This window comes from Bos taurus, chromosome 7, assembly GCF_002263795.3.
Source record: "Bos taurus isolate L1 Dominette 01449 registration number 42190680 breed Hereford chromosome 7, ARS-UCD2.0, whole genome shotgun sequence".
NCBI lineage: Eukaryota > Metazoa > Chordata > Mammalia > Artiodactyla > Bovidae > Bos > Bos taurus.
Window position 1 is genome coordinate 105,422,980 of NC_037334.1, and position 144,179 is coordinate 105,567,158.

Below are 144,179 nucleotides of genomic sequence, written 5' to 3' on the forward strand. Positions count from 1 at the left end.
CAGCTTTTTCGATTTCACATACAAATGAGATCATACACTATCTGTCCTGCTCTTTCAGACTCATTTCACTTAGCATAATCACTCGGTCCATCCATGTCATCACAAATGGCAGAATCTCCTTCTTTCCCATGGCAGAGTAATATTCCATTGTAAACACATATTTGGGCTTTCAGGATGGCACAGTTGGTAAAGAATCTGCTGCCCATGCAGGAGATGCAAGAGATGTGAGTTCAATCCCTGGGTCAGGAAGATCCCCTGGAATAGGAAATGGCAATCCACTCCAATATTCTTGCCTGGAAAAACTCCTTGGACAGCAGAGCCTGGCAGGCTACAGCCCATGGAGTTGCAGAGAGCAGGACATGACTGAGCAACTGAAAATACACATACACACACACACACACACACACACACACACACAAAACACATCTTTATCCATTTATCCAGGGATGAACACTTAGATTATTTCCATATGTTTGCTATTGTGAATATGCTGACATGAATATCAGTATAGATATCTCCTCAAAGCCCAGATTTCATTTTCTTTGAATATATATCCAGAAAGGAGATTGCTGGATCATATGGTAGTTCTATTTTTAATTTTTGTGGATCATCCACAATATTTTCTACAGTGGCTGCACCGACTTACAGTTCCACCAGAAGAGCTCAAGGGCTCCATTTTCTCCACCCCACTCTCCTTCACTTGTGATCCCTCATCTTTGTGAAAATAGCCACTTGAACAGATATGAAATGATGTCTCATTGCGGTTCTGATGATTAGTGATATTAAGCATCTTTTCATGTACATGTTGTCTATTGATACTATCTTTGGAAAAACGTCTGTTCAGCACATATTCTAATCAGATTTGTTTGTTAGTTTGTTTTTTACTATTGAGTTGCATGCACTGCTTACATATTTTGGATATTAATGCCTTATATATGGTTTGTAAATATTTACTTTCATACCATAGGTCACCTTTTCATTTTGTTGGTTGTTTCTTTCACTTTGTCAAGGTTTTTTTTTTTTTTTCATTTGATTCAGCCCCACTCAGTTATTTTTCCTCTAGTACTTATGCTTTTGGTGTGATATTAAAAAAAAAATAAAATCGTTGCCAAGACAAATGAAAAGGAAGTTTGTTTTCCTTGGCAGTCTTCCAAGAGTTCTTCAGATTGAAGCCTTATGTCTAACTTTAATCTATTACAAGTTAGTTTTTGTGAATGGTATAAGATAGGGGTCCAATTTCACTCTCCTGCAGATGATTATCCAGTTTTCCCAACACCATTTATTGAAGAGACTACTCTTTCTGCATTGAGTATTCTTGGCTTCCTTTTCAAACATTAGTTGACTGTAAATGTGGATATTTATTTCTAGGAGCTCTTGATTCTTTTCCATTAGTCTATGTGTCTATTTTTATATCAGTATCATAATTTTTTATTAATGGAGCTTTGCAATATAATTTGAAATGAGGAATTATGATGCCTCCGGATTTGTCCTTTTTCTCAAGACTTCTTTGGCTATTTGGGATCTTTCAGAGTCCCATATAAGTTTTAGGATTGCTTTTTCTATTTCTGTGAAAAATGCCAATGAAATTTTCATACATATTATATTGAATCCACAGATTACTTTGGGTAGTATGGACATTCTAAAATATAAAAAAATACTAATTCTTCTAATCCAATAACACAGATAACTTTTCACTTATTTTATGTCTTCAGGATCTTACACTTTTCAATGTACAGATTTTTCACCTCTTTGGCTAAATTTACTCCTGAAGTATTTCATTCCTTTCATGTTATTGCAAAGGGGATTACTGTCTTTTTCAGATATTTCAGTGTTAGTGTATAAACATGCATCTTATATCTTGATATTTATATTTTTGCATCCTCTAACTTTACTGAATTCATTTATTAGCTCTAACAGTTTAAGTAGTGCCTTTAAGGTAAATATATATATATATATATATATATATATATATATTATATACCCTATATATATATAGGATATATAAAGACATCCGAAACAGAAAGGAAGAAGTAAAATTGTCTTTTCTGCAGATCATATGATCTTATATATGGGTTAGGGTTAGGGTTAGGATTAGGAACCCTAATATAAGATCATATCATCTGCAAAAAGACAGTTTTACTTCTTCCTTTCTGTTTTGGATGTCTTTTATTTCCTTTTCTTATTTAACTCCTCTGGCTAGGACTTCCATAAACATGCTGAATAGGGATAGTGATAGTGGGCACCCTTTTCTTATTTTTTTATTTTAGAGGAAAAGCTTTTAACCTTTTATCTTTGAGTATAATATTAACTGTGGGTTTGTCATACATGGTCTTTATTAGTGAGGTATATTCCCTCTGTAATTCTCTGTTGAGATTTTTAAATACGAAAAGATGTTAAATTTTCTCAAATACTTTTTCTGTGCCTATTTAAAATGGTCATATGAATTTTATATTACCTTCTACTAATGTGATTTATCACATGTATTGATTTGCATATGTTGAGTCATCTTTGACTGCTAGGGATAAAAACCACTTGATGATTGCCTGTGATCCTTAAAAAGTTCTATTGAATGGGGTTTGCTAATATTTTGTTGAGTAAAGTTTAAACCCCTATTCATTATTCAGGGATATTGGCTTTTTTTTTTTTTTTTTTTCCTTGTAATGTCCTTATCTGGCTTTGGTGTCAAGAGATGCTGACCTCAAAAAATTAGTTTGGCAGTATTCTTTCCTGTTTAATTTTTTGGAAAAGTTTTAGAAGGATTGGCATTAATTTTTTACTTAAATATTTTGTATTATTTACCTGTTAAGCCATCGGGTACTGGACATTTGTTTGTGGAACATTTTTGATTACTGATTCAATCTCCTTATTCTCTGTTGGTCTTTCAGATTTTCTTTTTCTTCAGGATTCAGTCTTAGAAAGTTGTATGATTGTAGGAATCTACCTGTTTCTCCTAGGTTATCCCGTTTGTTAAATATAATTGTTCATAGTAATGTTTATGACACTTTGCATTTCTGTGGTATAAATTATAATGTCTCCTCTTTGTTTTCTGATTCTGAGTTCCCTTTTTTGAGCCTAGCTAAACATGTACAAGTTTTATCATTTTCTTAAAAATTTCTTAGTTGCGTTCATCTTTTCTATTGTTTTCTGTTCTCTCACATTTATTTCTGCTCTGATGTTGCTCATTTCCTTACCTCCGCGAGCTTTGGATTTGGTTCTTTCTCTGTTTCTGTGATGTGCAAAGTTAGGTTTCTTATTGGCAATCTTTCTCTTCTCCCAATGTAAAGGTATCCAAGAAGATAGATTTTTAAACTCTCAATGAAGAGGAAGTCACATTATGGTTGCTGAAATTCTCACATGCAATGAAAACACCTTGATGAAATCCACAATAGACTCTAGGGAAACCATCTTTGCAAAAATCACACTGGTTAGAATAAGAATACTACCATGGAGAAAAAGTTAAACCACTAAGAAGGCTATTACTAAATGAAAGGAAAATGAGCTGACCTTGTGATTCATCTTATAATATTTTAACTCACTCTATTTCATTAATGAAAGATAAAATCATATTTATCTTGAACTTATGATTTGAAGTAAATAAAAATCCATGTAGTGGTTAATATATGTGGTAATCCTTTGGTTTCTTTGCTTAGTTCTGCTTTCAAAACTGATATTCAGCTAAAATTTCACAGAATTTTAGCATTATTTTTTAAAAACTTGTAACACTAATGTTAAAAAATATATAGTTTTTTTGTTCATGAAAATGTGTCCCTGACTTCTATAATCTTGAAAGAAATGTGGCAAACTATATTCTGAATCTTGGGAAAATATTTCTTGAAGGGATAAACCTACTATAATTTAGCTGACACTGTATGTCCTTTCTTAGACTATTCTATCCCCTATATTTCTCCAACTGAAAGGCTTAAGGCTTAATTAAATATTGTATATCAATTTTTGTACTATATGTTAGTAACTAAGATATAATGTTTACATACTTCCATTGTGAATAATAGCATTCTTTGAAAAATAATTAATCAATATTGACCTATAATATTGATAAAGTAACATATGTTAAATTTCCTATTTATCACAAAGCCTCCAAAATTACTACCACAATTGAAAATAAAATTATCCCAGCCAATTACATCCAAATAATTTGAACTTCAAGAACAAACACTGTTTTATTCAACTGTAGAATTTCTTTCATGACACCGTGTTTGCATACATCAATTCCTTTTATTTCTTCTCTTCTTCATATCTATATACATGTGTGTGTGTGTGTATTTCTGTGAAAAATGTATGCTGTTGTTGTTCAGTCATTAAGTCATATCTGACTCTTTGTGACCCTGTGGACTGCAGCATGCCAGGCTTCCCTGTCCTTTACTATCTCCTGGAGTTTGCACAGACTTATGCCCATCGATTCAGTGATGCCATCCAACTATCTCATCTTTTGCCACCCCCATCTCCTATTGCCCTCAGTCTTTACCAGAATTACAGTCTTTTGCACAGTTAGCTCTTGGCATCAGGTGGCCAAAGAATTGGAACTTCAGCATCAGTCCTTCCAAAGAATATTCAAGGTTGATTTCCTTTAGGCTTGACTGGTTTGATCTCCTTGCTATCCAAGGAAACCTCAAGAGTCTTCTACAGCACCACAGTTCAAAAGTATCAACTCCAGTGCTCAGCCTTCATTGTGGTCCAGTTCTCACATCCGTACATGACTACTGGAAAAAACCTAGCTTTGACTATATGGACCTTTGTCGGCAAAGTGATGTCTTTCCTTTTTAATATGCTGTCTAGGTTTGTCTGAAGGAGATCAGCCCTGGGATTTCTTTGGAAGGAATGATGCTAAAGCTGAAACTCCAGTACTTTGGCCACCTCATGTGAAGAGTTGACTCATTGGAAAAGACTTTGATGCTGGGAGGGATTGGGGGCAGGAGGAGAAGAAGACAACAGAGGATGAGATGGCTGGATGGCATCACTGACTCGATGGACGTGAGTCTGAGTGACCTCTGGGAGTTGGTGATGGACAGGGAGGCCTGGTGTGCTGCACTTCATGGGGTCACAAAGAGTCGGACACAACTGAGCGACTGAACTGAACTGAACTGAACTAGGTTTGTCATAGCTTTTCTTCCAAGGAGCAAACATCTTTTAATTTTGTGATTGCAGTCACAAGAATATAAAAATCTATCACTGTTTCCATTTTTTCCCTATATATATGCTATGAAGTGATTGGACAAGATGCCAAGTTTTCTGAATGTTGAGTTTAAAGCCAGCTTTTTCACTCTCCTCTTTCACCCTCATCAAGAGGCTCTTTAATTACTCTTAACTTTCTGCCATTGCAGTGATATCATCCGAATATCTGAGGCTGTTGATATTTCTCCCAGCAATCCTGATTCCAGCTTGTGATTCATCCAGCCTAGCATTTTGCAATATTTACTCTACAATACTGTGGGTGAGGGAGGGTTGCCATTCCCTTCTCCAGGGAATCTTCCCTACCTAGGGATCGAACCCAGGTCTCCTGCATTGCAGAGACTTTTTTACCATATGAGCCACCAGGGAAGCAAAAAGTATGTATATCCTATTCATTTTTAAGGTGTAAAGCATAAAGATTTGACTACATCATGAAATTATTATCACAATAAATTTCACGAACACCCATCATCTCATATACATACAAAATGAAAGAAAGGGTAGAAATATTTTTTCTTGAAATGAGATCTTGGGATTTACTCTTGTAACAATGTTCATATATAATATTCAGCAACTTTAATTATGTTTACCACATTGTACATTATATTCCAAGTACTTATTTACCTTATAATTGGAAGTTTCTTCCTTTTGACTGTTTTGGTTGAATTACCAATACTCTTATGCTTCTGACAACCATACATTTAATCTCTTTTTCTATAAGTTTCTGTGCTTGTTTTTGAAGTATGATTGACTGACAACACTATTTTAGGAAACTATCAACAAAATGAAAATATTGCCTACTGAATGGTGGAAGACATTTCCAAATGATATATCTGATAAGGGTTTAATATGCTAAAATATAAAAGGACTATACAATTCACATCAAAAGAAAGGAAGAAAGAGAAAAAGAAATAAATAACACTGCCTGATTGAAAAACGTGAAAAGGATTTGAACAGACATTTCTGAAAGAAGTCATACAGAGATCAGCAGGCACATAAAAGATGCTAAACATCACTAACCGTCAGGGAAAGCAAATCAACACCACAGTGTGATGTCATCTCTTACCTGTCAGAGTGACTATTTACAAATAACAAGTTTTGGTGAGAATCTGGACAAAAGGGAACACTGCACACTGCTGGTGAGCCTGTAAAGCAATACAACCACTGTGAAAAACGGAATGGAGATTCTTCAAAAGATTAAAAAAGAACTATTATGACCCAGCAATTACACTCCTAGTATTTACCCAAAGGAAGCAAAACCTCTAACCAGAAAAGATGGATGCATTCCTATGTTCATTGCAGCATTATTTACAATAGCTAAGATATAGCAGCAACATAAGTGCCCACTGATAGGGGAATAAATAAAAAAAGATGTGGTATTCATACAATGTGCGAGATCAGTCCTGGGTGTTCATTGGAAGGACTGATGTGGAAGCTGAGACTCCAATACTTTGGCCACCTGATGCGAAGAGCTGATTCATTTGAAAAGACTCTGATGCTGGGAAAGATTGAGGGCAGGAAGAGAAGGGGACAACAGAGGATGAGATGGTTGGATGGCATCACCAACCCGATGGACATGGGTGTGGGTAAACTCTGGAAGTTGGTGATGGACAGGGAGGCCTGGCATGCTGCAGTCCATGGGGTCTCAAATAGTCGGACACAACTGAGCGACTGAACTGAACTGAATATTACTCAGTCATAAAAAGAGTAGTCTTGCTATTTGCAACAACATGTGTGGATATAGAGGGCATTGTGCTAAGTGAAATAAATCAGACAGAAAAAAGACAAATATTATATGATTTCACTTACGCATGGAATCTAAAAAGCAAAGCAAATAAATTACAAAATAGAAACAGAGTTATAGATACAGAAAACAAACAGATGGCTGGCAGAAGAGATAGGGAGGGGGAAGAGAGAAGGAAATGAGGGAAATTAAGAGGTACACATTTCCAGTTGCAAAATGAATTAGTCATGCATATGAAATGTACAGTGTGTGGAATATAGTCAATAACTATATATAAAATATAGTCAATAACAATATATAAAATCCTTTGACTTTGTGGATCACAACAAACTGGGAAAATTCTTAAAACAGGTGGGGATACCAGACCACCTCACCTGCCTTCTGAGGAATCTGTATTCAGGTGAAGAAGCAACAGTTAGAACTGGACATGGAACAACAGACTGGTTCCAAATCAGGAAAGGAGTATGTCAAGGCTGTATATTGTCACCCTGCTTATCTAATTTATATGCAGAGTACATCATGTGAAATGCTGGGCTGGATGAAGCACAAGCTGGAATCAAGATTGCCAGGAGAAATATCAATAACCTCAGATATGCAGATGACACCACCCTTATGGCAGAAAGCGAAGAACTAAAGAGCCTCGTGATGAAAGTGAAAGACGAGAGTGAAAAAGTTGGCTTAAAACTCAACATGCAGAAAACAAAGGTCATGGCATCTGGTCCCATCATTTCATGGCAAATATATGGGGAAACAGTGGAAACAGTGACAGACTTTAGTTTTTTGGGCTCCAAAATCACTGCAGATGGTGACTGCAGCCATGAAATTAAAAGAGGCTTACTCTTTGGAAGAAAAGTTATGACCAACCTAGACGGCATATTAAAAAGCAGAGACATTACTTTACCAACAAAGGTGCATATAGTGACAGCTATGGTTTTTCCAGTTGTCATGTATGGATGTGAGAGTTGGACTATAAAGAAAGCTGACTGCTGAAAAATTGATGCTTTTGAACTGTGGCATTGGATAAGACTCTTAAGAGTCCCTTGGACAGCAGGGAGATCAAACAGGTCCATCCAAAAGGAAATCAGTCCTGAATATTCATTGGAAGGACTGATACTGAAGTTGAAACTCCAGTACTTTGGCCACCTGATGTGAATAACTGACTCATTTGAAAATACCCTGATGCTGGGAAAGATTGAGGGCAGGAGGAGAAGGGGATGACAGAGGATGAGATGGTTGGACAGCATCACCAACTCAATGCCCATGAGTTTGAGTAAAGTCTGGGAGTTGGTGATGGAGAGGGAAGCTTGGCATGGTGCAGTCCATGGGGTCACAAAGAGTCAGACACGACTGGAGCGACTGAACTGAACTGAAGTGACCATTTAATTTTGGTTTGAGATTGTTAGGGTTTGAGAATGCTGTACCATCTTATTTTTAAATGGTAGCTCCTTTGCTAGAGTCATTGTCCAATGGTCCATCCATTATGTGGTTATATGGCATGTCCTTATAACCGTGATTTGTCCACCTCAGTTTACTTTACAAAAATGTTTCCATTTATTTCCTTCCTATATCACTGTTCCTATCAAGAAGTAAACTGTTTACAAATACCTTGGCTAATTCATTACTGTCTTCAATATTTTTCACTTGGATGCATTAATTTTGAAGGCAAATTCAGATAGTAGAACTAACACTTTAAATAAGTATGTGTTAACTTTCTGTAATATTCAGATCTCAAGAAATAAATTCAATGTTGAACTCTCTAAAATTTATGTTAGGAAACTGATACCACGTTGGTACCTCATGTTGACTACCTGAATCCTAGAGCATAGCTCTTAAAAACAAGTTGAAGACCACCAAAAGAGAAGCATTTGCATAAAACATTGATTTTGTAAGAAAACCTCAAGTTGAATATGCTTTCCGTTATCTTTTAACTGCCATAGCACTGTCTTCTTTCAATGTATAACTCTCTCCATTCCCTATTAATATAACATCTCTATTATAGTTATTTGCAGTTTTTCTTACTCTTTTCAGTAGACTTTAAGCTTCTTAAGAACGATAAAGTAGCCTATTTGTTTTTCTCATATTTAGGAGTTGCTTCCATGGCATGAGAGAGGGTAGTCCACTTTGCTTTATTCTGAAAGTGTTCCACTTGTGAATCTTTCCTTAACTGCATCTCATCTGAAGGAAAGACTACAGCAGAAATGAGCTTTCTCAGGCATTATAAGCACTTAAAATCAAGTGTGGTAGTCTATCCAGCTTCAAATAGCGAGCATCTGGAAACTGGGGACGTCTATCCTAATATTTCTCAGTTGTGATTTTCCAACCGCCTCAGCAGATACTTCTGGGGAGGATGGTATGGATCAATCTGCATTTTCAACAAGTTTTCCTGGGTGATACTCACGCACATTAAAATTTGAGAACCAAAAATCTGGCCTCTGCTAGGGTGACCACATAGAGTAATAAAGATTCTCAGGGATCAGATAAATAGACTGGTTTTGAGAACATATGCCCTGGACTATTCCTAGATGGAATGTATACTGGAATTTTCACATAAGACTAATTTTTCATTTACCATCAAAGCAGAGGGGTGTTCTCAAATACATCGTATCTTGGCTCAGGGACTATGTAGGACTCATCCTCTGAAAAGCCTGTGCCAAGATGTGAGGAGGGCAAAGCCTTACTGTCAGAATCTTGGAAATCATCTTCTTCAGCTCTCATCGAAGCTTTAAAATAAACTGAATTTATTAGATGACTTTACTGAATGGTTCAAGGACTGAGGTAATTTGAATCAAAGCTTGTTCCAAATTTCAAGTATAAAACGGTCTTAAGTTTTCTCTCCCTAACATTTCTTGACACAAAATATTAAAATACACAGGTACACGACAGTGAATTTATAGAGTAATGTAATTCTCATTTTATTGCTTGTTCCTCTATACAAAACTGTAAAATTACCCAAGAAAACAGAATGGACTTTTCATTTCACCACATGTAATGAAAGACACTGAAAGCAAGGGTGAGAAAGAGGACACATTACTACCATAGCGACAAAATATCAACAACTATTATAATTGCCTTTATTTGATACTTTAACTTACAAAGCAAGCAGATAATACATGCCCCAATTTAGCTGCTAGCATCTTCTACCAAAAGCTCCTGTGCTCATATACAGCAATAAGAGAGAGGGTCTGATCTCTAACAGCCAAATCAAAGCCATTTCATCATGATGTATCAATGCTACTTGCCCTGATGTTTTTATATGTACTTATCTGGAAAAATTATCTTGTCCAGAAAATGGGCCATGTTAATTGGGTTTAGTCAATATTATACTGCATCCTCAGAAATGGAGGTGGAATAATCCATCCTTTGTAAATATTACAAGTGGGAAATTCTATGTACTCTTAAGAAGAAGAGGAGGTGGGACAAATGAGAGGAGGTTCCAACCAACACGTGTCCAGCTTATTAATACTTACAGAGGGATACCTTTTAAGAGGAATAACTGCCTTAATAACTTTTTTTTTTACTTTTTTGACAGTCCAAATTTTCTTTCTCATCTCAAAACTTGATACAGAAAATTTTCCGTTAGCTTCACTTTTCTATCACGCTTAGAGACCTTTTTTTTTTTTTTTCATTTTTTAATGAACTAGGTAAGCAGTATTATTCACTCATAGTTCATATCATGTCAGGTGTATTAAATAATGCTTAAATATTTTTATATAATATGTCTTCTGAAGACAAGTAGTTAAGAGGTTGGTCTGGTTTTCCGTGGAGCAAAGACATCTGTGATTTCTTATATCGTCCTGTGGCAGTTACCACTAGGTACAATAGCTTAGCTCCAATCACCTTGTCGGCATTAAGGGAGATACAGGAAGAAGGTGGAATCAGCTGTGGCATCAGAATTTATTATAACTCACTGGCCATGCCAGATTCAAGACAGCCAGAGAAAATGAGGATTTTTCTGTTTCTACTTGAGTAAAGCCAGGTAACGGAGGAAGAATAGGAAATGAGTGCTAAGTGAGCCAAATTATGATGTCTTCCCCAGACAATATTCTCTAATTTTCTTAATTGCATGTATATATTTAGGTGGGGAAGATCCCCTGGAGGAGGAAATGACAACTCACTCCAGTATTCTTGCCTGGAAAATCCCATGGACAGAGGAGTCTGGTGGGCTACAGCCCATAGGGTTGCAGACAAAGAGTCAGACAAAACCGAAGCAACTCGGCATGCACGTACACATTTCGTAACAAAGAGACTAGTTCTGAAGACAACATTAAAAGTCCAAGCAATATTCAGTTGAAGATTCTAGGGAGGAAACAGATCTACCCAAGCGCTTTTAAGGAAATAGAGATCAGTGAAGGTGCTTAATACTTACCATTACTGGTGAATGTATACTAGTAGAGTCTTCAAAAATAAATCGTATATTCCTAACTATAAATATATGTGGCCCTATAGTGTGGCAAAACTTGACTGTCAGACCATGGTAATCATTTTACACTCTACTGAGTGCTTTTAAAAACACTGAATTTTATGTGAACAACAATGTCCAATCAGTTTCAAGTGTGTGTGTGTATGTGTGTGTGTGTGTGTGTTAGTCGCTCAGTCGTGTCCAACTCTTTATGACCTCATGGACTGTAGCCCGCCAGGCTCCTCTGTCCATGGAATTCTCTAGGTAAGGTAATAGCATACAATTTAATTTAAACATCGCTCTTGCATGCAAGAGAGTCTAAACAAGAACCCTTTAAGATCCACTCTTAGATAGAACAAAGCCTGATGGAAAGATCAAGCTTAGAAGCTAGTCACATTTTACCAGAGTTTAATATGAGATATTTTTTTAATGTGTTTGCTATAAAACTAAATGTGAAGATACATTCTATTATTAATCAAGACAAAATTCCCTCAAATTTTAAAGTTGGGGGAAAAAACCTTCCTGCATAACTGATATGCTTTTTAATTAGATAACCAGGTATATAACCCCTCCTATTGGCAATGTGTAGAGTTGCAAGAATAGAAAACAAAACTAGGTCAGAGGGAAGGAAGGAATAAGTGAGGTTGAAGAGAGACAGTGAGACCAAAATTCTCCCTGCCTGACTAGTTTGAACATACCTTCATCATAACTCTATCATGCGGGACATTACAGCTGGACCCAAACACTAGCCCAGTGGAAAGACTAGCAATCACTTGAAATGCCAAAATCCGTACTTCACATGTAACTGAAAATCCACTGTGTCAACAGTAAGAGTACATAACCCACTGTGTCAATAGCACATTATAGGTGCACCATATGATACCACAAAAATCTTCTAATGCACTTTTACTTATATCTATTCACTCGGGCAATTAAAAAATTATGAAAATTACAGCATCAATAAACCAAACAGATGAGACAGACTCAGAGTTCTTCTTCTGCATCTGTCCATCTATCTGTCTGTCTCTGTATCTCTTTCTCATGTTAGTATGTAATTTAAAAATCAATACTGGTCTAGTTTCTATGTTGGATATATCATAATGAAAGAGAGAGAGAGAGAAAGCTCTAGAAAATATCAGACAGAAGCAAAACTGTAAGTAAAATGCATCAATAAAATCTTTTGAATGTAGTGTGGCCTAACAGACCCTTTAGGGTTAACTATTAGCAGTGCAATCTTAAATAGATTACTTAACCTTTCTGAGGTCAATTTCCTTCTGTGTTAATTGGGAATAATTATTTCTGGCTTAATAGTGTTGTGAAGAATGAATGAAATCATATCTGTGTAACACCAATCCTAGCTGCTAACACTTAATAAGTACTATATCATAAGAGGATTTCATCATTTAATCTTACACAAGTAAAAAAATAATATAGTCAAAATATGCAAATCCTGAGATGAAATTAAATGTAAGCACATAACAAGATAAGATCTACTATTATTTTCAAGTTTAAAAAGATAAAATATGAATGCATTGGTTTAAGATTTAGCAAACTGAACAAACTATAAGATTTTAAATATCATTATTAAGGTGCAAGAAGGTATAAAAATATTCTGTGCATATAAATCCAGCATGAAACACAGACTATGGAAAAAGTTGAGTAAGGGAAAGCATTGATTCTTTAATAACAGAAGGAAGTTAAGAGAAATAAAATGCTTTAATTTTGCAAGAGACTGCTTTGTGGCATGCAGATGTAAGGTATGCCAAGACGACGTTATGGATCCTACTTTGACACTGATAAGAGGATCCAGGAACATGTAGGTTCCGGGGGGTAAAGTTCAAATTATGACAAACGTAATAGGTAGCATCAGTTAAAATTCACCATTATCCACTGATTTGCTCATTTATAATTCAGAGGGTGGGTTTCTTTACAGAGTGAAAATACAATGTGTTATTTAAGAGGCAAAAACATGATGTGTTTGAGAAATTGAAAAACAAGGCTGAAATACAGAGAATGAGGGTATAAAGGCATATTTAAACCATACTACACAATTTGGATTTTATTGCAAGTGGCATACAGCATCCTAATATCCCCTAAATCAAGGATAAAACCATATAATTCAGTGTGTGTTGATAAGATCAAGAAGACGGAGGTATTAGTTACCAATTGCTGCAAGATATTGGTGTTTAATAGACATTAGGTTCTTAACATCTTGTAATCAGTTTGACTGATATAACTTTTCATGGGTTGGTAGGATTTTACAATTCCATTGCTGAGCAAGTGATCTGCTTCTATCTGCATTATGATCTTAGAGTGGGAGGGGTCATAGAGAAGGACATTTACGACAGACCAAATAGACCAGACACATTCTGAAGGCCCTTGAGATAAACCATCCTCCAACATATTAGTTACTAATTCTCTTTATATGTACTGGCTTGTTCTTTTACTTAGTATATAAATTTACAATATTTTTGAGGCAAATTAAATTCCCCTATTGAGTTATAGTACACACTATAAGAATTAGGTGGTTTAAGGGCTTACAACTCCTTGCACAAAACTAAAGATTGGTTAGAATTTCAAGCAAGGAGAGTCACATACTACTGCAGGAAATGTCGGTTTTTATATACAATGAAAATCCTACAGGGACGATAGATTCAAAATTTAGGTTATTACTCACCTTCCATGTGATTAGCAATGGCCACCCTTGAAGCTTTGAACCAAGTCTTAATTCTTAAATCGATTAACTGGTGTACAGGAGATTGCTTCTTTATTATTACTCTTAATATTACTGTGTGTGTGTCTCTGTGTATTTCAAAATAAAAGAGAAAATTTTTTTTTCAAAATGAAAGTAATCATCTCAAGTTAAATTTGTTTACATGAATTTTACATAAATGGCCCTAACAAAGGTACATCAAAGCAGTACTCTACTATGGTTTCTGGTAAAATTTTAAGATTTAAAGAACATCAATTTTTTGTTGTTGTTAGTTGCTCAGTCATGTCCAACACTCTGTGACTGCATGGACCCTCCAGGCTCCTCAGCCTATGGAATTCTGCAGGCAAGAATACTGGAGTGGGTAGTCATCCCCTTCTCCCGGGGATCTTCCTGACCTAGGTATCAAACCTGGGTCTCCTACACTGCAGGTAGATTCTTTACCATCTGAACCACTAGGGAAGCCCAAAGGTAAATTTATCTTCTATAAAAAATTGAGAAACAATTCTTATTTAAAGGGAAAATATTACTAGCATTTTGCGATGACCCAAAAGTATATACACACTTATATATGAAAAGTCTTTAAAAAAATCTGTGGCTGAAAATGTTTTTTCTCTTCTAAGTATTCAGAAACATATACTTCCAGTGGCTAAGTATATGTATCTAAAATTTAAGAACAGAGAGTAACTAAGATGGAACAAATTTTCTTGGCCTGGAGTCTCTATGTCAGACAACTACTTCACGTTGCCATGAATAAACCTGAATATTAGAATCACCAGGAAAAAATCAATCATATCCCAGCTAATGGGGCCCCACCTTCAGAGACAGATGTAATTGGTTTGAACAGCACTGAGGCAGCAGTATTTTCTCAAATATTTCCCAGGCGATTTTAATGGGGAATCAGTAACCCCACTGCTACTGGGTTCTTCAACTCTGACCACCAACTAGCAGCAGCAGTACCACCTGTGAATGTGCGAGACATCCCTAGACTCCACCCCAGGCCTGTTGAACCAGACCCTCCAGTGGTAGGACCCAGGAGTCTGTGCTGTAACAGGTTCTCCGAGTGATTTTCACGCTCTTTGAAGTTAGAGAACCACTACACTGCACTCTAAGACATCTCTTGCAGATTTTTGTTCCTAGTGTACTCAGTATGGGAGGCCTATCTTTGAAGACTAGACAGTTTGAGAGAAGGAACTGAGATGCACAAGCTCAGTTAATTGGGGAATCTGATAGGTGGCCCACCTGTTCACAGGAGTTTGCATTAGGGTCTTCTCTCTAGCCATGAAATAAATTCGTTATGGCAAGCTTTGCTGGTTTAAGTTCAATTTTCCAGCTTCAGAAGTGTTTTGGGACATATATCTAACTTTGGGTGAAATATTAGCAAGGCACCTTTGCCACAGATCTAAATTTTTCTGCTTATCTTTAACTAGATTTATCTTCCCTGGTGGCTCAGTCAGTAAAGAATTTGTCTACAATGCAAGAAACACAGGCTCAATACCTGGGTAGGGAAGATTCCCTGGAAAAGGGAATAGCAACCCACTCCAGAATTGTTGACTGGAGAATCCCATCCACAGAGGAGTGACTAAAATTTTCATCCCTACATATTTGTCTCTGTGTCTTTATTATAAATTGTGGTTTAGTCACTAAGGCATGTCCAACTCTTTGTGACTCCATGGACTGCAGCATGCCAGGCTTCTCTGTCCTTCACTATCTCCCCGAGTTTGCTCAAACTCATGTCCATTAAGTTGGTGATGCCATCCAACCATCTCATCCTCTGTTGCCCCCTTCCCCTTCTGCTCCCAATGCTTCCCAGCATCAGGGTCTTTTCCAATCAGCTCTTCACATCAGGTGGCCAAAGTATTGGAGCTTCAGCTTCAGCATCAGTCCTTTCAATGAAAAATCAGTGTTGATTTCCTTTAGGATTGACCAGTTTGATTGCCTTGCTGTCCACAGGACTCTTTAGAGTCTTCTCCAACATCAAGTTCAAAAGCATCAATTCTTTGGATCTCATTCTTCTTCACAGTCCAACTTTCACATCTGTACATGACTACTGGATAATTCATAGCTTTGACTATACAGATCTTTGTCAGCAAAGTGATGTCTCTGCTTTTTAATATGCTGTGTAGGTTTTTCATAGCTTTCCTTTCAAGGAGCAAGAATCTTTTAAGGAGCAAAAATTTTTAATTTTATGGCTGCAGTCACCATCCACAGTGATTTTGGAGCCCAAAATCTTTCACTGTTTCCACTTTTTGTCCTTCTATTTGCCATGAAGTGATGGGGCCGGATGCCATGAAATTAGTATTTTGAATGAGGAGTTTTAAGCCACCTTTTGCCACCTCTCTTTTCACCTTCATCAAGAGGCTCTTTCAGTTCCTCTTCACTTTCTACCATTAAAGTTGTATCATCTGCATATCTGAGACTGACGATATTTCTCCTGGTAATTTTGATTCCAGCTTGTTATTCATCCAGCCCCAGCATTTCACACAATATACACTGTATATATGTTAAATAAGTAAGGTGAAAATATACAGCTTTTTCATATCCTTTTCCCAATTTTGAACCAGTTCCATGTCCAGTTCTAACTGTTGTTTCTTGACTCACATGCAAGTTTCTCAGGAGACAAGTAAGGTGGTTTGGTATTCCCATCTCTTTAAGAATTTTCCACAGTTTTTCATGATCCACACAGTCAAAGGCCTTAGCACAATCAATGAAGCAGAAGAAGATGTATTTCTGGAATTCTCTTTCATTTTCTATGAGCCAGTGGATGTTGGCAGTTTGATATCTGGTTCCAGTGTGTGTGCATGTGTGCTTAGTCGTGTCTGACTCCCTGTGACACCATGGACTGAAGTCCACCAGCTCCTCTGTACTGGAATCTGTTTATAATAAGGGCTTCCCAGGTGCCGCTAGTGCTAAAGAATCTGCCTGCCAATGAGGGGTCTCAAGAGATGTGGGTCCCATCCCTGGATTGGGATGATCCCCTGGAATAGGAAATGGCAACCCACTCTAGTATTCTTGCCTGGAAAATTCCATGGACATGTGCTGGAAGCAACTCAGCACACACAGCACATACAGAAAATAACAGGAGACAAGTTACATGTATTGCCTCCTATAAGCCATGTCAAAGACAGAATTCTTTACTAAATGGTGAGAGACAGCACACTTGAGGGGAGGGACTGGGTTGAATTTTTTGGTGAGAGTTACATGCTACAAGCTGGGAAAAGTTTATCAAGCGTCCATTTTAGGAAAGCTGGATGGTGGGAGTACAGGAGAGCAAGTATGGTTGAAAGGAGAAAGTAGGTACTGGAAAATACAAAAGACTAGATTTTGACACTAATTCCACAGCATAATTCCCTGAAATATCCTTTGGGAAGCAAGATGCAGGCTGAAGTTGATGGGTTTGTTTAGGCTCTTTCCGTTTTGTAGTCTGTTTCTGTGTAATGAGTACAGCAGACTGTTTAAATTTGGTTACAAATCTTGGTCTGATATTTCCGCAATCATTTTTGAACCAGGCAAGCAAAGCTTGCACTTTTTTCCTCCTTGCATTTATATGATGTCTAAATAGGCATCTTATGGATTTTTTATGTTCATTTCCTTGACAACTAATGTTATTGAGAGTCAATTATCTTATTGTCATTTTTATTTTTTCTTCTGTAAGGCAGAGCACTTTGCCCAATTTTCTATTGTCTTGCTGGCTAAACTGTAACTTTTTTTAATTTCATAAAAGCATAGGAATATTTTACTTACACTAGAAGAACAAAAAACAATATTATCAATACTGATACCTAGCCATGCTATAGTTTGCTATGTTTTCCACACTCTTTTATGGCTACAAATGTAATAATAGAAATGCCTAATTTTTACTTTGATTTTATATATACTACTGCTGCTAAGTCACTTCAGTCGTGTCCGACTCTGTGTGGCCCCATAGATGGCAGCCCACCAGGCTCCTCCATCCCTGGGATTCTCCAGGCGAGAACACTGGAGTGGGTTGCCATTTCCTTCTCCAATGCATGAAAGTGAAAAGTGCAAGTGAAGTCACTCAGTTGTGTCTGACTCTTCGCGACCCCATGGACCGCAGCCAACCAGGCCCCCCCATCCATGGGATTTTCCAGGCAAGAGTACTGGAGTGGGGTGCCATCGCCTTCTCCAGATTTTATATATATTGTGTCAATTTTTATGTGCTGATCTGGAACTTGCTTTTTTCCACTGAAAAGGATGCTCTGATCTTTCAAACACATAAGTGTTTGAAGATATATAGGTTAACTGCTGCATAACATTCTAGCGTATAGATGGGTATTTTAGGGATTACAATTGGAGAAGGCAATGGCACCCCACTCCAGTACTCTTGCCTGGAAAATCCCATGGACGGAGGAGCCTGGTGGGCTACAGTCCATGGGATCGCCGGAGTCGGACACGACTGAGTGACTTCACTTTCACTTTTCACTCTGATGCATTGGAGAAGGAAATGGCAACCCACTCCAGTGTTCTTGCCTGGAAAATCCCAGGGACAGAAGAGCCTAGTAGGCTGCCATCTCTGGAGTCGCACAGAGTCATACACAACTTAAGTGACTTAGCAGCAGCAGCAGCAGGGTTTACAACATTTTGCTCTTAGGAGCAATACATGATTGTCTCCTTGTCCACTCCATGCTAACATGCCAGCCTGTAAGGGGTCACATCTGTCCTGTTCACCATGCTGTCCCTGGGGTCTGGAATGGTACTTGGCACACAGCTGAAACTAGATGAGTATTAGATGAATAAGTAACTAAATGGATATACCTGCTAGTTGTCCCCTCAGTACTCTGAGGAAGTTAAACTGTAGCTCTAACTATTAAGAATTCTATTGAATCTGAATGTCTAGACAGCAGACACAGGGATCTGTATATTTCATGGCTTCCCAAGGCAACTTTTTCAGATTATAAGTATGAGAACAATTATTCTTTACAGCAGTGGTTCTCATATTGTCATCCCAGGCAGCAAGAACATCACCAGGGAACTTGTTAAAAATGAAAATTCTATTGCTCCAACCCAGATCTACTGAATCAGAAACTCTGGGACTGAGGCCCAGCAATCTGTGGTTTAACAAGCCCATTGGTGATGCAAATTTCTGAGAACCATGTCTTTAATGAATAGCTGGTCTTTGAATGAAGACAGGTGTTGCTACCCAGCTCCTAATGGTAATAAAAATTATCAATATTTTCTCCACTAGCTTAAACACTAAAACGTGATATGAATAATTGATCATAACCTACTAAGTTATGCTAGTTGAGAAGAATAGAGAAGTTAGAATGGATTTCATGTAAAGCCTATAAAAACAACCCCATTATGTTACAATCACACTTTAACAAGTGCTAAAAATTTATACTGCTTACTCACATAAATTGTGTTTTCTTAAAAGTTTTATTGTTTTTTTTTAAATATATGTGTTTAGCGTATAGAGTAATATGTGGTACAAATTATATCAAATACATGGAAGCAATTTTCCAAGATTTGGTTTCCAGCACAGATAGGATAATAGAGCTACATTTTTATAATGTTATTTTTGTCTCCTTAGTTTCTTCCCATCAGTACATTTATGAATTTAGTGGACAATATTAAGAGATCTGAGGATTCTTCCTCATTTAACTTCTAGTCAAAAGACTACTTCAGCATGTTGCAATGTAATTCCACTCTCTAGGAGATGGTTATAATTCATTTCTCTTTGTAAACTAAATCAAATGCTGAGAGTGTTATAGAAAGCCACAGCTCAGGACTTTTAACAGTAGGTTGAGAGGGTTGCTAAGTATAGTACAGCGTAAGTTCTAGCAGCCTAATTGACTCAGTTTGTTCTGTAATAATAATTATAGCCTTTTGTAATTGGGACCTGTGAAATATGCCAAAGAGTGTTTAACTCCCTTTGCCTTTACAGATTTAATAAAAGGTCAAACTCTTTCAAAATGATAATCTATTTCTCTTTCTATATCGTTACTTGCTCCAAGGAAACTGCTGTTATCTCATGAATTACTACTTGATTGCAATTCAGTCAAGGAAAGTTTACCTGATAGGATATGTAAGGAATAAATGAAAAACATTTCAATTGACAAAATTTCCCTTAATCTTTCCTGAAAATATATATTCAACAAAATCTATCACACTGAAGGAATGAAATATTTTCTTTAAAAAGACTTTAAAAAGACTGTTGATTTAAATTGGTAAGTTAGAATTTGTCTTCATAATAAATGGAAACATATTTCTCTAGTAGCCAGAACTATTTTACTGGTCTGCTGAAAGTCACTATTTTACTTGAGGCACTGCCAACTTAAATATCTTAAAGATTTTATTCAATTACCTAGAGTGAAGAAAAGTACATTCAACGTTTTCAAATAATCACTTGTGGTATGTTTTTATTTTAAAGTATCTCAGGTCCTCTTAATTAAGTAGGAACATATGATAGACATGAACAATTTTTTTATAAGAATGTGAGGAAATTTTTTCATCTACAGTTCTTCAGAACACTATTTCAGAAAAAAAAATCTACATGTATTTTATATAAATTTTAATTACAGAAATATTTTTCAGCCATACATATGTTTAAAACATAATCAGGGTAAAATTTTAATTAGCCTTGACTTCTGCTCTCAAAATTCTTTTGACTATTATGTACAATAGTCAAATATAATCAAAAAAATGTTTAAAAGCATTATTCAAGTAAATGAGAGATTTAGAGATTTGCATACAAAAATCACTTTTGGAGGCTTCTAGCAATATGAAGAGATGGGAATACCAGACCATATTACCTGCCACCTGAAAAATCTTTATGCAGGTCAAGAAGCAACAGTTAGAACAGGACATGAAACAATGGACTGGTCCAAATTGGGAAAGGAGTACATCAAGGCTGCATATTGTCAATCTGCTTATCTAAATTATAGGCAGAGTACAGCATGCAAAATGCTGGACTGGATGAAGCACAAGCTGGAATTAAGACTACTGGAAGAAATATCAATAACCTCAGATATGCAGATGACACCACTCTTATGGCAGAAAGCAAAGAAGAACTAAAGAGACTCTTGAAGAAAGTGAAAGAGGAGAGTGAAAAAGTTGGCTTAAAGCTCAACATTCAGAAAACTAAGATCATGGCATCTAGTCCCATCACTTCATGGCAAATAGATGGAGAAACAATGGAAACAGTTACAGACTTTATTTTTGGGAGCTCCAAAATTACTGCAGATGGTGACTGCATCCATGAAATTAAAAGATGCTTGCTCCTTGGAAGAAAAGTTATGAGCAACCTAGACAGGATATTAAAAAGCAGACATTACTTTGCCAGCAAAGGTCTGTCTAGTCAAGGCTATGGTTTTTCCAGTGGTCATGTACAGATGTGAGAGTTGGACTATAAATATAAAGCACCGAAGAATTGATGCTTTTGAACTGTGGTGCTGGAGAAGACTCTTGAGAGTCCTTTGGACTGCAAGGAGATCCAACCAGTCCATGCTAAAGGAGATCAGTCCTGCATGTTCATTGGAAGGACTGATGTTGAAGCTGAAACCCAATTCTTCGGTCACCTGATGCAAAGAGCTGACTCATTTGAAAAGACCCTGATACTGGGAAAGATTGAAGGCAGGAGGAGAAGGAGATGACAGAGGATGAGATGATTGGATGGCATTACCAACTCAATGGACATGAATTTGAGTAAACTCTGGGAGTTGGTGACAGACAGGGATGCCTGGCGTGCTGCGGTCCATGGGGTCACAAAGAATCGGACATGACTGGATGACTGAACTGAACTGAACAAATAATATGAAACAGACACTAGATTGAACAGACCCTAGGTCCATAATATGGTATAAAATAATCAGTTCTTGATAAAATCAAAACAATACAGTTTTACTTTCTGATTCAAGATGGTGGATTAGAAGGGCATGTACTCATCTCTTCTTGCAAGAGCACCAAAATTGCCACTAGCTGTTGAACAGTCATCAACAGGATGATGCTGGAAGCCACCAAAAATAGATACCCTATGTCCGGAGACAAAGAAGAAGCCTCAGGGAGTTGGTGGGAGAGGCACAATCATGATAAAATCAAAAGCCATACCCACCCTGTAGGTGGCCCACAGAGTGCAGAACAATAGCAAAGAAGTTCTCACACTGTTGTGAAGGTTCTGAACCTAATCCACATGAGGCTTTCCAGCCCGGGGAACCACAAAGTGACTGGGAATCCCCAGGGAACCTGGCCTTGATTATAGGACTTCCAGAGGACTGGGAGAAACAGAGACTCCCATCTTGGAGGGCACAAACAAAATTTTGAACACACCAAGACCCAGAGGAAAGGAGCATTGACCCCACAGGAGACTGAACCAAAACTACCTGCCAGTGTTGGAGGGCCTCTTGTGGAGGTGTGGATCAGCAGGGGCTCATCACAGGGGTGGGGTCACTGGAAGATCGCCTTGGTGTTAACCTCTTGAAGTTTGCCATTAACCCTGCCAAAGAGCCCACTGACTCCTGGGCTGGAATGCCCCAGGCCAAACAGCAACTGTGGAGAGAAGGCAACCATACTCATCAGCAGATAACTGGATTAAAGCTCTACTGAGCAAATCTCTGCCCATGAGAGCATGACCCAGTTTTTCCCTCCCATCAAGAGGGACCCAGTCCTTCTCATCAAGAAGCTTACGCAAAACTCTTAGCCTCATCCATCAGAGAGTGGACAGAAAGCAATAGGAAGCACAGTCTCACAGAGGCTAAAACAAAAGCCATACTACATATAATCATGATGAAAAAGTGAGAAGTTATGTCCCAGATGAAGGAACAAGATAAAACCCCAGAAAAACAACTAGATGAAGTAGAGATAAGCAACCTTCAGGAAAAAGAATTCAGAGGAGTGATCATGAAGATGATCCAGGACCTTGGGGAAAGAATGGAGGCATAGATTGAGAAGATGCAAGAAATGCTTACCAAAGACCTACAAGAACTAAAGAATAGACAAATAGAGATGAATAATACACCAGAAGGAATCAATAGTGGAGTAACTGAGGCAGAAGAACAGGTAAATGACCTGGAGCACAGAATGGTGGAAATCACTGCCACAGAACAGAATATAGAAAAAAGAATGAAAAGAAATGAAAACAATCTAAGAGACCTTTGGGACAACATTAAACACACCAACATTCGCATTATAGGGGTCCCAGAAGGAGGAGACAGAAAAAGGACCTGATTGGAAGAGATAATAGCTGAAAACTTCCTGAATATGGGAAAGGAAATAGTCTACCAAGTCCAGGAAGCACAGAGAGTCCCAGGCAGGATAAACACAAGGAGGAACACACTGAGACACATAGCAATCAAACTGACAAAAATTAAAGACAAAGTATTAAAAGCAACAGGGGGAAAATGACAAATAACATACAAGGGAACTCCCATCACGCTATCAGCTGATTTCTCAACAGAAACTCTACAAGAAGGAAGGGAATGCCACAATATATTTAGAGTGATGAAAGGGAAAAACCTACAACCAAGAATACCAAGCAAGACTCTCCTTCAGATTTGATGGAGAAATCAAAAACTTTGCAGAAAAGCAAAAGTTAAAAGAATCAATCACCATCAAACTAGCTTTGCAACAAATGGTAAAGGAACTTCTCTAGGAAGGAAACACAAGAGAAAGAAAAGACCTACAGAAAGTAAACCCCACCAAAATTAAAAAAAGATAATAAGATCATACATTTCAGTAATTAAAAGTAAATGGATTAAATGCAGCAACCAAAAGATATATAGATTGGGTGGATGAAAACATGTGCAGGTATGCACTTCCACTTACCACATCACTCTGATCCACCCAAACTGTTTCTGATTATCTTATATTTTTAAGTTAATCATGTTCCCATATTGCCTGAAATTATAATTATCTTTTATTTTTTTCTCTGGCTATTAACTGTGAAAACTGATAAACACCTTTCACTCTTGTGATTATATAACTATTACTCATTTATACCAATGTATAATGATGGGTCAAGAGAAAAATAATAGAACTCTTTATCACCTAGGATCTACTAGAAAACTGTGTAATCACTTTTTAAAATCCAGATGCATATCAGAAGGATTAACTTGAAGTTTTTTGAAAATAAAAACAATGCTCAGGTATTGATTTTTTTATCCAGAGCTCTAAATATGTTTCTAATGAGCAGTCTTATTTAAAAACAACTGGACTATATGATGCTCTTTTACTTTTATCTAGTATTTTTCACTTTTTCTATTCTATATTCAGTGCTGCCATTTCATTTAGTTTATGTTTTCCAACTTCTCCATCTCTTCCTTTTTTTTAATCTTTTCTTCAAGCCTTTATCAAGTGTAGTAGAAAAGCTTTTGTATACATACATATATATATATATAAATATGTATAAAATGTATATTTTAGAAAATTTATGAATTTTTGCCTAACTAAACAAATTATGACATTTTGACTCCACTTGACTCCATATGAACAGAATGGTAGATTTCTAATTAAAAAATAGTTATGCAACAAGCAACAAAGGTTTAGTGTATGGCATAGGGAACTATAGTCAATATCTTGCAATAACCTATGACGAAAAATAATTTCAAAAATAATATAAGTGCATTCATAAAACTGAATTGCCTTTCTGAGTACCTGAAACATTGTAGTCAACTATACTTCTTTAAAATATATATATTTAAAAAACAATATTATAATTTCAATATTATGCCAAAGACAGGCATGTGTCATCCAGGAACTGATTTTATATATTGTACTTCAAAGGCTTTTTTAACTAATTTAATTTAGTGATTACCAAAATTTTAATTACACAATAAAAAGTAAAAATTTTTTTAAACATTAAATTCATTTCATTTAATGTTACATGAATCTATGAATTAATGGCAATGGTTTCAGTGAAAAGATTCCAGGAAAAGTTATAAAATTTAATATGATATAAATGACATGCAGTATATTGTTAATTTTTCCCCTTAATCTAGAAAAGCAAAATAAGCTGCATCTCCTGAGGTCTTCATGAAGAAAACATTTTAATGAAGAAAAAGACATTCTAAAAACAGACTTAAAATCGAATATGAGTCTTATTTTCTCGACTTAGATAAACATGTAAGTAGTATTTTTTGGAGTTCAAATAAAGAGTACAAACCTGAAAGAATGCTCTTTGGTTCAGGTACTGTTAAGGCCTCAATTAGAGAATTTTGAGCATTATTTGCTAGTGTGTGAGATGAATGCAATTGTGCAGTAGTTTAAACATTCTTTGGTATTGCCTTTCTTTGGGACTGAATGAAAACTAACCTTTTCCAGTCCTGTGGCCACTGCTGAGTTCAAATTTGCTGCATATTGAGTGCGACACTTTGACAGCATCATCTTTTAGGATTTGAAATAGCTCAGGTGGAATTCCATCACCTCTACTAGGTTTGTTCAGAGAATGCTTTCTAAGGCCCACTTGCCTTCGCATTCCAGGATATCTGGCTTTAGGTGAGTGATCACACCATCATAGTTATCTGGGAAATTAAGATCTTTTTTGTATAGTTCTTCTGTGTATTCTTGCCACCTCTTCTTAATATCTTCTGCTTCTGTTAGGTCCATACCATTTCTGTCCTTTATTATGCCCATCTTTGATCAAATGTTCTTTTGCTATCTCTAATTTTCCTGAAGAGACCTCTAGTCTTTCTCATTCTATTGTTTTCCTCTATTTCTTTGCATTGATCACTGAGGAAGGCTTTCCTATCTCTCCTTGCTATTCTTTGTAACTCTGCATTCAGATGGATATGTGGGATTTGATTTAGGCCATACCCAAATGGTCTAGTGGTTTTCCCTATTTTCTTCAATTTAAGTCTCAATTTGGCAATAAGTAGTTCATGATTTGAGCCAGTCACCTCCCAGTCTTGTTTTTGCTGCGTGTATTGAACTTCTCCAGCTCTGACTGCAATGAATATAATCAATCTGGTTTCGGTACTGACCATTTGGAGATGTCCATGTGTAGAGTTGTCTCTTGTGTTGTTGGAAGAGGGTGTTTGCTATGACCTGTGTGTTCTCTTGGCAAAACTGTTAGCCTTTTGCCTTGCTTCATTTTCTTCTCCAAGGTCAAACTTACCATTAAGTCCAGGTATCTCTTGACTTCCTACTTTTACATTCCTGTCCCCTGTGATGTAAAGAACATCTTTATTATGTGTTAGTTCTAGAAAGTCTTGTAGGGTGTCATATAACTGCTCAACTTCATTTTTGGGGGAGTTATTTCCCCACTGTTCTCAAGTAGCGTTTCAGCACCTACCAACCTGGGGAGTTCATCTTTCAATGTCATGTCTTTTTGCCTTTTCATACTGTTCATGGGGTTCTCAAGGCAAGAATACTGGAGTGGTTTGCCATTCCCATCTCCAGCAGACCACATTTTGTCAGAACTCTCCACCATGACCTGTCTGTCTTGGTTGGCCTTACATGGCATGGTTCATTGTTTCATTGAGTTAGACAAAGGTATGGTTCCTGTGATCAGTTTGGTTAGTTTTCTGTGACTGTGATTTTCATTCACAGGGACACTCACTAATTATTAGTTCTAATACATTATGCTTCATTTTTAAAAAAAATATTTTTTGTACTTTTTTTTAAAGACAAATGATCTCTTAAGCAAGAAATAGGCTGAATGAAATAAAGAAGAAAAAAAGGGAAGCATACCAGTGCCAAACGAGCTCCGTAAATACATCAGAAACTATATAAATGTAACTTTGAAGCTTTAAGTATTTTTCTTCTAAAATATTTTTAATCTTATAGAGAAGTATTAATTTTTCAAAGAAGACATGGACAAAATGATACATATTTTAAGTAACTCCATAGATTAAGTTGGAATTTAGGTAATTCCATGCATTAAGTTGGGTTTCCCTTGTGGCTCAGCTGGTAAACAATCTGCTGCAATGTGGGAGACCTAGGTTTGATTCCTGGGTTGGGAAGAACCCTGGAGAATAGAAAGGTTATTGACTCTAGTACTCTAGCCTGGAGTATATAGTCCATGGGGTCGCCAAGAGTTGTACTTGAATGAGAAACTTTCACTTTCACTTCATGTATTAAGTTTGATTCTAAGACAATTCCATGTGTTAATTTATTTAATCCTTACAACATTGTTAAATTGGTACCATCATTATCTCCAGTTACAAAAGAGAGTACTGACGCATAGTAATTTTATAAGGTCCCATAGCTGGTTAAGTGCTTTATTCAAGTTACACAAGATACTCTACAAAAGTAGAAGTCACATTCATAGTGTATTGTTATGAAGCTTCAGTTCAGTTCAGTTCAGTCGCTCATTCGTATCTGACTCTTTGCAACCCAATGAACTGCAGCACACCAGGCTTCCATGTCCATCACCAAATTCCAGAGTTTACTCAAACTCATGTCCATCAAGTCGATGACGGCATCCAACCATCTCATCCTCTGTTGTCCCTTTCTCCTCCTGCCTTCGACCTTTCCCAGTATCAGGATCTTTTCCAGTGAGTCATTTATTCCCATAAGGTGGCCAAAGTATTGGAGTTCCAGCTTTAGCATCAGTCCTTCCAATTAATATTCAGGACTGATCTCCTTTAGGGTGGACTGGTTGGATCTCCTTGCAGTCCAAGGGACTCTCAAGAGTCTTCTCCAACACCACAGTTCAAAGCATCAATTCTTTGGCGCTCAGCTTTCTTTACAGTCCAGCTCTCATCTCTATACATGACCACTGGAAAAGCCATAGCTTTACTAGATGCACCTTCATTGGCAAAGTAATGTCTCTGCTTTTCAATATGCTATCTAGGTTGGTCATAGTTTTTCTTCTGAGGAGCAAGCATCTTTTAATTTCATGGCTGCAGTCACCATCTGCAGTGATTTTGGAGCCCAGAAAAATAAAGTCTGACACTGTTTCCCCATCTATTTCCCATGAAGTGATGGGACCAGATGCCATGATCTCAGTTTTCTGAATGTTGAGCTTTAAACCAACTTTTTCACTCTCATCTTTCACTTTCATCAAGAGGCTTTTGAGTTCCTCTTCACTTTCTGCCATAAGGGTGGTGTCATCTGCATATCTGAGGTTATTGATATTTCTCCCAGCAATCTTGATTCCAGCTTGTGCTTCTTCCAGCCCAGCGTTTCTCATGATGAACTCTGCATAGAAGTTAAATAAGCAGGGTGATGATATACAGCCTTGACATACTCCTTTCCCAATTTGGAACCAGACTGTTGTTCCATATCCAGTTCTAACTGTTGCTTCTTGACGTGCATACATTTTTATCAGTATGGAGTCAAATCATTTTGTGTCTTATAGCCTTTAGGCCATTTTCCTATTAGATTTTTGAGTCTAGAATCATTGTCCTAAAATGAAGTAGCTATACATTCACTTCATTACATTTTAAGAGAATGATTTCATCTCGAAATTCTAAGCGAAATTGTTTGAAAGAAATATGTGTCTTTGCTGAATGCATGCAACATCTATACTGGAAGTTTTCTTACAAAGCATCATAAAATTCCTCAACCCAATCTGTATGTAGTATAGTAAAGGTTTTGAAAGCCTAAGAAATAGGGCTGCCACAGTGACTCAGTTGTATTAGCATCTTTGTTCTTCAAAATGTTAGTGTTGCTTCATCTTTGCCTATTAGCAACCGAATCGTGATATTATTTTGAATAGATTTAAAAATTGCTTTCTCCACCAAATAAAGTAAAATAAAGCCAACAGAAGTTTTAAGCACTATGTTCTTTTGAATTCTGTTCATATTGTAGTCTCAGAATCCTAGTTCTAATATAAGGAATTCAATCCATCACCCCATGGTTCTATTTTATCACACTGTGTTAAATGATCCCAAGTAGCCTCACTTGCTTAGTCATGGCCCTTCTGTCAAGTAAATAGCTACTAAGAAATGTGCAAAGTACGAAGATTACTCCTTAGGAAAGTGGGGCAGCTAATTAGTTTAGTTCTTATAAAGATTATAATTATCCACTTATCCAAAAGCCATTTTGCTGGTGGTAGCCATTTATTTTAAAATTTTAGAATCCACAAAACACTTCTAAAATTAAAGTCACTTTTAAAAATTACTATTACACCAAGAAGTGATAGTAAGCAGATTAGGTGCCTAATGCAGTTTAGAACTATTATCACTGAGATATATAGCCTCATTTCAGTGCAATGGTAAATTAGCCAATAAAGGAAGGATAGTTAATAACAGATATGTGAAACTCAAAAGGATTTACCCGACACCTATATTAACAATGAGATGCAAATCAAGAGATAGCTATAATAAGCCAGACAAGCTAGCCCTATTTCTTCCGTTTCCTTCTCCTTTCCCCCTCTTCTTCCCTCCCACCTGCTCCCCTCCCTTCCTTCCTTCTCTCCTACTTTCTCTTTTCCTTCCTTCCTCCCCACTTCTCCCTTTCTCTCTTTTTATACTTAAAACATAATGACTAGCAACTGTCTGCACCTTCTAGAAAGGAAATTACAAGAAATGGATCCTTGCTTTCATTCTTTATTTGTGCCCGACAGTTAACCTAATACACTTTTATCTTGAAATACCCCTCATCGAAAGCAGGTATGGCAGTTAGGAAGGCATCAAATGCAAGTATAAGATTCTGACCTGGGGAAGCATTTTGGGTGGAAACGTTAAGTCAGTCAAGCATAAGTTGAAGGGTTCCTAGTTATTCTGCTTTCCAGACCCATCACTAATTTAATCAGATTCCAATACAGCTTGATTTTTATGTGGTAAATATACCCACCATGGTCCCTATCAAGAATTACTATGGACCAATACTGTGCCTGAGGTCAAATTAGAGCAGTGGAGTAACAGATACCAGGTGAGGAAATGAGGGAAGTAAATACGATCATTTCGGGAGAAATTTAGCATAAATTGGCAAGTAATTGACAGATAGGATAATAACTATCTGATGATATGGGTGTGGTGGGGTTTACTTTCCTGAGGCAAAATCACTGAGAATACTCAAAAGTCCTACTGATACATTTATACACTTCTTTACTATCATACAACTTCATCATTTTTTTATCCTCTTTAAATTTACTGCATAAGCTATAAAATGAGTGGGCTTTTCTTTATAATGCATATAATTTCATTAATAAATGGAGCACTTCTTCGAATATAGATACACGCACAGATACTTGCATATGTGTGTAAATATATATATACATGGTATGTAGATGTGCTTTGTGTGCACAAACATATAAACATACTGTGTACTCATATCAATCATCTAAAATAAATAGATGATTGGCTAATAGTAAATGTTAGATATCATATGTCATAATATATGTCCCCCATTATATGTCATTGATTTAATAACACTGTCAACATTGTATTTAAAAATATTTTCCAATAGCTATTCTGTTTCTTTCTGAGTGTATTATATGTAACCTTTTAAGACACAATGAAACTGTCTTGTAACATTCAGTTTTAAAATATTGAGCCTTAAACTTCCTCTTTTTTTCAAGTGTCTCTGATAGCCACATCTGTGAAATTAGAGTTTTCCCAGCACATGGTCTGCACATTCTATGTGTGCATTCAGTTCCTACATATATCATTCGAAATATGTTTTTCACAATGTTTTGTTTATCCCCACAACTTTAAATGAACCATTCTTTAGTCATTGATTCATATCTTAAATTAGGGTAATAGCAGTAAAATGTGATATACTTTAAATTATTAAACATAATCCATAAAAAGTAAATGACGTGAAACACTTGGACCAAAATCACTGAGCCTTGTTCAAAGACTGATACAGAGAGAAACTCAACAATGTGCTTCTGCAGTTCACGGGAAAATCTTAAGAATGTAGAAATTGTTAAGAATACAACAAACTTGAATTAAAATTTCAATGGAATACAAATTTCACTTTTCTAATTTGGGAAACATAGATAAAGAAAATGTTTCTCTCTCCCCTCCTCCATTCCACCACAAACAGCAGCAGCTATATCTGCAAAACACCGTGTCAGACCGCAGAGAATTGAGATGGTCCATTTAGCACACTTTACAAACACTGCACTAATGACTCCTTCCTTATCACTCTTCACCTATTAAGCCATGCAATAAACATATCTTTTAAAGTTTAGCATTAGTGTGGCTTCAAATACATCTTTTATGTGCAGTAATGATTTTCTAATGAATGTGTGTGCCTCAATGTCTTCCAAGTATTGATTAGGATAAGCGGACTAATTTTAATTCTAGCAATTTTCATTTGTAAACAAGATCTTTATCAGCTTCCTACTGTATGCCTAACCTCATTAAGAAAAAAAGAATTGAGCCAGAAATATAGAATTGTGATTTTTTCTTTTTTTAGACAGATAGAGGGAAGAGGTAATGGTTAAATATTAAATATTTATAATATAAATTAAATATTACAATATTACTATAATATGTATATTATATATTACAGATATTATATTTAACTTAGAATTCCTATTTATTTAAAAAATAACATTTCCAATAACACAAAAACTTTAAAGTAATTTTGAAAAAAAGTAAGACACCAAAAATGTGATTATAACAATACCTCAAGGGGTAAAATTGATATGAACTTGTTTCAGCCTCAGTCATGTGTATTCGGCACAGTAAAATTTTTAATACAACTCATACTCAATACAATTTTGCTGGTTCTAGTAAAATAGCTATATTTTTTATTTCTATCACTTTGACCTTGTGTAATATGTTATAAATATCAATTTTTAAAAGTCGATTATATGCTTTATTTCATGAAAAATTTCCTTTCTTCTTCATATTTGTAATTTTTAACATCTACATAACATTCCCTTCAGCTGATATAACCTTTAAAACCTCTTTAGACATAAGATTTTCACTTACTTAATTTTATTATATTATAAATTAAAATTTTAACAAACGTTGCTGAGTCTGTAGCAGTATATTTTTGGATAATTTCCTTAAATCAAATTTCCTTAGGTGAGATTACCCAATCAGAGACTAGGATTACTTATTTTGATTTGAGGCCATGCACTGTATTATTTCCAGAGGATCTTACCAATATATAACATCAGACTTCTTATATATAAAAATGGAAAAGGTATTTTCCTTAAGACAACTTAAGTTGTCTTAGGCTAATACCTACCAACAAAATCCTGTGTGATATTTAAATTTCTGTTAAAATTTATTTATCCTTTCCTACCACCTACAGTCTATTCAAGGTCTCTTTTTTCTCACCTGTCTGTGTGTTGCTATAAATTAATGTTTCATTGACCTTATAGGTACAGGTATATTCATCCCCTTGCCATTCTGAGATGTTAAGTAAAACATGCCTGAGTGTAAAATTCTTCTAAAAGTGAAATTTAGAGTCATTATAAGACTTACAAGTGCTCCTTCTTAACTTCCTTAAAGGATAGCATAAGCATCATTACCCTGGAGAAGAGAACACACATAAATACACTGTCATTTTGAATATCAATAACAGTACTGAAAAATGAGTAGCTCATCTTTGAAGTAGTAGTCTCACGTGATTTTTTTGAAAGCTGACATTTCCCATTCTGAAAGTGACAAACCAATAGCAAATGTCATAAAAATATTATATAAGAATTCCTTGCTGATTTTTATTCATAGGAAAAAAATGTTTTATTTTTAAAGAGATTAATTGTCCCCCTTTTAAGGTTGAGGAGAACATCTAGAGGACTGTACTAGGTCAGACTATCTAGAAAAGTAAAATGTTTAAAAAAAAATATACATGAACACTTCGCTAAGTGAAAGACCACACATATTTGGAACTAACAAGTCATTTGAATGGTATATATTAAATGGCAAGGGATCCAACACTGACCTAGATTATAGAAAAACTAATTTTATTCAATTCTGCTACAGAATGGGATCGGGAAAATGTTTCTCTCCTGTTCTATGCAATACAGAATGGCCAAGACTAACCATTCACGTTCAGATGAACTTAATGCCTCAGACTGTTAGACGACAAGTCGTCCAGAGGTTGTGCACAGGTGAGAATCCAGAATCAGTGACTTTTTGGAATTTGCCCTTTTTCATGTCAGTGGCTCTTGCTTCTTTACTCCTTCCTTTCAATCTGCAAGTTCCCTATTCCATTCCATTTCAGTTCAGTTCAGTTGCTCAGTCGTGTCCGACTCTTTGAGACCCCATGGACTGCAGCACGCCAGGCCTCCCTGTCCATCACCAACTCCCTGGAATTTACTAAAACTCATGTCCATTGAGTTGGTGATGCCATCCAACCATCTCATCCTCTGCCGTCCCTTCTCCTCTTGCCTTCAATCTTTCTCAGCATCAGGGTCTTTTCCAATGAGTCAGTTCTTCACATCAGGTGGCCAAAGTATTGGAGCTTCAGCTTCAACATCAGTCCTTCCAATGAATATTCAGATTGATTTCCTTTGATGGACTGGTTGGACTATTCCATTTAACACAGATCTAAAATGATCTTTGGGTGGAGAAAATATGTGCTTTCCAAATGTGCATTATAATCTTTCAATTTATCACTTAGGACAATGGTTTCTCTAAGTATTCAATTGCCATTTCTATGTATAGTGAAAGAGAGGATGCAAAGGGCTTGGGGCTTAAATGAAATGCTGGAAGATATGAAGAGAAATATACGGGAAACATACAAGTTAATATTTCCAGATTTAACCCTGCTCTGTGTCATTGCTTACAAGAAAGTGTCAAATCCTAGCTTCCCTTTGTAACATTGAAGCTCTGAGTGATGTGACTCATATTTACATAAAGTATAGGTAAGAGATGAATCTAGTTTTCATTATTTCTTTTATTTTATCCATGTGAGTGGAATCCAGGTCATTAGGTATTTCCACTATTAATAGTAACACAGTTACTAATTCTCAGACTAACATCTGTATACTCCATTATGTTTTTTTATCAGAGGAAATCTCTGAGTGACTTATAAACAAATGACTGAAAGTCCTCCAATTTGAAACAATCTTTTTGAATTCCAGATATAAAACTGTGGATTTTAATTTAGTTATGGCATACTCATGACTGAAATAGCTTGAACCTTTTCTGCTTCTAATTTTACTAAAAGTAATCCTCTGTATCTTTCATGGAAAACATACAGCCTCATCCAAGTTTGACATACCCAAAATCTCAGGCTAGACTACAAAATAAATCTCACACATTCTATATTTCATTATTTTAAGGAAAACATATGTTTCTTCAGCTAGATCTTTTGGTAGTTTACGAATTGATTCTTAGCCTCTCTTGTGATATAATTAGATTGGTTTTATTTATAATGTTATTTATAGCTTAGTTGCTGCTACTGCTAAGTCGCTTCAGTCGTGTCCAACTCTGTGCGACCCCATAGACGGCAGCCCACCAGGCTCCCCCGTCCCTGGGATTCTCCAGGCAAGAACACTGGAGTGGGTTGCCATTTCCTTCTCCAGTGCATGAAAGTGAAAAGTGCAAGTGAAGTTGCTCAGTCGTGTCCGACTCTTAGCGACCCCATGGACTGCAGCCCACCAAGCTCCTCTGTCCATGGGATTTTCCAGGCAAGAGTACTGGAGTGGGTTATAGCTTAGTAGTTTGTTACATAATATATTGAGTTTCTACAACATCACCTTAACTGGGATGCACACAAACATAGGTGGAAATTAAGCACCATCTTCAAGGCTTATTAAAAACCCCTTCAATTAGACATTCTCTTTTTCTCTCATAACCATGCAGCTTGTAAAAATTCTTAAGTAGTATGTTATACATATGCAAATGAAGCACAAGCAAGCACCAGCGATTAAATCCACCTCATAGCCTTTTCGGTGCTTTGCTTTCATGGTCTTCTTGAGTCCACACGGCCACTCTGTATCCTACTGCAGAAGGCACTTACCTCTCTCATGATTGTCATTGTATCTTGTCACTTTAATCTGCTTTGTTTTGCTTTTAACTGACTGTCACCTTCTAACAAATTGGACTCATGCAGGACCAGAACCCTGTCTCCTTTGTCTGTGTCTCCCCAGACTACTTCACAAATATGTATAGTTCACAGATCATTTAGAACTTCCATAAACCTTTGAAAAGTCTCAATTATCTTCTTATACATGCTTTTTATTTCTCACCAGATAGCCTTCAGTAGGATACATATTCTAAATAATAAATTTTTTGAATTAGAAAAGGTGAGCATTGTGGCTTGAGGCCTACTTTTTTATCACATATTTGTTGGAAATGATGATGCATTTTATTGCATGAAACTCTTTTTCCTTCTTTTAGTCCAAAGATATTTCCATATACAAATAAATGATCAATGTAAAATAAAATCAATATAAAGGTGAGAATAGTCATAAACCAAATGTAAAATAGAATGTAGACAAAAATTTATTCTTAAAATTATCTTTACCTCATATGAAATATATTAGGACAAGTTGTCCACACCTTATGCAATGCCCCAAAGCATAGCTTTCCTTTTAAACACCTTACAGCTATTTTTATATCTATGCAATTTTAGACTTAATAATTCATTTAATTATTAAAGTGATTACTTTAATTATTAATAATAATTATTAATACCTCATTAACCAAATTCTGTACAGCAAGTACTATGTTAAGTATATTAGTCAGGATAAATTTCTTAAGTAATTAAAATAGTTTTTATTAAATATAAAGCAAAAATCTGCCTTTCCTACATTTAATGTTTATTTATGAATCACAAGGACAAATTAAGAGAAAGTATATGTACAACATATTACAAACAAAAGCATCTGTTTATCAGATGGCTTCCTGTACTTCACTATTAATGACTGCACATCTCTTAAGAGGCAAAATACATGGTAATTTGGAATTGATTTTACCTGGATACCACTACTAATATCTAATGACCAATATAAACATCACTTATAATTGAGAGAAATTATTTAAAAATAGGTAGAATGGGAACTTCAATACTTTTCTCATATATCAGTTACACACTCAGAATTTTAAAAGAAAAATACTTTCAGTACAAATGTATCTTTAGTTTTTATAACATACTGTGTTCAGTTTAACTGCCTATATTTGAATCTGAGCCTTACTATTTCTAGAGATAGAACCTTTGGCAAGTTTTTAACCTTTCTAAGCCCTAATCTCTTTATTTGTAAAATTATATCACAAAGTTCTTTGGAGAAATTAAGAAATGTTTACATGTGCAAAATGTTGAACGCATTATAGAAGTATTATAAATATTATTTTTATCATATGAATTTAATTTTAATAATATAATAATTTATCTTGTAACTGCCTGTTTAAAGCACATTCAAATAAAGATCTTCTCAAGAACACTTACTCCTTCCTCCTTTGGGGGCGTCCAAGTTTTTACGAGGTAGAAAGAATCTTCTGTCCTTGGAGAAGTCCTTCAAGTAGTACCTGAGTGTCAGTCAAATGGCAGTTATCACATATCTATTATAGTTAATGCCTTTCAATATATTACCCTCTCACAAGCCCAAGGACTATAATTATTTGGAAATAGATTTTTACCTTAATATTAGTGTGCTTTAACCTCTTTGAAAGCAGGAGGTCAAGGAATATTTAAATTACAGTCTATGTTTCCTTCTTACTCAGAGAGTTCAAATTTTTTTAAATGAATAGTTCAATTAAATAGGTCTTCTTAGGCTTTAAAAATAATAGAAAAATGTAATGTGGGTCACTTTTCACCCAGTCATAACTTTTATCATCTGCTAACTCATCAAGGTCCTTCCAGCAGTGCTGGCACAGAAGCAAGGACTCAGGGCTCTTGTTTCCTGGTTGGTTTCAGGCTCTGGGTCATTTTCCATTCTGTGTATTCAAACAGAAGAATACTGAGAAATGTGTCTTGTGTAAATGTCAGTAAAGTGAAACTGAGTTTCCACAAACCATGCTATATAAAAACTCTAAATAACATTTTATTTCTGAAACTGCTTCTAACTTATCAGTATCACCAAAAAAAAAAATAGTGGCAATTACTTTTTTCCAAAGAAAGACTGTTTTAAAAATCAGTTATAAAAGTCACAATCTCTACCACGTTTAGGGTTATGGTCATTTGAATTTTAAAATTCATCATGAAACCATGCCTTCCATTAAAACTAGTAAAGCATGCTGGACTCTCAGCAGTTTAAAATCAGACAGTTTTACTTAACCAAAAGACAGACGAGACAAGACAAATAGCATTACACACAGTGTGCATGGTAGGAGTTGGATTCCAACCAAATCAAAGTTAAATTATGTTCATGAGGCACGAGGAGGGGAACAGGAAATGTTTGTGAGATTGATTTTTGAGACTCACACATCTGCATAATGATCTTAGTCAACAGCATTACCTAACACAAAGGGCACGAGATGGCTACCCTGCTTAGATTGCCAGAGGAAAGGAAAGAGTACAGAAGAAACTGGAGTCGGAGTCAACCTGTGCCTTTCCATATGTACATAATAAAGCAGCGGGGGCTCAAAATACCATCAGCAAAATATTGAGGCCTGGGCCTCTGGACTTACTAGGAGAAACTTGTCCAACCCTCCTACTTTAAATATGTCTAGTTCACATGACAGATATGTGATATTACTCCATACCTGATCTTTGACATTATTTCTGAGATATCTCTTGATAGCTTAGCTTTAGATACATCACCAAAAAATAAAATAAAATAAAATAAATCCGCATCATTTTGAGTGTCTGGTATAAATTGGAACAAGTGGCAAAGAAATGAACACAAAAATCAGAATACCAGCTTTTGCAGAGCTTAGAAACAGGAAAACACAACTATGATCAAATACATATATACACTAAATGCATTTACACATTATAGAAATGTTTGATAAAATCTGCAGTTAATTTAAAAGCTATTTTTATAAAAGATATTTATTTAGTGGATTTCATTGCTGACTATAAGTTTTCATATTTGACTATGCCAATCGGGGGAGGCTTTGCTAATAGCTTCCTCCTTTCCTTCATTCCATCCTTCTTTCCTTTATTGCCCTGTCTTTCCTCTATTATAAATTAATTCAAACTCAGTACATATATATGTACTTTTTGTTGTTTTCAATGCCTGAATTATATTCCACTTATGAATATAAAATAATTTATTCTTCTAAATATGAATAAATGAATATTTATGGCATTTTACTATTTGCAGTCTCATTGAGGATATATGTTGTATAAATTCTAGGGCTTTGTATATCTTCACCAGATAAATTTCCAGAAATAAAATTGCTCATTTTAAAAGTATACTTTTAACTTAGTTCTGTTAAAATGCCTCAGCCTAAAGAAAACTTTATTCCGATTTATATACCAAACTAAAGTATGAGAATTGTAATCTTTCCTTCATTAATCCATTTTTTCATTTATTCAACAAATACTTATTGTATCCTTATAATATGCCAGGCACTACTATAGCTAAGAGGGCATCACAGTGAATTAATCAGGAAAAGCTGCAGTCATACCAGAAGCTTATATTCTAACAAATAATTAGTGAAGGTTGTCCTATAACACTTGATTTTATGATAACCTTCTGGCCTGAAGAAAAAAAATAGATTGAATTTTGAGGGGAAAAAAAACTTTTGAGCTTTTCCATGGTGTTAAAATCGACACTATATTCTAGAGAGAACTGAAAATATGCAAGATTTATTTGTGAATTAGGAGTCTATTTAATTCCTGGAAGCCATTGTAATTACCTCACATATTTTATTTTTGCAAATCATCAAGAGGTCAGTGAGAAAATTATACTTTGCTTTAGGGCCACTATTTGGCATTGTAGCAGCAGAATGCAATTCTAGATCATCGTACCCTTAAATATTCTTTAATGCTGATCCCATTTGCTTCTTTCTCTTAACACTACACGGTATGATCTTGTGTTGCTAATCACTTTTCCTGTATTTCACAATAATTTCACATTCTATAAAAATCTTATGGAAAGATATTTTAGCAATTTCAAATTTTCATGGGACTTCCTGGTGGCTCAGTGGTAAAGAACCCACCTGCAACGCAGGAGACACAGGTTTGCTCCCTGGCTGGGCAAGAGCGCTGGAGGAGAAAGTGGCAGCCCACTCCAGTGTTAACGCTGGAACAACCCCGCTGACAGAGGCGCTCCGCAGGCCCCGGTTCATGGGGTCACAGAGACCTGGACAAGGCTGAGCACACATAGCTCTTCCAGTTTTTATACTCTTATGAATAGCAATTCACACACGGTATAATACGTTTACAAAAAACGATGTATGAGCAAATTAAGTGTTTTTCCATCTTAGACCCACAAGCATCGGATGGCAGCCATAGTTGTGCATCCTGTGCATACTTAAATAATATTCTAGGCATATGCTATCTAAACTTTAGTTGGTAACCTATAGTTTATCAACAAAAATGAGGCGTTTTTAAGAGTAAATGGGTGAACAAGTTTTCATTATGCCAGGGCAACAGGTGAAAATCAGAAATACATTGAGCAAACTAAAATATATGGTCACCCTAAGTACTGAGGTAAATAAATTGTCAACTTTGATCTGTATGGCAGCATAATGCATACTCTACTTTTTCATATAACGATATATTTCATTTCCAGAAAAATTGCTCACCTTTTATAATGTCTGCATAAATACATCATTATTTTCCCTACTGACAGATGTTTAAATTACTTCCATTCTTTTACTATTGCAAAAAATATTGTATTGAATGTTCTTGCAGACAGTTAATTTTATATATATATAAATTTATATATATATAAATATATGATAAGTTGTTAGAATTGCTGAACTAAAAGCTATGTTTTATTTTTTTATTTAATAAAAAATCCACAAACAATAAATTCTGGAGAACCTATGGAAAGAAGGGAAACTTCCTACACTCTTAGTGGGAATGTAAATTGGAGCAGTACAACAATATGGAGGTTCCATAAAAAAACTAAAAATAGAGCTACTATATGATCCTGCTATCCCACTCCTGGGCATGTATCTACAGAAAAACATGGTCTGAAAGGATACACAAACCGAAGTGTTTACTCTAGCACTGTTCACAATAGCAAAGACAAGAAAGCAAGCTGAATGACCAACGATAGAGAATTGGATAAAGATGTGGTACATATATACAATGGAATATTATTCAGCTATTAAAAAGAATGAAATATTATCATTTGTAGCAAGACAGATGAACCTCAAGACTGTCATACTGAGTGAAGCAAGTCAGACACAGAAAGAAAAATATTCTATAATACTGCTTATATGCAGAATCTAAAAAGAAATAATACAAATGAACTTATTTACAGAACAGAAACAGACTCACAGACTTAGAGAATGAATTTATAGCTACCCAGGGGAAAGCGGGGGTGAAGGGATAGTCTGGGAGGTTGGGATTGACATGTACACACTGCTATATTTAAAATAGATAACCATCAAGGACCTATTGTATAGCACAGGGAACTCTGCTCAGTATTACATAACAACTTAAATGGGAAAGAATTTGAAAAAGAATAGATACATATATGTTTATAACTGAATCATTTTGTTTTACACCTGAAACGATCACAACATTGTTAATCAACTATGCTGCTGAGTCGCTCAGTCGTGTCCGACTCTGTGCAGCCCTGTGGACTACAGCCCACCAGGCTCCTCCGTCCATGGGATTTTCCAGGCAAGAGTACTGGAGTGGACTGCCATTGTATCAACTATATTACAATATAAAATAAGAAGTTAAAAAAATAAAAACTTTGTGTTTTTTAAATGTTGTTAGGCATTGCCAAGGTATCATCTTGAAAAGTTCTATCAGCAATATATGTTTGCCTATTTGGTTGCCAATGCAACAGGTTATCACAATTTGTTATATATGTTAAACTTGTTAATATTTGAAAATATCTTATTAATTTTAATTTTTATACAAATTTCATTTGAGTCATTTCAACTTCTTTCCCATTTTTTCTATGAACTTTTTGACCTTTTCCTTACTGATTTTAAGCAGATATTAGAGATTTTGCATTGGTATGAATTCTCACCCATTCAGACATATTAATGGAATAATCAATACCAACAATTCAAATGCATTCTTATTTTGACAATGGTGATTTTTCATCAGAAGAAATCTCAGACCTCTAAAAGATTTGAGTCCTGAAGTCACTTGAGAACTCAGACATAGAGACAAAAAAAAAAAAAAAATCTATTTTGGGACTTTTCTCAAAAAAGATATTCTATGAGAATGACTAGACATCTTCATATCTTTCACTTATGTGCATATCAAGTATCTATTTAGTAGGAACTTTGCAGCAGACGGTGCCAGGCGGTATAAGTGAAGTCATGGGAAGATTGTTTTCAGGCCGTTAGTAGCTAGCTGTTGGTAGGTTATGCTTTGGAAATAGGTAACCCCCAAATCTGAGACTTGAAACAACAAAGGTTTATTTCTTGCTCATGTTACATCAAAGTTGTAGAAAATGCAGTTCATATATGTCTCCATCCAGTGATCTTCTATAGGTCTTTTTCATTCTAGCAAGCAGGCAACAGCCTACATTTATAGTACACTGTTCTCAAAGCCTAAGGGAAAAAGGAAAGATATTGAACCATACTGTCATTCTTAAAGATTCTGTTCAGTGTGGTATACTCATTACTTCTGTATACATCCTACTGGATGTGCCACATTGCAAGTGACATTGTAAAAACCAGAAGTCAGTGGAGTGGGGGAATATAATCACTTAATAGGGAGGAATGAACCTCACAGGGCTATAGACAGGGTTATATCATCCTCTCAAAAAAAGTGCAGCAATAGATTGGAATGAGTATTATAATCTACCATAGGCAATGCTTTGGGCCACAAATGTTCACTTCCCTCCCTTATATAGGTAAAATATACTTATATACTTCCTCAGTTCAGTTCAGTTCAGTTCTGTCGCTCAGTCGTGTCCGACTCTTTGCAACCCCATGAATTGCAGCACGCCAGGCCTCCCTGTCCATCAGCAACTCTTGGAGTTCACTCAGACTCACATCCATCGAGTCGGTGATGCCATGCAGCCATCTCATCTTCTGTCATCCCCTGTTCCTCCTGCCCCCAATCCCTCCCAGCATCAGAGTCTTTTCCAATGAGTCAACTCTTCGTATGAGGTGGCCAAAGTACTGGAGTTTCAGCTTTAGCATCATTCCTTCCAAAAAACACCCTGGGCTGATCTCCTTTAGAATGGACTGGTCGGATCTCCTTGCAATCCAAGGGACTCTCTAGAGTCTTCTCCAACACCACAGTTCAAAAGCATCAATTCTTCAGTGTTCAGCTTTCTTCACAGTCCAAATCTTACATCCATACATGACCACTGGAAAAACCATAGCCTTGACTAGATGGACGTTTGTTGGCAAAGTAATGTCTCTGCTTTTCAGTATGCTATCTAGGTTGGTCATAATTTTCCTTCCAAGGAGTAAGCGTCTTTTAATTTCATGGCTGCAATCACCATCTGCAGTGATTTTGGAGCCCAGAAAAAAAGTCTGACACTGTTTCCCCATCTATTTGCCAGGAAGTGATGGGGATATACTTCCTCAAGAGACACTAAAATTTCCTATCAAACTGCAACATAAGGCTTAGAGTTCAGGATCTTGATGTAGACTTTGCATTTGTTCCAGATGTGAATCTTCCTGATTCAGAGATCTAAGTTGGAAAAAACTAGGTTATCTGCATACACACGCGCGCACACACACACGCACACACACACACACGCACACACACACACACACACCTCTAACACATACACAGAATAGAATAGTGGCTTGCTGTTGTTGTTGTTTAGTAGCTAAGTTGTGTTCAACTCCTTGTTATCCCATGGACTGTAGTCCGCCAGGCTCCTCTGTCCATGAATTATTTTCAGGCAAGAATACTGGAGCAGGTTGCCATTTCCTTCTCCAGGGGTTCTTCTCAACCTAGGGACTGAACCTGAGTCTCAACTACCAGGCAAGTTCTTTTACCAGTGAGCCACTGACTAATCATACAAAGAGTCCCCTTCAGATAGAGGAAGAATTAGAGACGCAAAAGGGTTGCTATTCCATGGCAATGCTAAATTTGGAGGGTAGAGAATATGCTTGGATTAAATCACCTTCTTTTATTCCCTGAAGGTAGCCCCAAAGCTTATGGGTTATTGTGCTCCATGGCCCTTAGTTCTTGGGTTTACTTCCTTCTCCGTTATTCTCTTGAGACATATCTTAAGCTAATACTGAAGAATATGCTCACTTCAGCTGTCTTTCACCTTGTAGAATATTAGGTATGCAAATGGTGTTTTAAGTTTTGTGTAGTCTTTCTCTTTTGACCCAAGGTGCTGTGATTCTTTTTTCCACAGACATAATTACTTTATTTATTTTTAATTATATTGGAGGATAATTACAATATTGTGGTTTTTTCCATATATCAACATGAATTGGTCACAGGTATAATGTGTCCACCCCCCACCCCACTTACCTCCCCACCCTCTGACCAAGTCTATTTTTTTTTTCCTAATTGCTTCATCAGTTCCACTTGCCAATAGTCAAAAGCATCATTCCTTTTAAAGATGGATCTCTCTCTCTCTCTACTGCATGCTTACATTTGTGAAGCCACCCTGTCTACAAAAGTTGAGACTACTTGTTCTCTCAAGGTGAGTAGGTGGGAAGAATTAGAATTTTTCAGCAGTAGAGATCCTTCAAAAAACAAATGTGTTCACTTCTTCCAATATACTTCCAATCATCCTGGAGACTCAAGAGTTTGCTTTTGGAAAGCATCCTGAATTCTACATTATATCAGGGTGGAAATGAGAAGAAATGAGAAGCTGCAGCTCAAGGAAAGGATTTCACATAATGAGATTCAGGGGCTCTAGGAAGAGATTTCAGGAAGTGTTCAGAAATTCATAACTTTAAAGTTAACAATGTTAATCTTTCTGCCTCTTTGCATTTTCTATTACTTAGAGGCATAATATTATGTTAGATGGACTTCCCAGGTGGCTCAGAAGTAAAGAATCTACCTGCCAATTCAGGAGACACAGGAGATGTGGGTTCATGCCTGGGTCAGAAAGATCCCCTAGAGGAGGAAATAGCAACCCACTCCAGTGTTCTTGTCTGGAAAATCCCATGGACAGAGGAGCCGAGTGGGCTACAGTCCACAGAGTCACAAAGAGTTGAGTAAGACTGAGCATGCACATGCATATTATGTTAGATGCCCTGAAACATCCATTCTTAGGTATGTAAGCACCAGTTGTTAACTGATTCCTCCAAAATGAGAGAAAAGAGAAAATGAACAATCACATAACTAAGGCCTTTTCTCTTGCAATGATCTGGCAAGCAAAAAAGTAAATTTTAAAGGGATAATGTCAAATCAGTATCTGTCATAGTTAACAATGGAGGAGAAATATTTCTTACTTTAAAAACAAGATCCAGTTATTAGGGTATTCCTTGATGGCATTTATTTTCTTTACTACCATTAAGATCACTATATATTTTCCTATTCTTTCCTCTATCAATACTCATTGAGTGGTTTACTCTTTGGCAGAGACTATGCTGTTCACTTGAGGAATGCAAAACAGAAAACTTCTTACACATTCTGAAGTAAAAGAAGAATGGCTAAACAAGCAATATCCAAATAGGGTGCACACTAATTAGGAATGAATTGAGCACTAAGTAAAGAGGCAAGAAGGTGTTCCTGGGGAATTGGGGAAGACTTCACAGAGGAGGTGCCCAATAGATACACTAAAAATGGAGAGCAAGCAGATAGGTAGTTCAAGTTGAGGTATCAATGCAAGAACAGCAGGCGTGAGAAGATAAGGGCACTGCAAACACACTGGCATACCTGACCCTAATTTTCAATGAGAGAGACCTGAGTCACAGATTGGCTGGCACTGTAAAACATACGGAGATTCAAACCATTCTTCAGCAGTTAGAATGCTATGAATTTTTAAATTTTAAAAAATTGTTTATTTAATAAGCATGGTGTGATCAGAGGACTGGTTATAAACAATAAAACTTATAAAACTGGGAAATGGATTGGCATGGGGTGGTACTGACAGCAGAGTGAGCAGACTATTATAGGGGTGGGACAAGCACTCACAAGTCTGAATGAAGACTGTGGTCATTTGTTTTAAAAATTGCTTTTTTGAAATGCTTCAGGATTTTTTTTTTTTCAATAAAGGAAATCTTTCTGCTGATTTACCTGCAACTATTTACATAATTTTTCTACCATGATTCTGGAAAAAAATAAAGCTTCAGTGTTGTTTTTACTCAAAAATACACTATCAGTTCAGTTCAGTTCAGTCGCTCAGTCATGTCCGACTTTTTGTGACCCCATGAATCGCAACATGCCAAGCCTCCCTGTCCATCACCAACTCCCGGAGTTCACTCAGACTCACATCCATTGCGTCAGTGACGCCATCCAGCCATTTCATCCTCTGTCGTCCCCTTCCTCTCCTGCCCCAATCCCTCCCAGCATCAGAATAGGCAAATGTAAAGAGCATAATTGATTTTAATAGAGTATAATTTTAATACAGTATAACTGATAGATGCAACCATACAACTTATTTCATTTCAATGAGAAGAATGGGCAAATATTTTGAACAATTCATGTAAAATGTTAAAGCCTAGCAAGAAAACAGTTACCATTTTTAATTCACATTGTCTTTCTTATTTAAGAAGGACACATAATTAGATGAAGGAAATTTTACTTAAAAATTTCCATTTAAGTAGGAAATTAATACAGTGATTTACTCTCCTAATAAAAATAACCCCATGTAAGGGTTGTCACTATATTCTGTACTAGGCAGCAAGTTAGAATGAGTCAAACTAATTAGCAATAAATCTACTGGAATCCTCTCAAAATAGTTTCCTAATTAATCAGAATAGAAACGAATTGAAAAATGTTATTATCTCATGAAAAAAATTGTATCAATTTCTAGGGTTCCTTAAGTGACTTGTGTGTCTTTATCCTGGAAAACCCATCAGTCTTTGCCTTTCAAGTCAGCTAAAAATATTCTGATTATCTGGGATGAAGAGATTATTAAAAGCTATCTAAGAGAACCAAATAACTATGATTCTTAGCTGGCATATATTTATTTGTTCAAGCACACTTGATTTCTAGTAATATATAATTCATCTCTCTATTCATATTTTTAAATAGTTACCTTTGTAGTTCTTTAATCTTTAAATGACTTTTATTCTTCTAGACTAATTCCATTTAATTTTTACATTGACAAATGTAACATGATGAGTGAGGAATACATGAAAACTGAAAATTTTCTGTAAGCCTAAAACTATCTCAAAAATTTTAAATGTATTAAACATGTTTTCTATAAGACAAAATTATCAATACAAAGTAATAATGAAAACAGGCAAATCAGCATCACATGTATACCTGAAAAATAGTGTGATGATTCATAGGACTTCCACATGCATTTATAGTATGAAATATTTTGTACAGTAGATTTATACCTCATGAGTTAAGTTGTAATTAAATGGTAAAAAGGGACATTTTGTCAAAATTATGCTTTACATCTGTTAAACTACTACAAAATATGGAATGCACTGTCTTATGTATACAACACTGTAGAGGGTTATATCAATTCTTATAAATCCTTCACAGTCACTGTTTCTCAATGGTCTCTATTCTAATAAATATAATCCTTCAATTTAATTTTCAAGCTCCCAACCACTTGCACAAACAATGTTATTCATTTCTTTCTCAATGATCTGGAAATTCTTTGGAGAATCCCCACTCTTCTTTCCAAGGCATTAAAATGTAGATTGATTACTTAAGATTTTACAGTATTTATTCCCAGAGGCACATTCTCATTGAGAAAAATGCTGAATCATCACCTCTAAATTATTATTTTTCTTTATTTCCATATGGTTCAGATGAGTTCTAGCAAGTACATGTGTGACGCCATTGTTTTTCAGGAGGTTGAACACCCTTGCTAATATTTATATTTTTCATGAACCCAAAGTTAAATATTTTGTATAGATATCAAAGAGCTGAATGTTATATTTAATTGGAATAAAATCAGTCAACTGCATTTAAAAGGAAAACACATCTAAATATTGATAGCAAACAATAAATGATCATTAAATCGATGTCTGGTCAGTTTAAATATTAACCTTTGAAGCAGTTACATCTAATAGTGGTGCTATTATTGTGTCATTCAAACAGGCACCGTGATTTTAGTGAGTGATGATGGTAATTAATTGTCCTCACACTAACTTAAAAATCTTGTTTTGATAAAATGATTAAAAATTATTGATAACTTAAGATAAATTCAAACACCTATGGGTACCTTATTTTTTACAAAGGAGGCAAGAATATACAATGAGGCAAATATAACCTTTTCAAAAGTGGTCCTGGGAAAACTGGACAGCTACATGCAAAAGAATCAAATTAGAACACTTCCTAATGCCACACACAAAGATTAACTCAAAATGTATTAAAGACCTAAATGTAAGACCAAAAACTACAAAACTCTTAAAGGAAACCATAGGCAGACATAAATCAAAGCTCTTCATAAATCAAAGATCTTCTATGACCCCCCTCCTAGAGTAATGGAAATGAAAACAAAACCAAACAAATGGGACCTAATTAAACTTAAAAGCTCTTGCACAACAAAAGAAACTATAAGCAAGATGAAAAGACAACCCTCAGAATGAGAGAAAATAATAGCAAAGGAAACGACTGAAAAATAATTAATTTCCAAAATATACAAGCAGCTCATACAACTGAATATCAGAAAAACAAACAACCCAATCAAAAAGTGAGAAACAGACTGAGACATTTCTCCAAAAAAGACATAAAGATGGCTAACAAATGCAAGAAAAGATGCTCAACATCACTCATTATTAGAGAAATGAAAATCAAAACTTCAGTGAGATATTACCTCACACTAATCAGGATGGCCATCATCAAAAAACCTACAAAGCATAAATGCTGGAGAGGGTGTGGAGAAAAGGGACTGCTCTCATACTGTAGGGGGGAATGTAAATTGATACAGCCACTATAGAAGATGGTATGGGGATTCCTTAAAAAACTAGGAATAAAACCACCATATGACCCAGCAATCCCACTCCTAGGCATATACCCCGAGGAAACCAAAATTTAAAAAGACACGTGTTCATTGCAGCACTATTTACAATAGCTAGAACATGGAAGCAACCTAGATGTCCACCAACAGAAGAATGGATAAAGAAGATGTGGTACATATATACAATGGAATACTACTCAGACATAAAAAGGAAGACATCTGAGTCAGTTCTAATGAGGATGAACCTAGAGCCTATCATACAGAGTGAAGTAAGTCAGGAAAGAAATACAAATATTATTTACTAATGCATATAGATGGAATCTAGAAAGATAATTATTTTTAGGACACCAATGGAGAAACAGACATAGAGAACAGACCTTTGGGCAAGGAGGGAGCGGGGAGGGAGAGGGTGTATAGAGACAGTAACGTGGAAATTTACAGTACCATACATAAAATAGACAGCCAATGGGAATTTGCTGTGACTCAGGAAACTCAGTGGCTCTGTGACAATCTAGAAGGGTTGGGGAGGGGAGGGAGGTTTGGGAAGGAAGGGATACCGGTGTACCTATAGCTGATTCTTGTTGATGTATGACAGAAAACCACAAAATCATGTAAAGCAATTATCCTTCAATTAAAAAAATAAGGTGGCAAAAAATTATTGATCACAATAAAAAATTAACCAGAAAATTTCAATTGCTTATACAGTTTTGATAAATAAAAGAGAATAACCAATGAAAGTTTATCCATTGTGAAAGATGTTCTCTCTGTTACGTAAAGTGAAGTGAAGTCGCTCAGACAGGTCCAATTCTTTTGCGATTCCATGGACTGTATGGAATCGCTTGGACTGTACCAAGCTCCTCTGTCCATGGAATTTTCCAGGCAAGAATACTGAAGTGGGTTGCCATTTCCTTCTCCAGGGGATCTTCCCAACCCAGGAATTGAATCCAGGTCACCCATATTGCAGGCAGATGCTTTACCATCTGAGCTACTGTAGTAATTTTAGGTGTTTAGAAGATGCTGTAATTTTAGAAGCTTAGTGTTGCTAACTGTTTCTAATGTTCAACTTTTCAGGCATATAGTATACTTCCTTGATCCTTATTGTCACATGAAGTCATTGAGGAGTCCTGGCTACAAATTGTGCTTGTAAATGATCTGCAACACTGCCTGGCAAAATATTCTGTTTGTTGTACAAATCTCCTGAGCTTTATTTTCCCTTGTTCAGAAAATACTCCAAATTATGTTTGCCCCATTAGGCTAGGTCCAACTGTGACTCTCAAGTTCATGTGAATAGAGTTGCTGTGTTAACTAGGGTATGTTTTTGCATGAGAAAAAAAAAAAAAAGAAAGAAAATAACCAATTAAAAACACAATCAACTGTCCTTACAAGTCACTGAGAATTGAGAGTTTCTGGTTGCTGTTGTTTTTGACTAACTCAGTCCTGATGCATTACTTGCAAACTCGTGGACTGCAGCACACAAGGCCTCCCTGTCCTTCACTAACTCCCAGAGTTTTCTAAAACTTATGTCCATTGAGTCGATGATGGCATCCAATCATCTCATCCTCTGTCGCCCCCTTCTTCTGCCGTCAATCTTTCTTAGCATCAGGCTCTTTTTCATTGAGTTGACATTTCACATCAGGTAGCCAAGTATTGGAGCTTCAGCTTTAGCGTCAGTCTTTCCAATGAAAATTTAGGGTTGATTTCCTTTAGGACTGACGGTTTGATCTCCTTGCTGTCAAGGGACTCTCACTCAGATCTTCTCCAGCAGCACAATTGGAAAGCATCAGTTCTTTGGCACTCAGCCCTTATGGTGCAACTCTCACATCTGTGCATGATTACTAGAAAAACCATAGCTACAACTATATGGAAGTTTGCCAGCAAAATGATGCCTCTGCTTTTTAATAAGCTGTCTAGGTTTGTCATAGCTTTTCTTCCAAAGAACAAGTGCCTTTTAATTTCAAGGCTGCAGTCACCATCCACAGTAATTTTGGAGCCCAAGAAAATAGTCTGTCACTGTTTCCATTTCTTCCCCATCTAATTGCCATGAAGTAATGAGACTTCCCTGGTGGCTCAGACGGTAAAGAGTCTGCCTACAATGCGGGAGACCCAGGCTTGATCTCTGGGTCGGGAAGATCTCCTGGAGAAGGAAATGGCAACCCACTTCAGTATTCTTGCCTGGAAAATCCCATGGACGGAGGAGCCTGGTAGGTTACAGTCCATGGGGTCGCAAAGAGTCGGACACGACTGAGTGACTTTAATGTCAATAAGACCAGATGCCACGATCTTAGTTTACTGAATGCTGAGTTTTAAGCTAGCTTTTTCACTCTCCTCTTTCACATTCAACAAAAAGCTGTTTAGTTTCTCTTTGCCTTCTGCCATTAGGGTGGTGTCATCTACATATCTGAAATTATTGATATTTCTCACAGCAATCTTGATTCCAGCTTGTACTTCATCCAGCCCAGCATTTTGCATGATGTATTCTGCATATAAGTTAAATAAGCAGAGTGACAATATACAGCTGAGACAAAGTGGAAATGATGCCCAGCTGTGGATGTGTCTGGTGGCGAAAGGAAAATCCGATGCTGTAAAGAACAATATTGCATAGGAACCTGGAATGCTAGGCCCATGGATTAATTCAAATTGTAAGTGCTCAAACTGGAGATGGCAAGAGTGAACATCAACATTTTTGGAATCAGTGAACTAAAATGGATGGGAATTGGGAGAATTTAATTCAGATGACCATTATATATACTATTGTGGGTAAGAATCCCTTAGAAGAAATGGAGTAGCCCTCATAGCCAACAAAAGAGTCTGATACGAATTACTTGGGTGCAGTCTCAAAAATGACAAGATTATCTCAGTTCATTTCCAAAACAAACCATTCAGTAATCCAACTTTATGCCCCAATCATAAATGCCATAGAAGCTGAAGTTGAATGGTTCTATGAAGACATACAAGACCTTCTAGAACTATCATCAAGAAAGATGCACTTTTCATGGTAGGGGACTGTGATGCAAAAGTAGGAAGTCAAGAGATACCTGCGGTAACGGGCAAATTTGACCTTGGAGTACAAAACGAAGTAGGGCAAATGCTAAAGAGAGTTCTGACAAAAGAACGGACTGGTCATAACAAACACCTTCTTCCAACAACAGAAGAGACGACTCGACACATGGACATCACCAGATGGTCAATATGGAAATCAGATTTATTATATTATTTGCAGCCAAAGATGGAGAAACTCTAAACAGTCAGCAAAAATGACTTGTACCTGACTGTTGTTCAGATCATCAGTTTCTGCTTATACAGTAACAATGTCATTTTTTAAAAAATAAGGAAATGCTACATAATACCAGCCCCATAGAATTTGATACTTTAAATAACTGGATTCATTGAACAAACTAAATAATTGCCAGAATATTTTGTTCAGAATTGATTGTGTGCACATAAGGAAATAAAGACATGAAATAAGCATGAAAAGTAGACATTTAGTTATAAACATTAGAGATAATACTATCAGACCTACCCTAGAGACCAATATTGATCTAATGCCACTGTTTCTCCAGGTAAAACTGACATCATTTAAAATACTAGCAGGACTAAGTCTTATGTACAGGCAATGAGTGTCAAACTTAGTGTTCCCTTCGAAGGAATATTCAGTAATGCTCCTCTATCAAATTCTCCTTTGCCTTACTTTTATCCATCCATAGTATTTACCCACTTTGGGATTCTTTTGACAGTCCACAACTCACTAATTTTAAAGACAAAGACACCTATCTCTCTTATTCTTTTTTTTTTCTTTCTACAGATGGATCATTTCCTGAATTCCAATGCTCCCAGGTGTATTTCAAAATAATTTATATTTTCTACTATTTTTTCACCATTATTTATCTATGATTATCACAGATAATCCTTTAAGCATATTGGATAGTTAAACCATTATCTGAAGACGTTTTTTCATAACTTATCTTTCCTAAGTACTTCAAACAGTCCCAAGTACTTGGCTAGTGCTAAATAAAACTTTTATTTTATTTTTTACACTGAAAGATCCAAATCTAAGTTAAAATATACATTTTCCATGAAAAATTCATAAACTAGTTTCAATTTACTAGATAAGTCTCTTATGCTATGTATCTTTAATATTTTTAATAAGTTTTCAGAAAATCAGTTCAAATTTACTAACAAACTCTCTGAGATCAACGTTTTACTCACCTAAGTATTATATCTTCTTTCTTTTGAACTCCACCATATTTCCTAAAACTTAACTCAGTGATCTGAATTCTAAGAAGTCTTAACTACTACACGTGGGGATATATATGAGTCTAACAAAAAGTACAGAGTCAGCAAACTCTATAGGTTGATAAGGTTTGGAAGACAAGATTAACTTGATTGACTATGCTTTACTAAATGTGCTTTCTAAATGAAAAAATTTAATCTAGTTATTACAGAAAAGAGGAAACCAAAATCCCTCAAACATATGTGAAAAAGTCTCAACTCATTTAGCAATCAGAGAAATGCAAAACCACAATTATATTCCATTAAAACCCACCAGGTTAACAAACATTTAAATGTATTTGAAAATGCTAAGTACAGATGACAATGTGGGTACTACGGATGCAAACTAGTACACTGTTTGGGAACATTATTTAGGAAACTTTAAATTACACTTATTCTATAGTGTAGCAATTCAATTCTATGCAGAAATACGCTAGAAAAACATTGGACCCTGTGTACCAGAAGATGTACAAAATGGTTTTCAGCAGGATTTTTTCCAACTAGTCTGAAGTTTTATGTTTACCATTCATAGAATGGATACATTTTGTTCAAGGAATATAAAACTATAGAACAGGAAGATATTAGGGAGAAAAACAAAATTACTATCTTAGATTCTATGACTGAACCTGAAAATTAAACTTACATAAGACAGATTTACAGAAAAGAAGCAAACAAATTTTAGTTAGTATTTTTACGTGCACAAAGGAGCCTTCATAAGAAAAATGAAGACCCGAAAAAACAGGACCAAGAGCTTATATACACTTTCTAACAAAGAAATGGTAAATTTGTGGAGAAGGGACAAAACAAAGATATGTGAGCTTAGGGGTAATGAATTATGAGAAAGTGACTAGGAAGTACACAGAAGAAATTAATAGAAGATAAGGGTTATTTTAATAGATTTGTTTGTACCAATTGGTTTTGGCATTATCCCTCAGTTTCCAATGATAAGAACGTTCTCTTCCTTGTACAGAGAGGACATCTTTCTCATGCTTATTTTATGACTGGCTTTTAGGTAGAAAGGGGATTTGTCAGAGAGTCCTTCCTGCATCTGCTGTTTCTCTGGTGCTTTCAAGCTCAAAATAAATAATATGCTAAAGTGGTATATTTTGGAAATAACATGTTTTGAACCTGTCCAAAAATGTATAGGTTGTGTGATGGTTAATTTTGTATGTCAGTTTGACTAGGATAATGTATGCCCAGAATGTTCGTAAAATATTATTTCTGAGTTTGTCTGTGAGAATGTTTCTGGAAGGAATTGGCATTAAAAAAATTTTTACTTGTGTACAGTTAATTCACAATGTTGTGCTAGTTTCAAGTGCACAGCAAAATAAATCTATTATACATATGCATATATCCATCTTAATATTCTTTTCCCATATAAATCATTACAGACTATTGTAGAGTTTTCTCTGCTATACTTATGAGTCCTCAATAGTTTATGTGTTGTAAATAAGTTAACTTGTACCATTTTTTTAGATACCACATATAAGTGGCATCATATTTTATTTGTCTTTCTCTACCTGACTTATTCACTCAGAATGACAGTCTCTAGGTCCACCCATGTTGTTGCAAAAGGCCCTCAGTTCAGTTCAGTTCAGTCGCTCAGTCGTGTCCGACTCTTTGCGACCCCATGGACCGGGGCACGCCAGGCCTCCTTGTCCATCACCAACTCCCAGAGTCCACCCAAACCCATGTCCATCGAGTTGATGATGCCATTCAACCATCTCATCCTCTGTCATCCCCTTGTCCTCATGCCCTCAGTCTTTACCAGCATCAGGGTCTTTTCCAATGAATCAGCTCTTTGCATGAGGTGGCCAAAGTACTGGAGTTTCAGCCTCAACATCAGTCCTTCCAATGAACAAGCGGGACTGATCTCCTTTAGGATGGACTGGTTGGACTTCCTTGTAGTACAACGGACTCTGAAGAGTCTTCTCCAACACCACAGCTCAAAAGCAGCAACTCTTTGGTGCTCAGCTTTCTTTATAGTCCAACTCTCACATCCATACATGACCACTGGAAAAACCATAGCCTTGACTAGACAGGCTTTTGTTGGCAAAGTAATGTCTCTGCTTTTTAATATGCTGTCTACGTTGGTCACAACTTTGCTTCCAAGGAGTAAGCGTCTTTTAATTTCTTTGCTGCAATCACCATCTGCAGTGATTTTGAAGCCCAGAAAAATAAAGTCAGCCACTGTTTCCCCATCTATCTGCCATGAAGTGATGGGACCAGATGCCATGATCTCAGTTTTCTGAATGTTGAGCTTTAAGCCAACTTTTTCACTCTCCTCTTTCACTTTCATCAAGAGACTCTTTATTCTTCTTCACTTTCTGCCATAAGGGTGGTGTCATGCAAAAAGCACTATTTTGTCCCTTTTATGGTTAAGTAATGTTTCATTTATATATGTACCACATCTTCTTTATCCATTCTTCTGTTGGTGGACATACACCAAATAAATAAATCAGTATGGTACTGGCACAAAAACATAAAATACATCAATGAAATAGGACAGAAAGTCCAGAGATAAACCCATGCACCTATGGTCACCTAATATGTACAAGGCAAAAATATATACTGGAGAAAAGAGAGCAACTTCAATAAATGATACTGGAAAACTAGAGCTACATGTAAAATAATGAAATTAGAAATTCCCTAACATTATACAGAACAATGTATTAAACATCTAAATGTAGGACCAGATAACTATAAAACTCGTAGAAGAAACAGGCAGAAAACTCCTGGGCATAAATCCCAGCAAGATCTTTTCTGATCCACCTCCTAGAGTAATGAAAATAAAAACAAAAATAAACAAATGGGACGTAATTAAACTTAAAAAGCTCTTGCACAGCGTAAACAAAACAAAATAACAACCCTCAGAATGGGAGAAATGTTTGCAAATTAAGCAACCTGAAAGGGATTAATCTCCAACATACAAACAGTTCATGCAGCTCAATATCAAAGAAATAAAAAAAAAAAAAACTCAATCAAAAATTGTGGGGAAGATCTAAGTAGACAATTCTCCACAAAAGACACATAGATGGCCAAAAGCACATGAAAAGTGCTGCTCAACAATCACTAATTATTAGAGAAATGTGAATCAAAACTACAATGAGGTATTACCTCACACCACCAGAATTGCCATGATTAAAAAATCTACAAACAATAAATGATTGGGAGGGTGGGAATGTAAACCAGTATAGCCATTATGGAGAACAGTATCGAGTTTCCTTAAAAGACTAAAAATAGAGCTATCATATGATTCAGCAATCCTAGTCCTGGGCATATATCCAGAGAGAAAGGTCATTCAAAAAGATGCATGCACCTCAGTGTTTATTGCAGCAGTATTTACAATAGGCAGGACACAGAAGCACCAAGATTAGCACTTGGCTCAAGATCAGCAATGCTGGTGGATATTACCCAACCCTTTGAGGTCCTGAATAGGAAAAAAGGCAGAGGATGGGTGAGTTCTCTCTCTGTTTCAACTGGGACATCTATGTTTTGCTCGTGGAAGTCAATATTTCTAGTTCTGAGGCATCTGGATTCAGACTTGGACTTAGACCATTGGCTGCCCTGGCTCTTGGGACTTGGACTGAATTACACCACCTGCTTTCCTGGTTCTTCAATTTGCAGACAATACATCATGGGATTTCTCAATCTCCATAACCATGTGTGCCCATTCTTCTAATAAATCTCTCTGTCTCTCTCCATAAATACACATTTATTTTTCCTTTCTGGAGAACCCTGTCTAATATAGGCAGTATGCAACAGTATACAACAAATTCACAATATTTAGCTTAGAAGACAAGGTACATAATTATATATAATATGAGTTAATCTATGTAGAGTTTAAGACCAGGGAAACTAAAACAATGTTATAAATGTGTATATACACAGTAAAATAAAAAAGCAAGGAATTGTTATAACAGAGATCAGGAGAGTGATCATTTCTTCAGGAAGAAATATTTTTGGAGAGGAACAGTAAGAAATGTCAAGGGTGCCAAAAACATTATTTTTTTAACAAGGTGGTGATCATATATATTCATTAATAATTTTTCAATGATACATATATTTGATCACTCATGTGCATATAATATTTCGCACTGTAGTAAAAATCAAACCAACTTGAATTTTACACAGCATAGAACTGAACAAAGAAATAGGTAGTGGGGGAATAGGAAAAAAATTAAGAACAGAGAGAAAAGAATTGCTTTATTTTCCCAGGATCTCAATAAAACATTTAGCTAAATATTTCTTGGCTTAGTTCAAATTTATAAAAGGCTTAACAAATGAGATTGACTTCTATAATAAAGAGACAAGATACCTGAAGAGCCACGGCACAGACAGCTTAATTGGCTTTCATTAAGATTTTGATTATATTGGCATATATAGTTATGTAATGTGGCATACGATACTCAGACTATCAGGTTAGTAAATGACTTCAGTATTGACTGTGGCTTTTGGAAATTAGGTGATTAGTGGTTTAGGAGCAAATGGAAATAAAAGAAGATGGAAAAGAAATAAAGGAGCACTCAGAAAATTTTGTCTAGTCATTGTAAGATATTAATCTTTGCCATATTATTTTTTCTCTCACTTAGGTTATGCTTTCCATTAAAATATAATTTTAGGCATTGTAGAAGACTTCAAATACATACTTTCATATAATTGATACAAGTCTTCTATCAATATTCCTCGTTTTAGAGCTGAAACAGGGATAATCTTCTTTTTCTCTTAGTTTTAAAGGTGGTGTTTTGTACATAGTGCTTACCTCCCAGAGACTTCTTTAAGAATCCACGAAGAACTGTTTCCAAAATTAAGACACAACCTTTAAAATAACTTAAGTAAAATTAAAAATGACATTTGAAGCCCATTTGACTTTTTTCACCTACTTAAGCCACTACAAATTGTAAATTTTCCACTGCATAATCATTTCTAAAGGAAGGAAGCATTATATTTGTATGCCCTTTGCCAAGCATTAAGTGGGGGAAAAAGTACCTTGTATGTGGCTTATATATCTCCTATTGGTGCTGTCAGCATATAATGCATATTAGCATATTTGAGCTGTGGTGTTTTTTTTTTTTTTCCCCTCAGCAGTGAAGTCAATACTGGGCTTGTTCATCAGTAAAAATGTCCAGTTACCGACACACACATACACACACACATTAATTGAGAGAGACTATTAAATGAAATGACAGAATAAACAATCTAAACAACCTCCTCATAAGAGACATTTAGGAATGCTAGTTTAAAAATTATAAATAGTCTCTCAATTATATGAATTAGCTCACAAGAAAGTAAAGAAAATCTCTAGGTACCAAAATGAAAAGAAAGCAAGACTAAAGCAGTTAATTAGAATTAAATGTGTAGTTAACTTCAGAATCTTCCTAAACCCTAACATTTAAGAATCTGGATATTAACGGCTGCAACAGTACAGATATTGAAGCCTTGGGGGGCCATGAAAGTGGGAAGTCAGAACTAAACTGCCACAATAATACCAGCAGAGAGTTATCTACCACCAATAGAAGAATATAAAGAGAAAAATGAGTTTAACCTGAGCTCCAATTGGAAAATATCTCCCATGAAATTATAACTAAACATCTACACTCTCATGAATTTATAGATTTGAAGATCCTTGGAATACCAGTCAGAAGTAAAGACAAGTTATTTGTACCATGACCCTCAATTAGGACTGCACAAAATTTCTACGTATAACATAATATAAAATGAGTCAACACAAAAATAAATGTGGTACAGTGAAAGCCTGAGAAGACTTAGATGCCTAAAATGTTCAGAATGGGATTTTGGAATATATAGTATAAAATGTATAGCTAAAATTTTAGTTGAAAATATTAAAAGGAAGAAAACAGAACAAATCCTCCCAAACTATGAAGAATATTATTCAAGTGATCAAATATTTCTTGAAATTACAATACAATTTCTGCAATTACATAATTAATGAATTAGATGAACAGTTTAGATACAGCTAAGAAAAATTTAGTAAGCTCAAAAATAAAAGATGACGTTACGTAAATTGACACAGATGGAAGATAAATGGAAAATAAAAATTTTAAAACATGGAGAATAGACAGAAAATATTGGAGAATTCTAATAGTAGTTCTAGAAAACAGAAAAAAAGATGGAGGAGAGATAGTATTCAGAGAGATAATAGGTGATAATTTCCCAGAATTAATGAAGATGTGTCATTAATTAAATGAAAGATTTAAAAGAACAAAAATACACAATGAATATTTATATAAGTGGAAATAAACATTTAAGGTGCCAAAGGCAAAAAGATTTTGCAGCTGACCCTTGAGAAACATGGGTTTGAACTACATGGATCCACTTATTCAAAGTTTTTTTTCAATAGTAAACACCACAGTGCTATTCGAGCCACCATTGGTTGAGTCTGTTGATGTGGAAATACAGACACAGAGGAACCATGTATATGAAGGGCCAATTTTTTTAGTGCATGGAAGGTCAGTCCCCCTATAAGCCCCAGATTACTAAGATCTGTTGTACTTTATTTTCAAATTTCAACTATACACTGCAGTGTTACTAACTACAATGAATGTGCCATACATTGCATCCCTATAACTTGTTCCTTTTAATGGGGAGTTATGTTCTTTGAGCAACATCGTCCCATTTCCCACATCCATTCCGCAAATCCTGGTAAACACTCTAGCCTCTGTGTATATGAGTTTGGCTTTTATTTTCCACATATAAGTGATATAACACAGCATCTGTCTAACTTACTTCACTTAGCATAATGCCCTCAACGTCCAACCATGGTGTCACTAACAGCAGCACTTCCTTATTTCTCCTGATTGACTCATGTTCTGTTGGACACATATATACACACTTCTTTTCTTTTTCTTTTGTCTAGCCATCCCTTAACAAACATATAGGTTGTTCACTTATCTTGGTTACCATGAATAATGCTGCAATAACCATGGAAATGCAGATATATCTTAAAGATCCTCTTTTCAGAAATTGAATTAATGGATTATAAGATAGTTCTAATTTACAATTTTAAGGAATCTCCATAATGTTTTCCATAATTGTTGTTATTCAGTTATTAATTTGTATCTATTTGCGACCCCATGGACCGCAGCATACCAGGATTCCCTGTCCATCACCATCTCCGAGTTTACTCAAACTCATGTCCATTGAGTTGACAATGCCATCCAACAATCTCATCCTCTGCCGTCCCCTTCTCCTCCTGCCCTCAATCTTTCCCAGCATAAGGATCTTTTCCAATGAGTCGGCTCTTCACATTAGGTGGCCAAATATCGGAGCTTCAGCATCAGGCCTTCCAGTGAGTATTTGATTTCCTTTAGGATTGATGCGTTTGCTATCTTTGTTGTACAAGGGACAGCTTTCCATAGTGGCTGCACCAATTTACATTCTCACCTACGGTGCATGAGCATTCCTTTCTCTTAACATCCTTGCTGACACGTTATCCTGAGCTTTTGATAGTCATTCTAACACGCATGATGTGATAGCTCATTGTGGTTTTACGTTTTCCTGATTATTAGTGATAGTGAACACGTTTTCATGTAACTGTTGGCCAGGTATTGTTTTTGGAATGCCTGCTCTGGAAAAATGTCTATTTATTTCATTTGCCCATTTTGAAATCAAACGGCTTTATTTTTTCCTATAAAGTTGTATTAATTCTTTATATATTTTGGGTATTAAGTCATCAGATATATGATTTACAAGTATTTCTAGCATTAAATCACATTTGATTATAGTGTAAGATCCTTTTAGTGTGCTGTTAAATTTGGCTTACTAATATTTTGTTGACGACTTCTACATCTATTTCATCAGGGATGTTGGTCTTTAGCCTTCCTTTCTTGTATCAGCTTATTTGGCTCTGGTCTTAGGGAAATGCTAGCCTTGTTAAATGAATGCAGAATATTCCATTTCTTCGAGCTTGACAAATTTTTGATGTATAATCAGTGTCTTTACTGCAAAGGGTCTTACCTTTGCATTTCTGTGCTATCAGTTGTATCATCTGATTCATTTCTGATTTTGAGTCTTCCTTTAGTCTTGAATCTAACCAAAGTTTTGTCAATTTTGATTATCTTTTCAAAGAAACAGCTCTTAATTTCATTGTTCTTTCCATTGTCTTTTTAGTCTTATTTTAACTTATTTCCACTGTGATCTTTGTAATTGTCTTCCTCCTCCTAATTTGGGGCTTCATTTATTTTTTTTTTTTTAACTAATTCTTTGTAGTTTAAAGTTAGTGCTTATTTGAAATTTTTCTTCTTTTTTTTTTAATTTTATTTTTAAACTTTACATAATTGTATTAGTTTCGCCAAATATCAAAATGAATCCATCACAGGTATACATGTGCTCCCCATCCTGAACCCTCCAAGTTCTGTATCTTTTGACTGGAGAATTTAGTCCATTTATTTAAATAGTTTATTGGTAGGTATGGACTTAATATTGCCATTTTGTTAACTGTTTTCTGAATTTTTTTGTAATTACTTAGTTACTTTCTTTGCTCTTGATTTTTTCTTCTATGATTTGAAGATTGCACCATGCACCACAAATCCATGGCATTCCTGGATTTCTTTCCTTTTCTCTTTTGTGTATCTACTACAGATTTTTGCTTTGTGTTTGCCATGAAGCTTACATAAAACTATTTATAAAATATATAGTTTATTTTAAGGTGATAACTACTTAAGTTCAAATGCAAACTAAAGCTCTTTTTTTAAAACACTGCTTGCCCATATTTTATGTTTTCAATGTCTCAGCTTAATATTTTTACTTTGTGTACACATTAACAGATTATTGTATTTGTCTTTTAATCTTCATATATTTATAAATGATTTAGTACTCTGAATACTCTGAAGTTAACTGTGTATTTACTTTCACTGGGCTTCCCTGATAGCTTAGTTGGTAAAGAACCCGCTGCAATGCAGGAGACTCTGGTTCAAATCCTGGGTCTGGAAGATCCCCTGGAGAAGGGATAGGATACACACTCTAGTATTCTGGCCTGGAGAATTCCATGGACTGTATAGTCCATGGGGTCGCAAAGATTCAGGCATGACTGAGTGACTTTCACTTCACTTATTTTCACCAGTGAGATTTATTATTTCATATGTTTTCCTTTTACTAACTAGTGTTCCTTTGCTTCTTCTTGAAGAAGTCCCTTTAATATTTCTTATAACGCCAGTCTAGTGGTGATGATCTCTTTCAGCTTTTACTTATCTGGAATATCCAGACTTTCTTACCTCTTTTGATATGGGTCTCTTCTTGTTCATCCAATGCGTAGGAGTCACTCAGTTTCTGGATTTCTTTCAGAGAGAAGTGCTCCAATGTATAGCTGTATGTTTAATGTTTGTGGGAGGAAGGAAGTTCAGGAACCTCCTATATCATCATCTTTAAAAAGTCCTCTTTCAGAAAAAAGATTTTAAATCATCCACAAACGAAAGGCAATTTTAGTAGAAATTATGATGATCAGACTGACACCAGACTATCAATCACAAGGTTAGACTCTAACAAGAGCAGAAAAATAAGAACTGTGGGGAAAAGCACTTAATAACACAGAGACACTATATCAACTGTCTATGTACAATTTTATAGCCAATTAATTTTTATTGAATAAAAAATGAGATAAAGATAACTTAAATAAATGTTAATTGCTTAAAGTTTGCTACTTATGAATACTTACTAAATAAATGTCTAAAGAATTTGCATAGGAAATATAGTATAAATAATATATAGAAAAGGAGGGATGAAACATAAGAAAGAGTGACTGGAAAATAATCTGAAAAAGAATATATATACATATATAGATAGATAGATAACTAAATCACTGTGCTGTACATTTAAAATATTGTAAATCAATTATACTTCAAAAAATTAAAAAAGAAAAATAGTGGGTGACAGGATTGATAGATATGCAATTTAAACATAGTAAATAAAAAACAATAATAATATCTGGCAAGCCATTCAACATCAGAGTAATTCAAGTCTACACCCATACCACCGATGCCAAAGAAGCTAAAGTTGATCAGTTCTATAAGACCTAGAAAACCTCCTAGGACTAACATCAAAAAAAGATGTTCTGTTCATCACTGGGGATTGGAAAGCAAAGTAGAAAGTCAAGAGATACCTGGAGTAACAGGCAAGTTTGGTCTTAGAGAACAAAATGAAGCAGGTCAAAGATTAACTGAATTTTGCCATGATAATGCACTAGCCATAGCAAATACCCTTTTTTTCAACAACACAATAGACAACTTTACACATGGACATCACCAAATGGTCAATACTGAAATCAAATTGATTACATTCTTTGTGGCCGAAAAAGGTGAAGCTCTATAAAGCCAGCAAAAGTAAGACCGGGAGCTGACTGTGGCTCAGATTATCACCTGCTTAGAGAAAAAGTCCAAGGAGCTGTAGCTGTGCGGGCGCAGGAGGGCTGGAGGAGCTATCCCACATTGAAGGTCAGGAAGGGCAGCAGTGAGGAGATACCCCTCGTCCAAGGTAAGGAGCAATGGCTGCGCTTTGCTGGAACAGCCATGAAGAGATACCCCAGGCCCAAGGTAAGAGAAACCCAAGTAAGACGGTAGGTGTTGCAAGAGGGCATCAGAGGGCAAACACACTGAAACCATATTCACAGAAAACTAGTCAATCTAATCACACTAGGACCACAGCCTTGTCTATCTTAATGAAACTAAGCCATGCCCGTGGGGCAACCCAAGACGGGCTGGTCGTGATGGAGAGATTTGACAGAAAGTGGCCACTGGAGAAGGAATGGCAAACCACTTCAGTATTCTTGCCTTGAGAACCCCATGAACAGTATGAAAAGGCAAAATGATAGGATACTGAAAGAGAAACTCCCCAGGTCAGTAGGTGCCCAATATGCTATTGGAGATCAGTGGAGAAATAACTCCTGAAAGAATGAAGAGATGGAGCCAAAGCAAAAACAGTACCAAGCTGTGGATGTGACTGGTGATAGAAGCAAGGTCCGATGCTGTCAAGAGCAATATTGCATAGGAACCTGGAATGTCAGGTCCATGAATCAAGGCAAATTGGAAGTGGTCAAACAAGAGATGGCAAGAGTGAATGTCAACATTCTGGGAATCAGCGAACTGAAATGGACTGGAATGGGTGAATTTAACTCAGATGACTATTATATCTAATACTGCGGGCAGGAATCCCTCAGAAGAAATGGAGTGGCCATCATGGTCAACAAAAGAGTCTGAAATGCAGTACTTGGATGCAATCTCAAAAATGACAGAATGATCTCTGTTCGTTTCCAAGGCAAACCATTCAGTATCACAGTGATCCAAGTCTATGCCCCAAAGATTAACGCTGAAGAAGCTGAAGTTGAATGGTTCTATGAAGACCTACAAGACCTTTTAGAACTAACACCCAAAAAAGATGTCCTTTTCATTATAGGGGACTGGAATGCAAAAGTAGGAAGTCAAGAAATACTTGGAGTAACAGGCAAATTTGGCCTTGGAATACGGAATGAAGCAGGGCAAAGACTCAGAGTTTTGCCAAGAAAATGCACTGGTCATAACGAACACCCTCTTCCAACAACACAAGAGAAGACTCTATACATGGACATCAACAGATGGTCAACACCGAAATCAGATTGATTATATTCTTTGCAGCCAAAGATGGAGAAGCTCTATACAGTCAGCAAAACAAGACCAGGACCTGACTGTGGCTCAGACCATGAACTCCTTATTGCCAAATTCAGACTTAACTTGAAGAAAGTAGGGAAAACCACTAGACCATTCAGGTATGACCTAAATCAAATCCCTTATGATTATACAGTGGAAGTGAGAAATAGATTTAAGGGTCTAGATCTGATAGATAGAGTGCCTGATGAACTATGGAATGAGGTTCATGACACTGTACAGGATAGACAGGGATCAAGAACATTCCCATAGAAAAGAAATGCAAAAAAAGCAAAATGGCTGTCTGGGGAGGCCTTACAAATAGCTGTGAAAAGAAGAGAAGTGAAAAGCAAAGGAGAAAAGGAAAGATATAAACATCTGAATGCAGCGTTCCAAAGAATAGCAAGAAGAGACAAGAAAGCCTTCTTCAGCGATCAATGCAAAGAAATAGAAGAAAACAACAGAATGGGAAAGACTAGGGATCTCTTCAAGAAAATTAGAGATACCAAAGGAACATTTCATGCAAAGAGGAGCTCGATTAAAGGACAGAAATGGTATGGACCTAACAGAAGCAGAAGATATTAAGAAGAGATGGCAAGAATACACAGAAGAACTGTACAAAAAAGATCTTCACGACCCAGATAATCACAATGGTGTGATCACTGACCTAGAGCCAGACATCCTGGAATGTGAAGTCAAGTGGGCCTTAGAAAGCATCACTATGAACAAAGCTAGTGGAGGTGATGGAATTCCAGTTGAACTATTCCAAATCCTGAAAGATGATGTTGTGAAAGTGCTGCACTCAATATGCCAGCAAATTTGGAAAACTCAGCAGTGGCCACAGAACTGGAAAAGGTCAGTTTTCATTCCAATCCCAAAGAAAGGCAATGCCAAAGAATGCTCAAACTACTGCACAAATGCACTCATCTCACACGCTAGTAAAGTAATGCTCAAAATTCTCCATACCATGCTTCAGCAATATGTGAACTATGAACTTCCTGATGTTCAAGCTGGTTTAGAAAAGACAGAGGAACCAGAGATCAAATTGCCAACATCTGCTGGATCATAGATAAAGCAAGAGAGTTCCAGAAAAAACATCTATTTCTGCTTTATTGACTATGCCAAAGCCTTTGACTGTGTGGATCACAATAAACTGTGGAAAATTCTGAAAGAGATGGGAATACCAGACCACCTGATCTGCCTCTTGAGAAATTTGTATGCAGGTCAGGAAGCAACAGTTAGAACTGGACATGGAACAACAGACTGGTTCCAAATAGGAAAAGAAGTTCATCAAGGCTGTATATTGTCACCCTGCTTATTTAACTTCTATGCAGAGTACATCATGAGAAACATCAATAACCTCAGATATGCAGATGACACAACCCTTATGGCAGAAAATGAAGAGGAACTCAAAAGCCTCTTGATGAAAGTTAAAGTGGAGAGTGAAAAAGTTGGCTTAAAGCTCAACATTCAGAAAATGAAGATCATGGCATCCGGTCCCACCACTTCATGGGAAATAGATGGGGAAACAGTGGAAACAGTGTCAGACTTTATTTTTCTAGGCTCCAAAATCACTACAGATGGTGACTGCAGCCATGAAATTAAAAGACGCTTACTTCTTGGAAGGAAAGTTATGACCAACCTAGATAGCATATTCAAAAGCAGAGACATTACTTTGCCAACAAAGGTCCATCTAGTCAAGGCTATGGTTTTTCCTGTGGTCATGTATGGATGTGAGAGTTGGACTGTGAAGAAGGCTGAGCACAGAAGAATTGATGCTTTTGAACTGTGGTGTTGGAGAAGACTCTCAAGAGTCCCTTGGACTGCAAGGAGATCCAACCAGTCCATTCTGAAGGAGATCAGCCCTGGGATTTCTTTGAAAGGAATGATGCTAAAGCTGAAACTCCAGTACTTTGACCACCCCATGCGAAGAGTTGACTCACTGGAAAAGACTCTGATGCTGGGAGAGATTGGGGGCAGGAGGAGAAGGGGAAGACAGAGGATGAGATGGCTGGATGGCATCGCTGACTCGATGGACGTGAGTCTGGGTGATCTCTGGGAGTTGGTGATGGACAGGGAGGCCTGGCGTGCTTCGATTCATGGGGTCACAAAGAGTCGGACACAACTGAGCGACTGATCTGATCTGATAGAAAAATTCAGACTTAAACTGAAGAAAGTGGGCAAAACCCTAAGCCATCCAGTTCACGTCAGTTCAGTTGCTCAGTTGTGTTTGACTCTTGGCTCTCCCATGGACTGCAGCAAGCCAGGCCTCCCTGTCCATTACCAACTCCCAGAGTTTACTCAAACTCATATCAATTGAGTCAGGGATGCCATCCAACCATCTCATCCTCTGTCGTCCCCTTCTCCTGTCCTCAATATTTCCCAGCATCAGGGTATTTTCAAATGAGTTAGTTCTTCACATCAAGTGGCCAAAGAATTGGAGTTTCAGCTTCAGCATCAGTCCTTCCAATGAATATTCAGGACTGATTTCCTTTAGGATGAAATTGTTGGATCTCCTTGCAGTCCAAGGGACTCCCAAGAGTCTTCTCCAACACCACAGTTCAAAAGAGCAATTCTTCAGTGCTCAGTTTTCTTTATAGTCCAACTCTCACATCCATACATGACTACTGGAAAAACCAAAGCTTTGACTAGACAGACCTTTGTTGGAAAAGCAATGTCTCTGCTTTTTAATGTGCTATCTAGGTTGGTCATAACTTTTCTTTCAAGGAACAAGTGTCTTTTATTTCACAGCTGCAGTCACCATTAGCAGTAATTTTGGAGCCCAAGAAAATAAAGTCTCTCACTGTTTCCACAGTTATCCCATCTGTTTTCCATGAAGTGATGGGACTGGATGCCATGATCTTAGTTTTCTCAGTACTGAGTTTTAAGCCAACTTTTCACTCTCCTCTCACTTTCAACAAGAGGTTCTTTAGTTCTTTGCTTTCTGACATAAGGGTGGTGTCATCAGCATATCTGAAGTTATTGATATTTCTCCTGGCAGTCTTGATTCCAGCTTGTACTTCATCCAGTCCAGAATTTCTCATAATGTACTCTGCATATAAGTTAAATAAGCAGTGTGACAATATATAGCCTTGACATATTCCTTGTGCTATTTGGAATGGTCTTTTCCATTGAGTCAGCTCTCTGCATCGGATGGCCAAAATCTTAGAAATTTAGCTTCAGCATCAGTTCTTCCAATGTTGGCTGGAAGCATCAGTTCAGGATTGATTTCCTTTAGGATTGATTGATCTCCTTGCAGTGACAGGGACTCTCAATAATCTTCTCCAGGGTCACAATTCAAAAGCACCAATTTTAGGGTGCTCAATCTTCTTTATGGTCAAAGTGTTACATTCGTACATGATTCCTGGAAAAAAACATAGCTTTGACTATACAGACCTTTGTTGGCAAAGTGATGTCTCTGATTTTTAATATGTTGTCTAGGTTTGTTATAGCTTTCCTTCCAAAGAGTAATTGTCCATTAATATCATGGTTGCAGTCACCAACTACAGTGACTTTGGAGCCCAAGAAAATAATCTGTCACTGCTTCCACTTTTTCCCCTTCTATTTCCGAAGAAGTGATGGGACCAAATGCCACAATATTGGTTTTTTTTAATGCTGAGTTTTAAGCTGGATATTTGACCCACCTCAAGAAGCTCTTTAGTTCCTGTTCACTTTCTGCCATTCAAATGGTATCATCAGTGCATATCTGAGGTTGTTGCTATTTCTCCTGGAAATCTTGATTCCAGCTCATGATTCATCCAGTTTGGAAATTTAAATGATATATACATATGTGTGTGTGTATACACACACACACGTTATACATGTACCATATATATTTGTATAGTTGCAGAGACTGAGTATTTGAACCTGGACCATTTGGTCCATAGACTTGTTCATAATTATTTCCTTGTGTGCATGCTAAGTTGCTTCAGTCTTGTCTGACTCTATGTGATCCTATGGACTGTAGCTCGCCCAGCTCCTCTGTCCATGGGGATTCTCCAGGCAAGAATACTGGAGTGGGTTGCCATGCCCTCCTCCAGGGGATCTTCCCAACCTAGGTATCGAACCAGTGTCTTCTGCAGCTTCTGCACTGCAGGTGGATTCTTTACCACTAAGCCACTGGCTGCTGCTGCTGCTGCTCTTTCAGTCATGTCTGACTCTGTGCGACCCCATAGACGGCAGCCCAACAGGCTCTGCCGTCCCTGGGATTCTGCAGGCAAGAACACTGGAGTGGGTTGCCATTTCCATCTCCAATGCATGAAAGTGAAAAGTGAAAGTGAAGTCGCTCAGTCGTGTCCGACTCTGTGCGACCCCATGGACTGCAGCCTACCAGGCTCCTCCATCCATGGGATTTTCCAGGCAACTCGTACTGGAGTGGGATGCCATCACCTTCTCCAAGCCACTGGGGAAGCCCACAGATATTACCTTAGTCAATGTTATTATGAATTCATATTATTAAGAAACATTAAAGAATTCACATTATTAAGAAAACATTGTATTATACTGGGATAAATAAAGATGCCAAATGATCAACACAGAAAGCCTAGAATTTGGCTCAAAGTTGAATGAATATTTGCTATACAGCAGAGATGGTTTTGACCAATCAATAGGGTGTGTAGTTACAGATATTTGAAAAAAAATGCTTAATTTACTGTATAAAAAAAAAACAAGTTCTCTAGACCATTTAAAATTAGTTACAGATAATTTCAAGGCTGATGAATATTAACCATATCAATATCAATATGAAAATATAACTCATGTATAATTTTTTTTAAATTTTAGTTTCCAAAGGATATTTAAAGAAGACAGAAACAAAAACAGGAAAGAAAAAACTTATAAATATGACCATGTTAAAATGAAAACCATCTGTGTTTCTATAAATAAAAAACGAGAAACAAGTGACAAAATACAAGGATCTTGCCATATACATAAATATATTTGGTTTCAGAATATCTTTATTAAAAAATCACTACCTACCACTACTAATGTTATTATATAATACTTTAATTTATTCCTTATGCTGTACATTTAGCCCCATGACTCATTTGTTTTGTACCTGGAAGCTTGTACTTCTTACTCTTTCTCACCTATTTCACCCATCCCTCTAATACCCTTAGCTTTGATGACTGCTTATTTGTTCTCTACATCTATGTGTCTGGGTTTTTTGTTGTTGTTGTTGTTATATTTCTTCACTTTTTTTTAATATTTCACATATCACTGAAATCAATCATACAGTATTCACATTTCATTATTTCACTTCACATAAAATCTTCTGAGTCCATTCATGTTGTTACAAATAGCAAGATGTTATTCCTTTTATGGGTGAATAATATTAATATATATATGTGGTATATACATACAACATCTATTTTCTCTATTCATCTATCAATGGATAGTTACTTTGATGTAGTAAAATTAAATATATATATATTTTAAAATATAATTTTATATTTATTCTATATCTATACATAGCATATCATAATCATATGCTGTATTTATAAATTCTATTCATATATTTATAATAATGATTAATAACTAAATTACTATGATTAGTAGGCAGCCAAGAAAATCAGCATGTTAGTGTATTTAATAAAGATGACTGCACTGTCTTCATAAAGCAAAAATTCTTTTCTTTCATATATTCTTAACAGACACACATGCATATGTGCTGAAGTAAACACCTATAATATTAGGGAAACATTATTTACAGGACTGAAACAATAGGAAACATCCCATATGTCCATTGAGAGAACAATTTATCATGAATCATGATTTTATAGTACAGTGAACTTCCAGATGTTCAAGCTGGTATTATAAAAGGTAGAGGAACCAGAGATCAAATTGCCAACATCCACTGCATCATCGAAAAAGCAAGGGAGTTCCAGAAAAACATCTATTTCTGCTTTATTGACTATGCCAAAGCCTTTGACTGTGTGCATTACAATAAACTGTGGAAAAGTCTGAAAGAGATGGGAATACCAGAGCACCTGACCTGCCTCTTGAGAAACCTATATGCAGGTCAGGAATCAACAGTTAGAACTGGACATGGACCAACAGACTGGTTCCAAATAGGAAAAGGAGTACGTCAAGGCTGTATATTGTCACCCTGCTTATTTAACATATATGCAGAGTACATCATGAGATACGCTGGGCTGGATGAAGCAGAAGCTGGAATCAAGACTGCCAGGAGAAATATCAATAACCTCAGATATGCAGATGACACCACCCTTATGGCAGAAAGTGAAGAAGAACTAAAAACCCACTTGATGAAAGTGAAGAGGAGAGTGAAAAAGTTGGCTTAAAGCTCAACATTCAGAAAACGAAGATCACGGCATCTTGTCCCATCACTTCATGGGAAATAGATGTGGAAACAGTGGAAACAGTGTCAGACTTTTTTGAGGGGGGCTCCAAAATCACTGCAGATGGTGATTGCAGCAAAGAAATTTAAAGACGCTTACTCCTTGGAAGCAAAGTTGTGACTAACGTAGACAGCATATTAAAAAGCAGTGACATTACTTTTCCAACAAAGGTCCATCTAGTCAAGGCTATGGTTTTTCCAGTGGTCATGTATGGATGTGAGAGTCGAAATATAAAGAAAGCTGAGTGCCGATGAATTGCTGCTTTTGAACTGTGGTGTTGGACAAGACTCTTAAGAGTCCCTTGGACTGCAAGGAGATCCAACCAGTCCATCCTAAAGGAGACCAGTTTTGGGTGTTCATTGGAAGGACTGATGTTGAAGCTGAAACCCCAATTTTTTGGCCACCTGATGTGAAGAGCTGAATCATTTGAAAAGACCCTGATGCCAGGAAAGATTGAGCCGAAGGAGAAGGGGACGACAGAGGATGAGATGGTTGGATGGCATCACTGACTCAATGGACATGGGTTTGGGTGGACTCCCGGAGTTGGTGATGGACAGGGAGGCCTGGCGTGCTGCAATTTATGGGGTCACAAAGAGTCGGACATGACTGAGCGACTGAACTGAACTGAACTGAGGTTACCTATAGGCTCTACTATGATTCGAGAAAAAGCAAAGTCTCTATATGGTAATTTAAAGCAAAAAGAAGATGAGGAATCAGAAGATGGATAATTTAATAACAGCAAAGGATGATTTGATGATTTTGGAAGATGGTTTGGCTTTTTTTTTAATGTTAAGATAATAGAAAAAGCAGCCTCTGCCAACTAAGTATTAGTAAACAAGTTCCCAGACAACATTAAGAAAATCATTGAGGTGAAAAAATATCTGTCTCAACAGGCTTATAATGCAGATAAAAAAGCCCTATTCTGGAAAAGATAAATAAAAGCCACAAAAGGTATTCGTTAGCAAGGAAGAGAATCAAACACCAAGATTTAAGGCAGGAAGGAATCGGCTAATTTTACTGTTTTGTGAAAATGCAATTGGTTTTATGATTACAAGTGCCCTATATATAAAGCTGCTAATCATAAGGCTTGAAGGGAAAAGCAAAACAGCAGCTTCCAGCACTTTAGTTGCACAACAAGAAGGCCTGGACTCTTAGAACACTTTCTCTGCACTGTTTCCATCGATGATTTGTCCCTGAAGTAAGGAACTTCCTTGCCAGTAAGGGACTTCTTTTTAAAGTTCTTTTGATATTGCACAATGCCCTTGGCCATGAGTTCATCACTGAAAGTACATCAGTTCAACACCAAAGACATCCAAAGTGGTCTACTTGCCCACAAATACAAAATCACTAATTCAGCCTCTATATCAAGGGGTCATAAGGACTTTTAAGGTTCATTAAAACACACAGCATTCTATGGAGACGAATGTCAATGCTGTGGAAAAATAAAAATCCCAAGAAAGAAAACATCATGTAAGTCTGGAAAGATTACACCATTGAAGATGCCGTCATTGTTATAGTAGAAGCCACGAAAGTTATCAGACCCACAACAATGAATTCCTTTCAAAGAAAACTCACTAGATATTGCACTGACTTCAAAGTATTCTGAGAGAGCCAATCAAGAAAATCATGAGAGAGATTGTGGATGTGATTTTAAAAAAAGGGGTGGGGGGGGGGGGGCCAGGGTAGGTGAAGGATGTTGGATACAGTCAAGAGCTAATAGACACAACAGCAGAGAAATTAACAATAGGCACCTTGCTAGAGGTGTGTGTTCTGAACCAGTGCCTGACAAGGAAGAAGAAGATGTAGAAGTAGTGCCAGAAAACTAATTGATATTAGACACTCTAGCAGGAGAGTTCTGACTTTTCAAGACTGCTTTTGACTTCTTTTATGACATGGATGCTTTGATGATATGGGCACTAAAACTAAAGCAAACAGTGGAAGAGGAATTGGTACTGTATACAAATATTTTTAGAGAAATGAAAAAAAAAATCAGAAATTATAATGTATTTCCATAAAGTTACACTGAATGTGTCTGCCTTGCCTTCGACCTTTTCCACCAATTCTACCTCTGCCATCCCTGAAACATCAATACCAACCCCTCTTTTTCCTCCTTCTCCTTAGTCTAGTCAACATGAAGACAATGGGGACAAAGATCATTATGATGATCCACTTCCGCTTAATATAGAGTAATCAATCATGAGGCCATACATTTGTATGATACATTTGTGTATCTTTGTGTGAAGATTTAATAACTGTATAGCAAAAAATGTGAAACATTTTTGCATCATTACCATCATTATCTAAGTTTTCATTGTGTATGAGCCTTGTATTGAAGATGATAGCCTATCCTACATAGGCATAAAGTGATACTGATATAAAATTAATGTTAGCTTTCTTACTATTTTATAGTTTTGCTTTCAAAGAATTACATAACATGTGATACTTTATCATAATTGGAGAAACTACATGTCAGCCTATCATCACAAGTGCCTTTTTTAAGAAATGAAACAATGTTTCCAATACTGTATTCTGCATATGTCTAATACCATATACCATAAAGATGTTCAATGATTTCTTACCATTTAGGCCAGACTACCATAAAGAAAGCACGTGGCTTCTTCTTTGTTATCAGTACAGGAATTCCTATACTTGTAAATAAATATGGATTTCTTTTTCCCCCATTAACTTTTCTTTTCCGTTTTTTTTTCCCCTTTGTTTTTTAAAATCTTTATTGGCATATGGTTGCTTTACAATGCTGTGTTAGTTTACTGTATAGCAAAGCAAATTAGCTATATGTATACATATATCCGCTATCACCTTTTAAAAAATTAATTTATTAATTTTAATTGGAGGAAATTACTTCACAATACTGTGGTTTTCCCTCCATTTAACTTTTAATTTTTGATGTGTAGTGTTAATAATGCACTTCCCCGGTGGTTCAGACAGTAAAGAATCCACCTATAATGCGGGACACCTGGGTTTGATCACTGGATTGGGAGGATCGCCTGGAGGACTGCAAGGCAACCCACTCCAGTATTGCTGTCTGGAGAATCTCCATGGACACAGGAGCCTGGCAGGCTACAGTGCATGGGGTAGCAAAGAGTCAGACACAATTGAGCGATGTTAGTAGTACATATAACATATTATAGGTTAATAATACATATAGCAATATAGTATTTTTATAATGTATAAGACAATATTGATATATGTACTGATAGGCAACTTATTTTATAAACATGTAAAATTATGGTATCAATAAATACAACTCAGTAATATAAATGCATATCTTTTATGATTGTCTTAATAAAACTTTATTTATCTAGATTACTAGATTACTGTGAAATCTGTATGCATGTCAAGAAGCAACAGTTAGAACTGGACATAGAACAAGAGACTGGTTCCAAATCAAACAAAGACAGAAATATTGATCAATGGAACAAAATAGAAAGCCCAGAGACAAATCCACGCACATATGGACACCTTATCTTTGACAAAGGAGGCAAGAATATACAATGGATTAAAGACAATCTCTTTAACAAGTGGTGCAGGGAAAACTGGTCAGCCACTTGTAAAAGAATGAAACTAGAACACTTTCTAAGACCATACACAAAAATAAACTCAAAATGGATTAAAGATCTAAACGTAAGACCAGAAACTATAAAACTCCTACAGGAGAACATAGGCAAAACACTCTCTGACATACATCACAGCAGGATCCTCTATGACCCACCTCCCAGAATATTGGAAATAAAAGCAAAAATAAATGGGACCTACTTAAACTTAAAAGCTTCTGCACAACAAAGGAAACTATTAGCAAGGTGAAAAGGCAGCCTTCAGAATGGGAGAAAATAACAGCAAATGAAGCAACGGACAAACAACTAATCTCAAAAATATACAAGCAACTCCTATAGCTCAACTCCATAAAAATAAATGACCCAATCAAAAAATGGGCCAAAGAACTAAATAGACATTTCTCCAAAGAAGACATACAGATGGCTAACAAACACATGAAAAGATTCTCAACATCACTCATTATCAGAGAAATGCAAATAAAAACCACTATGAGGTACCATTTCATGCCAGTCAGAATGGCTGCAATCCATAAGTCTACAAGCAATAAATGCTGGAGAGGGTGTAGAGAAAAGGGAACTCTCTTACACTGTTGGTGGGAATGCAAACTAGTACAGCCACTATGGAGAACAGCGTGGAGATTCCTTAAAAAACTGGAAATAGAATTGCCTTATGATCCAGCAATCCCACTGCTGGGCATACACACTGAGGAAACCAGAAGGGAAAGAGACACGTGTACCCCAATGTTCATTGCAGCACTGTTTATAATAGCCAGGACATGGAAGCAACCTAGATGCCCATCAGCAGATGAATGGATAAGAGAGCAGTGGTACATATACACAATGGAGTATTACTCAGCCATTAAAAAGAATACATTTGCATCAGTTCTAATGAGATGGATGAAACTGGAACCTATTACACAGATGAAGTAAGCCAGAAAGAAAAACACCAATACAGTATACTAACGCATATATATGGAATTTAGAAAGATGGTAACAATAACCCTGTGTACGAGACAGCAAAAGAGACACTGATGTATAGATCAGTCTTATGGACTCTGTGGGAGGGTGGGGAGATTTGGGAGAATAGCATTGAAACATGTATAATATCATGTATGAAACGAGTTGCCAGTCCAAGTTCGATGCACGATACTGGATGCTTGGGGCTGGTGCACTGGGAAGACCCAGAGGGAGGGTATGGAGGGAGGAGGGAGGAGGGTTCAGGATGGGGAACACAGGTATACCTGTGGCAGATTCATTTCAATATTTGGCAAAACTAATACAATATTGTAAAGTTTAAAAATAATATAAAATTTTTTAAAAAAAGGAAAAAAAAAAGAAAGGAGTAGGTCAAGGCTGTATATTGTCACCCTGCTTATTTAACATATACGCACAGTACATCATGTGAAATGCTGGGATGGATGAAGCACAAGCTGGAATCAAGACTGCAAGGAAAAATTTCAATAACCTCAGATACACAGATGACACCACCCTTATGGCAGAAAGTGAAGAGGAACTAAAAAGCCTCTTGATGAAAGTGAAAGAGGAGAGTGAAAAAATTGGCTTAAAACTTAACATTCAGATCATGACATCTGGTTCCATCACTTCATGGCAAATAGATAGGGAAATAGTGAAAAAAGTGAGAGACTTTATTTTGGGGGGGGGGGAGGCGCTCCAAAATCACTGCAGATAGTGACTGCAGCCATGAAATCAAAAGACACTTGCTCCTTGGAAGAAAAGCTATGATCAACCTAGATAGCATATTAAAAAGCAGAGACATTACTTTACCAACAAAGGTCCGTCTAGTCAAAGCCATGGTCTTTCCAGTAGTCATGTATGGATGTGAGAATTGGACTCTAAAGAAAGCTGAGCACTGAAGAATTGCTGCTTTTGAACTGTGGTGTTGGAAAAGACTCTTGAGAGTCCCTTTGACTGCAAGGAGATCCAACCAATCCATCCTAAAGGAGATCAGTCCTGAATATTCAATGGAAGGATTGATGCTGAAGCTGAAACTGCAATATTTTGGCCACCTGATGTGAAAAACTGACTCATTTGAAAAGACCCTGATGCTGGGAAAGATTGAAGGCAGGACGAGAAGGGGACGACAGAGGATGAGATGGTTGAATGGCATCACCAACCCCATGGACATGAGTTTGAACACGCTCTGGGTGTTGGTAATGGATAGAGAGGCCTGACGTGCTGCAGTCCATGAGGTTGCAAAGAGTCGGACACTACTTAGCAACTGAACTGAACTGAGATTACTTTTTTATAAGAATATAGTATATAATATATATAACATACAAATATGTGTTATTTGACTGCTTGTGTTATTATTAAGGCTTTCAGTTAACAATAGGCTATTAACAAAGTTTTAGGGACTCAAAGTTATATGCAGTTTTCAAATGTGTAGGAAGTCAGTGCTCCAACCCAACCCTAGGATTGTTCAAATTTAAACTGTATAGTAAAACACTAATAATTAATGACAATTATGAACTTGAGTTACCCTCTCAGCACAGATGACTGTCATAAATTAACTAACTGAAAAAAACAAATTACACAAAACTACTTGTTATAACTTTAAATCTACAGTGCAAAAATATAAAATGTTTGTGGGTGCAAACATATAAAGGTTTGAGAACATCTATGGAAATGTAATACTATCATCCTTTGTGAACTATGAGGAATGGAAATGAGTTAGGGAGTTTTAAAGGCACTTCAATACGTTGTGTGCTTTATATCTTAAGCTGGGTTGTAAACCATGTATGTGTACAATATTATACTCTTTGGTATTTCTTTGAAAAATTAATGATAATATAAAATAGTATAACATGCTCATCTTTTAAAATTGTATTAATGGTTGTCAGTTTAGGAAGAAAGTAGATATTTTTAAAAAATCAGAACTGACAACATTTATTTATGTTGCAATAAAACTGTACAGTGTGTCTAATAACAAGACGATGAGCTTTTTATCTGCCTGCTGTAGCCTCAGTGCTGTCAAACAAGTTGTAGTGATGACAGCCACTGAATATTGCTCAATATCTGAACTATAATTAAGATGATTTTGAGATAAAAAGGTAACACTATGGTGGTTTTTAAAATAATTGTTACTTTCTTTTTAATACTTTTCAAATAGAGATGCAAATTAAATGAGGATATTTCTTCAAAATGAAGCTTTTACTCTTAACCCTGGGTTTGTCTAATATCCAATTTAGCAAAGAATATCTACTTCTCATACAGTGAATCATAGATAATCTTTAACTACTATATGATGTATAATGCATCTTCCTGTTGGGTATTATCTCTGTGCAATTATTTTCATTTGTGGAGAATATCAAATATTATGCACTGTTGTCTTTGCTGCTGCCGCTAAGTTACTTCAGTCGTGCCCGACTCTGTGCAACCCCATAGACGGCAGCCCACCAGGCTCCCCCGTCCCTGGGATTCTCCAGGCAAGAACACTGGAGTGGGTTGCCATTTCCTTCTCCAATGCATGAAAGTGAAAAGTGAAAGGGAAGTCATTCAGTCGTGTCCGACTCTTAGCGACCCCATGGACTGCAGCCCACCAGGCTCCTCTGTCCATGGGATTTTCCAGGCAAGAGTACTGGAGTGGGGTGCCATTGCCTTCTCTGGCACTGCTGTCTTTAGGAAGGCTAAATCTCATATAGAGCAAATGACTTACAAAATAATACTATCACAAGAGGATAAAGAATATTTACCTAAAGAATTTTTGGTTTTTATATGACCAGGTTGTCATTTTCAATCTCTTGCTTCATCACTACCACCATCCAATACCTTCCCTACCCTTGTCAACACACACACACACACACACACACTAACTTCAGATTTTAGCACTTCTTGTAGCCTCTATCCAAGATCTTAAATTACCCTGCTATAATTTCCTATTTTACAAAAATTCATAACCAGTTCTCAAGTCCATCATATCTGTCTCTGAGTACCACTTCCTCTACTCATTCTGACATCTCAAGTATCTTGATCTTTTAATATATTCAATCTATTATTTTTACTATATGCTTTACAAGCTTATTTGGAATTTCAGACCACTGATACTATTTTTTTTTTTATTTTCTCCTTCTCTTCACAAATTTTTAAAATGAGTTCTACATACTTTGTTCATTTATTCTCTTTTATTCTGCAATCCCTTTCCTATGAAAATTAAATCTACCACTTTACTGAAACCATTTTCAAATATAATCAATCAGCATCAGATGTCACCAAACCCAAATTATCCTTTGAATCCTCATCTCTAAATATTTAAAAATTTTAAAGATAAAAATTTTATTTCATCTTTGTGACAATTTTAATTGCACCCTATATTTTATATATAAATTTATAATATTATTTTCTTATTTTAGTGCCTATTTTTTTGTCTACTTGATTAAAACTCTCATGATTTTCAGCTTTGTACCATTTTCCAGGTATCTGACAATAATGTCATCAATGTTGAGTAAATTTTGGCTGACACAGCTTGCCATTTTTTACTTCTTGAGTTCTTTCTTGACTTTAGTGACACCATAATTTTCTAATTTTTCTCCTACACCCACAGATTTTCCTTCTCTGACTCCTTAAAGACTCGTCCTCCTAAAACCACATATGACAGAATTCTTTTGAATTTTATCCAAAATCGGCTTTATTCTTCAGGCTAATCTAATTAAGATGATATTATTCACTCTATCAGTTTTAATTATAAGAATATACTAAGGACACTAAGATTTACATAACCTCGCTTCTTTAGGTGTCTCATTATGAATGCTTAGATGATATTTACTCATTATTTCAAAAAGGTTTCTATCCTCCAAAATGTCAGCTGTACTATATGGTAAAAAGATACGGAATAAAACTTCAAAAGAATTGTAACTACACATTTTTAAAAGACATAAAACAGTTATAATGCTTCACTCGATAAATGTCTAAATTTTTCTTAAAAGCAATAATCACATAATGTTTTTTTGATGTGGACTTCTTTTTTTAAAATCTTGATTTGTATTAGAATATTTCTTTCTATTTTAAGATTTGGTTTTTGGCTGCAAGGCATGTGGGATCTGAGCTTCCCAACCAGGGGTTGAACCTTCACTGGCTGCATTAGAAGGTGAAGTCTTTATCACTGGACCTGCAGGGAAGTCCCTTTTACAATTTTATATATTTACACACTGTCATATATTTTATATATTACATTTAGCATTATTTTGTATTTGACATTGTATTCATCCTGGTTTATGAAAACTTGGGAGATATCCTACTCTTTATCAATCAGGGTTTGGTGAAGGAATCTGGGCATACAGAAACTAAAAAAAAAAAAAAAAATAGTATAAAAAAATAAAATGAAGAGATTTAAAAATTAACACTATGGCAAGATGCGTATATGCATGCTGCTTTTATTGTTTAGCTGTTGTGTCCTACTCTGTGAGACTCCATGGACTATATAGCCCACCAGGCTCCTCTGTCCATGGGATTTCTCAGGCAAGAATGGGTTGCCATTTCCTTCTCCAATGTAATGCATAATTTACTAAATAAAAAGTAGTGTTCAATGAATTAATACAATATTCATCATAAAAATAGTGGAACTTCCTAGTAATAAAAAGCCTGTGATATAAATATAGCAATATCAAGAAAAATAAGGTGCTATAAAATAAAATAGGATCAGTTCAATTCAGTCGCTCAGTTGTGTCTGACACTTTGGGACCCCATGAATTGCAGCACACCAGACCTCCCTATCCATCACCTGTCCAACTCCTGGAGTTCACTCAAACTCACGTGCGTGGAGTCAGTGATGCCATCCAGCCATTTCATCCTCTGTCATCCCCTTCTATTCTTGCCCCCAAACCCTCCCAGCATCAGGGCCTTTTTCAATGAGTCAACTTTTCACATGAGGTGGCCAAAGTACTGGAGTTTCAACTATAGCATCACTCCTTCCAAAGAAATCCCAGGGCTGATCTCCTTTAGAATGGACTGGTTGGATCTCCTTGCAGTCCAAGGGACTCTCAAGAGTCTTCTCCAACACCACAGTTCAAAAGCATCAATTCTTCAGTGCTCAGCTTTCTTCACAGTCCAACTCTCACATCCATACATGACCTCTGGAAAAACCATAGCCTTGACTAGACGGACCTTTGTTGGCAAAGTAATACCTCTGCTTTTGAACACGCTATCTAGGTTGGTCATAACTTTCCTTCCAAGTATTAAGCGTCTTTTAATTTCATGGCTGAAATCACCAACTGCAGTGAATTTGGAGCCCCCAAAAAATAAAGTCTGACACTGTATCCACTGTTTCTCCATCTATTTGCCATGAAGTGATGGGACCAGATGCCATGACCTTCATTTTCTGAATGTTCAGCTTTAAGCTAACTTTTTCACTCTCCTCTTTCACCTTCATCAAGAGGCTTTTTAGTTCCTCTTCACTTTCTGCCATAAGGGTGGTGTCATCTGCATAGCTGAGGTGATTGATATTTCTCCGGGCAATCTTGATTCCAGCTTGTACTTCTTCCAGCCCAGCATTTCTCATGATGTACTCTGCATATAAGTTAAATAAGCAGGGTGACAATATACAGCCTTGACGTACTCCTTTTCCTATTTGGAACCAGTCTGTTGTTCCATTTCCAGTTCTAACTGTTGCTTCCTGACTTGCATATAGGTTTCTCAAGATGCAGGTCAGGTGGTCTGGTATTCCCATCTCTTTCAGAATTTTCCACAGTTTATTGTGATCCACACAGTCAAAGGCTTTGGCATAGTCAATAAAGCAGAAATAGATGCTTTTCTGGAACTCTCTTGCTTTTTCTACGATCCAGTGGATATTGGCAATTTAATCTCTGGTTCCTCTGCCTTTTCTAAATCCAGCTTGAACATCTGGAAGTTCATGGTTCATGTACTGCTGAAGCCTGGCTTGGAGAATTTTGAGCATTACTTTACCAGTGTGTGAGATGAGCGCAATTTGCGGTAGTTTGAGCATTCTTTGGCATGGCCTTTCTTTGGGATTGGAATGAAAACTGACGTTTTCCAGTCCTGTGGCCACTGCTGAGTTTTCCAAATTTGCTGGCATATTGAGTGCAGACTTTCACAGCATCATCTTTCAGGATTTGAAATAGCTCCGCTGCAATGCCATCACCTCCTCTAGCTTTGTTCGTAGTGATGCTTTCTAAGGCCCACTTGACTTCACATTCCAGGATGTCTGGCTCTAGGTGAGTGATCACAGCATCGTGATTATCTTGGTTGTGAAGATCTTTTTTGTACAGTTCTTCTGTGTATTCTCGCCACCTCTTAGTATCCTCTGCTTCTGTTAGGTCCATATCATTTCTGTCCTTTATTGAGCCCATCTTTGCCTGAAATGTTCCCTTGGTATCTCTAATTTTCTTGAAGAGATCTCTAGTCTTTCCCATTCTGTTGTTTTCCTCTATTTTTTTGCATTCATCACTGAGGAAGGCTTTCTTATATCTCCTTGCTATTCTTTGGAACTCTGCATTCAGATGCTTATATCTTTCCTTTTCTCCTTTGCTTTTCACTTCTCTTCTTTTCACAGCTATTTGCAAGGCCTCCCCAGACAGCCATTTTGCTTTTTTCCATTTCTTTTCCATGGGGATGGTCTTGATCCCTTTCTCCTGTACAGTGTCATGAACCTCCGTCCATAGTTCATCAGGCACTCTATCTATCAGATCTAGTCCCTTAAATCTATCTCTCACTTCCACTGTATAATCATAAGGGATTTGATTTAGGTCATACATGAATGGTCTAGTGGTTTTCCCTACTTTCCTCAATTTAAGTCTGAATTTGGCAATAAGGAGTTATTTAACTACTTTTTCTACATTTATGCAATATATTTCTTAGACAGTTTTAGTCAGGGTTTTATTTTTCTTTCCTTTTAAATGAACGTAGGTGAGTCAGTCATTTTCTTTTCATTATAAACAAATCTGTTTTGGTGAAACAATGTTATACCTAAGAGAACAAAATGGGGGAGGAGTAGGTGTACATGGAGTACATCTCTCTCCGTAGATACATCAGGAATACACCTTCAGACACAAAACTGCATGCAGAACACCAGCTGACGGAGACAGGAGCACCTGCCCAGCAGAAAAGAATATACAGACCCACACAAAACTCGAGATCAAGCCCTGAGCCTTTGGACTGGGAGAACTGATTCCATGACCCAAGACTACCAGAGAACTAACCCGAGGGAGTATAAAATAGCGAGAACTCACACAAAGGAAACCACCTGAATACAAGACCTGGCATCACCCAACCACCGGTAGCACCCTGTGCCTCATCTAAACAACAACCAAAACAAAAATACAAACCCAATCATCAGCAGACAGGACTACCACCTCACTCAGCCTTGCCCAATAGAGGAAAAACAAACAGACAAAAGAAAAACTCAGCACAGATCTCACTTTTGCTTACACAAAGCTACTGGACCAACCTTAGGAGGGCAGAAACCAAAAGGAAGACAAAATTCAACCTTGAAGCCAGGGAAAAGGAGACCTCAAACACAATAGGTTAAAAAAATAATAATAATAATGAAAAGGCAGAGAAATACTACACAAATGAAGGAGCAAACTAGAAAAACAGAAGTCCAAATAATTGAAGAGGAAATAGGCAAACTACCTGAAAAAGAATTCAGAATAATAATACTAAAAATGATCAAAAACCTTGAAAACAAATGGGGAAAATGCAAGAATCAATTTTTTAAAAACCTAGAAGAATTATAGAATAAACATACAGAGAAAACAACACAGTTACTGAAATTAAAAATACTCTAGAAGGAATCAATAGCAGAATATCTGAAGCAGAAGAATGAATCAGTGAGCTGGAAGATAAAATGGTGGAAATAACTTCTGAAGGGCAGAATAAAGTAAAAAGAATGAAAAGAACTGAGGATAGTCTCAGAGTCCTGTGGGACAATACCAAACACACAACATTTGAATTACAGGGGTCACAGAAGAAGAAGAGAAAGAGAAAAGGTATGAGAAAAAATTTTGAAGAGATTATAGTTGAAAATCTATTCAACATAGGAAAGGAAATAATCAAGTCCAAGAAGCACAAATAGTCCCATATGGATAAACCTAAGGAGAAACATGCCAAGACACATACTAATCAAATGAAGAAAGACTAAACACAAAGAAAGAATATTAAAAGCAGCAAGGGAGAAGCAACAGGAACATACAAGAGAAACCCCATACACTTAACAGCTGATCTTTGAGCAGAAACTCTGCTGGCCAGAAGGGAATGGCAGGATAAATTTAAAGTACTTAAGGGGAAAAATCTACAACCAAGATTACTGTACCCAGCAAGAATCTCATTCAAAATTGAAATAAAAAGCTTTCAGACATGCAAAAGTTAAAAAGAGAATTTAATACCACCAAACCAGCTTTATAACAAATGTTAAAGGGATTATATAGTCAAGAAATACAAGAGAAGAAAAAAGGTCTACAAAATCAACCCCAAATAAATAAGAAAATAGCGATAGGAACATATATATCAATAATACCTTAAATGTAAATGGGTTAAATGCTCCAACTAAAAGACATAGACTGGCTGAAGGATACAAAAGAAGACCCTTATATACGCTGTCTACAAGAAACCCACTTCAGACCTAAAGACACATATAGACAGAAAGTGAAATGATGGAAAAATATATCCCATGCAAATAGGAAGCAAAAGAAAGCTGGAGTAGCAATCCTCACATCAGACAAAATAGACCTTAAAATAAAGAAGATTACAAGAGATAAGGAAGGACACTATATAATGATCAAGGGATCAATCCAAGAGGAAGACATAACAGTTGTAAATATCTATGCACCCAACACAGGAGCACCTCAATACATAAAGCAAACACTAACAGAAATAAAAGAAGAAATTGACAGTAACACAATAATAGTAGGAGACTTTAACACCCCCATTCACACCAGTGGACAGGTCACCAAAACAGAAAATTAATAAGGAAACACAAGTCTTAAATGATACATTAGATGAGATGGGTTCCATTGACATTCTCAGGACATTTCATCCAAATGCAGAAGAATACACCTTCTCAAGTGCACACGGGACAGTCTCCAGGATAGACACATCTTGGTTCACAAATCAAACCTCAGTAAATTTAAGAAAATTGAAACCATATCAAGCATCTTCTCAGACCACAATGTTATGAGACTAGATATACCAAAAAAAAAAAAAAAACTGTAAGAAACACAGACACATGGAGCTAAACAGCGTGTTCCCAAATAACCGACGGGTGACTGAAGAAATCAAAAGGGAAATAAAAAAAATCTGGAAACAAATGACAGTGAAAACACAAACACTCAAAACCTACAAGATGCAGCAAAAGCAGTTCCAAGAGGGAAGTTCATAGCAATACAATCCTATCTCAAGAAACAAGAAAAAACATCACATAGACAACCTACTTTACACCTAAAACAACTGGAGAAAGAAGAACAAAAAAACGCCAAAGTTAGTAGAAGGAAAGAAACCATTAAGATTCGAGCAGAAATAAGTGAAAAAGAAATGAAAGAAACAATAGTAAATAAAACTACAAGCTACTTCTTTGAGAAGATAAACAAAATTGATAAACCTTTAGCCAGACTTAAGAAGAAAACAGATAAGAATCAAATCAACAAAATTAGAAATGAAAAAAGAGATGTTACAACAGACAATGCAGAAATACAAAGGATTATAAGAGACTATTATGAACGACTATATGGCAATAAAATGGATGACCTGGAAGAAATGGACAGACTCTTAAATAAGTTCAATCTTCCAAGACTGAACCAGGAAGAAACAGAAATTATGAACAACCCAATTACAAGCACTGAAACTGAAGCTGTGATCAAAATCGCCACCCCCCCCCCCAAAAAAAAAAAAGCCCAGGACCAGACGGATTCACTGGAAAATTCTATCAAACATTTAGAAAAGAGTTAATGCCTATCCTTCTAAAATTATTCCAAAAAATTGCAGAGGAAGGAACACTTCTAAACTCATTCTATGAGGCCACCATCACCAGGATAACAAAACCAAAGACAACTTAAAAAAAGAAAACTACAGGCCAATATCACTGATGAACATAGATGCAAAAATCCTCAACAAAACTTTAGCAAACAGAACTCAGCAACACATCAAAAAGTTCATGCCATGATTAAGATGGGTTTATGCCAGGAATGCAAGGATTCTTCAATATATGAAAATTAATCAATGTGATACACCATATTAATGAATTGAAAGATAAAAATCAAATGATCATCTCAATAGATGCAGAAAAAGCCTTTAACAAAATTCAGCAACTATTTATGATTAAAACTCTTCAAAAAATGGGCATAAATGGAACCGACCTCAACATAGTAAAGGCCACATATGATAAGCCTACATACAGCAAATCACTAATCTCAATGCTGAAAAACTGAAAGCACCGGCCCCGCCTCCCCAAGATCAGGAACAAGATAACGGTGTACACTTTCACCACTGTTATTCAACATAGTTCAGGAAGTCCTAGCTACAGCAATCAGAGAAGAAAAAGAAATGAAAGGAATAAAGATCAGAAAATAAGAGGTAAAGCTCTCACTCTTTGTGGATGACAGGATACTGTACACAGAAAACCCTAAAGATAGTATCAGAAAATTACTACAGCTAATCAGTGAAATAGCAAAGCTGCAGTATACAAAATCAATACACATAAATTATTTGCATTTCTATATACTAGGGACTTCCCTTGTAGCTCAGTTGGTAAAGAATCTTCCTACAATGCAGGAGACCTGGGTTCAATTCTTGGGTTGGGAAGAGCCCCTGGAAAAGGAAATGGCAACCCATTCTAGAATTCTTGCCTGAAGAATCCCCTGGAGCCTGCCAGGCTCCTCTGACCATGGGGTTGCAAGACTCAGACATGACTTAGCAACTCAACTACTACTACTACTATATACTAACAATGAAAAAGAAGAAAGAGAAATTAAGAAATCAATCCCATTCACCATTGCAACAAAAAGAATTAAATATCTAGGAATAAATTTACCTAAGGAGACAAAAGAACTGTACACAGAAAATTATAAGACACTGATGAAAGAAATAAAAGATGACATAAACATATGGAGAGATATTACATGTTCCTAGGTAGGAAGAATCAATATTGTGAAAATGACAATACTACCAAATGCAGTCTACAGATTCAATGCAATACCTATCAAATTATCAATGGCATTTTTTCACAGAACCAGAACAAAACATTTCCCAATTCATATGGAAACAAAAAAGACCCCAAATTTCCAAAGCAGTCTTGAGAAAGAAGAATGGAGCTGGAGGAATCAGCTTTCTGACTTCAGATTATACTACAAAGCTACAGTCATGAAGATAGTATGGTAGTCGCACAGAAACTGAAATATAGACCAATGGAACAAGATACAAAGCTCAGAAATAAACCCCTGCACCTATGGGTACCTAATTTTTGACAAAGAAGGCAAGAGTGTACAGTGGGGACAAAGACAGCCTCTTCAATAAATGGTGCTGGGAAAACTGGACAGCTACATGTAAAAGAATGAAATTAGAACACTTCCCAACACCATACACAAAGATAAACTCAAAATGGATTAAAGACCTCAATGTAAGACAAGAAATTATAAAACTGTTAGAGGAAAACATAGGCAGAACCCTCGATGACATAAATCAAAGCAAGATCCTCTATGCCCCACCTCCTAGAGTAATGGAAATAAAAACAAAAGTAAACAAGTCGGACCTGATTAAACTTAAAAGTTTCTGCACAGCAAAAGAAACTATAAGCAAGGTGAAAAGACAACCCTCAGAATGGGAGGAAATAATAGCAAATGAAACAACTGATAAAGGATTAGTTTCCAAAATATACAAGCAGCTCATACAACTCAAAGACAGAAAAACAAACAACCCATTCAAAAAGTGGGAAAAAGACCTAAACAGACATTTCTCCAAAGAAGACCTACAGATGGATAACAAACACAGGAAAAGATGCTCAACATGGCTCATTATTAGAGAAATGCAAATCAAAACCACAATGAGATATCACCTCACACCAGTCAGAATGGCCCTCATCAAAAAGTCTACAAACAATAAATGCTGGAGAGTGTGGAGAAAAGGGAACACTCTTGCACTGTAGGTGGGAATGTAAATTGATAGAGCCAATATGGAAGACAGTATGGAGATTCCTTTAAAAACTAGGAATAAAAGCACCATATGACCCAGCAACTCCACTCCTAGGCATACTCCCTGAGGAAACCAAAATTGAAAAAGACACATGTACCCACTGTTCATTGCAGCACTATTTACAATAGCTACAACACAGAAACAACCTAGATGTCCATCAACAGATGAATGGATAAAGAATTGTGGTACATATATACACAATGGAATATTACTCAGCCACAAACAGGAATGGATTCGAGTCAGGTCGGATGAGATGGATGAACCTAGAACCTATTATGCAGAGTGAAGTGAGTCAGAAAGAGAAAGATAAATATCTTATTCTTTGGCTACGGTTTTTCCAGTGGTCATGTATGGATGTAAGAGTTGGACTGTGAAGAAAGCGGAGTGCTGAAGAATTGATGTTTTTGAACTGGTGTTGGGAAGACTCTTGAGAGTCCCTTGGACTGCAAGGAGATCCAACCAGTCCATTCTAAAGGAGATCAGTCCTGGGTGCTCTTTGGAAGGACTAATGCTAAAGCTGAAACTCCAATACTTTGGCCACCTGATGTGAAGAGTTGACTCATTGGAAAAGACTCTGATGCTAGGAGGGATTGTGGGCAGGAGGAGAAGGGGACGACAGAAGATGAGATGGCTGGATGGCATCACTGACTCGATGGACATGAGTATGAGTGAACTCTGGGAGTTGGTGATGGACAGGGAGGCCAGGAATGCTGCAATTCATGGTGTCGCAAAGAGTCGGACACGACTGAGGGACTAAACTGAACTGAATACACATGTACAGAATATAGAAAAATGGTACTAAAGAATTTGTGTACAGGGCAGCAATGGGGAAACAAACATAAAGAATAGACTTATGGACATGGGCAGAGGAGAGGAGTAGTTTAGATGTATGGAAAGAGTAACATGGAAACTTACATTACCATATGTAAAATAGATAGCCAATGGGAATTTGCTGTATGACTCAGGAAACTGCAACAGCCTAGAGGGGTGGGATGGGGAGGTAGATGGGTGGGAGGTTCACAAGGGAGGGGATATATGTATACCTATGGCCGATTCATGTTCAGGTTTGATAGAAAACAGCAAAATTCTGTAAAGCAATTATCCTTCAAGAAAAAGTAAATTTAAAAAAATCTTATATAACTAAACTGCTCATTCCATATATAAATGTCAACAAAAAGTTAAAAATGTTTTATTTTGTGAATTCCTAGTTTCTCTGTAGTTTATGAGCTGACCAACGCAGTTGCATCCCTTTCTCTAATGGAGACAACAGTGAACAGCAGTCTGTCTGAAACATGAATGTAGATCTGACTCCAAAATCTTTTGACTATGAATATGAATCCGTTACACTCAACAGTCAAAGGCAGTGTTCATTATGGATATTAAGATACTGCTTTATTATGTAAAAGCATTATAAATTAAAATAACAACCCATTCATATGTACAAGTCAGAAGTCAGTTATACTTTTTCAGAATAATCACTGCTTACTTCATGAGACTTACTTCATTAGACTGCTACCACGTACAGCTTATATATGGAATTTCTTAGTAAAAATTTGATTACTAATTTTGGCACATTAATAGTCCCAGTTTAAAAAATATATCTCATCCTTGACCCTCTATTAATTTGGTGAGATTTTTCTATTATGTAAAATGAGCTAATTAAGGGTAAAAATTTTGTAACGTTTTTCAACCTCACTCACAAAAGGTTGCAATTATGACATAAGATAAATGTAACAAAATTTACGGCATTTTGGTGTGTTTTTTTTTCTTTCTTGAAAGGTGACCACACAGAAAACAAAAATAAAATATAGCCACTATCATCACCAATTTCCAGAAGTTCAAAATGCTTTTACCTTTGCTGTTTGCTATAAATTCATTTAGACTAGAATTGCATAAAGCAAAATTTGAATCTTATTTTAGAAGTCAGTGATGGGGAACTAATGTTATATTTGGTCTGTTATATTAATTAAAAAGGGAGGCCATTCACTGATGTGGCTCTAATACCTTGGCTGCTTACTGTAAGCAAACCAAAAACTAAGCCTGTAAAAGCCTCAAGGCTGTGAAATCAAAATGCTAAGGATAACTAAGTCCAAACGTCTGGGAGGACACAAGCTATAGCCAATCAACAATTTTCTTACTTCTCTTCTACCTTCTTTATACAACAGTCGCTCTCGGAGTTTCGGTCAGGTGAAACTTTAGAAACCACTTCGGTTTTGGCACTGCCGAGTCAAAAAGATTTTCGCTCAAACAAATTCTTAAAATTTAAAATATACCTCAGTTCATCTCTCCACAATCTGGTATCCAGAGAAGGGACCGAAGGAGGGCCCTGAGGGTCGCCAGGAGCAACTAGCAACCAGGCTGGGGTTCCTTTAAGCTGTCTGAGAGCCCCGCTTTCTCGCTGCCTAGGAATGGTTCGTAATTAAACTCTCAGATACCAGATTTTAGCTCTGCAGCCTTTGCCTAACGAGCTTTCAGACTTAATTTGAGCACTTCTTTTTCCAGACTGGGTCCAGAAACCACTTAAGTCTAACTGCGTCGGACGCAAAAGTCAGACTGTTTCCGGGTCAGACGGGGGTCCAACTTAGAAACAGAACTGGTTCCGGGGTCAGACTGAGTCCGACGTAAAATCCGGCTGGGTCAAAGTCAGTCCAAATTAAAGCGAACTGGTTGTAGTGTGAGGCCTCAAGTAGATTAAAATTTGTTTTCAGGCTGAACCGGCAGTTTAAATTTACCACAGATAATCTTGAATTACGGTGGCTGCAGTGCGGGAAGTTAAACTGTCTCAGCTAAGCTTATCTGTTACTGAAGTACCCTAGAGAAAAGCATTTTCCTCTACGTCACTTTTATTATTACTTTATAATGTACTTTATATTATTATTATTTATAACGGTGTAAGAGCAAATTGTTACTAAGTAATTTCCATTTTCTTTGTACTGTAGTCTTTTTTTTTTTTTTTTTTAAGTAAATTGGAATCAAATTAAGTATCTTTGAGGAAGCAGGAAATTGTCTTTCAGAGTACTTGTGCGTGTGTCCCTTGCCAGTGCGTGCCCGCTCTAAGTCGCTTCAGTTACGTCCGACTCTTTGTGACCCCATGGACTGCAGCCCGCCAGGCTCCTCTGTTCATGGGATTCTCCAGGCAAGAATATTGGAGTGGGTTGCCATTTCCCTCCCTAGGAGAAGGCAATGGCATCCCACTCCAGTACTCTTGCCTGGAGAATCCCATGGGTGGAGGAGCCTGGTGGGCTGCAGTCCATGGGGTTGCGAAGAGTCGGACATGACTGAGCGACTAAACTTTTTTCACTTTCATGCATTGGAGAAGGAAATGGCAACCCACTCCAGTATTCTTGCCTGGAGAATCCCAGAGACAGAGGAGCCTAGTGGGCTGCCGTCTATGGGGTTGCACAGAGTCAGACATGACTGAAGTGACTTAGCAGCAGCAGTAGATCTTCCCAACCCAGGAATCGAACTTGGTCCCTTGTGCCTCCTGCATTGGCAGGAGGGTTTTTTAAATCACCAGTAGCCGACCTGGGAAGCCCTTTTCAGACTATGGGGCGGGGGGCGGGCGGGGGGGGGGGAGGCGGGAATACCTACCCTTTAAATATGTCACAATCTCATGTACACACTGCTATGCTTAAAATGGATGCGCAACAAGGACGTCCTGTATGGAACTTTCCTCAATGTAATGTGGCAGCCCAGATGGGAGGGGAGTTTGGGGCAGAAGGAATACATGTATGTGTATAGCTGAGTGCCTTTCCTGCTCACCTGAAACTATCATAACATTGCTAAGCAATTATACCCCATAACTATATATATATAAAGAAGAGAATAGGAGAATAGGACACAGATTGAAAGAGAAACAACAGCACAGAGAGATCTAAGGTCTTGTTGAAGGTACAGCGAGAAGGGGCTATTTACAAGCAATGGCGAGAGGCAACAGAGGAAACCAACTCTGCCCTCAACTTCATCTTGAATTTCAGCCTACAGAAGCTGAGAAAATTATTTTACGTTGTTTAAATCCCTAGTCTGGGTTATGTTGTTATGGCAGCCCTGGCAAGCTAACACAAAAACATTAGGTGGGGTAGTGATTCTTTTGGTTATGAGAATAAGAAAAATTGATTTTATTTATTAGAGGTACAAAACATAGATTTATAAGTAAATAAAGAATGAAAATATAAAAGACAAAATTCACATAGGATTTTGAATTCTTTTTATATTAATACACCACATATTATTTGTTTATACACAAACCCAGTTATGTGTATATTTTACATTCCTTGAAAAAGGAGGCAACTTCAAACCTGTAATAAATATTTAATATGTCCAAAAATGTATTTGAGTGTTTAAACTTTGGTGGATAAATGGTTGTCCAGAACAGTGCTTTAAAAATTGCTATTAGTCTTTAAAGACAGTTAGTTTGGGAGATAAAACAAGATTTGTCATATAAAAAAGTCACACTCTACCATGACAGATAAAAATTGTCATAAGAAAATATTTTATTAAATAAAATATTATAAATTACAGTTTAAGAAAATAATAGATTATCACACCTTGACTTTTTGGTCTAAAAATCTGGTGTTTATTACAGAAGGATTTGTTGTTTTAATTGTGCTTCACTTCCAGAATTCCAAAATTAATGGTGAATATTCAACACATAATGTCATAAAGAGTGTGCAATCTTCCCTCCTCTGCTAATTGATGGTGTCATTATTAGTGGCCTATTTCCTTTAAATATGTGACCAAAAATCTGTCATGAAGACACACCCCACTTTTTTTCCTACTCTTTAACAAGGTCATGTTACTCAAACACACTACATTGTGACATCTCTGATTACATGTAAAGAACATTTTCACAAATTGTCGTTTTATTTATTAAATTTCATGTCCTTAAATTAAGCTTTTTGCCATTGAACTATTGGACTTTAAACACAAAATTGGTAATGGAAAATTCTTTTCAGAATCTTAATATTTTTGAAGTTTTACTGTAGAAGTTTTAAAATAAATCCAAAAGTAGGGAGAAAAATGAAGTTCATGTACCAATTGTTTAGTCAATCAGGTGTGTCCGACTCTTTTGTGACCCCGTGGATTGTAGACGCCCTGCTCTTCTGTCCATGGGATTTCCCAGGCAAGAACACTGGAGTGGGTTGCCATTTCCTTCTCCAGGGGATCTTCGGATCTTCGCAACCTAGTACTTTATTTTTCTATTGCTACAGTAACACACACACACACACACACACACACACCTGTGGTTTAAAGCAACATGCATGTATGCTGTCACTTCAGTCATGTCTGACTCTTTGCGACCCCATAGACCTGCTAGGCTCTTCTGTCCATGGGATTTTCCCATAAGAATACTGGAGTGGTTTGCCATTTCCTTCTCCATAAAGCAGCATGGGTCATTATTTTAATAGCTCTAGATGTCAGAAGTCAGTAATGGATCTCGTTGGGTTAAAAATAAGGACTGTATTCCCTCCCTGGGAATCTTGGGGAGAATCTGTTTTCTTATCTTTTAAGCGCCAAGAGGTTCCTGCAGCTTCATCATGTCATTTTTCTATCTTCAAAGCCAGCAACAGCAGGCCAAGTCTTTTTCATGTTGCTATCTCCCTCATTTTTATCTGTCTGCTTTACTTTTACATTTCTGAGGACACAGGATAGCAATGCATTGATTTACTCCCCCTCCTCCTCACACCACCCTACTGCAGGGTCTTGCAGGATAATTCTTCCATCTCAAGATCAGTTGATAGGTAAACTACCACCTCAACCTTAATTATCCCTTGCCATATTACAAGATATTCACAAGTTTCAAGGATTAAGATCTGGAGCTCTTTGGAGGGGTAGGGTTGGTCATTTTTCTGCCTCCTATGCCTACTACAGTGATCAATATTTTGCCATTATATCTATGTCCTTTACCCCCATACCCAAACTTTTTTCTTTATGTGTTCATTTGCTTCAGTTTTATTTTTAAGCAAATCTCAGACTTCACTTCACTCTACAGATACACAGTTCTGTGTGTAGCTCAGAATGTAAGGACATTTTGTTTAAACATAATCAAAACAAAATAATAATTCTATGTTGTTACTGTTCAGTCATCCAGTCATGTCCGACTCTTTGTGACCCCATGGACTGCAGCACACTATCTTCTAATGTTTCCTCATTATCTCAAAAATGTCTTCTGCAATCCATGAGAGAATTATGGTCACAATAAGTTTCATATGTTTTATTTGGTTGTTCTGTGTCTTAAATTTCCTTTATAACCATTCCCCATCTGTGTTTTTTTTCTTTCATGTCATATAATGGTTGATGCTGCTTAATTGTGTACTCCTTAGAATTTCCCAGACTCTAGATTAGGCTGATACAGCTTCATAGCACGGGCTTTCCTGATAGTTCAGTTGGTAAAGAATCCACCTGCAATGCGGGAGACCCTGGTTTGATCCCTGGGTTGGAAAGATCCCCTGGAGAAGCAAAGGCTACCCACTCCATAGTTTAATATGAACCTTTATTCTTTATTGGGGCTTCCCTAGTGGCTCAGACGGTAAAACATTTGTTTGCAATGCAGGAAACCTGGATTCGATCCCTGGGTTGGGAAGATCCCCTGGAGAAGGAGATGACAGCCCATTCCAGTATTCTTGCCTGGAAAATCCCATGGACCACAGAGCCTGGTAGGTTACCGTCCATGGGGTCGCAAAGAGTCGGACACAACTGAGCGACTTCACTTTCACTCTATTCTTTATATTGCCTATAAACTGATACTTAGATTCATGTGTTACTTGTTCCTCCTCCTTACACCCATCCTTTCGATAATATATAATTGTAGTGTGTATAGTTCATATTGTATCACATTAGGTAATACATGTTGTGATTGTCTCACTTTTAGTGCTTTAAGAATGATTAATAAATTCAGGAATTGTCAGCCTGATCTATCTATTATAGAGTTCCTCATTAACTGTTTACCTAATGACTTCAGTTGATAATAGTTACCTAGGTATTTTCACACTACTTTTCAGGACCTTCCTCTGTCATCACATCTAACACTGTTCAGTGTTCTATGAAGATTCATTTATGTGTACTTTCCAGGGATTTAATTAGTGGGAAAAAGGAGGTACATTGGTAGCTATCTTATCTGTCTACAGAAATGTAAGGCTATTAACTTATTTCTCCACTATTTGCCACCTTGACTTTGAGTTTCTAATCCATCACAGTTTTGATATGTTTTCAAAGGGAATACAGCGATATGACTGATAACCTTTACAGAGATAATATTCCTGATACTGTTACAGAGAATGTTGGAATTCCTATTGTGTGAGATGGGACGTAGCTAATATTTTGTTTTCTTTGAGCATCTCCACAGAAACTGAATCCAGAGAAATTTTTTTGAAAAATATTACCTTTGTTTATATCATATGATTTAATCTCTTTTAAAAGATACCATTATCTTTATATAAGAAAAGATTACATGATTATATGTTTCTTTTTTTAATATCTAAAATATGCCAAGGTCTTTCACACTATATTGCAGCAAAATTCTAGTTACATACTCTAATTATCTGATTAGTATAAGTATTGTACATGAAAACTGTGTACTAGGACATATAATTCATAGTGAAGAGGTATTATTAATTGGCATCTATAATGTCTGTGTTTATGCTTTACCTTGTTACTAAACAAGTATAGATTAATCATTTTATAAATATAGAGGTTTCAAAAGTCTTATATTGTGGACACTAATTTGATGGTCAAAAAAAAAGAATGAGCATATTAATCAGTTAATGACTTTTGTCATGAAAGCTATTTTTTGAATTGCCTCAGAAGAGAATAAATTTATTTTATTTTATGAGTAGTTAAGCAAGAACTCATTAGTGTAACACTTGATCTTCCAAATTTTCTTGAACATGTTATATAGTAGTCCCTAGAGTTTGCATTCCTATTTCTTATTCTTGATTATAAACATTATAATGTAAGGTGAGTAGTCTAATATTTTCAACAAAACCTTTGAAATCAGTTTGATAAGTAAATCACTTGTTCAGTAACCAATCCTTTATATGAGAAAAAGAAAAAAAACCCTATATTTGATCATATATTCTAAACATACAAAATATACTTTAGTCCATGTGCATGTTCATATGTCAGTATTAAGCATGTGCGACTGATTTTTATTAATCTTTCAAATGCTCATGTCTTTTAGTGTGCTTCCTATTTGACTGTAACACACATCAGAAATATTTTAGAAGTCTTATTCCATTCTTTATGATTGTGAAACATCACAAAGATTCCCTGTGTGACAACTCACATGCTGCTAAGTCGCTTCAGTCGTGTCCGACTCTGTGCGACCCCATAGATGTCAGCCCACCAGGCTCCCCCATCCCTGGAATTCTCCAGGCAAGAACACTGGAATGGGTTGCCATTTACTTCTCCAATGAATGAAAATGAAAAGTGAAAGTGAAGTCACTCAGTCGTGTCCGACTCTTAGCGACCCCATGGACTGCAGCCTACCAGGCTCCTCTGTCCATGGGATTTTCCAGGCAAGAGTACTGGAGTGGGGTGCCATTGACAACTCTCATAAATACCCACAATACTACATATTTGTCCTATGGTAGTAAATATTTGCTTTGTTCAATCTTTAGCATTCATTTCTACTCTTAAAGTTTTCACAACATTGTGTTTTTGAGGAATCTTTGTACAGTGCCTGGATCATGATACAAAAACAAATGTATTAAGTTGATTTATTAAAACTTAAAATATTCCAAAAAGGCCATTAATTAATAATATTTGGGCTTCCCTGGTGGCTCAGAGGTTAAAGCATCTGCCTGTAATGCGGGAGACCCGGGTTCAATCCCTGGGTTGGGAAGCTTCCCTGGAGAAGGAAATGGAAACCCACTCCAGTATTCTTGCCAGGAGAATCCCTTGGAGAGAGGAGCCTAGTAGGCTACAGTCCACGGGGTCGCAAAGAGTTGGACACGACTGAGCCACTTCACTTTCCAATATTTAACATTTATTACTAAAGTCCAACTTTGTAACTAAATTAAAATTTCTAGTGTCTCTTTCCATATTCCCCTGCCTCCAGAGCATCCATTCTAAAGAGTGAATAGCAAGTAGGATACATAATATACTTATTAGCCACCTAAAAAGATTCAACTTACCTTCTATGACTCTGTTCACTATCACTTTTACTGCCTTAAATTACTCCCACAAATAACCCCTAATTTTCTGTATGCACTTAAAGTCAAGATGGACTGTGCTTACAAAGTCCCTTGCTGCTAAGTCACTTCAGTCATGTCTGACTCTGTGCGACCCCATAGACGGCAAAGTCACTTATTATACTTTTATTTCCTAAAACACTGAGCCCAAGAACAAATTATTCTTGCTCATATGCAGTTTTGTTTTCTTTCTACATTTACTACTATCTAAAATTACCATGTTCTTTTTCTGTTGTTGTTCTTAGGAGGTAATAATTTAGTAGTTTATTAGCTATATTCTGTACTTTCAAATCCCTCCACATCTCAATAAACCCATGCCTGCACCAGAATATTTCTGTGAGAAGAGGGACTTTGTCTATCTGTTTTATTACCTTATCCTCCAGGTCTGAAAGCAGTGTTTGGCACAGGAGACATATTAAGTAAACATTTCCTTAATGCTTAGTCTTTGAGATTAATGCATATTTATTTTTCTTCGTTTTCATTAGTGCTACATGTATCCTTTTAGGTGTAGTGTATCTAGTTCTCCTCACTATTGAGTTTTCATCTTGTGACATTATTGACTTGTGTATTTTTCTGTTTGTTCAAGCAGACAGAATTTTTGGAGCACATTAGTTAGTCAAGACCATTTTGAGTTCCTTCTCACTTCCATTGTAACATGTTGTCTTTGTATATAATGCCAGGCATACCTGATCCTTTGTTCTCTTGAAATTGCAGGTGTAAACTCAGTTAAATGAGAAATTGAATGCCCTCTCGCTCGCTTCTTTGTTTTGCTTGCTGAGTCTGTCTAAAACTATTTTGAGATGTTGACGACTAACACGTGGTTCTGCTAAACTCACAATAGATAGCATTTTTGACATAAGAATCTAAAATTCATGGATAGCTTTTTAAATGAGCAAAATTATTTATCTTATTTCAACTGAAAGTGAAGTTTGCTCAGTCCCGCTCTTTGTGAATTCATCATAGTCCATGGAATTCTCCAGGCAAGAATACTGGAGTGGGTCGCCTTGCCCTCCTACAGGGGATCTTTCCAACCCGGGGATTGAACAGAGCTCTCCCACGTAGCGAGTGGATTTTTTATCAGCTGAGCCACCAAGAAAGCACTTTATTTCAACTATCTTATCCTAATTTTGTTTTGAAGCAGTTCTGCTTATCATGAACAATATTTGATTTTCAGTTCTATTTAACTTCAACAAGGTACACTGCTATCATTTTCAAACTAGAATTAATTTATGGATAGTTTTGATGACTGTTTCTTGACATCTATAATGAACTTTTTCTTTTTAATAGTGCCTTCTTGTATCCCTGAAATTATAATTTAACATTTGAAAACCACAAAACCACCAATGCCACCTTATGTCGAACAATATAATATTGCTATTACTCGTTTACATTTTATGTACAACAGTGTCCAACATAATGAGTGTTTCATCATACTAAAGATGACTTTGACTAGGAAATAATAACAATAAAATAGAATTATGATGACTATACTGTCTCAGTTTGATTTTCAGACTGTGATGAAATTTATAGCCTTTTATCATTTCCATGTTAGATATTGATAACTTTCTGAAACATTTTATTTAGATTTAACCAAAAGTTGCAGCATATTTCTCAAAGTATTCAGGTTCTAAGTATTTCCCTTAGTACAGTCCTTTTATTTTTCTTCTTTTTTCCTTCTTCATGGAAAATAAAATTTAAATAATATATAATCTTATTATATTTTCTGGACAAAATAACTGATCAAGATGTACAATAAGAGAGATTCTATGGGAATTAAGATCATTTTCAGGAAGAGAAACATATTTATATGTTTTATATATGAAGGATATAGTGCATTCATGATGGAAAGAGGAAAAATATACAGATGCCATTTTTTCCTTCCACAGATTACAGATATGAGATGCCAATAAAATACCAATTAGGTTATTTTTGTAACTTGTCAAAAAATACAGGATTACATCTGATAAAGGAAGAGATATATTAGCTAAGACTATTAGTAATAATGTGGAACTTTCCGTACCAAAAAATAATAATAGTACATATTATATAAAGTTAAAAACATGATATTTTTAAAATAGTGTGTAAGTATCATCTTCCAGATTAATGGAAAGAATATATATTAGAAACTGATCATAATATAGTTAAAAGTAGTCCACATATGCAAAATAACTGAAGAATATACATTAAAAAGTAAGCAATGGGTTTGCTTTAAGAAATTTAAGAAACTGAAATTATTTTTATTCTATTTACTTTTCTGTTTTTAAATTATCTACCAGAAGTGTATATTGCCTTAATAAGAAAAGAAAACCTATGTTCTCAAAATTAAAAGAAAAAAAGTTTAGTTTTTATAAAAAGTGATAATAATAGAATATAGACCATACGAAAATGCTGATAATAAAGTGTGAATCTGACTCCAAGGAAAAATAAGTTCTTTGTATTTTTTTGTAAAATATTTCATCATTGGCTGTTATTTGATCATTGAAAAAGCAAGAGAGTTCCAGAAAAACATCTACTTTTGCTTTATTGACTACACCAAAGGCTTTGACTGTGTGTATCATAACAAACAGTGGAAAATTCTTAAAGAGCTGGAGTACCAGACCACCTGACCTGTCTCCTGACAAATCTGTAGGCAGGTCAAGAAATAACAGTTTGAACTGGACATGGAACAACAGACTTGTTCCAAATCGGGAAAGGAGTACATCAAGGCTGTATATTGTCACCCTGCTTATTTAACTTATATGCAGAGTACATCATGAGAAATGCTGGGCTGGATAAGGCACAAGCTAGAATCAAGATTGCTGGGAGAAATATCAATAACCTCAGATATGCATATGACACCACCCTTATGGCAGACAGTGAAGAAGAACTAAAGAGCCTCTTGATGAAAGGGAAAGAGGAGAGTGAAAAAGTTGGCTTAAACTCAACATTCAGAGAACTAAGATCATGGCATCCGGTCCCATCACTTCATGGCAAATAGATGGGGAAACAGTGGCTGACTTTATTTTTCTGGGCTCCAAAATCACTGCAGACGGTGATTGTAGCCATGAAATTAAAAGATGCTTGCCCTTGGAAGAAAAGCTATGACAAAACTAGACAGCTTATAAAAAAAATGGAGACATAACTTAACCACCAAAGTCCATATAGTCAAAGCATGGTTTTTCCAGTGGTCATGTATGGAATGTGAGAGTTGGACTAAAGAAAGCTGAGCACCAAAGAATTGATACTTTTGAACTGTGGTGTTGGAGAAGACTCTTGAGAGTCCCTTGAACTGCAAGGAGATCAAACCCGTCAATCCTGAAGGAAATCATTTCTGGGTGTTCATTTGAGGGACTGGTGCTGAAGCTGAAACTCCAATACTTTGGCCACCTGGAAGACACTGATGTTGGGAATGACTGAAGATGGGAGGAAAAGGGGACAACAGAGAATGCGATTGTTGGATGGCATCACAAATGCGATGGACATGAGTTTGAGTAAGCTCTGGGAGTTGGTGATGGACAGGGAACCCTGGCACGCTGCAGTCTGTGGGACTGCATAGAGTTGGACATGACAGAGGGACTGAACTGAACTGATAATTAGATTTGCTTTGGATTTAAAACATCTAATTGAATTTAACCTAAGTTATCACATGAAGATCTTTTTTGTATAGTTCTTCTGTGTATTCTTGCCATCTCTTCTTAATATCTTCTCCTTCTGTTAGGTTCATACCATTTCTGTCCTTTATCGAGCTCATCTTTGCATGAAATGTTCCTTTGGTATCTCCGATTTTCTTGAAGAGATCCCTAGTCTTTCCCCTTCTGTTGTTTTCCTCTGTTTCTTTGCATTGATAGCTGAAGAAGGCTTTCTTATCTCTTCTTGCTATTCTTTGGAACTCTGCAATTCAGATGTTTATATCTTTCCTTTTCTCCTTTGCTTTTCACTTCTCTTCTTTTCTCAGCTCTTTGTAAGTTCTCCCCAGACAGCCATTTTGCATTTTTGCATTTCTTTTCTATGGAAATGGTCTTGATCCCTGTCTCCTGTACAATGTCATGAACCTCATTCCATAGTTCATCAGGCACTCTATCTATCAGATCTAGGCCCTTAAATCTATTTCTCACTTCCACTGTATAATCATAAGGGATTTGATTTAGGTCATACCTGAATGGTCTAGTGGTTTTCCCTACTTTCTTCAATTTTAGTCTGAATTTGGCAATAAGGAGTTCATGGTCTGAGCCACTGTCAGTTCCTGGTCTTGTTTTTGCTGACTGTATAGAGCTTCTCCATCTTTGGCTGCAAAGAATATAATCAATCTGATTTCGGTGTTGTTCATCTGGTGATGTCCATGTGTAGAGTATTCTCTTGTGTTGTTGGAAGAGGGTGTTCGTTATGACCAGTGCATTTTCTTGGCAAAACTCTATTAGTCTTTGCCCTGCTTCATTCCGTATTCCAAGGCCAAATTTACCTGTTACTCCAGGTGTTTCTTGACTTCCTACTTTTGCATTCCAGGCCCCTATAATGAAAGGACATCTTTTTTGGGTGTTAGTTCTAAAAGCTCTTGTAGGTCTTCATAGAACCGTTCAACTTCAGCTTCTTCAGCTTTACTGGTTGGGGCATAGACTTGGATTACTGTGATATTGAATGGTTTGCCTTGGAAACGAACAGAGATCATTCTGTCGTTTTTGAGATTGCATCCAAGTACTGCATTTCGGACTCTTGTTGACCATGATGGCCACTCCATTTCTTCTGAGGGATTCCTGCCCACAGTAGTAGATATAATGATCATCTGAGTTAAATTCACCCATTCCAGTCCATTTCAGTTCGCTGATTCCCAGAATGTTGACATTCACTCTTGCCATCTCTTGTTTGACCACTTCATGGACCTGACATTCCAGGTTCCTATGCAATATTGCTCTTTACAGCATCGGACCTTGCTTCTATCACCAGTCACATACACAGCTGGGTATTCTTTTTGCTTTGGCTCCATCCCTTCAATCTTTCTGGAGTTATTTCTCCACTGATCTCCAGTAGCATATTGGGCACCTACTGACCTGGGGAGTTCCTCTTTCAGTATCCTATCATTTTGCCTTTTCATACTGTTCATGGGGTTCTCAAGGCAAGAATACTGAAGTGGTTTGCCATTCCCTTCTCCAGTGGACCACATTCTGTCAAATCTCTCCACCATGACCCGCCCGTCTTGGGTTGCCCCACGGGCATGGCTTAGTTTCATTGAGTTAGACAAGGCTGTGGTCCTAGTGTGATTAGATTGACTAGTTTTCTGTGAGTATGGTTTCAGTGTGTTTGCCCTCTGATGCCGTCTTGCAACACCTACTGTCTTACTTGGGTTTCTCTTACCTTGGGCGTGGGGTATCTCCACGGCTGCTCCAGCAAAACGCAGCCATTGCTCCTTACCTTGGACGAGGGGTATCTCCTCACTGCTGCCCTTCCTGACCTTCAATGTTGGATAGCTCCTCTAGACCCTCCTGCACCTGCGAAACCACGGCTCCTTGAACGTGGGGTTGGTAAGGACCTAAGAGAAGCAGAAGATATTAAGAAGAGATGGCAAAAATACACAGAAGAACTGTACAAAAAAAAAACAAAAGGATCTTCACAACCCAGATAATCACAATGGTGTGATCACTGACCTAGAGCCAGACATCCTGGAATGTGAAGTCAAGTGGGCCTTAGAAAGCATCACTATGAACAAAGCTAGTGGAGGTGATGGAATTCCAGTTGAGCTATTCCAAATCCTGAAAGATGATGCTGTGAAAGTGCTATACTCAATATGCCCGCAAATTTGGAAAACTCAGCAGTGGCCACAGGACTGGAAAAGGTCAGTTTTCATTCCAATCCCAAAGAAAGGCAATGCCAAAGAATGCTCAAACTACCGCACAAATGCACTCATCTCACACGCTAGTAAAGTAATGCTCAAAATTCTCCAAGCTAGGCTTCAGCAATATGTGAACCGTGAACTTCCTGATGTTCAAGCTGGTTTTAGAAAAGGCAGAGGAACCACAGATCAAATTGCCAACATCCGCTGGATCATAGAAAAAGCAAGAGAGTTCCAGAAAAATATCTATTTCTGCTTTATTGACTATGCCAAAGCCTTTGACTGTGTGGATCACAATAAACTGTGGAAAATTCTGAAAGAGATGCGAATACCAGACCACCTGATCTGTCTCTTGAGAAATTTGTATGCAGGTCAGAAAGCAACAGTTACAACTGGACATGGAACAACAGACTGGTTCCAAATAGGAAAAGGAGTTCGTCAAGGCTCTATATTGTCACCCTGCTTATTTAACTTATATGCAGAGTACATCATGAGAAACGCTGGACTGGAAGAAACACAAACTGGAATCAAGATTGCCGGGAGAAATATCAATAACCTCAGATATGAAGATGACACCACCCTTATGGCAGAAAGTGAAGAGGAACTCAAAAGCCTCTTGATGAAAGTGAAAGTGGAGAGTGAATAAGTTGGCGTAAAGCTCAACATTCAGAAAAGGAAGATCATGGCATCCGGCCCCACCACTTCATGGGAAATAGATGGGGAAACAGTGGAAACAGTGTCACACTTTATTGTTCTGGGCTCCAAAATCACTGCAGATGGTGACTGCAGCCATGAAATTAAAAGACGCTTACTCCTTCGAAGGAAAGTTATGACCAACCTAGATAGCATTTTCAAAAGCAGAGACATTACTTTGCCAACAAAGGCTAGTCAAGGCTATGGGTTTTCCAGTGGTCATGTATGGATGTGAGAGTTGGACTGTGAAGAAAGCTGAGCACCGAAGAATTGATGCTTTTGAACTGTGGTGTTGGAGAAGACTCTTGAGAGTCCCTTGGACTGCAAGGAGATCCAACCAGTCCATTCTGAAGGAGATCAGCCCTGGGATTTCTTTGGAGGGAATGATGCTGAAGCTGAAACTCCAGTACTTTGGCCACCTCATGCGAAGAGTTGACTCATTGGAAAAGACTCTGATGCTGGGAGGGATTGGGGGCAGGAGGAGAAGGGGATGACAGAGGGTGAGATGGCTGGATGGCATCGCTGACTCGTTGGACGTGAGTCTGAGTGAACTCCGGGAGTTGGTGATGGACAGGGAGGCCTGGCGTGCTGCAATTCATGGGATGGCAAAGAGTTGGACACGACTGAGCGACTGATCTGATCTGATCACATGAAGAATAATTGTTTCTTTTTAAAAGAAAACAGAGAAAACTCCTTTATAAAGATGGTCATTGGAAAGAAGTTTTTGGACCATTTTCTTATCTTTCATAAAGCAACACAAGTGGTTACCTTAATATGTTATTCAAACTTGCTCAAACTGTTCACTCAGTCTTGTCCGACTCTTTGCAGCCCCAGGACTATATAGTCCATGGAATTCTCCATGCCACAATATTGGAGTGGGTAGCTTTTCCCTTCTCCAGAGAGTGAATCTTCCCAACCAATGGATTAAACCCAGGTCTCCCACATTGCCGGTGGATTCTTTATAAACTGAGGTATCAGGGAAGCCCAAAGTGAAAGTGAAAGTCACTCAGTCGTGTCTGATTCTTTGCAGCCCTGGTGGACTGTACAGTCCATGGAATTCTCCAGGCCAGAATACTGGAGTGCGTAGCCTTTCCCTTCTCCAGCGGATCTTTCCAACCCAGGAATCAGACAGGGGTCTCCTTCATTGCAGATGGAATCTTTAAAAAACTGAGCTATCAGGGAAGCCCTATATATTATTACCATAATGCAGTTGTTTTCTGGATTCCCTTGCAGTACAAGCTACACAATTCCTAGCACAATTAACCCACTAACTTACTACTTGTTTAATTCCTTAATTATTTAGAATACATCTTCATACCAAGAAAAGTTTAAGGAGACTCAGGAAAGTACTGACATTCTTCCCTTATGAATGATGGCATTTATCTGCTTCAAAAATGTTGATATCAAGATACCATCCACTAATGAAAATGCTGAGAGCAATTTTCCTACTGGAAATATTTTTTGTAAATGTTGCTGTTTTTTGGCATTTTCATAATATTAAGAATACATTTTTTTGAGTTTTCCAAGCTTCTGGTTCAAGTACTATTGAAATATTTGTTCTTTCATTTAAAAGCTCTTCATTATGTAAAGACATCTCTCATTGTTCCAGAATATTTGGGAGTTAAACATCACTCGGTTCAGTTCAGTCACTCAGTTGTGTCCGACTCTTTGCAACCCTGTGGACTGCAGCATGCCAGGCCTCCCTGTCCATCACCAACTCCCAGAGTTTACTCAAACTTATGTCCATTGAGTCGGTGATGCCATCCAACCATCTTATTCTCTGTCATCCCCTTCTCCTCCCACCTTCAATCTTTCCCAACATTAGGGTCTCTTCAAATGAGTCAGTTCTTCCAAACATCACTATAATTTTAAAATTATTTTATGGTTTTGCAGCGGGACAGCTGCATCCTGGTAAGCTTCATGTGAAGCCTCCATAATTTTTTTAATATACCTTACAAAGCTTTTCGGTGCTGCAGTGCCCTAGTGTTTTTATAATCCTAGTGACAGAAAGCTTGACTCTTAAATTTTTTCAACATGACCCATAGTGGAAAAAAAAAAGCAAAGCAAACCATTTTTCATCATAATTAGGATCATGACATTCATGTGTTATTCAGTCTTCTATATCTAGTTAGTGGGGATTCAAAAATAATTGAAACAGTAAAAAATTCTTGCCCGCATGGAGCTAATAATCTAATCTGTCCCTCTGTCTCTGTATTATTCCTTTGTATAAACAATAGCATCTTGTATATTTTATTCCAGCCATCCAATTCTATCCTATTATCTTCTTTTGAGTTGTAAAAATAAAATAAGTTGCTCTTTGTGTGCTTAGTCATTCAGTCATGTCCGACTCTTTGCAAACCCATGGACTATATACCACCAGGTTCCTCTGTCCATGGGGACTCTCTAGGCAAGAATACTGGAGTGGGTTACCATGCTCTCCTCCAGGGAATCTTCCCAACCCAGGGATCGAATCCAGGTCTCCCGCATTGCAGGTGGATCCTTTTCTGTCTGAGCCATCAGGATCATTGCTGCTGCTAAATTGCTTCAGTCATGTCCGACTCTGTGCGACCCCATAGACGGCAGCCCACCAGGCTCCCCCGTCCCTGGGATTCTCCAGGCAAGAACACTGGAGTGGGTTGCCATTTCCTTCTCCAATGCATGAAAGTGAAAAGTGAAAGGGAAGTCGCTCAGTCGTGTCCAACCCTCAGCGACCCCATGGACTGCAGCCTACCAGGCGCCTCCGTCCATGGGATTTTCCAGGCAAGAGTACTAGAGTGGGGTGCCATTACCTTCTCTGATCAGGGTCATTAGGACCCATTAATTGATTTAAGACTCAATAATGGATCTTGACTCCCACTTTGAAAAACATTGCCATATTGGAATTTCATACATTTAACAGAGCTGTTAAAGCAGCCTGTGTGTGTGTGTGTGGGTGCTCAGCCATATCCAATTCTTTGCGACCCCATGGACGGTAGCCCACCAGGCTCCTCTAGGATTTCCCAGGCAAGAATACTGGAGTGATTTGCAAATGGGATCTTCCCGACCCAGCGATTGAACCCATGTCTCTTGTCTCCTGCACTGGCAGGGGTATTCTTCACCACTAATGCCAGTTAGCCTTGTAAAAAGCAGCTGGGATTTATTTATTTTTTCTAAATTTCTGTGTCACATTGACTGTCACCAATTTAAAAATCCAGTCTTTTTTACTGAGTTGCTTTCAGGATAGAACTCTCTGAATATGGGTTTATGTAAACTGTTTTTAATCTGAATGGAGAATCTTATATTTATTTCTGTCAAATTCTTCTTTATTGGTTTCAGTTCATCATTCTAGCCTATCAAAATTTTTGAACTCTGCCACTGTTAGATAATCCTCCTAAATCTGTCATCCACAAATATGAAAAGAGTGGCTTCTATGTCATGAGCCCAGGCACTATTGGAAAATATTGCAAATTCCTATAGTTCTCCTTCTCATTGGCATTGGTCTATTAATCAGCATTTTAGCATTATATTTGCATGTCAGAATATGAATCTCCCTTAATTTGCCCATGTCTCAGTCTGCACTTTTTCATCAAATAAAAATTCTAAAGGACTATAGAATACATACTGAATTATTGATTTTTATGTTCCCCCGAGATAGCAATAAGCTGTCAGAAACATAGTTAAGTTTCTGTTTATCTCAGTCACAACCAGTTGCACTGATAGTAGCCTTCAGTTTTTAAGTTAGTGATTGAGATGTGATATCACAGTACACTGGATCTCAGAGAGGACTAAGGGGTCTAGAAGGAGCAAACTATTGATGCATATGCTTCAGTAATAAGCAGTGTTCTCCACGTTTGCAAGATCATTCAGCTATTTCTCCTCAACTTCTCAGTGATTTCCAACTGATAGAGCTATTGTCTTGTCACAGGATTTTAGTGTCCTTGACAACTCCTGTACAGGACTAAAGTTAGTTGGGGCTAGATGCTCTAGTCCAAAAATCTGTTTTTTGTTTGTTTGTTTTTGGTGAGACTTGTCTTAAGTGTAAACTGCATTCAACTCATAGGATGTTATTAATAGGATAACATTAACACAAGATTGTCCTTTAATAAGAGCCTAGGGCAAGATATTAACCAGAGATGCATTTGAATTCTTACTCTGTTCACCAATTAACTGCTTTCCTCTTGGTAAGATGTTGGAACTAAGTCTCTCACATCATCTATAATCCAGAGTTAGAAATGTATAGCTTACCTATCTCACAAAGTTCTTGTAAGAATGGAGATTAGGTCATAAATAGAATATAAATGTTTACTAGCTGATAGTAAACCATCAATTGGTAAATTATTTGTTGTTCAGTCGCTAAGTTGTGTTAGACTCTTTGTGACTCCATGGACTATAGCCAGCCAGGCTACATTTATGGGAGTGATTTAAAGTAAAACCCATCTTCATTATATAACAGAATTTGGATGATAGACACAGTACATCATAACTGAATGTACATGATGACTGAGGTGGGAAGCATTATCCTAGGGGAGTGGTTCTCAAAGCATCATCTTCAGAGCAACAGCATCAGCATATCCAGCAAAGTTGTTAAAAATGCAGATTCTATACCTGAGACCTAGTGCATCAGGCACTTAGAAGCTGGGGCCCAGCACTCAGCATGGTTTCAACAATCCTCAGGAGATTCTATGCTCACTGTGTCCTTGATGTTGTTCAGTTGCTAAGTCATGTCCAGCTCTTTGCAACCCCATGGACTGAAGAATTCCAAGCTCCTCTGTCCTCCACCATCTCCAAGAATATGCTGAGATTCATGTCTGGTGAGTCCCTGACTATCTGACCATCTCATGCACTCTGCCCAGTTCTCCTTTTGCCTTCAATCTTTCCCAGCATCTGAGTCTTTTCCAGTGAGGCATTCTTCCCATCAGGTGGCCAAGTATTGAAGCTTCAGCTTCAATATAAGTCCTTCCAATGAATATTCAGGGTTGATTTCCTTTAGAATTCACTAATTTGATCTCCTTGCCATCCAGGGAACTCTCAAGAGTCTTCTCCAGCACCACACTTCAAAAATGTAAATTCTTCAGTGTTCAGCCTTCTTTATGGTCCAACTCATATCTGTACACAACTCCTGGAACAACCATAGCTTTGACTAGAGGAGCTTATATATCATTATGTCTCTGCTTTTTAATATATCTGCCATCTAGATTTATCCTAGTTTTCCTTCCAAGGAGTAAGTGTCTTAATTTTGTGGCTGCTGTCAAAGTACCCAGTGATTTTTGGAGACCAAGAAAATACATCACTGCTTCAACTTTTTCTCCATCCATTTCCTATGAAGTGATGGGACCAGATGCCATGATCTTAGTTTTCATGTTGAATTTCAAGCCAGCTTTCCCACTCTCTTCTTTAACCCTCATCAACAGGCTCTTTAGTTCCTCTTTAGTTTCTGCCATTAGAGTGGTATTATCTGCATATCTGAGGTTATTGATATTTCTCCCTGCAATCCTGATTCTAGCTTATGGTTTATCCAGCCTGGAATTTTGCGTAGTGTATTCTGCATGTAAGTTAAGTATGCAGAGTGACAAGATACAGCTTTGTCATACTCCTTTTCCAGTTTTGAACCAGTTCATTGTTCCATGTCCAGTTCTAACTGGTGCTTCTTGATTTGCATACAGGTTTTTCAGGAGACAGGTAAGGTGGTCTAGTACTCTGATCCCTTTAAGAATTTTCTGCAGTTTGTTGTGGTCGACACAGTCAAAGGCTTTAGGGTTGTCAGTAAGCAGAAGTAAGTGTTTAACTGGAACTCCCTTTCTTTCTCCATGATCCAATGTATGTTGGTAATTTGATATATGGTTCCTCTGCCTTTTCAAAACCCCATTAGTACATCTGGAATTTCATGGTTCACATACTGCTGAAACCTAGCTTGAAGGATTTTGACCATAACCTTGCTAGCATGAAATGAATAGAATTGTACAGTAGTTTGAACATTCTTTGACATTACCCTACTTTGGGATTGGAATGAAAGCTGACTTCTTTCCAGTCCTGTGGCCACTGCTGAGATTTCCAAAATTATGACATATTGAGTGCAGCACTTTAAAAGAATGGCATTGAAACATGTAAAATATCATGTATGAAACGAGAAACCAGTCCAGGTTCAATGCACGATACTGGATGCTTGGGGCTAGTGCACAGGGATGACCCAGAGGGATGGTATGGGGAGGGAGGAGGGAGGAGGGTTCAGGATGGGGAGCACATGTATACCTGTGATGGATTCATTTTGATATTTGGCAAAACTAATACAATTATGTAAAGTTTAAAAATAAAATAAAATTTAAAAAAACTCAAAAAAAAAATAAAAGCATCATCTTTAGGATTTTAAATAGCTCCACTGGAATTTCATTACTTCTGCTACCTTTGTTTGTAGTAATGCTTCCTAATGCCCACTTGACTTCACGCTCCAGAATGTCTGGCTCTAGGTGAGTGACCACACTATGTGGTTATCTAGGTTATTAAGACCTTTTTTGTATAGTTCTTCTGTATATTTTTGCCACCTCTTAATCATTTCTGTTTTTATTAGGTCCTTACCTTTTCTGTCCATTATCGTGCCCATCTTGCATGAAATGTTCTTGCGAAAGCTGACGTCTCTAGTTTCCTGGAAGAGATCTCTAGTCTCTCTCACTCTGTTGTTTTCCTCTATCTCTTTGGTTTGTTCATTAAAGAAGGCCTTCTTATCTCTCCTCGTGGTGTTAAATGGCTCAGTAAGTAAAGAATCTGCCTACAATGCACGTGATGCATGTTTGATTCTTGGGTTGGGAAGATACCTTGAGGATGAAATAGCAACCCACTCTGGTATTCTTACCTGAAAAATCCCATGGACAGAGAGGCCTGGCAGGCTACAATCGAAGGGGCAAAGAGTCATACCCGGCTGAGAGACTAAGCATACAGACATCTCTCCTGCTATCCTCTGAAACTCTGCATTCATTTGGTTTTATCTTACCTTTCTTCCTTGCCTTTGCTTCTCTTCTTTCTTCAGCTATTTGTAAAACCTCCTCAGACAACCACTTTGCCTTCTTACATTTCTTTTTCTTGGGGATGGCTTTGGTCACTGCTTCCTGTACAATGTTAGGAACTTCCATCCATAGTTCTTTAGGAACTGTACCAAATCTAAATGCTTGAGTCTATTCATCACCTCCACTGTGTAATCATAGGATTTTATTTAGGTCATACCTGAATGACCTATTCACTTTCCCTACTTTCTTCAATTTAAGTCTGAATTTGGCAAGGAGGAACTCATGATCTGAGCCACAGTCAGCCTTAGGTCTTACTTTTGCTGACTGTACAGAGCTTCTTAATCTCCGGCTGCAAAGAATATATTCAATCTGATTTCAGCATTAACCATATGATGAAGTCTATGTGTAGAACTGTCTCTTGGGTTGTTAGAAAACATTGTTCGCTATGACCAGCACACTCTCCTGACAAAACTCTCTTAGCCTCTGCCCTGCTTTATTTTGTACTTTCCGGCCAAACTCTCCTGTTATTCTGGGAAACTCTTGACTACTTACTTTAGCATCCCAATTCCCTATGATGAAAAGGATATCTTTTTTGTTGTTGTTAGCTCTAGAAGGTATTGTAGGTGTTCCTAGAACTGGGCAACTTCAGCTTCTTCAGCGTCAGTGGTTGGGGCATAAACTTGGATTACTGTGATGTTGAATTGTTTTCATGGAAATGATCTGAGATCATTCTGTCATTGTTGAGGCTGCACCCAATTACTGCATGTGCATTCTTTTGTTGTCTATGAGGACTACTCCACTCCTTCTAAGGGAGTCTTGCCCACAGTAGTAGATATGATGGTCATCTGAGTTAAATCCGCCCAATCCTCTCCATTTTAGTTCACCGAGTCCTAAAATGTCCATGTTCATTCTTGCCGTCTCCTGCTTGACTACATCCAATTTACTTTGATTCACAGACCTAACATTCCAGGTTTCTATACATGTTGTTCTTTACAGTATCAGACTTGCCTTTCACCACCAGCCACAGCCACAGCCACAGCTGAGGGTCATTTCTGCATTGGGCCAGATGCTGCTTTCTTTCTGGTATTTCTTTCTTGCTATATTAGTAATTGTCCGCCCCTCTCCTTCAGTAGCATATTGGACATCTTCCATCCTGGGGGACGGGGCTCATCTTCCAGAGTCCTGCCTTTCTGCCTTTTCGTACTGTTCGTGGGGTTTTCATGGCAAGAATGCTGGAGTGGGCTGCCATTCCCTCCTTTGGTGAACCACAGCCTTTTCGTACTGTTCGTGGGGTTTTCATGGCAAGAATGCTGGAGTGGGCTGCCATTCCCTCCTTTGCTGAACCACAGCCTTTTCGTACTGTTCATGGAGTTTCCATGGCAAGAATGCTGGAGTGGGCTGCCATTCCCTCCTTTGGTGAACCACAGTGTCAGGACTCTTCACCGTGACTCACCTGTCTTAGGCGGCCCTGCCCAGCACCATGACTCACCTGTCTTAGGCGGCCCTGCACCGCATGGTCATAGCTTGAGGTATACAAGCCCCTCCACCATGACAAGGTGGTGATCCATGAAGGGGGGCAAATTAATACCATCCTTTAAAATGGGTTATTGCTTCATCTGTAGAAGCTCTAAATTCATAATCCTAAGGGAAATATCTTCATTTCTATAGCATTGTCTTATGCTAATGATGCCATTTCTTTTATTTGTACATAAGATTCTTTTATCCCTCAGTATTGTCTATCTCTCTTTCTCCATTTTGCTAGAAGGCATTTTATTTTTCACATGTGTTTATATATAAGACCTGACAACTACAAGTCCTAGCTGTGCAATCATTCAGCAGCTAATTTAATATCTCTGTGTCCCAGTTTCTCTCATTTGTAAAGCAAGAAACTAACATTTAATTTGAGGGAGAGTTTTAACAATTAGGTATAATAATCTCTGGTGAGCCAGTGGTAAAGCATCCTCCTGCCAGTGCAGGAGACACAGGAGATTCAGGTTCAATCCCTGGCTCAGGAAGCTACTCTGGAGGAGGAAATGGCAACTCACTCCAGTATTCTTGCCTGGAGAATCCAATGGACAGAGAAGCCTGGCAGGCTATGATCCATAGGTTCCCAAAGAGTCGGACATGACTGAACAACTACATATGAGCATGATAATATATGTAGAGTACTTAACGATGATTTATACACAGAGTGATCAATGTATAGCAGTAGTTATTTCTAGATTTTTTCGCTCTTCATTTATAGAACCTTTCCTTAATAAATAAGATAGGAAAAAGAGATCTTTAGATATTCTTATCTTCTTTCCAACAGAGATATTTCTCTGTCCTTCACAAAATTGCAATTACTTTTCAAATCGTTAACCTACTTTCCTTTTAAAGCAACTAACTAATAAATCTAGAAGAACAGCCAAATTCCCAGTGAGGGTGAAAATGTAGAGCAAATACTTCTGGCATAGGGGTGAAGAAAGCATCTTACTTTGAAAAGTGGTGGAGTTAGTAATTAATAGCCTGGTCTTTTAAATCAGGCAGACAGAACTGGGTTTGAATCTAATCCAGACATTTACTTGCTGAGTCACAATGTAAAAGTTACTTGGCCTTTCTTATGTATTTTCTCTTATGTGAAGTGGGCATAATAGCAATGTTTCTTCATTGAGTATGAAGTGGTATATACGTGAGAAATCTTTAAAGGCTCAGTACATTTTCTGGCAGGTAGCAAATCATTGATAAATAGAATCTCGTTGATATGTTTCCTTCTGCTCCTACTCTCACTTCCTAACATTCTTCTCTGATAATGATGGACAAAACTATTTTATTTACCTTTGGAATATGAATTTTAGGAGTGTGTTTATTGCCCAATATTTTCAAATAAGGTCATTTAGATGCTTTGAGGTGTTTCTTATAAACTAACCGTGTAAAGTTGGTACTTACGCAGAGCTGTCAAGTGTTTTGCTCAGAAATGGGATTTACATACCCACAAAGAAAAGTAAATTGTAATCCCAGTAAATGCTTAGTGTCTTCCAGCAGTGTTTACGAAAGGCCGTCAGTGAATCGTGTTACTGTTGAGCTGCCTTTGCTGCTATTGCAGGAACTATACTTATGATCATTGCATGGTCTGACGTTTTACCTATGTCAGAAGATAAGTGGAAAAAGGCAACCATAATTCAGGAAATTCCCTGATTCACTCATGGCACTGAAGAGTTTCCCAAGGTTTTCTGGTGGGGAAGACAAATGGTAGAATTCTGAGATTCTTGATGCAAAGGAGTAAGAGTGTATATTGGAAAGCATTTCCTAGTTATGTTTTCTTCCCGCTGGACCAGGCATCTGGAAAGGGGAAAGTGCAGTTTCTACTCCATATACTCTGTTTTTCCTCTTTGAGGTTTCCCACAGAGAATAATATTAGCTTATTTAAACCACTAGGGGAAAAAAATGGCCTAATAATATAAGTATCCATCTACTAAACAAGCGTTCATTACACATCATCTGTGTTTCACAAATTGTGCTAAAAGTAAGGATACAATGATAACCAGAGCATTAGACCTGCCTTCCAGGGCGTTTCTTGGTCAGGGGATAAGAACAGATACACATTTAAATAATTGAGCAAAATGCAATGTGTGTTACATCAAAGTTAGGAAAAATCTATTGAAAGAAAGTAAAATTGTTTTTGTATCTCTTTAAGGCTTTACAGAGAAGGCTCACAATTGAGCCATGAGAAGTTCAACATGAGCACAGAGATTAGGCTCACAAGTTAAATTAAGAGAAATAGCAGATAAAGGGTCTCAACTGAAGACAGACAGAGAGATGGAGAAAAGGAAAAAAAAAAAGTGAAGGAGATGGCAGGAGAGAGGAGGAAAGAGGAAGGGATGATAGTAAGGAAAAAGAGATAGGAAGTGACCAAAATAGTAGATCTTGGATCTTAAATACCCAATTGTTACTGATAGGATATTGATGAGATTCTGGTGGTATCAGATTATTAGTATAAATAACCAAACCCTAAATTAAAAAAATCAGTATTTTGTTTATCATATATTCTTTTTAAAATGGTCAGCCCTCAAGAAGTATAATTTTATTTCTAAGATTAGTATATTATGGAATTTTTTAAAAAATTCTTCCCCTTTGATTGCTGATATAAATGAAAGGATGTATTAAACATGAAATCAAAGTTTTCTTACCCAGTCAAATTTTGGAAACTCTTCTGCCATGTAGGGATTTTTGTCATTTTTCTAGATGATGACAGAAGCTACCTTTAACAATGTATTTGTGTGCTTTAAATAAACTCCACTGATGTAGATAATTTCATAAGCTCTATTACCTCAACCAGATTTGTTAGACTGAGTTAGAATTCAAGAGAAAAAAAATTTGCTATATTTGTACTACTTCTAAGTTTAGTTTTAATAGGAAACAGATATTCTTTATTTAGCTTTACAGTGACATTTTTACTTATTTAATAAAAAGAGATGTATAGTTCTTTGAACTTAAAAGTTTAAATCATAGATCAAAGTCAATATTTGGTAAAATTTTCAATGTAGCTGAACAAAAATTGTGTCATTTGCAAACCATTTACATTATAAAATATTATTGAATCTTTAAAATTAATAAATATAAACTGTAATAATCATGTTTACTATACAGTCTAATTTACTCAGAAAAAAAGTTAATTTATAAAGGTAATTTTAAACAAGGCATTATATCTAAATGTTCCAGCTGGTTATTTCCATTCCATGCTTCACCTTGGAACTAAATTATCTACATCATAAAATAGTCTTATAGATTATCAACAACACTTTGAATTATATCTAAAGGATAAGAACAGCTTGTAAGTTCATTTTTCTATTTTATCCAAATTGGCTAACAGTTTCTCTTAAGTTCTAGCTAATTGGAATAGATATAAATCATAAGCCTATTTTATTCTAAAGTAGAAGGTCAGCATGTATGCAGTAGTAATGTGCTATTCTTTTTACTGGCATAGATTTTATGGATAATTATTTTGCTTAGAGGTAGTGTACTACAGGGAGAAGGCAATGGCAACCCACTCCAGTACTCCTGCCTGGAGAATCCCATGGAGGGAGGAGTCTGAAAGGCTGCAGTCCATGGGGTCCCTGAGGATCGGACACGACTGAGCGACTTCACTTTCACTTTTCACTTTCATGCATTGGAGAAGGCAATGGCAACCCACTCCAGTGTTCTTGCCTGGAGAATCCCAGGGATGGGGGAGCCTGGTGGGCTGCCGTCTATGGGGTCGCACAGAGTCGGACATGACTGAAGTGACTTAGCAGCAGCAGCAGCAGTGTACTACAGACTCAAATATAACAGTGTATTAATAGTATTATATCAGTTATGATGATTGAACTGTCTTTCCTAAAGCTCTTATGTACACTGGTCATGGCAAATAATAGGCAAACATTTATACAGGTGGATAGAAAATGTGAACTTAAATGTATCAACAGTTTCTGTTTTAGTTATTTTGACATCTTGAGCTAGAATAAACACACTACTCATATTTGAAGAAGAAAAATAAGTATCATAAGTACTAGGCATACACTGACATATTCTGGGTAAGAATGGTGGGCTAAGGTGATCATTATGGATTGACCAAAGTAATAAGTACCAAGGTGGCCCATCAGTGGGAAAATGCCATGCTTTACATCTATAGACAGGAGATGGGGCCGTCCCTGGTGATACAGTGGTTAAGAATCTCCCTGCCAGTGCAGGGAACACAGCTTCAATCCCTGGTCTGGAAAGTCTCCACACGCCACAGAGCAACTAAGCCCTTGAGCCACAACTACTGAGCCCACGCTCTAGAGCCCGCAAGCTAGAACTACCGAGCCCATGCGCTGCAACTACTGAAGCCCCTGTGCCTAGAACCTGTGCTCTGCAACGAAGAGGAGCCACGACAATGAAAAGGCCATGCACTGCAGAGAAAATTAGCTGCCCCTCGCTACAACTAGAAGAGGCCCATGCGCAGCAATGGAGACCCAGCACAACCAAAAGTAAATAGATTAAAAAGAAAAAAAAATGATGGTAGACTAGGCCACGAATGACATAACTTGCTATAAACCCTGTCCAGTCTCTTACAGGTGTAAAGAGAATATTTGTTTCCCATAACTTAGGGGGAAGTAGATAGTTTTCAGAAGGAAAAAAACATGCACAGAAAAAAATACTGTACATTTTAAGTACATGTTCAGGTTAAAATATATAATGTAAAACCATTAATAGAATTTTCTGTGGGGAGATGGAAATTAGAGTAAGATATAGTGATAAAGGGAATTAACTAAAAATATATACTGTCTCTAATAAGTTAAATCAAACAGAATTTCACAGATAATAATGTCTTACCCAAATAAAATTGCAAAACCTAACTCCAAGAAAACAACAATGCTTTCTTGTTGTGTTTGCCAAAAAGTCTTTGGGTTTTTCTGTAGCATCTTACCTAGCAGTATAAAAAATTAAAATTGGTTTTGAGAAAATGTTGAGATTGGAATATTCTTGATAAAAGAGCATTAAGGGAATTAAGTGCTTCATGTAAGTGGAATCATATAGTCATTAAAGACACTGTCTTTTTCCAATTTTGCATAATGTCCTCAAGATTCATCCATGTTGTCAGTTCAGTTCAGTTCAGTTCAGTCGCTCAGTCATGTCCGACTCTTTGCAACCCCGTGAATCACAGCATGCCAGGCCTCCCTGTCCATCACAAACTCCTGGAGTTCACTCAGACTCACGTCCATCAAGTCAGTGATACCATCCAGCCATCTCATCCTCTGTCGTCCCCTTCTCCTCCTGCCCCCAATCCCTCCCAGCATCAGAGTCTTTTCCAATGAGTCAACTCTTCGCATGGGGTGGTCAAAGTACTGAAGTTTCAGCTTCAGCATCATTCCCTCCAAAGAAATCCCAGGGCTGATGTCCTTCAGAATGGACTGGCTGGATCTCCTTGCAGTCCAAGGGACTCTCAAGAGTCTTCTCCAACACCATGGTTCAAAAGCATCAGTTCTTCAGCACTCAGCCTTCTTCAGGTCCAACTCTCACATCCATACATGACCACAGGAAAAACCATAGCCTTGACTAGACGGACCTTTGTTGGCAAAGTAATGTTTCTGCTTTTCAATATGCTATCTAGGTTGGACACAACTTTCCTTCCAAGGAGTAAGCGTCTTTTAATTTCATGGCTGCAGTCACCATCTGCAGTGATTTTGGAGCCCAAAAAGATAAAGTCTGACACTGTTTCCACTGTTTCCCCATCTATTTCCCATCAAGTGATGGGACTGGATGCCATGATCTTTGTTTTCTGAATGTTGAGCTTTACGCCAACTTTTTCACTCTCCACTTTCACTTTCATCAAGAGGCTTTTGAGTTCCTCTTCACTTTCTGCCATAAGGGTGGTGTCATCTGCATATCTGAGGTTATTGATATTTCTCTCAGCAATCTTGATTCCAGCTTGTGTTTCTTCCAGTCCAGCGTTTCTCATGATGTACTCTGCATATAAGTTAAATAATCAGGGTGACAATATACAGCCTTGACGTACTCCTTTTCCTATTTGGAACCCGTCTGTTGTTCCATGTCCAGTTCTAACTGTTGCTTCCTGACCTGCATACAGATTTCTCAAGAGGCAGATCAGGTGGTCTGGTATTCGCATCTCTTTCAGAGTTTTCTACAGTTTATTGTGATCCACACAGTCAAAGGCTTTGGCATAGTCATCAAAACTTCTTACCTTTGTTAGGCTGAATAACAGTCTATTGTATGTATATGACACATTTTGTTTATCCATTCATGGGTTGATGGAAACTTGTGTTGCTTTTATGTTTTAGCTGTGATGAATAATGCTACTATGAACATGGGCATATAAATAACTCTCTGAGACCTTTCTTTGGATTATTTTGAATATATATCCGGAAGTGGATTACTAGATCACATAATAATTCTGTCTTAACTTTTTTGAGGAGCTATTTTCCATGGCAGGTGTACCATTTTATATTCCCACTAACAGTGCACAAGGGTTAACATTTCTCTATATTCTCTTTGTAATTTTTTTTTTAAATAATAGTAACCATCCCAATTAGTGTGAGGTGATATTTCACTCTACTTTTAATTTGCATTTCCCTCATAATTAGTTATGTTGAGCATCTTTTCATGTGCTTATTGGCCATTCATGTATCTTTGGAGAAATGTCTATTTGAGTCTTTTTTCTGTGTTTGAATTGGGTTGTTTGTTTTTTTATGTTAAATTTTAGAAGTTCTCAATATAGTATAGGTATTAGCTCCTTACCAGGTAAATTATATGCAAGTGTTTTTCCAATCTTTGTGTTTCTTTTTTACTCTATTGATAGTGTCTTTTGAGACACACTGTAAAAATTTTCTTACAAAGTTCAATTTGTCTACATTTTCTTTTGTTACCTGTGCCTTTGGTGTCATATCCAAGAAATCATTATCAAACCCAAAGCTTTTGCCCTATTCTTTCTTCTAAGAGTTTTACAGTTTTAGGTCTTTTATATAGATCTTTGGTACATTGAGTTAATTTTTGCTTATGGTGTTAAGTGAGGCTCTAACTTAAGTCTTTTACATGTGTATATCTTGTTTTTTTAGCACTATTTTTGAAAAGACTGTGATTTTTTTTTTTTTCCTGTTGAATGGTCCTGGCACTTTGGACAGAAATCATTTGACCATATATGCAGAGGTGTATTTCTAGACAGTTTATTCTGCTCCTTTGGGCTATATACCTGTATTTTTCCCAGGACCACACAGTGTTGATTGTTGTAGCGTCATATTAAGCTTTGAAATCAAAAGTGTCCATCCTCAAGCTTTGTTCTTTTCAGAATTGTTTTGGCTACTTGAGGTCCATTGATAATCCCTATAAATTTTAGGGTGGATTTTTATATTTCTATAAAGAATCGTTGTGTTTCTATAGGAATTAAATTAATTCAATTTGTATAGCATTGACATTTTAATAATACAGATCATCTTTAATTTAAAATTTATAATTTTGTCCCCATAACCCATCAAAAATTAAAAAGATCATGAGTTGATAGTGCATTTAATACCCCTAAACTTCCAAATATTATAGCTTGGCCTTGCCTACTTTAAAAGGATGATTTTTGCTTTGGATTTTTCATCCATGTCATTTATCATGTTAAAGTCAATTTCTTCTATTTCTTGTTTGTTGAGTGTTCTATCATGAAAGAATGATAACTTTGTCAAATGCTTTTCCTGCATCAATTAAAATAGTCATGTGGTTTTTAGTCCTTCATTCTGTAAATATGGTATATTACAACGATATATTTTTATGTGTTGAAGGATGTTTGCATCCCAGGAGAATAATCCCACTTGATTTTTGGTATATGATTATTTTAATATGCTGTTGAATTCATTTTGCTAGTATTTTGTTAAGGATTTTTGTATTAATGTTCATAAAGGATATTGCTCTGTAATTTTCATTTGCCTGGGTTGAATATTGATGACCTTATAGAATGGTTCAGAGAATATTCCCTCCTCTTTAATTTTTTTGGAAAAGTTTGAGAAGGATTGGTGTTCATTCTTCTGTAAACGTTTGGTAGAATTCATTAGGGAAGCAAACAATTCCAGGGATTTTCTTTGTCAGATTTTTTTTTTTTCTTATTTGTTCTTCTTAGTTGTGGGGCTATTCAGATTTTCTCTTTTTGTGGTTTGTATTTAGGAATATTAATCTGACTCACACAGCCAGAGCTGAAAAAAAAGGAGTTATGGGTTGTCACCATATGATCTTTCCTAGGTGCAATATTTTCTACATGATTTCAGATTGCCATGGAAATATTTAGTTTCTCAAAAAGATCAAATATTTTAAGTATAATCTAGAATTTTAGAGAATAAATTGTTCTATATGGCTGAATTTGTCAAAATGTCTGGCTCCAATGTGAACATAAAGATATTTTCACTTTAATTGTCAAGAATTCTCTAGGGAAATTGCCTTCCTTCTTTATGTAGGATATAGTAAACACAATTTGAGTTTTGTTTTAGCATCCAGACCATTATTACAAAATCAGTTTTTGTATTTTTTTCACAGCAGTAACAGCTTCCAGAGTTATTGAAGTGTTTGGGGCTCTTAGCATGGTGTTAGTCATGTTTATTAGCTTTTTTCTTTTAGTTTTTCTTCTTGCTATCTCACTGTCATCTTTGCCTCATAAAGACAACACTGTATAAATCCTTCATCATTTTTTCAAGCTTGCTATTTCCCAATATAATGTGCTTTGAACCAAAATATGTAGCATATTTAAGTTGTATATAATGTAAGAGTAGCTAGGATGTGACTAAAGGGATGAGGAGCTTACAAGTGAGTAAAGGGCACAAGCTTAATGTGTTGATTCTGATTTTTAATTCGCTGGCCAGAGACCTATGTATTTTCTTCAAATCGATAAATAGCTGATTTACTTGCCTAGAAAACTGAGCCCAATGCCTTCTATTCTTTGTGGGGTATAAATTACAAAGAAAGCAAGATTGAGAAGGAAGGGAAGGTGAGGCTAGGAAGGTGTGTCTTCACAGAGACCCTGTAGACAAATACGTCACACGATGCTGGATGCTTGGGGCTGGTGCACTGGGACGACCCAGAAGAAGGGTATAGGGAGGAAGGAGGGAGGAGGGTTCAGGATGGGGAACACAGGTATACCTGTGGCGGATTCATTTCGATATTTGGCAAAACTAATACAATATTGTAAAGTTTAAAAATAAAATAAAATTTAAAAAATTAAATTAAATTAAATAAATAAAAAATAAAAACAGGGGGAAACCACATAGGGAGAGATTAGTCTGAGCTGGATATGAGTAGGATAATGTTTCTGGGAGGAATGTTCTAACACTGAACTTATTCATAATTTCACTTGAGGCTCACAGCCTTCAAAACAGGACCCATCTTACTATTTGGGGTAAGAATGTTGAACCAAGGACTTCCCTGGTGGTCCAGCGGTTAAGACTTTGCCTTCCAATGCAAGGGGTGCATGTTTGATACCTGATTGGCGAGCTAAAGTCCCACATTCCTCGTGGCCAAAATACCAAAACATAAAACAGAAGCAGTATTGTAACAAATTCAACAAAGACTTTAAAAATGGTCCACATCCAAAATAAATCTTTAAAAAATATTTGAAAATTAAAAAAAAGAATGTTGAACACATGTTAGTAAGCAAACAAGAGAGTTTGTGCTTATCTTCAATCATGAATTTGTTGGATATTTGTAAGGAATATGCAGATGTTAAGACCAATACACTAAACCTGTCTAAAGCAACTAGCTTGGAAAGTCTTAAAACCAGATATAATTAAACTTTTTCAAAATTCAAAAAAAAAAAAAAAAGAATCTCTGTAGGAATATAATGGGGCTTTATGACTTCAGTGTTTCATTGGTCAACATTGCTTCCAAGAGATCAGTTACTGTACACACACGTCAGCTGTGCAGTTCCTTCTCTCAGAGCAATTACCAGAGACACCAGGTTTCAGAACGGCAGTGACAGCGACCGCGCTCAGTGTTGACACAGTTTGCAGGATGCAAGGGAAGTGTGCGCGGGCCGTCTTCCCCGTGGGGCCTGGAGAGCCGCTGCCCTTGTTTGAAATCACAGCAGGCCCCTTGTCTTTTCTGGGACCCCTGGGAACTGAGACTCCCCAGGAATGAGGCCCGAGAGCCTTACAGGATCATGGGGCAGGCTGCTGCTGGCTTGATTCTCTGTGAGACAGGAGAGTCTGAGCGCCACTAAGGCAAAGAGCCAGGCCATCCAAGTAGGCTGAGAGGAACAAAGCCTTGCCCCTCTGAGGAGACAGACCCCACGCTCCAGGAGCCTGCTTCTAACGATGACAGAAGCCCCCTTAGGCCTTCAGAAATGCTCCTGGTGCCAGACCATCTTTCTCAAGGATCAGCATAGCACCCAACCGAAATGCATAACTGAGAGGTCCTCTGCTCGCAATACCTAGATATAAGCCCAATTTGTGTTTTCACTGGGTGAGGAAACACATAAACAGTCTAAAGTGCAACCCCATCTTTCTCATTTGTTTGATGATCAGTAAACATTTTGATTATACTTTTCACTTTCAACATAATATGCATTGTTTTCCTTATTTGTGTAATTTTTAGTGTTTATGATGATTTGACAGGGCACATGTGGAGTGAAAAGGAAAGCAGACATCAGAAGTTTTTTAGATGACTTATTGTGGTGTTTTGTGGAGATTTGCCTCAGTGGTTATGCCTGGAGATTGAATTATTAGTTACAGACTGATCATAAAACCACAAATTAGAAGTTATTTATCGAGTTTTTCTTATGCAGCTATTGAATTAACTTTATGTTGAAGTGCCAAGATGAGATGGCATTTTAAATATGTATCATGTCTCTTCTATAGCAGGCAAATAAATAAAATCAGTTTGTTTCTGATGCTCTATGATTTTAATAATTTCTGCTTAAAACTAGTAGTTTTTTTAGGTGCAGGCCCTCTGTCCCTGGGTCTGCCCAAATAAAACTTAGTGGGAAAACCAAAAAAAAAAAATTAGTATTTTTTGCTGCTCTGAAAATAATTCTGTGTGGTTGAAACACAATGAATTACCAAGCAAGTACTCCAACACCAACACAAAGATTATTAGTCAACTTCATAGCACACTGTAAACCCAATAACGGTATAAATAATAGCATATTTTAATTTTACGTTTCCACCAAGCACTAGGCATAAAAAAAGTCTTCTCAATAATATGCTAATAAAACCTGGGAACTTCCTTTAAAGGAATCATTCTGCCTTTCCATTTATTCCTTAGCTAATACTACTGTTTTTATCAAGTCATTAAAAAAAAAAAATAGTTGCTTGAAAGAAAAAGAATGCATTCACATGGGCTTTGTCTCTCTGCATTCCTGTGTCTTTCCAACAAGGGGCAGGACAGGGCTTTCAATAATCCTAACTTCTGGGCATCTGGAGAAAACTGTTTGTTCCAAATCCCTACAAATGCTGAATCACAGTATCTGAGGAGGGTGATGGTGATTTTGCTATGGAAATTCAGTGAGAAATAATCTTAACATTGACTGAGGATTAAGTAAATGGTGAGAAAATGGAGATCCCCTTGTACCCAGCAGTCCTTATAACTGCTAATTTACTACACGATGCTAATTAAATGAAGTTAGCTTCATAATAGCAATGTATGGTGCCTGCGTAGGAAAGCTGTTAACATAATTATATCCCTAACATAGGGGGCAAAGTAGATTACAATTATTAGAAAGCCATGGGATACAGGCTACTGCGAGTGTTAACAACATTAGGAAGTGGATTCACAATCCTACATTTCCCATATGCAATGTATATTTTATATTTATGTTTCTGTTCATTAGATGGCACCTAATAGAGATATTTGAAATTATGCATCCTTCTCTAAGTGATCAATTTTCAGATTCTGAAGAGAGAGAAAGTGTGTGTATTAAGTGTTTATGTAGGTAAAATATATTTTGGTGTGCAATTTCCTGCCTTGTCAAAATATTACCTCTTTTGAAAGATATATGATGTGACAGTTTTATATCAAACCATAAATAAAAATTGATCTATAAGAATGAAAGTACCTTAATATGCAATATTGAATTCCACGTCTTACATACATTCTACCTCTTATCTTCTACCATGGCAACATATTACTAAATATCAGTCAAAAACTCCAGACTGAAAAAGGACAAATCCTCAAAGGTAAAGGTACTTTCAAAGACAGTTTGCCTTATTAAATATTACTGACATTCAGTAATACCCTAACTTCAATATTTCAGAGAGAAAAAAGTTTGTCATAACAAACGTACTCATTTTTTATAAACTTGTTTACTTTTTTAAATTATCAGTTTTAACAGTAGATATGCAACTTATGAAAAAGTTAAATACAATTTAAATAAAGGTATAATTTCCAGAATAAATATGAGCAGATATAAAGCTGCTCATATTTGATGAGCATTTTGTTGATGGTATTCAAACATCAGCAAAATGAAAAACAATTAGTAAACCAAAACAGGCAAGCTGGTCATATAAAATAAAACAAATGTTATAAACATTGTTACTGTTGAATTCTACTGGTGAAACTGAAGTTGCTCAGTCGTGTCCGACTCTTTGCGACCCCGTGGACTATAGCCCGCCAGACTCCTCTGTCCATGGGATTCTCCAGGCTAGAATACTGGAGTGAGTTGCCATTCCCTTCTCCAGGAGATCTTCCGGACCCAAGGATTGAAGACAGGTCTCCAGCTTTGTAGGCAGACGCTTTACTGTCTGAGCCACCAGGGAAGTCTTCTACTGGTAGCCTATATATAAAATTATACATAATAGATACTAATATATGATAGTATATTTATATTGTATTATCATCAACATATCTTAATGTGTTATTGGTAGAATATCCACATACAACATAATTCAGTTGAGGAAGATAAACATTTTTTTCTTATTAGGGAAGTGAAATTAAAAAAAAAAATCTCCATCAGGCAAATTGTAGAATATTCCCATTCCAGAACTAAATCATTAACTTTGTAGTATGATTTTCCTTATACCCAGAAAGACCCATTCTTAGAAATTGGGCTTAATCAGGATCTTCTGAGGCATTTAACCAGGTAGTATTTGAAAACAATAAACTAGGGTTTCTATTTGAAAGGAAAATGGAAAAATAATACTGACAATAAAACAAACACTGTCATGGTATAGATGCTTTGTTTTTAATTTTAAGAACATTAATTGACTTCAGTTATCTTTTGTTTTACATATAAGCCTATAAGCCTGTTTCTTTCATTTTAACTTTTTCTCTTTAATTTTCAAATGTACTTACAGGTTTTTCAAATTGTTTCAATATTTTTCATTCAATGGGTCCTTCATTAATTTTATTCTTATTTATGTTTTTCCTGTTTTTTGTAACAGTTTTAAATTTTGCATTCATCTCTTGCAGTGCAAATTTCATTTTCAATAATGAATAAATTCTAAGTAATAAAAAAGATATAATTTATGGAATTTGGTATTTTCTTATAGTTATTTCAGGTTATAGGTTTGGGTTACTAATTTATTGTAATTTTTTTTTTCTTTTCCGTTCAAGAACTCAGTCAAAGATAGGCAACTCCTCAGCTTTCCTAAGTGGTATACTGTGCCTCTAATTTTCAATTCTTACATGAACCATGTCAAACACAAACAAGTCTGGGCACTAGTTAAAGTGCTGAGGACACATTTTATTCAGTGATTAATTATTGCAATTGGTAAGAAAGTCCCCCGTAAAATCCTGTTTTTGCAGAGGTGACAGAATTTTAAGGGGAGAGAGAGAGAGGAAAGAAGGAGAACTGTAAGAACTTGAGCAGAGGCAGGGAAGTGGAGATTTACAAAAACCAAGGATGTGGGGTTGGTCCATGTGACTAGGCATCTGGGTTTTCTAAGTGGTACTTCTGAAGCCTAAGCTTCTACCCTCCCACAGAGACTCAGAGACAGAGGCCCTGTGCTCAGATGATGGCTGGAGGAAATAGTAAATTCTTTTGGCAGCCTTAAGCTTTCTCAGGTAAGCGTTTTAAAAGGAACTGAGGTCTTCTTAGGTATATGATCTTAAGCTGGTAGAAACAATGCAACGATGGTAATATTTTTCAAGTTACTTAGTGTGTGTATGTATGTGTGTGTGAAGTAGGAGGGGTATGAGTCTATGGATAAAATCGTTTGTGCTGATTTCCTGCAATAGCTTTTAGAAAGTAAAGATTGAGTCCATTCAAGAAGAGAGCTGAGAGAAGCCTAAGTAGCGTTTGGTCAAGATGAGTTTTTGTTGTTCATCACTTGGAGTTTCAGCAGTTCTGCTTTCCACAGTGAAAAGCTACATTCTTCTTAGACTTCCTGAAGCATTTATCTTTTGGGTCAAGTTTTGGGAGAGTTATCCCCAGTGAGTTTCTTCAGAGTTAACACAAGTGTGTTCTCTCACTTGGATTTTTCTCTTCGGATTCATGGTGGTTATTGTGGACTCTAGAAAAATGGTATAGATGATTATACATAGAAAATTGGCAAAACAGAAATAGAGTCACCAATGTAGAGAACAAACTTACGGTTACCTAAGGGTAAAGGGGGTGCTGGTGAGATGAATTGGGAGGTTGTGATTGACATATGTACACCACTGTCTATACACCACTAGGTAACTAATGGAAACCTACTGTTTAGCACAGGGGACTCTACACAGAGAGAGCCATGGTGACCTAAATGGGGAGGAAGTCTAAGAACAAGAGGATATATGTATATGCATAACTGATTCACTTTAGTGTACCTCAAAAACTAACAATATTATGAAGCAACTATACTTCACTAACAATCGTTTAAAAATTGTATGCTGTTTGAAAATTTATCACATTTTAAAGTTCAATTTTCTAAGAGATAATAAAGGCCAATCCACTTCAGCAGAATAAGTAAAAAATTAAAATAACTTGAAATATAATATCATATTGCTAGAGGAATAATAGAGATAAGATGTTTTGAAAAAGTTGTTGATGTTTCCAATCAAATATTTTTACCAACTCAAATATGTATCAATAGTTGACATAATTAATGAATGAAAAATATTAAATATTATTACAATTAAATTCAATAAATATTTATTAAAATGGTTTTTCCAAAACTAAATTGCTGCTAAATCACTTCAGTCGTGTCTGACTCTGTGCGACCCCATAGATGACAGCCCACCAGGCTCTCCCATCCATGGGATTCTCCAGGCAAACACTGGAGTGGGTTGCTATTTCCTTTTCCAATGCATGAAAGTGAAAAATGAAAGTGAAGTCGCTTCAGTCATGTCCGACTCGGTGCGACCCCATGGACTGTAGCCCACCAGGCTCCTCCATCCATGGGATTTTCTAGGCAAGATTAATTAGGGGTATAAATATACAACACATTAGAGTTGAAATGTTAAAATAGCAGGACTGATTGGAAATAAACAACCTAATAAATTCAGCTCTGTTGCCCTAATATGGTTGGTAGCACCTTCAAAATTATTTCTGTTGCTTATATGAGGACTTTTTAACTCCAATGCATATAATGGAAAGGATGGTAGACAGATATTAAGCTGTACGTTAGTATGAGAATGCTAAAGCAAACTTTTTAACTAAGAATTGTTAATTAAGCTATTCTGAAGTAGTTTTGGGGTAGCTAAAATATTATCCTAAAGTGTGTTTTATTCTGTCAACCAAATAAACTAATTTGCATACACTCATCTCACATGCTAGTAAAGTAATGCTCAAAATTCTCCAAGCCAGGCTTCAGCAATACGTGAACCGTGAACTTCCAGATGTTCAAGCTAGTTTTAGAAATGGCAGAAGAACCAGAGATTAAACTGCCAACATCCGCTGGATCATTGAAAAAGCAAGAGAGTTCCAGAAAAACATTTATTTCTGCTTTATTGACTATGCCAAAGCCTTTGTGCGGATCACAATAAACTGTGGAAAATTCTGAAAGAGATGGGAATACCAGACCACCTGACCTGCCTCTTGAGAAACCTGTATGCAGGTCAGGAAGCAACAGTTAGAACTGGACATGGAACAACAGACTGGTTCCAAATAGGAAAAGGAGTACCTCGAGGCTGTATATTGTCACCCTGCTTATTTAACTTCTATGCAGAGTACATCATGAGAAACGCTGGACTGGAAGAAACACAAGCTGGAATCAAGATTGCCGGGAGAAATATCAATCACCTCAGATATGCAGATGACACCACCCTTATGGCAGAAAGTGAAGAGGAACTAAAAAGCCTCTTGATGAAAGTGAAAGTGGAGAGTGAAAAAGTTGGCTTAAAGCTCAACATTCAGAAAACGAAGATCATGGCATCTGGTCCCATCACTTCATGGGAAATAGATGGGGAAACAGTGTCAGACTTTATTTTTTTGGGCTCCAAAATCACTTCAGATGGTGACTGCAACCATGAAATTAAAAGACACTTACTCTTTGGAAGGAAAGTTATGACCAATCTAAATAGCATAAAAAAAAGCAGAGATACATGTATACCTGTGGCAGATTCATTTTGATATATGGTAAAACCAATACAATATTGTAAAGTTAAATAAAATAAAATTAAAAAATAAATAAAATTAAAAACTTTTAAAAGGCAAAAAAATAAATTAATTAATATATCAACCTAAAAAAAAAAAAAGCAGAGACATTACTTTGCCAACAAAGGTCCATCTAGTCAAGGCTATGGTTTTTCCAGTAGTCATGTATGGATGTGAGAGTTGGACTATAAAGAAAGCTAAGCACCGAAGAATTGCTGCTTTTGAACTCTGATGTTGGAGAAGACTCGTGAGAGTCCCTTGGACTGCAAGGAGATCCAAGCAGTCTATCCTAAAGGAGACCGGACCTGGGTGTTCATTGGAAGGACTGATGCTGAAGCTGAAACTCCAATAGTTTGGCCACATCATGCAAAGAGTTTACTCATTGGAAAAGACTCTGATGCTGGGAGGGATTGGGGACAGGAGGAACAGGGGGCAACAGAGGACGAAATGGCTGGATGGCCTCACCAACTCGATGGACGAGCGTTTGAGTGAACTCCGGGAGTTGGTGATGGATAGGGAGGCCTGGCGTGCTGCGATTCATAGGGTGCAAAGAGACACCACTGAGCGACTGAACTGAATGGATAAGCATATTTAATAATCATGAGAATTGTTTAACAATAAAGTCTTTTCAGTCTTCACTCCTTTGTGCATTTCTCTAGCATCTCTCATTTGTTTGTTTTTTTTTTTTCCTTGCTTAGAACTTTTCAGTAATCTTCTCACCACTGTTTCTAAATCTTTGCTTCTAAAAATTTGAATCAAATTCAGACAATTCTATAAACTTCATTTCAACATTAGATAATAACTTACATATAGCATATTAGCAGGCACATTTTTTATCTCAATGTGACAATACTTAAACTCAGGACAGATATATGGCAAATCTCTAACATAAACAAAAATTTCCAATAAAAAGAAATGAAGTCAAACTTTTAATCATTCATAAAGGTGAAAACATTTTGGTCAGAAGGATTTCTAAGTGATCAAATCTGATCTAACTTGCCCTTATACTGAATCATACTCATATAAACATTTTAAGGCAACAAATATTTAAGAAGTAATATGTACTAAATGAAACCAAACACAAGATAGTGAACACCTTTAGTCTAAATGACTATTTTCTGGTTATACTTTGGGGTTTTAAACCCATTTTTTATTATTTCAGCCAGATGCCAAAAGAATTGTAAAAAACTCTCTAAGAATTTTTAAGGAAAAATACTTTTATTGTTAGAGTGTGCCATCTTGAAAAACAACAAAGTTTGTCTGCAAAAATTAACTTGGAAACCAAAGAGAACTTTGTTAAAAAACATGATGGTTGTATGAGTGGTTGGATGGATAACCCCATTCATCACCATGACGTACAGGTAAGATCAGAAGTCACACAATTAATCCTTCTGAAAAGTTTTATTTACATATCTTTAATAAGGTTCTCTGCAACATAGTATTAACCAATGGATTTCAAGTAGAATAAACAGAAAACATGTTTATTTTTTTAAACTAAATTTTCTTTGTGCATAGTTGGAGCACACATAACAGTTGTATAATTCTGTTGGCAATCTCATATTTATTTCTAAACTAAATATTTAGAAAATATTATTTTAGCTCTTAGCCACTCCCACCTTTATCAATTCTGTTTGACCCAGAAATCAATAAAAATATAGTACTGCAATCCCCATTCTCACAATTAAACTTTAAAAATATTTTTTATTTTCATCAAAGCAGCTATCTAGCCAAATTGGTAGTTTTTCCTCCAAATATTCAATATTCTCCTTATCTAAGCTTATGATATTCTACTACCTGAAACTATTTCAAACAGTAATTTCTACTCTGCTGTAAATAGCTATATATTTAAATCAGATGTTTCACATTAGTAGCAGTGGTAGATTTAAAACTGTGGAATGTTTTCTTCCTGTCCTGTCTAGTGTTAAAGATATCTAAATTGCTTTTAACATTTTAAAATCTGCATGTTTAATACAGAATTGAGATTTTCTGGTTCTCATAAAAATTGGGATGTCTGCTATCTCTCGGTCACCTTTCATGCAGAATCCTCTCCAACTGAGAGGCCCTTTCCATGTTAGGACATATGCATGTACTTCACCTACTCAAGAATGCTGCTTCCACTTAAGCTGTGTATTGAGTCCCATGGGCATTTGAGCTTATAATATTTAATCTGAAAACTATCTTTAATCTCATGTTGTTCTTTGATGACTTCCTGACAGTGTCATGAGCCTGGCAGTGATTTTTGCTCCCATCCTCCTCGCTCTCTTACTATTTAAAAGGTTAACTTGAAACGTAGCATAAACATGATATGGTTTAGCTAAATTGCTAAACTCTCAAGTGTATTATAAATCGATTAAACAGATGGACCATATTTTGTATCAAACTATGTGCCGTGCTATTTAGTAAAATACCTAACCACATAATGATTTTTATAAGAGAGTGTGCTATTCCACTATGGTTTGATATTTAAGGAAATGCTTCTAAATTTCCAATAGAAACTCATTTAAAATGAATGTGTATTACAGAGGGCTGGGCACTTCAGGGTTATGTTGTTCTCCTCAACATGTTATTGCACTCTTTCAGAAAGCTCACAAGAAAATACTCGGTTTAATTCGGGCAATCATGTTCAAATACCAGTTTTGGTTCCAATAACTTGAGTTAAATATTTGCAAATAATTTGCAGAATGAGGACCCAGAGAGGGAATATAGAAAATTGGCACAGGCATCAATTTTCATAACAACAATTTTCCTCTGCCTCAGTCATGAGTCATATACGCTATGGAAATGCAACTAAAAATTCAGAGGGCACATTATATGCCATGAGAACTGTAGTTTCATTAAGTAGTAAATTGAATATGTAAGAGAAAATACCAGGAATGAAAAAATTACACCACGTAGATTGTAGAAGTCAAAGGGCTTAGACTTTAAATTGTGACCTCAGAGTCTTCAAATGTAGTTTCGGTTCACTTCAGTTGCTCAGTTGTGTCTGACTCTTTGAAACCCCATGGACTGCAGCAAACCAGGCCTCCCTGTCCATCACCAACTCCCAGAGCTTGCTGAAACTCATGTCCATTGAGTCAGTGATGTCATCCAACCATCTCAACCTCTTTCATCCCCTTCTCCTCCCGCCTTCAATCTTTCCAAGCATCAGGGTCTTTTCAAATGAGTCAGTTCTTCACATCAGGAGGAAAAAGTATTGGAGTTTCAGCTTCAGCATCAGTCCTTCCAATGAACATTCAGGACTGATTTCTTTTAGGATGGACTGGTTCGATCTCCTTACAGTCCAAGGGACTCTTACGAGTCTTCTCCAACACCACGGTTCAAAAGCATCAACTCTTCGGTGCTCAGCTTTCTTTAAAGTCCAACTCTCACATCCATACATGACCATTGGAAAAACCAACGTTGACTAGATGGACCTTTGTTGACAAAGTGATGTTTCTGCTTTTTAATATGCTGTCTAGGTTGGTCATAGCTTTCCTCCCAAGGAACAAGCATCTTTTAATTTCATGGCTGCAGTCACATCTTCAGTGATTTTGGAGCCCCCCAAAATAGTCTCACAATATTTCCACTGTTTTGCAGTCTTTTTGCCATGAAGTGATGGGACCAGGTGCTATGATCCTCCTTTTTTAAATGTTGAGCTTTAAGTCTACATTCTCACTATCCTCTTTTACTTTCATCAAGAGGCTTTTTACTTCGTCTTCACTTTCTTCCATAAGGGTGGTGTCATCTGCATATTTGAGGTTATTGATGTTTCTCCCGGCAATCTTGATTCCAGCTTGTGCTTCTTCCAGCCCAGCATTTCTCATGATGTACTCTGCATGTAAGTTAAATAATCAGGGTGACAATATACAGCCTTGACGTACTCCTTTTCCTATTTGGAACCAGTCTGTTGTTCCATGTCCAGTTCTAACTGTTGCTTCCTGACTTGCATACAGGTTTCTCAAGAGGCAGATCAGGTGGTCTAGTATTCCCATCTCTTTCAGAATTTTCCACAGTTTATTGTGATCCACACAGTCAAAGGCTATAAAGCAGAAATAGATGTTTTTCTGGAACTCTTTCTTTTTTGATGATCCAGCAGACGTTAGCAATTTGATCTCTGGATCCTCTGCCTTTTCTAAAACCAGTTTGAATATCTGGAAGTTCACGGTTCAGTACTGCTGAAGCCTGGCTTGGAGAATTTTGAGCATTACTTTACTAGCGTGTGAGATGAGTGCAATTGTGCAGTAGTTTGAGCATTCTTTGGCATTGCCTTTCTTTGGAATTGGAATGAAAACTGACCTTTTCCAGTCCTGTTATACTTCTTTGTAAAAACTTCTATATCTAAAATGAAAAGTTATTGATACATAAATATATTATTTGAGAGGTTAATTACAACAAAGAAATTTCAATGGAAAAAAATAAAAGATTAGGGGTAGAGATAGAAGTTGATTTTTATACATGATGGTCTCCATATTACAATTATTTTGTGAAAAGTCCCATCATTTTGACAGCTCAGTTACTTGAAAATGTTGAAGTCATGGAAGAAAGAATAGGAAAAATATATACCCAAGAAAAAGAAAAACATTTGACTGTTGTGCAGGGAAAGCAAGTATTTCTCAAAGTTTGAAAAAGAATTCAAAATTACCAGTTAAGTAAACGGAAATAACATAAGAGGAAATTTACCAGCCCAGGTGCAAATATTTTCAGTCCTGAGTACAATCCAAACACAGGACTGGATGAGAACTTATGAAGCCTTACTGGAGCTCAACACCATTGCCTAACAAGAGATTTGACCTTCCTCCAAGTGAGCGGTATACGTGATCAAACACTGATAATTTGTGTTACTGCAAAGTTTCCGGGAGTTGGTGATGAACAGGGTGGCCTGGCGTACTGCAATTCATGGGGTCGCAAAGAGTCAGACAGGACTGAGCAACTAAACTGAACTGAACTGAAAGTTGATTTTAGTGGCTCAACTTTAGTTAATTTTATTAGACTGTAAAAAGAATGAAAATGTTTTGTATGATGAAATCAGAAAGCAAAAATTTTTCTCAGAATGGCACAGGATCAGATTTTTTAAATTGGTTTTTCCTCTTGGCACACTGAACATTGACATGACCCTAAACTTAAGTAGTTCAACTGAAAAGAGAGAAGATATTCAGGTACAGAAATCTCATAGTACTACTCAGCAAGACTTAGACAGCAACTCTAGTAAAAGAAGAGAACCTACTTCCAAAATAGATACTGCTTTATCAGGAAAACTCACTGGAATACTGAATAATAATTTTTATTGCTCACAAAGTGATTTCTAATAATAGTATCAATTATCAGTTCAGTTCAGTTGTTTAGTCGTGTCCAACTCGTTGAGACCCCATAAACCGCAGCACACCAGGCCTCCCTGTCCATCAACAACTCCCGGAGATAACCCAAACTCATGACCACTGGGTCAGTGATGTCATCCAATTATCTCATCCTTTGTTTTCCCCTTCTCCTCCTGCCCTCAACCTTTCCCAGGATCAGGGTCTTTTAAAGTGTGTCAGCCCTTCGCATCAGGTGGCCAAATTACTGGAGTTTAAGCCTCAGCATCAGTCCTTCCAATGAACACCCAGGACTGATCTCCTTTAGGATGGACTGGTTGGATCTCCTTGCAGTCCAAGGGGCTCTCAAGAGTCTTCTCCAACACCACAGTTCAAAAAGCATCAATTCTTCGGTGCTCAGCCTTCTTCACAGCCCAACTCTCACATCCATACATGACCACAGGAAAAACCATAGCCTGGACTAGATGGACCTTTGTTGGCAAAGTAATGTCTCTGCTTTTGAATATGCTATCTAGGTTGGTCATAAATTTCCTTCCAAGGAGTAAGTGTCTTTTAATTTCATGGCTGCAGTCACCATCTGCAGTGATTTTGGAGCCCAGAAAAATAAAGTCTGACACTGTTTCCACTCTTTCCCCATCTATTTCCCATAAAGTGATAGGACCAGATGCCATGATCTTTGTTTTCTGAATGTTGAGCTTTAAGCCAACTTTTTCACTCTCCACTTTTACTTTCATCAAGAGGCTTTTGAGTTCCTCTTCACTTTCTGCCATAAGGGTGGTGTCATCTGCATATCTGAGGTGATTGATATTTCTCCCGGCAATCTTGATTCCAGCTTGTGCTTTTTCCAGTCCAGCGTTTCTCATGAAGTACTCTGCATAGAAGTTAAATAAGCAGGCTGATAATATACAGCCTTGACGTACTCCTTTTCCTATTTGGAACCAGTCTGTTGTTCCATGTCCAGTTCTAACTGTTGCTTCCTGACCTGCATACAGGTTTCTTAAGAGGCAGGTCAGGTGGTCTGGTATTCCCAACTCTTTCAGAATTTTCCACAGTTTATTGGGATCCACATAGTCAAAGGCTTTGGCATAGTCAATAAAGCAGAAATAGATGTTTTTCTGGAACTCTCTTGCTTTTTCGATGATCCAGCGGATGTTGGCAATTTGATCTGTGGTTCCTCTGCCTTTTCTAAAACCAGCTTGAACATCAGGAAGTTCACGGTTCACATATTGCTTTAAGATCTACATTTTTCTCCTAAGGTTTAAATTTCTATGAATTAGTTACTGCAAAATGCAAATTAAAATATTTAAGAGGTATTTTGTAATTAGAGTCTGACATAGTATATAGTCACATGGATCTCTGTGTGTTACAGTTCTCAAATGCTGACAAGCTAGTAGACGTCTTTTTTATTTCACTTCATTAGAGTGTATTTAGAATGATCTAGATCCTTAGAGTTTTGATTCTAACCAAAAAAAACTTAGAAAATCAGTAGATATGTGAGATCTTCCATACACAATCACAGTTTTGATATCTTCATTTGGGTTTATGTCAATGTCAAATATTTGAAATAAAATAAAAAGGCAATGGCACCCCACTCCAGTACTCTTGCCTGGAAAACCCCATAGACCGAGGAGCCTGGAAGGTTGCAGTCCATGGGGTCGCTGAGGGTCGGACACGAGCGACTTCACTTTCACTTTTCACTTTCATGCATTGGAGAAGGAAATGGCAACCCACTCAGTATTCTTGCCTGGAGTATCCCAGGGACAGGGAGCCTGGTGGGCTGCCGTCTATGGGGTCACACAGAGTCGGACACAACTGAAGTGACTTAGCAGCAGTAGCAGGAGCAAGATGAAAGTATTAAGTTTCCCTTACAGTTAAACTACATTTCACTTTAATAAAATTTGAAGCTTTGAGATGCCTTGAATATATTTTTCAGCAGACATAGATTTCTGAGTATATGTATTTCAGTTTTCAAAGCTAGTATTCGTTACTCAATGACATTAAATTCAATATAGGTATAAAATATTTAAAATAGTTATAATTTAGTTTCTAACAACAATGTTCACTAATATTTATATATATATATATATATTCATTGAATTGATCAGGGAGAATGAAAGACAGTGAAGATAAACAACAAAGAAAAGAGTGTGGAAGCCAAAACTGCATGGGCAGAATGAGTGACGCCCTTAAGTAGATAGCTCATCTGCCTTCATGCATACCAAACAGAGTCCAGGAAAATGAGGCCACAGAAAGAATTGTAGGAATGGTAGACAGACAAAATATCTGTTAGAGGTACTTGGGAACATAATTCAACTTTACTTCTCTATGTCATTAAAACAAAGAGATCTTCATTCCTCTACTAGGGGTTATTAGCACATGTGGTGATGGTTTGGGGAAAGTCGTCAAATAAAGGCATCAACAGACGAAACAGGTGAGGATGCAACACTGACAGTGACTGCAATGAACAGGCAACTTATGAAGTCTTCCAAATGACTTAAACAAAAGGGCCTTGAATAGAAAGGGGGAAATGGGATTAGTGCCAAGTAGTAGTCTATAGGGTTCCAGAAAAATGTCTATTTCTGCTTTATTGACTATGTCAAGGCCTTTGACTGTGTGCATCACAGCAAACTGTGGGAAATTCTGAAAGAGATGGGAATACTAGACCACCTGACTTGCCTCTTGAGAAATCTGTATGCAGGTCAGGAACCAACAGTTAGAACTGGACATGGAACAACAGATTGGTTCCAAATAGGGAAAGGAGTACGTCAAGGCTGTATATTGTCACTGTGCTTATTTAACTTATATGCAGAATACATCATGAGAAACTCTGGGCTGTAAGAAGCACAAGCTGGAATCAAGATTGGCAGGAGAAATATCAATAACCTCAGATATACAGATGACACCACCCTTATGGCACAAAGTTAAGAAGAACTAAAGAGCCTCTTGATGAAAGAGGAGAGTGAAAAAGTTGGCTTAAAACTCAATATTCAGAAAACGAAGATCATGGCATCCGGTCCCATCACTTCATGTCAAATAGATTGAGAAACAGTGGAAATAGTGAGAGACTTTAATTTTGGGGGCTCCAAAATCAGTTGCAGATGGTGACTGCAGCCATGAAATAAAAAGATGCTTGCTCCTTGGAAGAAAAGTTATGACCAACCTAGACAGCATGTTAAAAAGCAGAGACATTATTTTTCCAACAAAGGTCCATGGAGTCAAGGCTATGGTTTTTCCAGTAGTCATGTGTGGATGTGAGACTTGGACTACAAAGAAAGCTGAACACCAAAGAATTGATGCTTTTGAACTGTGGTGTAGGAGAAGACTCATGAGAGTCCCTTGCACTGACAAGAGATCCAACCAGTCAATCGTAAGGGAAATCAGTCCTGAGTATTCATTGGAAAGAGTGATATTGAAGTTGAAACTCCAATACTTTGGCCACCTGATGCAAAGAGCTGACTCATTTGAAAAGACCCTGATGATGGGAAAGATTGAAGGCAGGAAGAGAAGGGGACAACAGAGGATGAGATGATTGGATGGCATCACTGACTCAATGAACATGAATTTGAGTAAACTCCGGGAGATGCTGATAGACAGGGAGGCCTGGCATGCTGCAGTCCATGGGGTCACAAAGAGTCGGACACAACTGAGCGACTGAACTGAACTGAACTGAATTGAGTAGACTATAGCAGTTTTTCCAATCTATCTAGTGTGAAAGGACAAATTTTTTATTGTTGTGTCTATAAATTTTAATGTGTTGCAGACCCATACAAAAATTGACTGAAAATTATTCACACACTAAAGTTAGATATCAGAACTATAAAATGCCTGGTAAATAACATAGGAGAAAACCTAGATGGCCTTGGATATGGTGATGACTTTTTCGATACAGCACCAAAGGCATAATCTGTGAAAGAAATAATTGATAAGCTGGGCTTCTCTAAGTTAAACACTTTCCCTCCCCTCCCTGCAAATTGCTATGTTTTCAAGATGAGAAGACAAGCCACAGACCAGGAGAAAATATTTTCAAAATATTTCAAAATATTTTATAAAACACTATTACTATCCACAAAGTGCAAAGAAATAGTAAAACTCAACAATTAAGGAAAAAAGTCAACAACCTGATGAATAGATAGGACAAAGACTTTAACATAAAACTCACCAAGGAAAATATACAAATGACGAATAAACATGAAAAAATCTTCCATGTCCTATAATAATAGCAAAATGCAAATTAAAACAACAGTAAAACACCACTAATTAGAAAGATCAAAATCCAGAACATTACCAACACCAAATGCTGGTAAGAATGTGAAGCAACAGGAATTGTCTTGCTTATCAACTGATGGGAATGCAAAATGTTACAGATGTTCTGGAAGATGGTTGGGCAGTTTCTTTTAGCTAAGTGTAATCTTACCACGGGATCCAGCAATCAGACTCCTTGGTATTTGCCCAAAGGAGTTGAAAATGTGTTCACACAAAAACCTGAACATAGGTATTTATTAGCAACTTTATTCATGATTTCCAAAGCTAGGAAGCAAACAACACATCCTTCACCAGGTGAATGGATAAATAAACTGTGATATATCAGGAAATGGAATGTTATTCAGCATGGAAAATAAATAAGCTAAAAAAAAAAGGCATGAAAAGACATGAAAGACATTTAAATGCATATTACTGAATGAAAGAAGCCAATGTGAAAAGGCTATGTATTGTGTGATTCCACTGTATGACATTCTGGAAAAGGCAAAACCTTATAGACAGTAAAAAAATAAAGTGGTTGCTGGACTTGGTGGTGGTTGGCAGATGAATAGACAGATAACACAAGATTTTTAGGGCAATGAAAATACTCTATAATAATATGATGATGATGGTATATATGTCATTATACATTTGTTCAAACCCTTAGAGTACACAACACCAAGAGTGAATGGTAATGTGAATTATCCACTTTGGGTGATTATGGTGTGTCAAAGAATCCGCCTACGATGCAGGAGAATGCAGTTTGATTCCTGGGTTGGGAAGATCTCCTGGAGAAGGGATAGGCTACCCACTCCAATATCTTGGCCTTCCCTGGTGACTCAGATGATAAAGAATCCACTTGCAATGTGGGAGACCTGGGTTCAGTCCCTGGGTTGGGAAGATCCCCTGGAGGGGGACATGCAACCCACTCCAGTATTCTTGCCTGGAGAATCCCATGGACAGAGGAGCCTGGTGGGCTACAGTCCATGGGGTCGCAAAGAGTTAGACATGAGTGAGTGACTAAGCCCAGGACAGCACATTCATGTGTCAGGTCAGTGGGTATATGGAAACTCTCTATATCTTCCTCTGAATTTTATTGTAAATCTAAAATATCTCTAAATATATTTTCTTTAAAAATCCAAACAAGTGAATTCAATAATCTTGTCTTTTAAATAAATAAAAGATAAATAACAGTGGGGATACTTGTGATGAAGAACAGCAGTCACTTATTTAGTAATAAATACAGTTTTCCATAAGGTACAATTTCTCTAGCTAATTTCTTTAAAAAAGTATTTGTATACGGATATAGGTATAGATATAAGTATAGGTATAATCATTATCCAGGAAAGACAATATGAAGTTCTACTTGTGCGTATGTTGTGGTATGCTACTCACTGAAAGACAGGTTATTATCTAATTTCTAAAATGTATCTGAGTACCTATGGAGCATTTCTCTTTTTTTCAAGTGCTGGAACACAGTTGCTATAGAAACTCTGTATGTCATTGGATAGTAATTTAGAAAACTCATAAAGCCTTCTTGAAACACACAGATTAGAAATTTTGTTTGATTGGTTTAGGTATTTGAAATGCATTCCTGAAAAAGAATTGAATAACTCTAATCAAGTAAGTGATATTTCTTATTGCCACCATTTTTCTTGTACATTTCCTTACCCAGAGTCAATAGTCTGTGATGAATCGTTAATGAATGAAGAAAGCAATCTTAAATAGATAAATTCTGAGTTTACAAATACACACACACACACATATGTATGTTTGTTTATATATACTACGTTTGCATGTGTTTAAGTATATACATATGTATACTTTTTAAATTTTTAATTAATTGCAATTCAAAGCTGTAATTAATAATTTCATGGAAGTTAGCTAGTTAGTATATCTGTGAAGGTGGGAAAAATTCTCCACAAATAACTCAAGCTCCGTATTGAAGCATGTGAAAAATATAGGCTGACAATATTAAAATAGCTTCTATTATGTCAGTCTGTCCCTTTATGTCTGTCTACCTATTAATAACCATGAATATATAAAATGTCAATGTATGTGAATTTAATTGTGGATAAATGTGATATTATAAGATTACAGCAGTCTATTATCCATGGAATTTCCTATTTCTTAGAAGTTAATAGGTCTTCTTTAAATACTGATTTCTAATTCAAAACATAAAAATCAGGCCTACACTGCCTTAGTTAAAGGCATGTGACGTAACACAGTTGCCTGCTGAAATCAAGATCTGTCTTTATAGCTCAGTTGGAAAAAAGGGCAATTTAATGACTTTTAGGAAGATTCCTAGACAAAAATGGTCAATAATTGTAAAGAAAAGAACAATACTAAAACATTAGTATTTCTCTAAGAATTAAACCTAAAAATAGTGTATTAAAGCTGAAAAATCAAAACTGTATAGGCAAATATAGATTCAATTATTAAATGTATATTATATAAAAATTTCATCAGTCACCACTTACCTTATTTCAGAGTGCCTGAATATAGAGCAGATATGGAATCTTGAGTCACTTAACAAATAACTTGAAGCTGTATATGTTTTATCTGAATATTTGTATCCAGCATGAAGCATGCTGTTGTTCAGTCACTCAGTCGTGTCTGAGTCTTTGCGACCCCATGGACTACAGCACACCCGTCTTCCCAGTCTTTCGCCAGGATTAGAGCTTGCTCAAACTCATTACCATTGAGTCAAAGATATCTAATAGCTGTTGAATGAATACGTGTAACTAAATGCGAAAATAGATTGTGATTTGTTGTTGAGACTACAATTCGAAGTTCTGTTTTCTTGAGAAGCATACCGGAGAAGAAAAATGTCTTTAGCCTAATGTCGTAGTATGTCAGTTCAGTTCAGTTCAGTCACTCAATCGTGTCCAACTCTTTGCGACCCCATGAATCGCAGCACGCCAGGCCTCCCTGTCCATCACCAACTCCCGGAGTTAACTCAGACTCATGTCCATCGAGTTGGTGATGCCATCCAGCCATCTCATCCTCTGTCGTCCCCTTCTCCTCCTGCCCCCAATCCCTCCCAGCATCAGAGTCTTTTCCAATGAGTCAACTCTTCGCATGAGGTGGCCAAAGTACTGGAGTTTCAGCTTTAGCATCATTCCTTCCAAAGAAATGGAGAAGGAAATGGCAACCCACTCCACTATTCTTGCCTGGAGAATCCCATGGATGGAGGACCCTTGTGGGCTAGACTCCACGGGGTCGCAAAGAGTCAGACACGACTAAGCGACTTCACTTCACTTTCCAAAGAAATCCCAGGGCTGATCTCCTTCAGAATGCACTGGTTGGATCTCCTTGCAGGCCAAGGGACTCTCAAGAGTCTTCTCCAACACCACAGTTCAAAAGCATCAGTTCTTCAGCACTCAGTTTTCTTCACAGTCCAACTCTCACATCCGTACATGACCACTGGAAAAACCATAGCCTTGACTAGACGGACCTTTGTTGGCAAAGTAATGTCTCTGCTTTTCAGTATGCTATCTAGGTTGGTCATAACTTTTCTTCCAAGGAGTAAGCTTTTAATTTAATGGCTGTAGTCACCATCTGCAGTGATTTTGGAGCCCCCCAAAATAAAGTCTGATACTGTTTGCACTGTTTCCCCATTTATTTCCCATGAAGTGATGGGACCAGATGCCATGATCTTCGTTTTCTGAACGTTGAACTTTAAGCCAACTTTTTCACTCTTCACTTTCACTTTCACATCAAGAGGCTTTTTGATGTCATCATCAGTAAATAATATGGCACATTTATGATGCATTTTATTTCTTTTTAACCTCCAGTATTATTGAAATGTTTTCTATTTCTAGAAAAAGTATGAGTGAAAGTGAAGTCGCTCCATCGTGTTCAACTCTTTGCAACCGCATGGACTGTAGCCTACCAGGCTTCTCTGTCCATGGGATTTTCCAGGCAATAGTACTGGAGTGGATTGCCATTTCCTTCTCCAGAGGATCTTCCTGACCCAGGGATCGAACCCAGGTCTCCCGCATTGTAGACAGACGCTTTACCATCTGAGCCACCAGGGAAGTCATAGTACTGTTCTTTATTGTTTGATGAATTTGCATTGAGACAAAATTATAATACCAATAGTACTAAAATCTGGTCAATTGAGAGAATGTAGCCATTTCAGTATTAGAAGGAGGTGATCAGGCAAGTCTGTGAGATTCACCTAATCTCATATTTGACAAGACATGGCCATGGGTCAAAAGTTTTAGAATGACATGGAGCATTTGGAAAAAAATCAGTTTCATGGACCAGTGTCAGACCTACTGGGTAGATTTTCTGAAGAAAGTGAGGCCCAGGAAATGATTTTTAAAAGACCCCAGGGGAATCATTATATGCATTCAAGTTTGAGAGGTACTGACCTCCCAGATAGACCTTAAACCAAAGAAATGGGTTTGATTTTTCAGTCCCATTTCTCACTCATTTTTCTGAATGGTATATTTATTACCAGCCAATTATTCTTCAAATATGCCATTGAATAAAAGCAATTAAAAATCACTGCCAAGTACTTGCATCAAATTAAATACATTATTTCTTGCAGTGGGTCAATAAGATACTTTGAACATATAGTGACTCTAGAAAATCAGTTTCTATGAAAAAGTTCACTTCTTCCTGAGAAACATCTCTGATAATACTGAAATAAGACCATGTTTATCTGACATTCTCAAAAGTCACTTATTTTCATAGTGTGTTAGGATATTAAGTATGGTTTAAGTTATTCACTGAAAACCTACACACATAATAATAATAGAATGAAAATTAAAAATAGAAATTTGTCCCCTTTGACTACTCATTTTTATGCTAAGCAGTCTTCCCTAGGCCGCTGTTCATATTAAATCACAAATACAAAATTAAAATATATTAGGATACAGGTATTTATTTAAAATACTACCTAATATTTACAAAAAATTATCAGCAAAACACTTCAGTGTCTGCCAAAATCTGTGCTTTAAAATACTGTTTCTGCAAGATTCTTCTTGAAGCAAAGTGATTCCATGGTCAATATGTTTGCAATGTGGTATACCATTTTGTTCTTTTTGAAATTATAACATCAAGGGTTCAGAGATGTTCTGCAATAAAGATATCAGCTTTAATTACCACCTAATTATTTTTACCCTAAATACTCCCTGATATTGCATTACAGTACCCTCTGATGTGATAGAACTGGTAGTATATACAATATACTTTGCAAAGCACTATATGTAATATAATATTTTTTTAAAAGTAATCACCAGGATTGAACTATTTTCTGCTCTAAATCCAGAAGAAGCTATGTTTATATGTTTAGAAACTTTGTATTAATATTTGAAATATTATAACTGGATATTATGTTCTAATTTGAATATAAATTTCTTATCAAAACTTACTGAAACTAAGGTAAATTATTTTTGATGTGAGATTGATAGACCCTAGGAAAGATTTTATCAAGTTCAAGTTAGATTCAAATGCTTACAAGTTAAAGAGAGAGTGAATTTGTTGAAGTCACATTGAAAATATTTATTTTTGCTTTTGAAATACAATTTAAATAGAGTTTGAAATTTTAAAAACCCAAACCAAAATATTTAGGCTGCATGGACATGGCATATCTGACACTCTTTAAGAGGAAGATATTATTCAGTTATTATACTTTCCATTTTTCTGCCTTGTTTCTCTGACATCATAAACTATTATCTATCCTAATCAGTGAATAAGGGGAAAGTAATGGTAAAACCCAGGTTTGCTCCTGGGTCGGGAAGATCCCCTGGAGAAGGAAATGGCAACCCACTCCAGTACTCTTGCCTGGAAAATTCCATGGACAGAGGAGCCGTGTAAGCTACAGTCCATGGGGTCGCAAAGAGTCGGACACGACTGAGTGACTTCACTTCACTTCAATGGTGAAACATCACTTTTTATGATATTTACTGTTACCAGTCAGTGGACTTTCCTCCAATTTATTTTTGAATTACATGTAAAACCCTTATTATGAAGAGACATCACCATTTAGCTTTAGGCCTAAAATTGTCTCTTTCTTCAAGCTGTGATATGTGAAGAATTTGTTGTTTGTATTATGTATATATATTATATATAATATATATATGTATATTTGTCCCACTTTATAATTTTATTTTTTCACCTCTTTCTTTGATGAAAGTACATATATATATATATATATATATATATATATATAAAAATATATAATGTGATAACATAATATATAATGAAAGTGATCAAAGATTAAAACATATACATTGAATATTGTATTTTTAAAATTAAAAAATGACAACTTTAGTAGGAATTCCATGAGAAATAATTTTAAAATGCCAGCCCCCCACTGGGTCTTAATTCTGAATAAAAGTTGATTGGAAAGATTATTGACATAAAGAAAAAAGAGAAGAAAATGCATACAGGTAAAAGCAGTGAGTCCAATTTGTTATATTTTTCAGTGTACATTAGGCTACCATTTTGGGGTATCATAAATATGGGTTAAAATAAATAAGAGATTGTGCTGAAAATGAGTTCTAAAAATGTGAATTTGAAATGTGTATGAATCTGATGTCAGGAGGGAAAAAGGGGACTCTATCAGTACTTTAAATGTTGTATCTGAATTGTGTTTTAGCTCTTTTAGGACCATTTAAAATCATTAGTACTTAGTAGATTTCTTTCAGAAATCAAAATATATATATATATATATATCAATACTGCATTGTGACTTAGAAACTTTTCTTTTAATTTCACACTTGAATAATACTTCAGTGTTGAATGCGGTAATTTAGGAGTCGACTACTTCCATTAATTATTATGAATTTGGCTCCTTATGACAATCCTTCTCATGATATATGCTCAACAAATCTTCAGAGTCTCTGACATTGGTGTATACTTAATGGAGAAGAGACATATAGCCAGGAGATCTGTAGAAGTTTGTTTTCTTTTATCACACAAAAACATTGATTAACCAGACTGAATATGATTATTGCAAAATAGTTAATATCTCAAAATTGTTAACCTCTCAAAAGTGTTTATTTCTCAAAAAGCATACATCCTTCATTGTTAAACTAGGTCAGAAAATATAAGTATATGGTGGGCCAATTGCTTTGGATTTCAAAAGGCTTACCTTTCAA